This window comes from Pinus tabuliformis, chromosome J (assembly GCF_031772625.1).
Source record: "Pinus tabuliformis cultivar Carrire ecotype Pingquan chromosome J, CPIR1, whole genome shotgun sequence".
NCBI classification, from domain to species: Eukaryota; Viridiplantae; Streptophyta; class Pinopsida; order Pinales; family Pinaceae; genus Pinus; species Pinus tabuliformis.
The window spans coordinates 208,930,043-209,074,221 of record NC_142295.1 but is presented as its reverse complement, the minus strand read 5'-3'; the positions used below and the strand labels follow the sequence as shown (position 1 = coordinate 209,074,221).

Sequence of the window (144,179 nt, the reverse complement as noted above, 5' to 3'; positions counted from 1 at the left end):
ACCGGTGTTGTAATGACTATCTACTGGGGAAGTGGTAGAGGACCAAAAGTGTCTCTATAATTCCACAACCCTTGAGGTGTCAACTAGATAGATGGGAAAGTTCCACCTACTGAAGAAGGAAGTACTGGTACTGCAGGAGTAATGATAGGTTCTGACAGATCTGTAAGCGGAGTGTTAAAATGAGGAAGAAATCCTTCCGTAAAGAAATCCTCCGGCAAACTAGAGTCGTCGGTCGTCCACACAGATCCCGTGTGCGATTTAGGAGACTGATTCCTCGAAGATGAGGAATCCGAGTCAATGGAACTCGGTAGATCCTCCACAGTAAGTGGAGGAATTCCTAACAATCGTCTGGATTGATGATGAGGGTCGGATGTAGCCACAATGACTGATAAGTTTTATCAAATAGATTTTAATGTGATATTCTTTAAAGTCTCAAAAACGATAGCAGTCAGGTACCTAAAAATAAAAATACACTAAATATGTTAATCAGCAAACAAAGGGAAAATACCTTGTCTGATAAGCACCGATTACTAGAGATGAAACCTAGTTTCTCAATGAATAACAGAGAAGGATGGCCAAATGTACAATTACGGTTACTTTTGAGCTTCGCCCGAACCTCAGATTGAGGGGCCAAGTACTCTCGTGAAGATGAGCACCCTCCCAAAAACTGAAGACAAAGTAGGTCCGTCCGTTTTAGGTACCAGGACAGCCCATCCCAGTCACCTTGTGTAAGTACCTAGAAGGTTTGGCCACTAGAGATACCTCAAATCACAGACATTACCAGGGGGGACATAGTCGTAGACAGCACGCTGTGTGGGCAGGATACCTGAGTCCCCGACTCAGTTCCGAAATCCCCGAAGGGACCCCCAATACACAGAATTCCCAAAGGAGTTGTAAGAGAAGGCGGGCTACCTTCAATTACAGTCCGATGTTGTCTCATATTTCGCTCCGTTGTTAGTGGAGTGGTCCTAGTAATATGAGTGCAGAAGGATTTTTCACTCGTTAACGACACTAGTTTTGATTTTCAACCTTGGGCAGTTCACTCACATGCTTATCCCAAGGTCCTAATCTAGCTAATGTTGGTTTGCTCAGAAAAAGAGTAACTGATTGAAATTAATGTAAATTTTAGTGTACTTTCTTATTTGCCTTCGATAGGGGTGTTGACGTATGAATATGGTGAGACTCTCGACTCAATAAACCATGCAGAACAATGCTTTGAAATTTTTTTTTCAATTTCTTATGCAAATAATTCTTATTCTACACATGTATCATTTCACATATTCATGGATTCGTCAGTGCATCTAAAGCCATTCAACACTTGCATGACCGAAAGTTTCTTTTCTCAATATTCCCTAACAACTACTCAAAACCAAAATGAAGCAACCTACAATTATTTCAACATAAGGAGATATACAGTTTATCAGCGTTTCTTTAAAAAAAAATGTCTTTTAAGAGAGAAAAACTAAAACATTTTATTAAAAATAAATTTTCAAGACACCAAATTTGTTAACATGATACTGTTGCAGATCTTACTTTAGCCCCTGAGACAAGTTTCCCCCCCTTTTGGTTCACAAAATCTTCTGAAAAACATGGAAATGGGAGACTAACGCTCTGTTTCTTTGTAAAGAGAGAGTTAGTTTGGCCACTAACACTCCCTGTGCACAGTCAAAGAGGTTTATAAAGCTCTGTGTAGACTAGCAGCCTGCGTTAGTGGGGAAAATAGCTCAAAAAGAGGGCTTTTAGGATCAGTTTCTGAGGAGAATGCAACTTTTCAGGATGCAACAAGATAGATGGTGGATCAAAAAAGGATTTGAAGAAGCAGGAAGCTCATAGAAGAAAGAGAAGAGGAGTTCGGGTAACCGGGAACTAGATGTATAGTTCCCAGCGGAGTCGCCAATTCTGTTATGAGGTAAAATGCACGGGATGAAAACTACCCTCAAAGGCCTTCCCGAGACCTTCGACATACTGTAAGATTATCTACAAAAGCTACCAATTACACACATGTTCATCTATCAAACATAAATTGACATGGTATGGAAAGAGGATCACCTTTGGTTCCTTCTAGATTTACTTGGGGATCTCCGTGTGGCAAGAAGAACTCCTTCTAAGCCGGCTCCAAGACAATTCCTGCACAAAGGACAAGGCAAACCAATCACAGCATATGCTTCTGAAAACAAATGTAAGAATCCGTAACAAACATGTATAAATGTATAACTTAACTACTCAACTCGACAGGCATCAGGAGTAGGGAACACAACTGCAGTTCTATATTCAGAATGGAAGAGTGATTACAACAATCTATTGTTTCAGCCTTCCTTACCCCTTCTTCCTCTTTCTCTCTCCTTCTTTCAACTAGCTTCTTCAAGAATATGATAGTTCACAACAGCTCTATGGGCTATCCTTCCAAATGCTCTGATCCCTTTTGCAATGGCCCTCTCGTTGCTTACATAGGAATCGAATTAGGGCTGCCAAGCTCCATCTAGAATTCATTAGGGTAAAAACCATGAACCTGCCTTGTTTACAAGCTTTTTCCCATTTACCTTCATTCTCATAATAGAATTTCTCCAAATATCTTGAATTTTGGAGTTTCCTTGCTTTTCTTGCACAAATTTAGGGATTTAATATCTAGATATTTATGAGAAGATTCGTTGGCATAACCTCTTGAACATCACTTAAGTTCACTAATGCTCCCCCTGGTCTAACCACAAGCGTTAGCAGGGTGACTAATGCTCCTTTATGCTTGGTAACAAGCTTTATAAAGTAGGTTGTCAGTGTATAGAGAGCATTAGTGTGGATTCTGGGCCTGCAATTGTGGTCATTGCTTCAGTCATCTTGTCTTTCACCTCTGAGTTGATTAGGAGGTAAATTTGTCCTATAACACAATCCACCCTCAATACTTCAAACTATGAAGTATTTATACAAAAAGAATTTACAAAATATCCCAAACTGTCTTGGGAATTAATCTAGGAGAAAGAAATATCTTCATGCAAGAAGATAGAGACAACTATTGAACTGTTGTTTGTTGTCCCTGTTATTTAGGTTATGTTGTCTTTTAATCTTTGATCTTTTGCCCTTTAATCTGCTTTGTTGTTTGGTCTTCACGTTGGATGTTATATTTACTTTGACCTCTCATCTGATACACTTTGACCTTGCTGACCTGTCAATATCCTTTTACTATGCTCTTTTACTTTTTACTGTACATTTCATATTTTTTCCTGTATATTCCTAGAGTAAATCATTGAGTTTTTCCCGTGTCTCAGCATCTGGTAATTGGATATTGAGCATTTTTCTATATATCTCATCTGCCTCTGTATACTTGGCAAAAGTTGGCTTATTAATAAAAAGGTGTTTTACCTCATGCTGGAGGTAAAACAATTTCTCAAATGTTTTATACAATACTTTGTCAGTAGGTATACCTTTCATGGATGAAGTATTCACCTGATCTTTGGCTACTTCCCTGATATTTTTATTATAATCCTCCTGTGTCATTAGCTTATCATTTATAACCAAGGGATTTGGTAAACCATTTTGCCTCAAAATTTCAAATTTAACCATGAATCTATCAATTTCCAGTTGCATGGTTTAACACTTATCCTCCAAGTTCAACATCAAATTCCTCTTGGTAAGGACCTTTTTAACTTCCAAAATTGTACCTGTTCTGTCAGGTATCTCAAATTCTTGTAGCTCATACTTGTTCTTGGAGTTGAGGAAATGAATGATCCTTGCAGCTTCCTCTAGCATATCTCCAAGTTCTGCTTTAACCCTATGAATGGCTTCTATAGCCTGCTTTATCAAATCAATTTGTTCAAAAATAACCTGGATGGATGGCCAAATATCATTGACAGAGTCAATGATATTGGCCCACAATTTCTCCTTAGCCTGACCTAAAGGTTCATTGAGTGTCAATTGCTTTTCCAAGCTTTTAATTCTTTCAGTCATCCTTGTGGCCTTCTGATGTTCTTCTTTGTGCATGATTTGGGCAAGTCTGCAATCTGTCTCGAGGCTGGTCACTTTCTCCTTAAGCCTGTTCATCTCAGTGGTCTAAATGGACATTTCTTCCATTGCCTTGACCAACCTGTTTGCTTCATCACCTGTTGAGCCTATTGTTGTAGATCTTGTTGGTGATGTAGTTGGTGTAGATGTCGGTAGTGTTGTGGCCATTGGAGCAGTGGGGGCCAATGATGCTGCCAAAGTGATTACAGTGGGTCTGGGGTTTTAAACATAATTGTGTGAAATTTAAAAGTTGTGTAGATATAGAAAGAAATTGCAACCATCCACTAATATTATAAACTCTCAGTCACCCTATAAACACTAAGGATATCCTACCAAACTCCCTACAACCAGCCAACCAGAGAAGAGACATGACAGGAGGATTTAACATAAGGGAACCCATAGAGACATTCAGGATACACCTCCATCCCCCTATGGTGCAAATATTTAGAAGGCATAATTGCTTGGGTTTCTTTGAGCTGCTTAGAGGGTATGATGATGATGTAGCTCAAGAATTTTCCATGGAACTCAACCCTCATGCTAGAACCAGTGCTACTATTGTGGTAAGAGGAATTTCAATTACAATTACTCCTGAGGTAATTAGCAGAATCACTACACTTCCTCAAGGGATGCCATGGAGAAAGGAGGATAAGGCTGAAAGCACTTTTGTGAAGAAAAAATTATTCTTAAGGGATGAAGAGCCAATTGAGGAAAAAAATTGGATAAGAAGGGAAAGCCTTCCCTATCCTTGGAATGAGGTGTGCTATCACATTCTCAAATACATCTCTTGTGAAGGGAGGCTTAGTATAATCTATGGCTACCAATTTAGAATCCTCCATGAGTTGAGATTTGGAGAGGAGATACCCATTGATAGAAGACTCGGTGTACCCTACTTCTTGCTACAATCAATAATAGACATGAGCCTAAAACTCCAAGAGGGAAAACATCGATAATTGGCACACCATGGACTTATTAAGCTAATAGTAGAGGATGCCTTGAGCCAGCTAAGAATCCTTATTCAATAGTCCACATTTAGAGACATGGACAGAGAGTTTTGATTGAAATACAAGCCCTTGAATATGATAGGGAAAATACCTCTAGTGGTGAAGAGGAGGCAGAAGAAGATGAAGAAAAACTTGAAGAGAAAGAAGAAGAACCAGAGGAGGCAGAAATAGAGAAAACAAAGGAAGAAGAAGGAGAAGAGGAGAAAAGTGAAGAGGAAGAACAAAAGGAAGAAGCAAGCCTTAATGAATATATCAAGGAAAGGGAGGCATCTCCAAGGTTGTCTCTTGAACCCACTAGGAAGGAGGCAACTGCTGCCTTGATTGCCCTAAGCACACTTGTCAAATCAAAAGGGAAAAGAAAGAGGAAAACTCCCATCTATTTCAACACAAGGAAGAGCACCAGGATCAAACAAGGGAAACCACAAACACCCACCAGGACTCCAATCATAATTGAGGACTCACCAAAAGAGTAATAAAAGCTAGTTTCCCTGGAAAAAAAAGGGGAAGAGGTCATGTTAGCTCTGCTACAGGTTGCTAATGTCCGAGGAGCAAAAGTGAAATCGGTCCTTGGTTCTACTCAAAGAAGGCCTACCGGATATTCTCTCCCTTTTCCATTCCTCGCCCACTCCCCTCTTAATCTCCTTTGCTTCCGTTTAAACTCACATGATACGATCTTCTTAAGCCCCAGGCATTAAAACCCTGAGACCCATATGACTCGTGCCCACACGTCTATGTGCCTCCATAAGGTCTTCACCGTAACCCATAATCATCTTTAACCGTAACCATTAATCACCACACCCCGATCTGACGGTCCCACGCCGCACATAACTCGCCTAGTTGTTTCCCGCCGTCCAATCATCCCCGTCGCGATCGGACGACATTCGCTCCTCCCGCTCTCGCAAGCCGCCCACGCGTTAACTCGTGATCAACGCGGTTTTCGCCACGTCCCATCCGCCACATGTCACCCGATGATTATGATTGCAAGCCCGCGTATGATTACCACCCACCTCCGAAAAGCGGTGCGGGGGATACCGCTTACTGCCAAACTGTTTTCCCCGCTCGTTATCCCTCGTGTACCTTCGACTCCCGATAGCCGTTGGATCTGCGTGCCTGAGATCCAACGGCCTGTGTCCACTCCGATCCTGTATCTCCTGATTCCTCCTGTAAAACGATCCCCACCGTCCATCTGCACGATCTGACGGTCAGCCTCGTTCCTCCATTTAGTTCATCTACCAGCCATGAAGACCACGCTCCTTAATTTCTCTGAGCATCCGAAGGACGAGTATAGCCAGTCCTGGTACCGTTTGTATTAGATCCTCAGCTACCTCATTCAAGAAACAGTACGGCCGAAGGGAAGAGGACGTGCCTCGAGCAGATCAGCGCATTTATCAGTTATGGAGTTTCATCCATCTTACACTCCACCTGCTCGAGAAGGACAACAGAGCAACAGAAAAGATCAAATTCATTCATTAAAGCAAGCAGATTGTAGCAGAGACGCCATCAGTGAGTTAAAGCGGTTGGTGGTCACTTATGACCCCTCCACGCTTGGTAGCAGATCATTTTTGTAAACAAACTCTATATATACCTAGAACACAGATGTAATCAGGGTTGATGGGTTGTAATTTTGGTTCAACTTCTGGAGACTGTAACTACTTTGATACTTGCAGCGTCTGGTCTTCATTTTCAGCTAATACAAGCTTCTTTTGTTGCTAATTGCTCACTTTCCATTTCTACTCTGTTCTAGGTTGTTCCTGTTATGCATTTGTTCATGTGCTCTCGATATTTAGCATTAGAGGGGCTGTCATTCCACCTCTGTGTTGAAGTCTAGTATGTATCATTAAATGTGTTATGCAGGTTTCTCTTTACTTAGTGCCAGAGAGTTGTCATCCTGTCTGTGCATTAGGAAATAGATTTGCAGACCTCTTTACTGGTTGCAGCCGGCCATCACATGGTCTTGTGCATCTGCTGGTGTGGTCAATATTCTCCATGTACACCTAATCCTCAAATTGCGAGTAATTGGTGGTCTAAAGTCTTGTAGTCTGGGGGTGTTCACCCATGTCTGGGGTTAAGCATAGTAGAAGTGGTTATCTAGCTTGAACAAGCATCATTCCTTCCATTCATCCATTTCCAACATTATGTTGATTTTGTAATGTTCCCGAGCATCTCCGAGATACAACCTAGGAGAGTTTATTGGGGTGATAACATTAATCGGCGCCGTTGCCGAGGAGAGGAGATTGAAGCTCAGCTTCCCTGGGAAAACGACACAGTTCCATATTTTGATGATAGATAAAGTCTGGGCACATTTCTGGTTGTAATCATCTATCTGGTGACTCCACTGGAGGAAGACCAACCTTTGGCGACTCCATATTGCAGTTCTGGCTCAGTTTGTGAGGCATGCTCAAAGAAATCCTCAGAAATCATCAGTTGAACCAGTGCCTGACCCTGAGAAGATCGTTAAGCAGAAGAAAATTTTGCAGAAAGGAGCATCAGGATCAGGTAAGCCTAAAAAATCCCATGTATATCTGCTAGTGAAGAAATCACCTTCAGAGATTCATTAAGCTCCTGTTCATTCATTTCCCTTTCGGATTTTAGCCCAAAGAAAGCATCCAATGTTGTCCATCATATTCCTTTGTTTCTGTTATCCATTTCATTGATCCATACTACTCAATTTACCAGTATCCTTCCACCCACCTCAGTCATGGCAGGCCAGCAAGCTCCCACAAAGATAGAAAGAATCGTTGTTGCTAGTTATGGACCCCTAGTCTTGCTTGTCCCTTTGAATGCCATGCCTGCAGGAGATTATCATAAATATATGCCTAAGTTTACTGGTACAGAGGGAGTATCAGCTGAAGAACACCTTGAGTCTTTTTATAGCTATGCTGATAACCTAGATATCAATGAAGATGATGTGTGGATGAGGGTTTTCGTCCAAAGCCTAGATGGAGAAGCTAGAAAATGGTTCAGAGAATTAGCCCCTAGGTCTATAGTAGACATTGAGGCCTTAGATGATGTGTTCCTAAAGCATTGGGGGGATAATAAAGATCTGCTCTACTACCACACTAAATTTGGGAACTTGCAGAGGGAGAATGGTGAGCTGCTGTCTGATTTCAACATCAAATTCAATCATATGTACAGCAGAATGCCAGCTGAAGTGAAACCCACCCCTACTTCTGCTATGCTCACTTATGCCAATGCCTTCGACTCTCAATTTTGCCTGCTGTTAAGAGAAAGAAGATGTGCTTCTTTGGCTGATATGCAAGATGCAGCCTTTGAAGTAGAATCAAACATCATAGCTGCAGAGAGGCTCGGAGGTAATGCTGATAGGAGAAGACAGGGAGGAGAGCTCTCATCATCCTCTGATCCTAAGATCGATAAATTGGCCAGGATGATAGAGTCATTGGCCTCTAAAGTTTCCAAATTAATGGCTGAGCAGCATTCTGAGGAAGCAGGAGCTCCTAGTACCTTTGCTCTTCCAAAGCCAAATCTATATAGAGGAGCAAAGGAGAAGTTGCAGATTTTGCAAAGAAACAAAGATGCAAACGAAGACAAAAGGGTGAAGACCCTTTTTCAGAATATAGTCATGGAAGAAGAGCAGTTTGAAGAAGAGGAGGAGGTCCATGGTTTGGAAGATAAGGGCAGTGCCCCTTTCTTAACCAGAGCTGCCTATGAAGAGTCATTATCCAGAGGCACTGCTCGTGAGTTTGTTGTACCTGCAGAACAACAAGCTTATCAGCAAAAGCAATTAGCAGTAGGTCCCACCATCCTCGAAGACCTTGAGCCTAAAGCCAGCCCATCTTCCCATGACTATGCAGATCTGCAAATTGACCGGCCTGCTGTTATCCCCAGTCCAGTGATCAAAAAGGGAGAAGAAAGCTCCCCATCATCTTGTGCTTCTTCGTCTGTTCCAAAGACAAGCCCTCATAATTGCCCATTAGGCACTGAGGCAGGCCATAGCTCGATGCCCAAGGCTGATACTGACAATCTCAGTCTTGATATTCTGATGCCTGCCCAGTTGGCCTCCACACAGCTTGAAAGGGCAGCTTGCCAGATCACAGAGGAAGAGGATGCACAGTTTTGGGACTCCTCCTTGGACGTGGACTGTTCCAAGAAAAATGCAGGAGCAGATGATGTCTTTGTGTCCTCCACACAAGAATACATTGGTTCACCATTTATATTAATTGTGCAGGCCACAAATGACACAGACAAGTGCACAGCAGCCATTGTCATTCAACAGGTGTACAAAGGCTCCTATGAAGAACATCCAAGGATGAGAGCATACAAAGAGGGGGTGAAATACAAACCATCTCTACCTAACAAGGTCAAATGCCCTAAAATCTTTGAGGTAGAGGATCAAATCAATCCAATTTTGCAGATCTATGATGAACCGGCTGATAGGCTGGTCGAGAGGAGAAAAACAGTTTTGATGGTCCACTAGATGGCCAGTTTTTGAAGATTTATGATTGTAAGCATGTTCTTTTACAGGTTTTAGCATAGACTTAATTAGACTCCATGCCCAATGGAATACTAGGCAATGTTTTTAAGCTCGTTTTGTATGAAGGCATTGGTCTGCAGTTCTTGAGACCTCACAGGGAGGATCTCATCCCTAGAAGGAGCCAGTGTTAGCTTTGCTACAGGTTGCTAATGTCCGAGGAGCAGAAGTGAAATCAGTCCTTGGTTCTACTCAAAGAAGGCCTACACCGGATATCCTCTCCCTTTTCCATTCCTCGCCCACTCCCCTCTTAATCTCCTTTGCTTCCGTTTAAAATCACATGACACGATCTTCTTAAGCCCCGGGCATTAAAACCCTGAGACCCATATGACCCGCGCCCACACGTCTACGCGCCTCCATAAGGTCTTCACTGTAACCCATCGTCATCTTTAACCGTAACCGTTGATCGCCACACCCCGATCTGACGGTCCCACGCCGCACATAACTTGCCAAGTTGTTTCCTGCCGTCCGACCATCCCCGCCGCGATCGGACAACATTCGCTCCTCCCGCTCTCGCAAGCCGCCCATGCGTTAACTCGCGATCAACGTGGTTTTCGCCACGTCCCATCCGCCACGCGTCACCTGATGATTATGATCGCGAGCCCGCGTACGATTACCACCCACCTTCGACAAGCGGTGCGAGGGATACCGCTTACCGCCAAACTGTTTTCCCTGCTCGTTATCCCTCGTGTACCTTCGACTCCCGATAGCCGTTGGCTCTGCGTGCCTGATATCCAACGGCTTGTGTCCACTCCGATCCCGTATCTCCTGATTCCTCCTGCAAAAACGATCCCCGCCGTCCATCTGCACGATCCGATGGTCAGGCTCGTTCCTCCATTTAGTTCGTCTACCCGCCATGAAGACCATGCTCCTTAATTTCTCTGAGCATCCGAAGGACGAGTATAGCCAGTCCTGGTACCGTTTGTATCAGATCCTTAACTACCTCATTCAAGAAACAGTACGGCCGAAGGGAAGAGGACGTGCCTCGAGCATATTAGTGCATTTATCAGTTATGGAGTTTCATCCATCTTACACTCCACCTGCTCGAGAAGGATAGCAAAGCAGCAGAAAAGATCATATTCATTCATTAAAGCAAGCAGATTGTAGCAGAGACGCCATCAGTGAGTTAAAGAAGTTGGTGGTCACTTATGACCCCTCCACGCCTGGTAGTAGATCATTTTTGTAAACAAACCCTATATATACCTAGAACACAGATGTAATCAAGGTTGATGGTTGTAATTTTGATGTAAGGTTCAACTTCTGGAGACTGTAACTACTTTGATACTTGCAACGTCTGGTCTTCATTTTTAGCTAATACAAGCTTCTTTTGTTGTTAATTGCTCACTTTCCATTTCTACTCTGTTCTAGGCTGTGCCTGTTATGCATTTGTTCATGTGCTCTTGATATTTAGCATTAGAGGGGCTGTCATCCCACCTCTGTGTTGAAGTCTAGTATGTATCATTGAATGTGTTATGCAGGTTTTTGTTTACTTAGTGCCAGAGAGCTGTCATCCTGTCTGTGCATTAGGAAATAGATTTGCAGACCTCTTTACTGGTTGCAGCCGGCCATCACATGGTCTTGTGCATCTTCTGGTGTGGTCAGTATTCTCCATGTACACCTAATCCTCAAACTGTGAGTAATTGGTGGTCTAAAGCCTTGTAATCTGGGGGTGTTCACCCATGTCTGGGGTTAAGCATAGTAGAAGTGGTTATCTGGCTTGAACAAGAATAATTCCTTCCATTCATCCATTTCCAACATTATGTTGAGTTTGTAATGTTCCCGAGCATCTCCGAGATACAACCTAGGAGAGTTTCTTGGGGTGATAACAGGTCACATCAAAACAAGCTTCCCCAAAGTCTCACATCACCTATGTTAGGAGACTTGTCACAAGGTCAGAATAAAAAAAGCAAGATAAGGCACCTTTGATCCCATTTTAGAAATGAAAAAGCCTTCTATAGGATCCTCAAACAGTCCTACAGGAAACTCTGTCAGCACTACAAGAAACATAGAAAAAGCTATAGGGAGGATAGTAGGGACAGAGAGAAGGCAAGGAAGTAGCAACACAAGTGCAGGAGGGGGCAGCTTCTCCAAAGAAATCTGAGGGAGAGTTCCAAGAGCTACATGATCCTATCCCATATCCCAATATAAGCTCTTATTACATATTCATTGAGGGAGGCAGAGTAATACCACATAAATTTGCCATCCCTCTCTTCTTTGAGCTTAATAAAGAGAGAGGAAGGACACATTGTTGGATGCAAATTTCCAAATCAAAGAAGGTAGAGGATGTGGGCCATATGGAAGAGAAACTACTAGAGATGGGCAGAGAGTTGAGTAAGATAAGAGATAGGGAACAAATTATGAGATCTCAACTAGAGGTAGAAAATACATGGCTAAGGAGGCAGTTATAGGATAAAGAGAGCCAATTGGCCACCATGGCAAGCCTCTCCATGGAGGCACTCCAGTGCAGGATGCCACCAAAATCATATGCCTTATACCTCAAAGATTAATGGCTACAATTTTAGATCAAGACACTAGCACAACAAGGGACTATGCCTTTCCAAGACTATAGGCAGTTCATTGAACTATGTGACAAGAGAACCCTAGAGAATAAGGTTGTTAGGTCCCTATAATACTAGTGATTCCCCCATTACTATTGTCATTATAGCCCTTATTATTATTGTTGTGCCCCTATATTCCCCATATTGTTATTATTGTGCCCGATAGAAGCCCACTATTGTGTTTGTTGTGCCCTTATATTATTATTGTTATGTCAACTTTGATTATATTGTGACCCATTAGACTCCTATATATAGAAAGGAGGTTTTGTCATTTGTATCATCCAAGAATTTTTCATTTGTGTAATGTAAAGGAGGTTGCCCCCTCGAAGAGGCTGATTTTGAAGGTGTTGATCTATCTTTTCTTCTATTTTGTGGGTTGGTTGCATAACATTTGGTATCAGAGCTTTCGATTCTAGGGTTTCGCTGCTCCAAACAGGTCATCGTGGAATTTTCGCTATAACTAGAAAGTCGTAAGTCGTCTAATCAAAGGAAAGTATTTACACAAAACTATTTATGAGAAGGAAATGTTGGCAATACTCCATGCACTTAAGAAATGGCAACCCTACCTAATGGGGAGACACTTCAAGGTAAAAAAGGATCATGATAGTCTTAAATACTTTTTAACATTATCTTCAAAAGAGCATTAAAAATGAGTCACAAAGATGTTGGGTTATGACTTTGAAAGCATATACAAAATAGAGAAGAAAAATGTTGTGGCAGATGCACTTTCAAGAAAGCATGAGGATGTGGAAGCATTGCTTTGCGCCATTTCTATTATCCAACTGGATTGGATAAACGAAGCAAGGGATGAATGGAAGACTGACAAAGAAGAGTGGGCACTTATTCAAAAGATACAACAAGATCCCAGTACATCTGATACATTTAGCTGGAAAAATGATTCGTTATGGTACAAAGATCGCTTCTACCTATGTAAGAATTCCCAAATCAAACAAAATATTCTTAGGAATTTCACACCTCTCCCTTAGGAGGGAACTCAAGATTCTTAAAAACTTACCACAGGGTTAAGAACGAATTTTTTTAGGATGGCCTTAAATAAAATATTCAAAAGTTTGTGGCGGAATGTTTGGTTTTCCAACAAAATAAAGTTGAAACAATAAAGACCCCATGTCTATTACAACCTGTATCCATTTCAAGCCAACATTGGGAGGAGGTTTCAATGGATTTTATCACAGGTTTACCCAAGTCCGAAGGAAAGAGTGTCATCATGGTGGTAGTTGATAGACTTACCAAGTATGCACACTTTTGTGCATTATCGGATTCATTTAAAGCAAGTGCAGTTTCTATTGCATTTATGGAAACAATTCAAATGCTACATGGAAACCCAAAGATTATTGTAAGCGACAGAGATCCCATTTTCACTGGAAATTTTTGGACATAATTATTTTCTTGTCTTGGTACTCAATTAGCTCATAGCTCATCTTATCATCCTCAATATGATGGGAAACTGAGATAGTAAACAAATGTTTGGAAGGATATCTTCGTTGCTTTGTATCTGATAAACAGACACAATGGGTCAAATGGTTACCTCTAGTTGAATGGTGGTATAACACTTCCTTCCATACTGCAGCAAAAATGACCCCATTTATGGCACTTTATGGATATAATCCATCATCCATCACATCATATTTAAGAGAAATTCTAAGTTTCAAGCATTGGAAGATCACATTGATCATCAACAACAGGGTCTCCAACTCTTAAAGGATAACCTCACTTTGGTGCAAAATAGGATGAAACAACAAGCATATAAACATCGCAGTGCAAGAAGTTTTGATGTAGGTGACTGGGTATTCCTATGGCTACAACCATATAAACAATTGTCCCTTAAGCAAGCTAAGAAGGATAATAAATTATCGCCAAAGTATTATGGTTCGTAGAAGGTGTTGCAAAAGATTGGTACTATGGCCTACAAATTGAAGTTTCCTACAGCTTCCCAAGTGCACCCAGTTTTCCATGTTTCTTGCTTAAAGAAGATTATAAGTGGCAAAATCCCAGTTCAAACAATATTTCCAGAACTTGATGAGGAAGGAAAAATCATATTGGAACGTGAAGCAGTCACAGAAACAAGAACTCGACAACTACGAAATCGATAAATTTTGAAGTATCTCATAAAGTGGAAGAACTTACCCGTTGAAGATTCCACATGGTTTTTGACAAGGTTAATCCTCTATGCGGACAGAGACAATCCCTCTATCCAAATGAGTGGGTTTAGAAACTGAAGTGACAATCAACTAGACATCTTCCTAAGTTACAATTGAAAAGAAGAACGAAGGATATGGCCTACCTCGTTCTGATGTTATTCCGAATTCCTTTGTTGAGAACTCTGAACTGCTTGTATCACGAGCTTGTTTCTGCTTCTCTCAGTGTTTATGCACCCGCACAAGTGATCAAGACACAACAAGACATGCCAAAACAAATAGAAAATCCAATAGCAACCTACTTAACTGATCAAGGAATGTCAAGCTAAATTATATATGAACATATACATTTTGGGAAGATGAACTAGTAGTTGTATAGAAAATAAAGGGAAGCTTACAACCAAAGCCTTGATGTTGATAGGCTCTCCTTGAGTGGTAATCCAAGTCCAAGCCAATAACTCTCCAAGCACTCCTTCTCCAAGTCAAATGAAGAGCCCCTAGGCACAATCTTAGCATAAGGGTGCAAATAGACATATACCAACCATTTGGGAATGGGAGAGGATGAATTTATAGGCTAGGAAAGGGAGTTAGGACCTCTGCAAAGACAGGATTAGGCCCTCGTCTCAAGGAGGTAGCTCATAGGGATAAGACCGGGAGGACAAGTTAAGAGGATTCAACCTCATCTATGCCAAACAACCTCCATCTCATCACTCTGGAAGCTTCTAGATCACGAAGCTTCTCATCCTCTTGAGGAAAATTACCTCTTTAGGATCATAACGGGTATGCAAGGGAACAGAGCAATGCCATCGCTGGTCAAGTAGAGTGCAACATGCGACCATTGTTGTTTTAAGCCTCATAAGAGAGATGATTCTCATTTTAGGGTTTTAAGAGCTATTTATCCAGGGAAAGCTCAAGGCATTTTCCAATCAAAGTCTTTAGGAGGGATCTGAGTTGCATACATTAATAAGTACACTGCACAATGGCCATGTTTCGGGCACTTTTGGGTATGCCACTGGGAAGTGCAGGATGTGTGACAATATATTGTGTAACAAATGCCCCCTAAAGCATGAAAGCAGAACAAGGAGTGATGGCTGAGATGCTTTACGAGCTTTGGCAAGGATGAGGACACACAATGTCAGGAGACTTGCAAATCAAGGACATATATACATATACATATCTGAGATTGAGACATGAATCTACGCCATGGGCGTAGCCATCCAGATGACGAAGTCTATATGAAAAGATCCATGGTATGGGCACAACCATCCAGATAACGAGGATCATCATAAATATAAAGTCCCACGGTATGGTCACATCCATCCATATAGTATAAACATGCGTACAAGCATGGAAAACATATAACTCCATGCAACCTGAGTCATATTAGACAAGATGCAGGGTCTTGCGCTCCATCTCGACCCGATCAAAGTACGAATTCCAACATGCAAGTGAATGTGTTGAAGTTGAACATGCTAGAAAACCACCTGACTATTGGTCAATGATGTGGACCGTTAATAGGTATGAGAGAAACCACCAATAATTACAATGGCTCTCAAGGTACAACAGGATAATCCATGAATGTGATAATGAAGCTGAAGTCAAACACTTGTGGAATCACCCGATCGAAAGCCAATGAGGAAGAACTGTCAGCGGATGCGAAGAAATTGACATTAAGGCATGCAAGCTCCAAGGTACTGAAAGGAAGTTTCTAAGTCATCTTCCTGGATAATGAGCTGAAGTCAACAGGAGGTGGCTTATCGAAGGAGGGAATGATGAATCCCCATCATCGACACGAAACAAGGAATAAAGTGGAATAATTTTCATGACTGTAACAATGACTCAAACAATGTATAGGTAAATAACTGCATATTGGACTTCTCTTGAACACTGGCGACACAACTCTGGAGTGTGGCAGCATCTGACTCGACATAGGACTAAAGGTCATGATGACAAAATGGAATAGTCAAATTAAAGAAAAAATGGATAACTCAAACCTAGAAGGACAAGTGACTGAGTGAGGATATCCCAATCCCAATACGAGAAACAGATGAGTGTCATGTTCAAGAGCGACATGCTGCCTATACAAAGGATGTTTCATCTTCATTTTCCCCGCTATTTCTAGCGAGTACCCCAATTATTTTTATCACAAGCTTGAAGGGGATATCATATGCTTGTCATGTAAGTTCATTCGTTGAATGAATCCATCCTATTAAGTTTTAAGAGCCCTAAGAAGGAGAAGCTCGGTCTCATCATGGTGACGAGTCTTTCGTCGTAAAGTTTCAACGAGTTTGACATAAGAATAACTCGGTATCTTTTTCACATTTAAAGAGTTTGAAAGAGAGATGAAAAAGAAAACTCCATCATGTCCCTTTTCGTATTTTGCCTCTCGAATCCGAAAAGGTAGAAAACAATATCCGAGAGAACATCTTCACCATGTCAATCAAGGTGTACCTTTTTCGTAAATAGTCAATCTCAACCCAAAAAAGGGGTAAACATATACTGAGGTGACATCAATTCATTTAATTTAACGAGTTCAAAAAGACAAGTACTCGACGATATTTTCATATTTCGAGAATCAGAAAAGAGCTGAAAGATAACTCCGCTTGGAGGAATGAGTGGTATAAAAGGATAGAAACTAGTTCCGGTAATGATGGAACTGCTCAAAACATGTAATGGTCAAGAGGTTGGCTAATAAGGACACTCATCGCAGTTGTTCCTCAGGCAAGGGTAAAACAACCAAGAGAAAGCGTATGATCGGCCAAAGAAATGGTGACGATGGAATGAAATAACCAAGGCTCATCTAGCAAAAATCGGCTGATAAAAATAGTAATCACGAGATGTAAAATGGGAATGGTTTCATTTTTACACAAGCTTGAAACATGGAAACTATGCTTGAGGATGGTTTCATTTTTCACAAGCTTGAAACATCAGAAAAACTATGATTGGATTTGGTTTCATTTTTACACAAGCTTGAAATAAAGATAAACTATGCTTGAGATAAGTTTGCAGCCCCCCAGCGTAATAACTCGATTCGAGGTACATTCCCCCCAAGCTTCATTTCGTTCACCTAAGTGGACTGGTTACTAATAGGTGGATGGAATGAAGGTTCACTTACGAGATCAAGTGAAAGACTCGACTGGGATTTTACAAGATCTAGTCAAAGACTCGAATTGGAAGGGGATTTGTTTCATTTTTTTACGAGGTTGACATAGTAAAAGAATTATCCTCATAGCCCTTGTTTCACTTTTTAACGAGCTTGACACAAGACAAGGAACTCTGCTCCATATCCTTTGTTTCATTTTTTAACGAGCTTGACACAAGACAAGGAACTTTGCTCCGAACACCTATTTCATAGACCAAAAGAGGCCATGACTTCCAAGAGGTTCGCATCATATGGGAGATCAATGCTCTGGAAGGGATACATGTCCAGGGATCCAAATGAAAAATCGAGTTACAATTCCCCCAGTACATGATGTACTACATCACCTACGAGATCATCAGTAAATGTGGGCATGTAACAAGTGGCCACGTAATTAACCTGTGGAGGGGGTGATATTGCTTGCCTATAAGAACCACTTAGGGATGATGGTCAATTGGGAATTGATTCAGGACCAATGAATGTAAATTGATCAATTATCACAATGCTTCCTTCATGCGGGAAACACATCACTCGAAAGGGGGAAGAAAAAAGATCTCCCATGACATAAACATAGTCACGACCAAGGAGTAGATTAAAATCCAATGAGCCTTGGACAACCATCACGTCTATATAGGCAGTCTTTCCTCCCAAAGTAATAGGTAACTTTGGAAGGATCCCTAACGATTGACTAGTTCCTCTGTTAAAAGCTAACAGATTATGGGTGACAGGGACAAGTTGAGGAGAACCCAAAGCTTGCCAAGAAGTTGAGGACATAATACTAACAAATGCACCCTTGTCTACGACTGTGCTAGGTATGGCCATATGGTAAGCCTGTACTATAATCTGGAAAGGCACATAAGACAGAAGTTGATATCCTTCCAGTCGACTCCAATCAAAAGAAGTGACTAAAACTACTCAGAGGGGGTATCATAGGAACATGAGATTTGACTTATTGCTCAATGGGAACTGGAGAATGCTCTCATGCACCTCAAGAATAGGAGGATTTGCCACCAGTTCATTCCTAACTGAAGAGACTAGAAGAACCTGAGAAGTATGAGGTTCACTCTCTACCATAAAGGTGTGGTTAAATAAAGGTGGAATCAAGTCTATCGGTTTCTCAACCAATTGTTGGTCAAGAACGGACTCACGAGACTCACTTTCAGAGAGAGCGGGGTTGACCAAAGACGACTTTTGATCAATCACTGGATCAACTAGTGAAGGATCAGGGGAAAGCTTTCGATAACTGACTGGAAGATGGGGTTGAGAAGTTGTAAGGTTTTCCAACTCTTTGGAAGCTTCATCCATAAGAGGAAAAAGGTGAATGGGATGATTACCTTCACACAACTTACAAGGATATTTAACTATTCCCTTTTTGCCATAGGCTTTACTGTTACTAGTTGAGGGTTTATCACCAGCATGATCGCCAGAGGCTGATGACAAAGGTTGATGTCAACCTGTAGACCACATTTCTAAGTCCTTGGGAATGCCAGGACAATTTTGAAGAAGGTGGTCACCCTTACATAACATGCAAGGGAATTTTACTTTTCTGGGCTAGTTGGAAGATTTTTCTACATCAGCTATATCCGTAGCAATGGTTGCTTTGTTTCCCCCTTGCTTATTTTGCTTCTTCTTCTTCTTAGCTTCCTCATTACTAGAATCCAGACTTTGAAACGCCTATTATTTTGAAGGCGTTGATCTATCTTTTCTTCTATTTTGTGAGTTGGTTGCATAACAAAGGCCAAGATATCTGAATTCTACTTGCAAAACTTAGCCTTAATAGACTTGAATGTGTGGGACCCCGATGCAAAGTTGGTGAACTTACAACTAATGACCCTTGCATCATGGATGAGTCATGAGGAGGCTAGGACTAAGGAGGTGAAGAGGGTGTTGGAAAGAGAAGAAATGGAGCCCCTTTACATCATAGCATAACAAATAAATTCAATGGTTGTCATTAGCACCCACAATATCATCACCAATGATCCCCGGCTTGCACTAAGATACCTAGGTACACAAGAGCAAGCAATCACACATTTTGAGAACACCTTGAGATTGTTAGGAAATGAAAGCCAACAAGCATGCCAAAGGAGATGGGGCACCCTACCATACAACCTAAGGATTGGGGAGTATCATTCCCCTTAAAGGATGAGAGATGCACTAGAAAGGACCCCACTGTATAAGAATGCAATGCAGAGACTCAAAATCAATTGGATTTGTTTAAAACACAGTCCACCCTTGCTGTTGGGTATGCTAGAAGGTAGAAAGGAGGAAGAGGAAAGAAAGCAGTGGGGGGAAATAGAGAAACATGTTGGGTTTATCCACAACAAGAAACTCCATCAACAGAGGCCTGGGATGTCAGAGAGGGAACAAGGGCTATGAAATATATGGACATATACTAAGTTGCTTAGAGGATGAGCATCACTTTCAGTAGGGGGTGATGATGAAGTTCATCAATAGGTAAACTATATGGGCCTTAATGCCACTCTCCAACTTATTAAAATCAACTTTTCTCACATTTATTTACATATTTTATTATATTTTGCTTAGTGAGAAGGGTAAAGGTGAGATGTTATGTCATGTGGCCTAATGTGCATTAAATGTAGGAGTGGAGCAATTTTGGGCTAATTTAAGTGCAGGAACTCGAAGTAGACAAGAAAGAGGGATTTTAAGAGATTAGGTCTCCCTCCTTAACTCCTCAATCACTCGAGGGTTCCTCCACCAGATCTCATCAGCTCAGAGTTACAAGCAGCCAGGACTACCAAGTTCATTGGCAACCAAGGCAGTCATAGTTGAAGACAAGTCAATCTCAAGTTTGGGAGCCAAGCCTCCCTAATTTTCAGGAAGTTTTTGGTAGCTTCAATTGTATAGATAAGAAGGCCTAGGGCCTCATTAGGATTGGGCTTTTTATTGTAGCCAAGAGGGAATTTAGAGCTAAGATATTTTGACTGGTATTCTCATGTTATTTTTGACATTTTAATGATAATGAAAAGGATTTCTTTGATCCAACACTGAGTTGACTAAGAGGGTTGAAGCTCTTGGGTTAGGGACCAACCCTAGCAGTAGAGGTTCCTCTTTTTGTACATGTGTTCTTAGATTAGAATCATAGATTAGTTGTTGAAGTTATCTCTACTTTGTTTAATTTACAAGTCTTTGAATGATTGGTTAGTTTTGCTTCCATTAGTTGGAGAAGTAGATCAGTGTTACAGTAGTGAAAGAAAAGACTTCATAAAATCTTGTGACAATGGCCTCATCTTCATCTCCCTCATGGGATCATGGTTTGAAGGGCCCACTCTCATAGCCCCAAAAACAGATTTATCTTTTGGTTATTACATAGCTTAGGATTTCTTGTTGAGTAGATCATTATTGATGATTTCTTAGAAGCACCTGCAATTGTCATTTTGGTTTCTTGAGTTTTTTGTAGATTAAAAAGCATTCCATTCCATAGATTTAAGTCGTTAGCCATCAATAAATCAGTTTCTCAAATTCAACTCATCTTTTCCACATTTACATAAAGTTGTGCATGAATGAAGGAAAGAATATGTGTTGTTGCAGGAGCTTTTGATCTACAGGGAGGAACTCATTCCACCAGCCTCATCTAAGTCTTCTCCACCTCTCGCCCAATCCTACCAACCACTCATTCAAATTTCGTTTTCTAGCCGCCATGGACAACCACCTTGAGAAAATCCAACCATCCTAAAGAGTTTTACTAATCCTTGGATAGTGTGCACCTTACCCATACCTTATTCCACCATCATACATCTTCCCATCACTTTCTTTCACCTTCCCTGCCTTCCTACAACTTTCAGCTAAGTTTCCTGTAGTAAACTAGGACATCCTATAGCAACTAGAAGAAATCTTGTAATAGCTTGTTTTAGACTGTTTTGGGAAGAAATGATGATTAGAGCCTAGGGTAAGCCTTCAACTTGACCTCCATAACCCTCAATGCCATTTTGGACCAGTTTTCACATATCTTCCTCCCCTGCAAAAGATCGGATTATCAGCTTAGCATTTACATTTCTAAACTGAAAACCAAAAGACTCTTTTATGCAATATTTAGCTAGTGCATGCATACATTAGTCATAGCAATGTTAGGAAAAATTCCATGTCTAATTAGTCCAGATAGCTAGATGATAGAATGCAAGGTTAAATTAGGTCTCTTCTACAAAGTAATGTGTGTTAATTCTTAGCTAGGTAATTTTGTGTCATTTCATAGCACTTTCTATTTAGCACTTTCATTTCCTTAAAATAGGCAAGCATTTAATTTCTGCATCAAATATAGCTTTACATTCTCTGCCAATAGTAACCCTCCTTCTAGTCAATAGAAGACTTGTTTGAAAAACCCTAGTGGCATATCGCCCAGTTGAGAAGTGACAGGAGTAGAATGTTGCATCTGTTGTTCATATAGCACTATCACCTCCAAGATTGTACGAACCTCGGGTTGTTAAAGTAAAGTTGGTCGTCGTAGGAGTTGCAGCATCCCTGCTGCAATACTGGGGCTCATCACATATGATAGGAGGAGGGGAGGGAGGGGAGAGATGGTGGGGGAGGAGATAGAGGGAGAGATAATTCTGCAATAGATTTTAACAAGGAATGAGGGGTAACACCCAGAGAAGGAATAGGGAGGGAATGAATCTCACCACTAGAAAAAAAAATATAGGAAAAGGAATGGGGAATGGGCCTGTACCTATGAGAGTGGGTACTTCCTATGCTTGTGATGTGCCCTTTGGGAGTTCCTATGAACCAACTTCTGGGGAAACCAAATCCACATCCTTGAGAGGATCAAGAGGTGGATGGTTTGAGCCATGATTTTATGTTGAAACCTCTGAATTTGTTTAGGGAACATAAGGAGTGGAAAAGGTTTGATCCATAACCTTCATTTGTGAGTTTGATGGAGAGCTCGATGGAGTTACAAAATAAAGAATGCTTTCCTTGACCCATTTCTTTCGATTTGTTTTCCCGATAGCACAGTCGTGGTTGAGATGACCATATGTGTGATGACGTGAGTATTTGAAAGGGATTCCCCCATAATCGATGCTCTAGTGGTGGTTGATATCATCGAAACTAATGGATATTGATTTTGGTAACCCCAATGACCAATTTAACCCTACCAGAATTTGAGAAATAACCATGTACCCCGTACACTGAAATTAAAGGTCCACCTCATAGTAAAAAAACCATAGTGTACCCCACCTCCTTTAATGCACTTTCAGACTAGAGGACACGAGGTAGAGTAGGAAGTTCAATCCATATAGGAGTCAGGCCTAATTTCGTAGATCGGGCATCGAAATTGAGAAACCGTTTTTTAATAAAGAGATTTTGTGAGCCCAGGACCACATATTAGCCATGATTTTAGTAGTGTCTTCCTATGATGTGAATTGCCACCCCATCCATCCTTTTTCTAATATCATCCAACATAGGAAATAATTGAGAAGATACTTGAAATTGGTTCAGGGGCCCACCTTCTCAACACGACCATGGACATGTGTTTACTATATTTATAAGTGAAGTATCCAACAACCATTGAGTTTTCTATCATTTTTATAGTGTTGAGTTGGACGCCCTTCGGAAGACCTAGGAACGGTTCTATTGAATTTATTTTAATGCATTTATGGTTGGTCTATTGTGGGATTTTTAATAGAGGCCCCTAGTGAATTACCTACTACTGTTGTAGACCAACACTGTTATATATGTCTAGAGCAAGAAACTTGTTGAGGAAACTCGACGAGTAAGATGAATTGTGAACAATTGATAAAGTCTTTTCGTAGATACCCAGAAAATTTGGTGGAAAACTAGAGTTAGGAAAGTCCAGCATCAATATTGGCAAGGAGGGAGCGTATGGGATAAGGAACTACTTGCGAGAGGGAGAGAGTGAGGATCAAGGTGAGCAAGAGTCGACATGTGAAGGGTATGCAAAAAGAATGTAATGGTGGGACAGAAGGTCCCTGAGCTGGCATAATCATGGAGCTTTGGGTCAGGGGAGGGTGCAAAGATTAGTCGTACTGTCGTAGAAGTGGCTAGGATAGGTTTCCCCACAAATGCAACAAATGGATCTAAACAAATACTCGTGCCTTCCAATCGATTTGGGGATAAGTCCATCATATCATCAAACATTGTGATTGTGATAGGTATGGATGGCCGAGGAGCATGATGGTCGAGGAGTGTTTAGGCCACACAACTACTACGAGAGCTTAGAAACCTACTTTGTGAAAACCCTAATGACGCCATAGATAATTCACGCAAATAATATTTATAGATGTAAATTTCCTTAAATATAATATGATATGTCAAAGTAAAGAAAGGAAGAGAAAAGAAGGATTAATATTTTAATATGATTTTTTATTTTTTATTTTCGCAATTTCATATATATATCTATATATCTATATATATATATATATATATATATAATATATATATATATATATATATATATATATATATATCAAAAACAGAATTTTATAGTAACGCAATGTAAAGTTTGAACATATTACAAGGAAACAAATTTTCCTACTATGTATTGCAAGATGTATCAAGCAAAATTTTATTTTTTACATGTTGTGATGCATCGCACTGAAGGGATTTTCATGGGATGCAAAGTATTGCACGTAAATGATTTTTCATGCAGTGTGATGTATCGAATGAAAAAATATCTTTTTTCTACATGGTGATTTCCATCTCCACCCTACAATGCAACATGTGTTACCAAAAAAAAATAAAAAAATTCATGATATGTTTTATTGGCCTAAAAATGTTTCAAATGTGATACATGAGCATCAATAAATCTCGAATGACTCGAACCTATCTTGGTCACTTATTTAATAAAGTTTTGGGTTTCTAAGCTTCCGAGAATGCAACTTTTACTTTGTTGGTCCTTACTTTGAGTGGCATTAACTTTTGATTCAGGGGGCCATTTGCAAAATTCAGCATGCCATCGGAAAGATCTTTCTAAGCACTATCCAACTATGCCACTTCCACAAGCATCTGAGTTGATCTCTTGAGGTAGAAATGCCTTCAAATCATGGGACTTCCAAGATATCATAGTCATCATATTATGGCTTCTCCAACAAGCCTGCTCCCATGATGGTTCTCTATAAGAGACTGCATCAACCATGGGACTCCCCCTGAGCTTAACACTCCAAGCACATCAATTCTAGCCCAGTTTCCATCACAGTTAGCCTAGTAGACATCAATGCTAACTTGGTTAACACCATGCCATCACATTTGTTGCCACCAAAATCCATGCTAGTTTGGTTGACATCAATGCCAACACATTTGTTGTCACTAGTAATCAGGCAATTCCAACTATCCAACACTTTCCCCCAAGGGTGTTGACACCAATGCCAACACACTTGTTATCACTAGTCGTCCAGGCAATGTCAATTGTCCAACAATCTCCCCCTTTGGCATTGATGGAAACACCTCATCACATCTCCACATTGATGACCAATCCTCATGCTAATTTCACACTCCTCATGGCATGCGCCACCAATGGCTTTCTATCCTCTGCATGGGTCATCACAACTTACTCTCCCCCTTTGACATCAATGGCAAAGGGCCAAAAGTTGCTTCTTCTTCCCCTTTCAATCACTGACTGAGGGTCGAGTTGCTAATGTGCATTTTTATATGCTGACTTCTCTTCTCGTGGGTTGATATCTCTTTAATGAGGCACTTGAAGTCTGTCATTGAAACCCAACTACAATCATCATGGGAAAATACACCTGCAAATCAAAACATTATTAAAATATCTCCTTGTTTCTTCTTGTAGCTATTATTGTTGCTTTAGGAACTGGACATATATGATATGCTCCTGAACATATATGCCTCTTCTTTGGATTTCTCCAGTTCTGAATGCCTTAGATTGTTGATTGAATACTCTCTCTACCAATCCATATTTTTGTACCAATTAAAATTGCAAATGGTAGTGTTGGTGTTGTAAATACCAACCATTAGTGATGCATTTTAGGCCTACTCTTCACTGTTGATGCTGCTACTGAGACTGTGCTCACTTCACTTAAGCATCTTAATCACTTCTCCTGGTGAGATCATACTCCTACAAATATGGATTTTTGCTTAAATAATACCAATTGCACCAAGAAATTGATACAAATTGGATATTGTACCAATAAAACTTCCAAGACTCCTTATAAAAAAAAATGTCCATTCACACAAAAGGCTACTCCATCTGAACCCAAGACTACCAGTTGACATAGCAATACCAATTGAAAACTAAGGGACATGTAAAGCTTGTGCCAATTGTGTTTATGAATACAAGGGTGCTAGGGATAATCAAATTCACAACTTAAATGAAATAAGGGTATTACACCCAAGATGCAAACCTTTCATTTCCTATGCAATATTTCTTCCTAAGGCTAAAAATGGTTGCCTACTATTGTTTACTAAAGCGACTCCTCCTTAGTCAATGCTCTCTCTCTTTTTCGATCTCTTCGCATCTACTTCCTTTGTTTTGCATGGGGATTGATCCTATGGACCTAAATGAAACTTTGAGCCTCTTCATACTCCACATTCTTGTTGTTGAAGCTTGTCTTGTTCTTACACCACAACATACAATATTGTTGTGTACTCCCCTTGCAACTATGATGACTACACCCTATGTTTTTTTCTTATAATGTTGATACATTCAAAATAAATCAGTTTATTCTTGTAATCAGCATAGGGACGCAGTCATACCTCTAGTGCTCATATGCATCACTCTATATAAGCTTTATTATCCCTGCATCTAACTTATTTGGCCTCACTTGAGGCCATTCTCTTCCTTCGATCAAGAGAAACATAGGATCTACTCCCCCTGAGCAAATCATCCTCCTTCTTCATCCAAACCTTCATTGGTTGAGTCCTGACAACAACATTTCTTTCCAGCTCCTTCTTCTCTATAATTTGTGATTTTTCTTGACTGCACATGGTTAGAGGGCATTCCTCTTTTCGTTCTTATTTCTTTTTCCATATCTTATTGTCGACTTTATGCCTTACAGAGGGGTCTGCTACAAGGGTAAGATGATCATTCTTCTTGATTTCCTTTTGATTTGTTTCTCCTCTTTTCATATTGCTCCTTTGACACAGATCATTGAAGACAAACTGACATTCCTAAGCTCTATTGTTCCTTTTTGTCTTCAAACCTCGAGTTGCTACATTTACATGCATATGTTGAAACACATGCTTTTTCTTCTCATATTTGCAGCTTGTTATCTTGTGCCCAAGATTGCCACAATGATAGCAGTTGACATAGCACAGGAATAGAGTGAAGGAGTTACTATTCTTGACAACATTCTTGTCAAAACTTCTATTTCTTCCAACATGCTTTCTCCTGGTCACTTTGTGCATTCTTGGGTTGTTACTTCCCAACACATCTTTTTTTCTTGCATGCCATCTACAGTCTATGGCTTTATGTCCAAAATTATTGCAAGAAAAACTATACTCATAAAAGGGCCTATGAGGACTGAAGATACCTTTTCTTTGAGGGTTTTGTCCTTAAGGGGGAAAGGACCTCGGTTGGATATTCATGTGCCTTTCATGGAAGTTTGCATTGCTTCCTTGCACTCTTTCTTGTTGCCACTTAGTTCTCTTGTGCTACTCTCCTCGTTGTTGTTGCTTACCATTATATTGTTGCATTTTCTTCTCTAGTTGTTGTTGTCCAACAACTTATTAACATTTAGAACTTCAACTACATTCTTGGAGATTGAATCTCTTTGAGAGCCAAACCAAACTTGATGAGAGGGTATCTTTGCTTAGCAAGCATCTCATCCAAGGCCTTCGTGCTCTCCTCAAGCTTCTGATATTGAGACAAATCTTTACTTGCCCTCTTTGGGTCATGTTTCAATGCGGCTACTCTATCTTGTAGTCTCTTATAGTGATCTCCTCTATCATTTAACTGATTGGTAAACATGCCATTCAACCTACTGCACTCTTCTTATCGAGCATTTAAATCTATAATTGTTTTTCTCAACTCATCATTCTCAAGCTCATATTCATGCAAGTTCTCCTTTTGCTTGAGATTTTCTTATGATAATTGCTTGATCTCTTTTAGTGTAGAGATTAACTTCTTTCTAAAATAGATCATTTCATCTAGATCCTTTTCTTTGCTATCATAGGTGATAATTGTGTCACCACAAGGATCCAAATTCCTCTTTGTGTTCATGGATTCTTCCACAGGATTGAGGAGTATCCCTTCTTCATCACTACTAGGGGTACTCTCATTTTCTCCTATGGATGAGCACACTTTAGATATCTCTTATTCCTCTGAGGCACCCTCATTAGCTATTGATACAAATTTAGGTCTCCCTTCATGACAACTAGATGTATGACTGTCTTTGTCTTAAGAAAAAGGAATATGTACATCTAGTGTCTAAGTGACCTATCTCTTCAAAATTATCACAAAGAAATAACTTACCTTCTAAGCAACATGGCCTCTCATTTGATTCTTCATCATCCTCTCGTGAGTGATGAGCAACATTTCATGCATTATGAGGAATATCTTTGGTCTTCTCAACATCTCTTCTCTGGGATGTTTTCTTTTTTTTTCTTCCTTTTCTTCTTCTCATTGGAAACAACTTTTACGTATTCAGGTTCACTTCTTGAGAAACAAGCTTCATCAACCTCTTGTGTTGTTGCACAACTCACTCCTACATATAGAAATTGCAATTTTTCCAGTGTTTCCTTTGATGTCTCACAATTCCTCACTTTATCAGCATCTGGCTTTGATAGCCCTTTCATGATAATCTCCTTGGCTTTTGCATTAAACTCATTCTTCTCTCTATATTCTATAGATAACCAAATATCTTCATTGATTACCATTAAATAAGCTCCCATTCTAATCCCCCCAAGCTCATAATATGATCCATCCAAGAATGCAACTCCCTCTAGTGTTAGTCAAACTTTATTAGCCATTGTTTCCCTTTGATCTACCTTCAAGCGGTTAAGTTGTTCCTGAAGGAACCTCACTCTCGTAGCAATTGTTGGAAAATGTGTTTAATACTAAGATGGGGGGGTGAATCAATATTAAGGCGAACTTTAAAATTTTATGCCAATTTATATTTTCTCACTCAAACATGGAAACCATTCATGTGACCAACAACAACACATGTTTAATAGCAATACAAATCAACACATGAACACACACACCATGAGTAACATACACATGAGACACAAAGGTTTAACGTGGAAACCCTTCCGAGAGAAAAACCACCAAATCTTGTTTGTTATTTGATGCAAATACTCTATTACATCAATTTATTTATGAGCCACCACTCACAGGAAGCACCAACTCCCTTTGATTGTTTGCTAGCACCCACTAACAGGAAACACTGAATCCCTTCTTTTGAAGGCACTTGATCAACTTACCAAAAAGACCTACTAAAGCATTGACTTCATGGATTTGTTGCAAGCACCAACTTGCAACTCCTTGGATTTATGCATGCACCAACTTGCAGGAGGCACCAACCCCCAAGCTTTATTTAGATACCCACTAAGATGGAAGCACCAACACCCTAGTTTGCAAGTTCCATCCGACACTCAATAAGGCAATCTCTACTCTCTACAATTGGAAGCCACCCAGCATAATTTTAGCTCACTGTTCTCCTCTTCTTTTGGCCCTTTGTTCCACTCAACAACCTACACTTCATTAAGCCCACGTAACACTCTGTCCTCTGCTCACTCTGCAACAACATACTGTTCTCAACTCTCAACCCCTTATTTTCACAGTCTCTCTTTACCTCTCACAGCAACACTGGCACACTCACACCTTCTCTCTGCAACATCAACACTCTTGGTCTTTCTCCTCTACAATGATCACCCACAAAGCTCTCCACTCAATTCTCTCAACTATGTTGCATTCCCCCCAAATTATACAATTTCAATCCATGGTTTTATTTCTCTGTTGCACAATGGTCGATGTTGTCTCGGCAGTGAAACGCATTCCCCGAGAGTGTACTTCAAACACATGGTTTTCCATGTTGTTATTGCATCAGATTGCCTTAACATTGTAGCTGCATTAATTCTGAGAGTGGGCTCATGAGCATATCTCCATACTAATAATTAATTCTCAGTTAAATTGTGCATGCTAGCTTGTTCCTCCATTAAATTTCCCTCGCACAACCAGCATGTCTGAACTCTGTGCATGGATCTCCATTCTTCTTAATTGCTTCACAGAGATCAACATGTACCTCAAGCATGACTTTTCTTTGTTTCCTTTTTAAGGCAAATAGGAGTTAAGGGAAAACCTGCAATGCGCCATAAGAGCCCATAAATTTGTTGTTATGGTGTCCTTGAGGCTCTATTATTGATTTAATTCTTCTTAGCGCGCAAGTAAGCTCAAGCATGGTTGTTCTGATTCAAGACAGACTCCATTGAATTACTCCACACGATCGTGGTCCTTGTTGTCTCCATCCAGAGCTTTTTAGTAGTCCAACTTTGACATTCCTCTGGATATGGCATAACTCCCAGTTATAGTGCATTCTACTTGATAGTTGTCAACCAATTCGAGCCTTCTTCAATGATTTGTAGCAAACTCCAAATACGACAGAAGTGACAGGTCTAGCACATAATTCTAAAGAGTTGACTCATTCATATCCACAAATACTAAGCCATTAGATCTGTAGCAGATCCCAACTATGGCATTAGCACCAAACTTGGCCCATGATGTCATATATCACAACATAAAACACGAACCCATAAGCCTGCATGCTAAAACTTCTAATAAATTCTTAATTCTAAGATCTTTCAGGTATGGCCCACTTTCCACCTTATGACAAGCCTTAACACCTTTCCCTTGGCGCCTTTACCTATTTTTCGCCATTTGGACTAGGTGTTGTGACCTCCAACTAGGTCTCTAGGCGCTAAATTCCTTTGTTGGCCTACGAGGGCTTAATTCCCCTTATAACCTTCCGCGCCCCTGATTCTCTATTGTAGGTATAACCTCATGTTGGTGCTTTAGCCCATAACCCTCTGTTCGAAAACCTCTAAGCTCCTTTTAGCAAGTTGTGTTGTAAGGCGGGGTCCTACCACTCTAATGAGAACTAATAAGATCACACCCAGGCTAGCCATTATTCGAAAACCTATGGGCTCCTCCTATAATTAGAACCTTCTCTTATCAACCCCATTAGAAATGCCCAAATCTAAATTACAATTGATTTTAGGCTTTCAACCTTCCAAGTAATATGGGCTTCCGATATTTCGACCTTTTAGGCATTGTTCCCGCTAGCCTGACTCGAGACTACTTAAGTCACTTATGAATAGAGTTTCGGGCTTCCGACATTCCAGACATTGTTCTCAATAGCCCAACTCGAGACTACCCAAATCACTTATGAATAGAGTTTCGTGTTTCCGGGAATGTAACTTTGACTTTGTTGGTCCTTACTTTGACTGGAAATAACTTTTGATTCAGGGGGCCATTTGCAAACTTCAACATATTGTTGGAAAGATATTTCCAAGCATTATCCAACTATGCCAATTCCATGAGCATATAAGTTGATCTCTTTAGGCAAAAATGACTTCAAAGCATGGTACGCCCAAGCCATCATAATCATCATATTATGGCTTCTCCAACAAGCCTGCTACTATGATGGTTCTCTACAAGAGACTGCAACAACCATGGGATTCCCCCTCGACTTGACACTCCAAGCACATCAATGTTATCCCAGTTGCCATCACAACTATCGTACTAGACATCAATGCTAACGTGGTTAACACCATGCCAACACATCTATTGCCACCAACATCCATGCTAGTCTAGTTGACATCAATGCCAACACACTTGTTGTCACTAGCAATCAGACAATTCCAATTGTCGAACACTTTCCACTAAGGGTGTTGATACCAGTGTCAACACACTTGTTGTCACTAGCCATCCAGGCAATGCCAACTGTCCAACATGTTTTTGAGTATATAGTGGCCATATTCCTTTTATTCCCAAGCACAATTGGATTTGTGTGAATGAATGAAGAGTAGAGTAACCTACGTGTTGGTATAACCCTCACGAATCCCCGGTGTCAATACTTTCACAACGTATTGTTTTTCCAATGATTGTATTTGACCATAACAACATAATAAGGGTTAAACAGAGAACCGACCTTCTTAAATGGGTAGCACAGAAGGTATTAGTGTTGTTTCAATATTAAAATTTTAATATTTACAAACAACGTTTGTTTTGACTTGGATGTGAAGCAGACTCAATTATTCAAGCCTTTGGTTTAGAGAAGAGTAGAGTAGTGAGGAAGATCGGATTTGCATCTATTTTTGAGGGATGTCAGCATAGCGGCATCATAGTAAGATAACCTGCTCAATTTATTTTGAGGGATTGAAGACAAGTTTTAAAGAGGAAAGTTGTAGTAGTATACCAACATGAAGAATGTAAAAGGTGATTTTAACATTACAAGGCATGGGTTTAGAAAAAACAAAGACAAGTTTGTTGTAGGTTGGAACAAGTAAACAAGAGTACACGGTTGATGTTTATGAATCAGGATTGAGAAACATGACAACTAATATAGACAAATTTGCAGTTAGCAAGAAGGATTGGGAACCAAGATAATTGATTTAAAAACAACATATTTACACCAGTAAGGAAGACTAGGAGATCACATAAGAGATTGGATGATAGGTAATGAGTTTTTTGTTTTGTTTTAAACTTATACAAAGGAAATTTTTGAAGCGGGTAGCAACATGAAAGATACAATGGCAGAAAGTTATAGCTAGGAATTTGTGACAAAGGAGGAAAAAGCAAGTAAATATTTTAAAGTAAAAGCTTGTGGCAGAGGAATTTGCAACAAGGAATGTTATAATTTGATTCAGTTTGAGACTGAAAATGAAGGGAACAATAGAATTTCTCGAAAGAAGAAAAGTGTGACCTGAGTACAGAAGCCAGAGAAGAGAAAGGGAGTCCTCAAGAAGGAGGTTCAAGCAGACAGAACTAGTGATACCAAAAGATCAAGCTTAGGAGGAATGCTTGATGAGGTATTCAATAGCAGCGTTGAATAATACCTACAAGGGGAAGGCTTGGTTGTAGCTCATAGTGGGCATGGCGGAAATCATAAAAGGAAATATGAAAATCATTGAATACATTCAAAGGAAGAACTCGGGAAGAAGTCACAACAAGAAGGAAGAAAAAGGCATGGAAGTTGGCCTAAAGAGTATAAGTGATGAAGACTTCGATAAAGAGGTGGTTGAAATAAAGGCAAAACTCAACAACATACAAAAGTTGTTACAAAAGAAAATCATAAAATAATTTGAGGTGAGGATTGTATGTAGGAAAAAGGATTAAGTGGCCTATCAAGGAATTATTTGTTGAAAAGTTAATGCAGAGAAATCACTTAGGGAGTTGAGTACAAGATGGGAGAGCCATTTATGAACCAGAGGAAGGACCAATCCTTGGAGAGGAGGAGGAGGAGGATGATGGGATGATGATGTGCTCAAATTAGTACAAGGAAAGGATGCTAGAGGCATATTCAAACACTGAAAGGTCTTATGTTTTTAATTTTAATTATTTGTGTGAGTGTGTATTAGCAGGTACCAAATGCAATGGAGCTAAACATATATCATATATGGTGGAAGAAGTAAAAGTTCCATAAAGGCATAATGTTGCTTATGAAAAACAATTAGGATTAATGAACTTTGAAGATGAGCAGTCTCAAAGGACGGTCACAAGAGAAGAAAATTCAGTGGTGGATTATGATGACAACATTGAAGAAAGATATGAAGGAGTTTAGGATGGGGCTCTTCAAGTTTGTAAAAGGAAACTTGGCGGTATATTTGATTAGTTTCACTTTCTTTCAATGAGTGTGTATTTGATCATTTTTTAGGGAGTTTTGTCAAATTTCGGAAATAATTGGAGATTGGGAAGAGAGGAGAAAACATATGTTTTGCATAATTGTGCATTGAAACAATGTGAAGATAATGGAGGAGTTGATCATAGGAACTACACTCAATGCATTCCAGCTAAGGCAATAAAGAATCAGGAACAAGAACCTGTTATGGAAGAGGAGGCATCAATGTCTCATACTAATAAGAAAGGCAAAAGGGTAACTTGTTTGGACAACTATGAGGAAGGTAGGACAGACCAAGGCGTTGCTTTGGAAAGTAATGAAAAGGTGTATACAACACAAGAAGATGATGTGAAACATAAGCATAAAGTTGCAGAAGGAACTCATATGTGTGGTTAGAGAGAGAATTGCATATTTGTTGAGGATCATCATAACAAAAGATAATGTATATTGGAATTTGAGATCGAGGACGAGAAGCAAATTTTGTAAGCAATGTCTTAGGATTTCGGCAAGGAACTAGAGTTGCTAGAAGAATTGTTATTATAACCTAAAGTTAAAGTTGAAGGTATTAAAGTGATGAATTTATCAATAACAGATTTTGCTTTGATGATTAAATATGTGATGACAAAAAGTGAACAAGGGATTGTTTTTAAATACAACAATAAGGTTCTAAGAGAGAATCCTCTACAGGAGAACAAAATGGATACTAAAATTTTAGGATTGGTTGAGTATGAAGAAACATTAAACAAAGGATGGATTATTTATTGGAAGAAAGTCAAACCACAAGTGGATTCTTATGATGGAGTTTTGAGGCAGCCAAATACCATGAATATTTGTGAAGGGAAGTGGGAGAGAACACTTGTGACTCACACATCACGTACTAATAAATGAATGGAAGAAATTGTTGCAAGGTAACAAGAGGTATGACAAGGGAACTATATGGAACAACAATGCAATTTTTGGTTTGATGAAGAACAAAATGTTTTACTAAGTGAGAGGTATCAAAGAGAAAAAATGGAGATAACAAAAGTACAAGGAATAAAGGTTGAATACAACCAAAATGTATATGAAAGGAGTGAAGACATGAAGGAAGACATTTGACTTCAAAATGACTTTAATTGGAGAGTCTTAAGATGGCTAATGCAAGAGTTCACTAATGCAATTATGGAGGAAAGGATAATAGTGAAAGACCATGACAAACCTACTGTGTCATGTACATATCAATGTCATGAACACCAAAAGAAATTGAAGGAGGAGATGGATGTAAAGTACAATTTGGTTATAAATTTCAAAGTTTTAAATGTTATTTGTATTTTGCAAAATTTGTTAAGCAATATGTTTGCTTGTGCAGGTGAAGATAAGCATAGAAATCTTGGAGATGGAAGCAATCAATCACCCTTATTAAACCAAGAAGTTAAAGTTTGTAATGAAAGAACAAGAGTTTCAATGAATCTTACGTAGGGTGTTGTTGAAGTAGAGGAGGATTGCCAAAATTCTAAAGTTGCAACATGTAAGCATATCTTGTTTTCAAGTTCAAGAGGAAGTCAAGACCAATGAATTACTTGGAAAAGTGCAATTAGAGACAGCCTAAATATAATGAACTATTGGCAAGTTTTTTAAGGAGCAAATTCTTACAATAACAAGGCAATATATAAAGAATTGGTCTCATATTTTCATACCAAGTGAGGGGATAAGTGTCTTCAAGGATAAGAGTGTTTCACTTGAAACAATGTATAGTTGGACAATGGAAACAACAAAGGAATCATGTGTTGTAACCTTTACAAGTCAGCAAATCAAGGAAATGTGGATTTTTGTACCTAATAAATTAAAGGAAGCATTTAAGAGACAACATATGATAATAATGATAGAAGCAGAAGACAAAGCAATTGACAGAGGATTCACGAAGAAGGGTTTTGAATTTTTTGAAACCTTAAAAGAATATTTATGCAAGATGCCTTGCAAAGGAGTGAATTGTCCAATTCAAAGTGACAACAAGCAAAAGCAAGAGGAGCAAGATTAACGATAAAAATTCCCAAGTGGTTGAGCAACAACAATCACTATAGCTATGGGTAGGTGATTAAAAATTAAATCTGGAGCAAAGAGACTGCACAAAGACAAAATCAAGTCTGGTATCGTGGATGGTTGCAGGTAGCCATAGGGCAACAACAAAACAATAAATCAAATGGCTAACAACAACATAAGATTTGGGATCGAGGAGGACTTCAACAATAAAAGACTCATGATCAGGGGATCATGAATAAATTGTTCCTTGGGAGTATGATGCAAGAGCATCAGTAAACCTCGAATGACCAAGGAGGTCAAACTTTCTTTTACTAAAGGAGTTTGTTCTTCAAAGTGCGGGATTTGTTAGATAGATTAAGATTGCTATTATTTTATTGCCATGTAAGCTATAAAATATAGCTAATAGTTATAAATTCTCGGAGGTAGTTTTGTTTAATTGTACTAAGTTAGATCGTCCGATCTTGTTTTCTTGGATCTGGACTGATCTCACATTGTATTTACTATGTTTTGAAATCGATAGAAAGAGGAGGGATTTGTGTGTGTATGGAATTGTGTGATTGATTATTGTTTATTTCTAAATATATGGTGACCATATTCCTTTTATTATTGAGTATAATTGGATTTGTGTGAAGGAGTAAAGAGTAGAGTAGCCTGTCTATTAGTATAACCATCACGAATCCCCCGTGTCGAGAATTTCATAGCATATGGTTTTGTTTTATTCTTGCAATTGCATTTGACCACAACGACATAATAAGGGTCTTTTATGTGTTCCTCAAATCCACGTGGTTCTCATATAATTATATGTTGGAGGTTTGGCTAAATCTCAGAAATAGAAACCATTTCCCTTAGAATACAATAGAAGGTCGAGACTTAGTTTATTGAAGTTTACAAGAATCTGTTAAAGACTATGATCGAGAGGTAAAACTAGAATTTGTGTCAAGGACCTAAGCAGAGGAAGATCAACAGGTCGGGACAAAGTTATAAAGGTTGGGACAAACTCTGTGGAGTGGAACAAAATTGAAGTTGACAAAGGTTGGTGAGATCCACAATCGACCTCTTTATTTGTTTCTAATTTATGTATAGTTAGCCCAACCCTTGATTAGAAGTGGAGAAGTTGACCCCAACTACTCTGACTACCCAACCAAGACGAAGTCCCAACTCTTGATTCGATGCGAGACCCACATAGTCGGGCCACATATGAGTTTGAATATAGGATGAAGCCCCAACCCTGGACCTCTCAACTAAACATAGAAGCGACCTTCGACTAAGTGGGCAACACACAAGGTATTAATGTTGTTTCAATATTAGAGTTTTAATATTTACAAATAACATTTGTTTTGACTTGGATATGGCGTAGACTTAGTTAATCCTACCTTTACTACAGAGAAGAGTAGAGTACGAGGAAGATCATATTTACATCTATTTTTTAAGAATGTCGACTATAACAACCCTGGTGAAATTTTCATGTGATAAAGTTAATAAAGGCAAAATAAAACCATGGTTAAAGGACACTTATTCCAAGCAGAATGTTGGGCAAAGATATCCCAGTGGGCATCACTGGATGTGTTTATGGCTAAAAGAAATTGGAAAAGGCATGTTTGACACACTTATTTATGAAAATAAAATAAAATAGGAGAAAAGGGAGGTGAAAGGTCACAGGTTGCATGTGAGGAGGAAAATGAAGGAAAATAATGGAAATTGAAGAAAATAGAGGCCTGATTGATAAAAAGGTTTATGAGGATCAGTTGGCAGTTTGGTCAGTTTAGTTTTGGAGCTCTCTCATTATTCTCTCTCTCCCTCACTCTTGGACACTTAGAATTTTCTTGGAGCACTCTAGCTTTGGAGCAAGGAAGGAAAAGTAAGCAAAAGGGAAGGAAGGAAAGCAAGGAGCAAGCAAGGAAGAACATGATCAAGCAACTTCAACATGAATACTTGCAGGTAACACATTGCATGTGAGATTTCCTAGCTGGTTTTGACATGCATGGATTTGCATATTGGTGTATGGTTCTCTTGTTGTTGGTGGCATGGTTTTGTCGGGTTATGACAGTGGTTTTCAACCTAGCCTTGCCTTTTTTCGGATGCCATGGTGTGTTGGGATGCTGATCTCAGTTTTGAGCTTTGGAATTGCCAGATGGAGTTTGGAATCCGGGGTGGAGGTGGTCTAAAGGTTCATTCCTAAAGGCCTCGGAATCCCTTGACTGGTTGTGGTAGGATACACGGTAAATCCTAAGGGAGGTGTCTTGATTTAGGGCCTAGTGATCCGCGATTGGATTGCGATGAAGCCTGGGAGACAAGGAGAGAGAAAATTCCCCAATGATAGTGATGGATTCTGGATGGCATTCTAAGTTCAGTTCGGTTTTGTGATCGGCGCATCGATTTTGGTGTGATAACGATTTGGTGAGGGTGGAGGTGGTTTAACCTTTGGATTCCCTTGGTTGTTTTTGGATGGGTTTATCCATGAGATCCTACATTGATGCTTGGAATATGGCATGAGGGTGACTGACTGGAAGAAAGATTTGGCCTAGCCATGTCTACAGTCGAGTGGTACATGGAAGTCCCGAACCTGGTTGGATTTGCCTATGTTTAAGAAAAGCTAAGTTCTCTTGCTTTTGTACTTATTAATATGCAGATTTAATGGCTGATGTCTCACTGCTATTTTCATGGTTTAATGCTAGTTATATGCATGGTTATGTGACTGTTATCATCATGGTTATTTCATATATTTACTTGTAATTGTTAAAATGATGGATGAAATACCTAATTGATGTCATAAGAGTTCAAGGGAGAAGGTGGTGATCCTTCTTGTCATGTCACGTAATAGTTTTTAGTCATTAATGCTGTGTCTTGTATCCTAGACCTATAGATTGTGTTGATGCCAAGTGTTTGATAGAATGTCAGTCTTGGTTGGGGATGGTCAGGCCTAGTCTTGGAGTTAGTTTTTGGTTTATTAGTCTTGTCATCATGTGTTTAATGGATTCCAAAAGTTACACCAAGTTCTAGGCAGTGGCCAGAATTCTGGGCTTGAAAAGTGCCTTAAATCCTGTGGACTTTGGCATAGGTCTACTGGAAATAGTCCCTGGATGCAGGCATGCAGGCTTGTGGGAGCATCCAGAGCTCTCTGGATGTTGGCATGCTCATAGCATGGGAGAGTCCAGAGGTTTAATAGCTTAGAAACTCAGTGGGACCCAAGGCATGATACTTGTGTGGCTGGGATGGCTCTTGGGAGCGTCGTTGCTGATGTGGAAGGTATGTTTGATGTGTTTCCGTCGATTCCATTTCCTTAAGGATACCTAGGAGGTTGAATCATATCATAGTAGCCTCTTGTCACATGTTTACCTCGGTTGGCTGGTTTCTTGGGTAGACATGGGAGGAGGGTGTTAAATCGGCGTAGTCGACATCAAAATGTGAGGAAGGGAATTTTTTTTTTAATCGCATGGTACAAATTATTGCATGGAAAAAAATATAATACGATGCGATGTATTGCATGGAAATGATTAGTTGTGTGGTGTGATGTATCACATGAAAATAATATTTTGCATAAGGTGATGTATCACACCAAAATAGTCTTTCGCATGGTGCAACATATTGCACAAAAATAATTTTGCATACAATGTGATGTATAACATGAAAATAATCTTTCGTGCATTGCAATGCTTTGCCCGAAAGTAATTTTTGTGTGATAAGTTGCACTACACAAAATTGCTTTTGACACTAATAAATATAGAAAGAAAGAAATAAAGAAATTATTTTAACGTCCATGAGGCTAAAGATAGCCTATGGGACAAATTGTTTCTTCATCTGCTTGATGTATCCGACCCTTTTTCTGTGAAGCTTCAAAATAAATGCTCCCAGCTTCTCGACAAACCCCTTGCTAAATAGATTATCCCAAGAGCTAGCTACCAACATAACTGCATAATTTTCCCTATTGTCTTTGAAGGCCCCACATTCTAAAATGAAATGTTTTTATGTTTCCACTTTCATGGAAGAACAAAAATACATACTCTTTCCTCTCACACTTCTTTTGGCCTTTTCCAGCGCCCTATTTCACAACGGAGTCGATGAGAATTAGTCCTTAACTAAGCAATAAATTTTTTTGGCTCTCCAAGAAATATTACCACATGAAAAATTATTTTTCGTGTAGTGTGACGTATCACATGAAAATTATTTTCATGCAATACAATATATAATGCAAAAATAATCTTTCATGTTGTGTGATATATTGCATTTATTTATTTATTAAATGTTATATGTCTCATCACATAAGAAAAAAATGTTGTCTTCTTCTCTTTCTATATTGGAAATGGCAATAGTTTTGGGGTTTTTCTCTCCCTACTCTTACTTGTTTTCTTTGCAAAAAAAAGTCTAAATGGAAACCGTGAACAAAAACTGTTGAAAATGCATAGAAGCTAGAAGTCGCAGAAGTCGCTCTCGTGAAGGACTTCAAGGTTTTGAAAGTTACATTAAATGACGAGGAAAATACATAAAAGTCACACAAAATGCCTATTTAGTGGTGACTTATCACATTGTCCTAAAAATGTTTCAAATCCAATAAAGTAATTTTTATTTTTATTTTTATTTTTTACTTGGTGCAATACATCACATTATTTTTATTTTTATTTGATTTCGTGTGATGTATCTTACAAATAAATTAAATTTTTCATGTGGCCTAACTCGTAACTTGTCACATATAATAAAACATATCACATAAAAATAATTTTTATTTTTAAAATAATTTATTTTAATAAATTATAAATTTATAGTTTAAAAAAAATACATGGTAATTTATTTTTAACCAAAAGTAAGAAGATTTTTTAAAAATATTTCACATTCAAAAGTGAAAATTCATTGGAATTGATACATATTTTTTTATTGAGAGAGTAATACACATAAAATTAGGTGTACATTAACTTTATAATGTTTTGTTTTTTTAAAATAAAAAGAACAGAAAAGTATTTTATTTAGAATGTGAGACTTTTTTAAGAAAATAGAATAAGTTTTTGCAATTAGTTCTTGGAATAATCTATTTAACCAAAAATGGTTGTCTAAAAACTAAAAACATTTATTGTAAAGCTTCACGGAAAAATAACATATACAAAATAAAAATAAAAAATAATAATATTTTAACCTCCAAAAAAATATCTAAAAACTGAACTATTGTTTCACCTAATTAACATTAAATTAAAATAATTTCATCCTGAATATCTCCCTAAACTATTTTCAACCTAATTAACATTAAATTAAACTAATTTCATTCTGTGTTTCTACCTTCGCTAATTTAAAATAAAATGTGAAAATTCTCAATTATATATAACATAAACTTTGTTTCTACCATTGCTAATTTAAAATAAAATGTGAAAATTCTCTATTATATATAAACATAAACAGCGGGAAGCAATGGGTGTGAAGGTGTTCCCGCCATCTTTAAAGCCAAAGCGTATATTCAATGTGTATCCTCCTCACCCGCGTCTGTGTCGGTGTGCTCTGGAACGATGGCTCCCTTGCAGCGAAGCTCTGCTAAGAAGCGTCTGAACAATGATAGTAGCGGTGTTAATCCTTCTCCATCGAAGAAATATCGCCATGTCGAGCAAAGCGACACGGACGTCATGTTGGCTGTAATGGCGGAAGCAGGATGCACTCTCTGCGGCCGAGAAGGGCCCGTCCTAACACCTGTTGAATTTCACAATCTTCATCGCCGATTAGAGATCCGTTTTCAGTCGGAACCGGCCTTAGTCAGCAAGTTTTTGGCTGGCTTAAGCTCCTACATTCAGGATCCCGTCAATCTCAAAAGGTATGGTCTCAATTCAAATTTTCTTCGTCCATGCTCTTAAAAATGAATCCAATGAAATAAAATGCTTGCCTAAAAACTCTTTCAATGTGCAACATCACAGAATTATTTATGCAAAATAAGTCAACTTGAATTTCATTATTGATATGATATTGTTGGAAATTTCAACAAAATAAGTTCGACTTAATTTCGTAATTGAGTTTTTCAACCGCGGAAACAAAATCTTAAAAATCTGATAGTTCACCAAAATGCCAATTATATTCTGACGAAATTCGATTATTGAGTTTGATTTTAAGAGGTTCAATTAAAAGACGAATGTAAACAGAAATGCGAACAGGGAAAAAATTCCAAGAGAACACCAAACTCTGTAGGGTTTAGGGCTGTTGCATCATGTTCGAACTTATTAGTGAGAAGTATTTTGTTAAAAAAGTAATGAAGATAAAGGCTAGACATTATTTTTTTGAACAACCGACTTTTGAGTCTTAAAGGCATTTAAATTAAACTATGAATTTTTCCAAATTGTAGGCTAACACGATCAAATTAAAACCCCTTTAAAAACCTTAGAGTAGATGCGGTTGAAGGGAAGGTAAAGAGTAAAAGGCACAGCTGGAATTCTTTAACAGAATTGTTTAACCGTAACGACAGACTGTTTTGAGAAATGAATATTTTTTTCGTTTGGCTTGTTAAAACTCCTTTGTGACTGAAAGGACGAAGCTTCTACAGTCAACATTCAGTTAAACCACAGGTTATTTTATGTGAATTTGACTGGAAAGCCAATTAATTAAAATAAATCGTCTGTCAGCGTGTGGTGTAGTCATTGAGATGGGATGTTGCCCTGTTACTGATCCAGTTTCAAACCCCGGCAGACATAGATGCTTGGATTTTAAGTTGGATGAGCTTAGCAGGTTCAAATTTCTGGGGGCATAGAGACTTGGATTATAAGTTGGACGATTTTATCAGCATTCATATACAGCAATAATAAAAAATAAGTAAAAATCAAATCAAATCAAGCAACCTGTCCTCGAAAATCCTCAAGAGTGGATATAGTTTTAAAAGAATGCTGAAGCAAAAGACTAGCTGGATTTTTCTAACAGAATTGCTTTATAGCATCCTCTGTGAAACGTCTGGATCTCTTAAATCAAGATTTTTTAATTTAACATGTAGTACAAATGGCTCTATGTCAACTTTAACCTTAACAGAAAATAATAAGTCTGATTTGAGAAATAGATAATAGCTGATCAGCCAATGGGGCTGTGGTTCAACGGTGAAGAGAGTCATGTCAGGCCATCCACCAAGGTTCAATTCCTTGGAGGCATGAATAAGCAATTGGGGCCATGAGCAGGTCTTGGTGATTGTGATGGAAGAGTATTCCTTCTCATGGCAGCTTAGCTGAACAAGAGCGCTTGTGATTAATGGTTTGCCTTTATTATGTTGTCTTGCTTGTGTCAATATGTTGATGTTTTGGCTATCCTGCAGAGAAAATATTGGCAAAAATACTAGAGGGAAATTTACCCTCACTCCGGGCAATTCCAACACTAGACTGCCTTTGAAAAGCAAGCCGTCCAACTGGGTTTGCACAAGCCCTGCGTCAAGCTGAAGCTGCCTACCACACGTGTTGCCTGAATTGTCTGCTAATCAAGCCATTTTGCTTGCTGCTCGCTGGGAAAACGTCTCTCCGACAAACTGGAGCCTTTGTCGGGCCTTTGGAATTGAAAACGTCTTCCCTCTTCAACAAATCAAATTACTTTCTGAGGCTTTTGTGCTAGGACTGCGCGCCCTCCTGGAGAAACTTCGACCTCTCTGCAATTGCACTCGCTTGATCTGAAAAAATTCCTCCAACCTCACTGTCCTTGCCCCTCACTGTCTCTGCTTCGATCTCTGGCTCTCTGGCAACTGCTGCTGCTCTCTGGAAATCGATTTGCAAGGAAATCGAACTGCTCAAGTGTCACAAGTGCATTCTCCAAGTGCCCATCGACTTCTTCTTATAATCCTCTGTTGAAGCACCAACGACCAAGATTAGAACTTAATTAAGGGCCCAAATTATTACCCTATCGATCCGCATGAGTTCTTGAAAATTCTCACCTTGACTTAATTAATTCTGATTAATTAATCAATTTTCCTAAGTTTAGACTTAGGAAACATTAAAAAATAGGTTAATAGTCTAATTAAGCCATCTCTAGGTGGAATTTCTAGAAACGATTTCTAGGTTATGGAGATCTCATGTATTTTGGCCCCTCCACCAAGTTTCATGACTAGAACACATCCGATGCTACAAAAACTAACACTCCCTCTTAGCGAGGACTGTATTTTAGTGCTGCACACCCTGCCACAACACCTTGTCTCTGTACCACCCTCTGTCATGCTGTTGATGTCTCACCATACTGCCCACCAATCACTGCGAACCCTGATGCTGCATCTGTGCTGTTGCTGACATTGTTGTACTGCTGCCAACTCTGCATCTGCACTGCAGCTCCCTCTCATCTGTTGTTGCGGCAACCGCAACCACTGCAACTGAGAAGCATCTGAAATACCGAATTAATTGTGTTCAGTATGATGCATTTGTCTCCCGAGTCCTGACTGCTACTAGCCACTGCACTGTCCACTGAAGTATCTGCGCTGCTGCTGACTCTGCTCTGCTACCAACCCTGCACTGCTACCAACCCTGGACTGCGCTCCTTGGCATCTGACTGCTACTAGTATGCAACTGTCACTCTGGAATTTGACTGCATCTCTGAGACTAATCTGATCTTGCTACTAAATATTGTGTTCCCCTGTAGCAAGGTAATGATCTGTGAGAAGGACACCTCAATGGACCCTGCCCAAACATCTGCAGTTTTGGACTACAGCTCCATGTCGCCCCACTTCGAGGTATGGATGCCATCATCGCAAAGTCTTCCTTCAACCTAGAGGACAACTTGTCGATCTCGGCTGACGTTGCGTATTGGTCCTACTTCTCTTGCTTGTCCTTCTTCTTGAGAGGAGACTGCGTGTTGTAGTGACCGAATTCACCACATCTGAAGCACTTGACCTTTGACAGGTCCTTCTTTTTCTTTTTCAGCTCCCCTTGCCCCAACTAGTACCCTTCGATGCTAGGGCCACACTCCCCTCCTTCACACCCTTCGTTACTAGGGCCACATTCCCCTCCACCCTCACACCCTTCGATCCGCTACTACTGCTACCACTGATGGAGCTTTTTAGTAGAGCTTGCCTCAACTCCTACTGCAAGTCAGACCACATCTTGTCCCAGCTAGACAATGTGTCTTTGCCCAAGATCCTTTGGATGAAGACTTGCCAATCCTCTGAGACACTGTTTAGTGCCAACCGTACTAGCTCTGATGGTTGACGTATTGCTTCAACAACTGCAAGTTGATCTCGGACCTCCTGAATCCTGGTGAGGAAAGGATCTATGCCTTCCCCTTTTTGCATCTTCATGCACTTCAACTTTTCTTCGAGGAACATCTTCCGTTGCTCGGAAGTTCCCTAATATAGCTGGGAGAGAGCATCCCACATCTCTTTGGCAGTATTCTTGCCAGATACATGTGAGACTATATGATCCCGGACTCCATCCAGGATCAACCGCTTCGCCTTTGCCATTTCCTTCGTGTATTCCTTCAGTTGATCTGGATCTTGGAGAATTGCCACAACGCTGTCTATGTAGAACTTTAGGCTATATTCATCTAACAGGAAGGACATCCTGGCCTTCCATATGACATAGTTGGAGTAACCCTCCAACCTATCCTTTTCTCTAAGCCCTGCGATGGCCATCTCTGAATCTGTCGAAAACTCCCTCTTTCCCTTTCCTCGGCTGCTGCGTTGCTACTCGCACTCCCTTCTGGAATGCGTAGATCTGCTAGCTGCCACTGCCAATTTGCAACTGGAAAATCTAGCTTCTGAGACTTGAAGCTCCCTGAGAGAAATTTTCCCTCTACTGTGTGTGCTTTTCTCTTCCACTCGACGTTGATTCTACATTTGCAAACTTCTGTAAAACCCTCTGCATCCAACCAAGGGATCTGCTCAGCGAAAAACTGAGCTGCTGCTGCTCCCTCTGATTGCTGGAATCACTATTTTGGGAAAATTGTTTTTTTGCCAACTTGCAACTGAAAATCGAACCCTTGCCCAACAATTTGATCTGCTAGATTATGCGCAGCCTCAGAGAATTTCGGCCTGTTGCTCCCTTTGAACAACGAAATTCTCTTCTTCGATTTTGAGCTTCCCGACTGATCACTTACGCTCTAATAGCATGTGAAAAGTTCGGCGCTACAAAATTATTTTGTAGCTTAGAAAATTTTGCTACGAAATTTTATTACAACGATTGGAAATTATTCTTCTAACTGTAAAATTAATTAACAATTTGTTCGCCCATACAAACAACGAATAATTCACTACTGCAAACTTCACAAGTAATTTTTTTTTTGGTGGAAGATAATAGCGCTGGAAATTGAGAAGATCTAGCACACACAATTAAAATTTACACTATTATTTTTGGACAATTGTCCCCGAAAAACCCAACTTGGGAAAACCGGTGCAGCAATTGAGGGTTTTATTATTATGCAACAATGAGAAATTCTAAGTACAATAACCTGAATGTTGAAATCTGGCTATCCTGCAAAGAACATACCGACAAAAATACTAGAGGGAAATATCCTCACTTCGGGCAATTCCGACACTAGACTGCCTTTGAAAAGCAAGTTGTCCAACTGGGTCTGCGTAGGCCCTGCGTCAAGCTGAAGCTTCCTGCCACAAGTGCTGCCCGAATCGTCTGCTAATCAAGCCGGCGTGCTTGTTGTTGGCTGGGAAAATGTCTCTCTGGCACTCTGGAACCTCTGCCCGATCACTGGAACTGAAAGTGTCTGCCCTCTTTAGCAAATCGAACTGCCTTCTGAGACTTTTGCGCTACGACTGTGCAACCTCCTGGAGAAACTTTGGCCTCTCCGCAATTGCACTCGCTGGATCTGGAAAACTTCCTCTAGCCTCATTGTCCCTACCCCTCACTGTCTCTGCTTCAATCTTTGGCTCTCCGACAATTGCTGCTACTCTTTGGAAATCGATCTGCCAAGGAAATCAAACCAATGTTGCAGTTGTCGATATCGGGATATTATCGGCGAGGGGAAAAAATCGGAAAAAATCGTAAAAATCAGAAAAAAATCAGAAAAAATTGGGAAAAATTCGTAAAATAAAAAATATTCATTTTTTCTAATATCTAAAGCATCTACAACATAAAATAAATATATTGACACATAAATATGATAAAAGAACTAATATATAAGATGTGTAATATCATTTCTAGTGCTACATCACACATAACAGTGAATCATGTCCTCGATAGTAAGTCCTGACTCCTGAGTCCCAACTCAACCTCAAAATATCAACAAAAAATATAATAATGTATCTCATACCATGAGTCATAATGTCATATACAATGAAATGAACCAAATAACTAAAGTCTAATACTACTGATTTCCTCTACCCCTCTTGCAAGAAAATGCAATAGCTTTCCCTTTCCCTCTAGATGTAGATGCCGGTGGAGTTGGCAGTGGACTCTGCTGTGCTCTAGAAGCTGAAGAACTAGGAGCTACAGGAGGTAGACCACGTCCTCTACAGCGGTAGCCTGGGTAGGTTGTGTCACCTCCTCCTCATAAAAAAATCGGAGAAAAAATTATTATTATTATTTTTTTGTTTGTTTTGTTTTGTTTCCCAAAAGATTTTTTTCCCAAAAAATCGTGATTTTTTCAAGTTATTGCTATTTTTTGAGAGTAAAAATTGGCGTAAAAATCGGGCGATAATATTGCCAAACTCAAAAAATCGCGATTTGCCGATAATATCGGGATTTTCGCAACACTGAATCAAACTGCTCAAGTGTCTCAAGTGCATTCTCCAAGTGCCCATCGACTTCTTCTTATAATCCTTTGCTGAAGCGCCAACGACCAAGATTAGAACTTAATCGAGGGCTTAGATTATTACCCTGTCGTTTCATGTGAGTTTCTAGAGAATTCTCACCTTGACTTAATTAATTCTGATTAATTAACCAATTTTCCTAAGTTTAGACTTAGGAAACATTAAAAAATAAGTTAATAATATAATTAAGCCATCTCTAGGTGGAATTTCCAAAAACAATTTATGGGTTATGGAGATCTCATGTATTCTAGCCCCTCCACCAAGTTTCATGACTAGAACACATCCAATGCTACAAAAGCTAACATAAACCTCATTTCTCAAGGTTGTTTTTGGATATTGCTGCTTTCATTATGTGATCATTCATGAGTAAATGTGATAATAGTATGTTTCATCATCATGTGACATGTATAATTGATAGGCTTATAGTTTATGCATTGACATTGAACAATTTAATCATAATGTAATAATATATCATGTATGCTTTATGATTGCATATAACATTTCTTAAATGTCCTAACACACACACACACACACACATATATATCACTTTTCCCCGTTTCCAAAATTTAGGGGGGTTACGTTTTGTACCCGTACTCGTTTCGGAAACTCGTACCCGTTTCCTTGTATCGTGCAACTTAGCTACATTGGGATCATTGTCATCAATATAATCCTCTAAGCATTAAAATAAGATAGAAAAAACGTAGCATGTCAAGTCATGATTTTGTCTGAGTGATCGATACATTTTTGGCGGTCATGATAGTGCGATTCGACAAACAATGCCACTAATATCAAAGCACATAAAGGGCTTGGTGCTCTTGGTTAACTACTAGTTCCATACCCTCGTACATGACAAAATCCAATGGAAACGTTGTAATCCCCCCAATCCTGAAATCTTGAAAAATAGTTAAGTCTGTTGGATTTTGAGTGAGATCTAAAATTCTACTTTCTCTATACGAAATTTAATGAGGTTGGAACCCCTCTCAAACATCTCGAGTCATTTCATGGTAATGTTAAAAATTTAAGTAAAAGGATGAAAATGAAAGATACTCCTTTATCTTTCATTTTCATCCTTTTACTTAAATTTTTAACATTACCATGAAATGCATAGCAACACTAGGGCCATAGGCTTGAATATTACGCTGGCCTAGGGGAAAATTAAAAGTGGGTTAACCAAACGAAAAATAAAAAAGGCAAAATTAAGTCTGCACGGGTATGAATCACACAAAAACGGTCCCGAACCGATTGGTTTGGTGAAATAAGCTGGTTCAGTACTGAACCGGCCTATTCCAGTTCCAAAGCCTAAACCAAGCCGATTTTGGGCCCGAACCGATCGGACCGGCCAATTTCGATAACATTGATTCAATGTGGGAGTGCAAGTGCAACTCCTAGAGAATGTCAAAAACAACATAAAGAAAGAAAGAAACTCACAATAGTACATGCTCGAGATAAAACACATGTATATATAACCATGACAAAGGTATGGTGATACAAAATACAAATAATAAGTGAGTATGTACAAGGCTGGAAAAGTGGAAAACTCAAGAACTTGTCAAGAGAGAGAGATTAGATGATGAAGCTAAAATGTTTGGGTCTCCAAGGTTTGATGGCCGAAGGCGAGGGGGTCGAATTGTTTATTGGTACGTTGTTGGAGTCCTTTGGAATTATTGGGGGGTTTGACTGTATGATCCTAGTGGGGAACTAGGAGTGTGGAACTCTCCTAGCATTCCAGGTCGAAATGAAGAATCTCTAGATGGATCTATAGCTACTCCTATGGATCTAAGAGGTACTATGATGGATAGAAGTCGCACTACTCAGGGTTTATCTAGAGCTGTTTCCTCTACCTTTCTAAGGATGTATGGATTGATGTACGATTTGGCACCTCCGAATTGTTCTCAATGACATCAAGACGATCTCCCAAATGGGGAGGCTAATGATAGAATGTGGTGTCACCAGTGTACTGTTTGGTGCACTCTAGGACTCTGCCTGTCGCTTGTTGCTTTGATTTGAAGGATCAACTTGAAAGTATGAAGTGATTGTCTTGGTCATCCCAAGATAGGGTTTGATGTGCAGGAATTGAGATTTGTGGTTGAAGATCTCCTTGATGAAGAAGGCTAGGCATCTTTGGTCTTGGTACTAGAAAAAAGGAGAGAGGGATCCTCCTGAGTCCCTATATAGGCAGTGATAGCATCCTTTGATCTCATATTATAGGGGGCATCGAAAAATGAGGTGAATCTTTATCTCCAGATCCTATTGGTGGCACATCTAGCAAATTCTTTCAGATTGTGGTATATGGTAGTCTGTCTCTATTTAGAGTCAATGATAACAGACTTGTAATGGTCCTAAGAGAACTTGAGCGAGTGCATCCAATGCATGCGCATATAAGGGGGGCGGACAATGTTTCCATCCCACATCTACAAAAAGTGCTTGAGGTAGAAGGATGTCTTCGAGCTTAGGCTCATGGGAAGTGAGGTATAAGTGACTTGAATGTATAATTTATAAATGTCCTTTTTGATAGCTTGATTCAATATTTGCCTAGTCGGCAAGAGATGGCATGGAGCATCAAGAAATAATTTGAATGGGGAAGGGTGCTATTGGGAGAGAATTAGTTGCAAATGTCTCAATTCTGTCACCTCTAGTCTTGAAATGTTAAAGTAGATAAACACCGTAAAATAATTCAACATTAGATCAATACAACAACCCTTAAGGCATGATCTAATCATGTATGCAGCTTTGAAGATTACAGTCATTAACATCGAGAATATAACAACACATTTCAAATTTGAAGTTTCATCTAAGGCATGCCAAATTCGATCTTTTAGCCTTGCTGTCCCAATAAATCAACATACCAAAACAACTATGGTACTTGCTAAAAACACATGAAAGCCAGATCTGCAATAAGAGAGTTCAAGACAACAACAATACATCTCCTTATTATCACAATAATAAAGATAAAGCACAATATGTCAGCTCATCCTAAGTTGGTATAACAAGTCCTTTCACCTCATCCCAAGTTGGTATAACAAGTCCTTTCACCTCATCCCAAACAATGATTCTACCAAAGTTGGTACAATAAGTCTTGTTACAATAAATCTTCTGACTTCATCCTAAGTTGGTACAATAAGTCCTTTTGGCTCATCCCAAGCAAGGATTCTTCTAAAGCTTCAAACCCGAGCTAGGGCATCCACATTTACTTCAAACCCTAACCAAGAATAACAAGGCCTAGCAAGGCATATCACCAGGTTAAGAGCTCAACAACAAGCTAGCATCATACCAATTGTGCAACCCCAAGCATTTACATCACACAAGCTTCACACACTTTTCACTTGCATCTCACATGCGAAGGAACCCTAGCCCATGCATCCCATAGGCATTATCCTTGTTACAAGAGTAAATATTCCAAGATCCCTTTCATAGCTAAGACATGCTCTTTAAGATTGATACATAACATAGTCACTCTCCTCCCTTTATATATAATAGGTGAGGGAGGCTAATAGTAAGATATGGAGTAAGTCCACAAGTAAACCCTAGGCTATGTCAACAACCAAGCCCCAAGTGCTACACTAAGCATGAATGCCACATGGCACAATAGGGTTGGTAATATGTACAATCCCAAGGTGGTGTGCCCTCTAAGTCAATGTATCCACATGTAAAGTGCTCCTTGTTGATGGAGAGGTTTTAATACTTCTCACAATTCCAAGAGAGAAAGTTCTTGAAATCTGATATTTATTTTCAGATTACAATTTTTGTTTTGTTTTGTTTTGTTTAATGACCCAAAGAATAAAATAATTTAAGTAATATTACATGAAACCTATGATTAGAAATATTCCAAATATACTTTAGAAGAGCTTAGAAAAATACAAAGACAAACAACAATATTTGTCCAGCGTAAAATTTCCAATAAGCCAATCAGAGAAAAAAACCAGCAATATATTTATTATAGACCAATTTGAATACAAGATTGATTTTCTTTTCAGATCCCTGCAAGGATTAGGACCAGAGATGTCCTTAGAAGCTTAAGATGTTAGAATAACTCATACAAAGGCAACTAATGTTGCAAGGAAAGAGAAAAAAGAACAATAAATCTGATCTGGACCACTTCAAGAAGTGTGAAATACATCAACAAATCTTTGCAAAACTTATACTAACTAGCAGTGAATAGGATCAACCCTTCTAAATAGTGCAAACACAACAAGAAAAATAAACAACCTTGAAGAACACCACAGTTCAATGTTACTATTGTTGAAAATAGTAGCGAGAAAGGTCCTTCTTTGACTTGTGCCTTAGTCAAAGAGACCAAGAAGCAATTTTCCTTAGCATGCATGAGTTCCTAAAAGTTAGGATGAGTTCCTAAAAATTAGGGTGAGTTCCTATAAGTTAGGACAGTTCATGAAGCAGTTTGACTAATATGCAGGAGTGGAAGGCTCAGTTTGTTGTCTTCTTATGTGATTTTGATTGGGAGAAGGATGAGTGATTGAGTCACAAGTTCTAAATTGAGACTAAATGAGTTGCATGAGTCGATCGTACTAGTTAACTCATCAATCACTAGTTAGACTTTCCAAAAATACAACTTGCAAGATTTAGCCCATTCGAATTGCTTGTAAGGATATTGAAAGACACAATTGTGATCATTGTTTTTGTGAGCACGAGTTGGTGAGACAAAGCAATAGAGAGCACAAGTTTGTGTGTGTAAGCTTGTGAGAGGAAGAGCGTACAAGAGAAGCTTGTGCACATATTGGTAGAGGCTGCTTTCCCTTGGGATTTGCGCTAGGAATTAGGAGGTAATTCCTAGTTAATAGGAGTAGCCTATGCACATAGATTGTGGAGAGGGATTCGCTAAGAAATAGGGGCTCTAAGAGCGCAAAGGATAAGGGAAGCAAGATCATGTCTTGCAAGGGTGTTTTAGTACAATCAAAGAAAACCAGATTGGTTTCTAGTGAAATAATATTGTATTGTAAGAGATCTATTGCTCATTCTTCTATCAATAAAATTCTCAATCAAGCAAAGGGTTTTCCTAGTTGGGTTCCCTAGAAAAATCGTGTCTTGATTATTGTGTGATTGTGTTTATTTTTGTTCCTATTCCGATGCAAAATAAGTAGAGAAAATTTTGTGTCTTGGGTTACAAGTTAGTTTCAGATTTGTGCATTCAAGCCGAGAAGAATTTTCGTGGATTTTCTACAATGTATCAAAGCTTGGAACAGATTTAAGATCATCACAAGTGCATCAAATCATAAGAGAAGGAGATTTGAGGGAGCTGCGGCCTAAGAAGCTCTTGCTGAAGTCAAGGAGAGGTCTAGGTAGATTTTGTGCTAGGTTCGTGGGCTAATTCCTTCAAGATCAGGGCACAAATTTCTATGTAGGAGGCCGAGCTCCTGTAGCCTAGTTTGGGTGGGTCGTAAGGCCTAACAAGAGGCTGAAAACAAGGGTCGAGTAGACTCATAATTACTGCACAAAAGTGGACTTGATAGAGGAGGGAGGAGCAAAGGTTTTACATTAGATTGAGGTCGAGTTTGGAGGGATGTAGTAGTTGCTACAACAACCCTAACTAGGGTCGAATATTGCAAACATTTATACAGGCATAGGTCTCAAGGTATGTTAAATCTCCTTCAAGTATGATATTGATGCTAGGTTGGTGAGAGTCCAAGATTGGGATAGAGTAGGTGGGCAACTTAAGTGCAGGTTAGAGGGCTGTTATAAGGTTCCTTATTTGAGCGCTAAGTACAACTTCTTATGAGGGACTATAAGGCTGTTAGTGGGTAGGTGTTGGAGAGCTCTTTGGGGAAGCAAGATTGTGTACTAAGGATTGAGAGTAGATCACTGTTTAGAGGGAGCATCGAACTTCATTCCATGGAAAGGGAGCATCACGATAGTGCTGGAAGATAATGGGGTGGGAGAGTTCATCAAGCAGACGATAACACCACTTCAAGGTTCCCGACAATTGGCCCAACATAATAAGAATGATATCAAGGTAAAGATGATTATTCTAGGAGTCAAAGATCATATAGTTCCTCATATCCATGAAAAGAAGACAACTTATGAGGTGTTCAAAACTATTTTAGATCTATATCAGAGTACCAGTGATACTAGGAAGCTTTATCTTAAGGAGAAGTTGAAGAGTATCCGAATGAGCAAGGATGAGCCCATTGTCACATATTTGTCAAGGTTCAATCATGTATGAGATGAACTGGGTGGTGTGGGTGTGATTGTATCTGATCATGACCTTGTGAGTTTTGCCATACTTGGACTGCACAAGTCTTGACAGGGCTTCCAGGATGCTATTAATGGGAGAGAGAATTTTCCCAATTGGGAAAGGTTTTGGATTGACTACATTCATGAAGAGATCCGGAGAGGGACTAGAGATGGTAGATTAGTTACGATAATGGACGAGGAGAACCTTGCCCTGGAAGGCAAGGCCAAGGGCAAGAAGGGCCAAGGAGAGGCCGAGTCTAGTCAAAAGGGCAAGAAGGATATAAGCAAGATCAAGTGCTTCCATTACCATGAGTTTGGACACCATGCCACTAAGTGTCCTAAGTGAAAGAATAATTCTAGTAAGGATCATGTAGTTGCATCAAGGGAGGTAGATGCATTTTTTGCCCAGTTCAAGAAAGATTTCTCTTTGATTGCTTCCATGGCAAGCTCAACAGATAGTGGTATATGGTATATTGATTTAGGAGAATCCTTGCACATGACCGGGAACAAGAAACGTTTCAGCCACCTGAAGGAGAAGGACATGCAATTTCAGATTGAACTAGGAGATGATGGTCAATATGCAACTAGAGGAGTTGGTACCGTTAGTTTTCAAAGGGAGTCAGGTAATCCTCTTCATCCCAAAGATGTTCTCTATGTTCCAGGATTGAGGTAGAATCTTGTTTTGGTAGCTACCCTTAAGGACCAGGGATATGATATCATCTTCAACAGAGGTAAGGCTTACCTTCAACACTTAGCTTCTGGGTGTAAGAAGCAGATAGGTGTGAGGATGAAGAATCTCTACAAGTTGCAAGTAGAGATAGGTGCAACCTTGAGCAACAAGGTAGGGATTTCTCAGAGTAGAGATGTGGTGGTTGAGCGAGAGTAAGATAGAGTTCTCAAGATGGAGCCTCAGCCAATATCTCAGTTTGAGCCTAAGCTAGTTGACAGTTGGGCTGACCAGCGAGATGACGAGGAGCATAGCCCAGGGTTGAGTGGAGGCAGCCACTCAGTCAGAGACTCCCAGTATAGGGTGAGTTCGAGCCATGTGGGCAAAGGATTTGGATAAAGGGAGATCAGAAGAGAGTTGAATCTTCTCAGATCACTTCCAGTTAGAGGAAGCAACCACAGAGGTACACAGGGTATATGGCACTTATGATTGAAGTGATGGACTCACAGAACATGGTGGGAAAGAATAGGTCTTAAGATCATGTTCTAGAAGAAAGCAAGGAAGTCTTTTAGTTCAAAAGGAGCAGTTGCAACAACGAATAATGTGGTAATATTGGAGACAGATCCAGGTGGATGAGGTTCTTCTAGAAGCAACTTCCTCACTAAGAGGGAGTGTTGAAAATAGTAACGAGAAAGGTTCTTCTTTGACTTGTGCCTTAGTCAAGGAGACCAAGAAGCAGTTCTCCTTAGCATACACAAGTTCCTAAAAGTTAGGATGAGTTTCTAAAAATCAGGGCGAGTTCCTATAAGTTAGGACAATTCATGAAGCAGTTTGACTGATATGCAGGAGTGGAAGGCTCAATTTGTTATTCTCTAGTGCGAGTTTGATTAGGAGAAGGATGGGTGATTGAGTCTCAAGTTCTAAATTGAGACTAGATGAGTTGCATGAGTCAGTTGGACTAGTTAACTCATCACTAGTTAGACTCTCCAAAAATACAACTTGCCAGATTTAGCCCATTCGAATTTCTTATAAGGAGATCAAAAGGCACAATTGTGATCATTGTTTTTGTGAGCACGAGTTGGTGAGACAAAGCAATAGAGAGCACAAGTTTGTGTGTGTGAGCTTGTGAGAGGAAGAGTGTGCAAGAGAAGCTTGTGCATAGATTGGTAGAGGCTATTTTCCCCTGGGATTTGCGTTAGGAATTAGGAGGTAATTCCTAGTTAATAGGAATAGCCTATGCGCATAGAGTGTGGAGAGGATTGCGCTAGGAAATAGGAGCTCCAAGAGCGCAAAGGATAAGGGAATCAGGATCATGTCTTGCAAGGGTGTTTCAACTTAGTACAAGCAGAGAAAACCAGATTGGTTTCTAGTGAAACAATATTGTATCATAAGAGGTCTATTGCTCATTCTTCTATCAATAAAATTCTCAATTAAGCAGAGGGTTTTCCCTAGATGGGTTCTCTAGAAAAATTTTGTCTTGATTATTGTGTGACTGTGTTTATTTCTGTTCCTATACTGCTGCAAAATAAGTAGAGAAAATTCTATGTCCTGGGTTACAAGTTAGTTTCGGATTTGTTCATTCAAGCAAAGCAGAATTTTCGTGGATTTTCTACAACTATATCTTTCCTTGTCACTTTTCAAGATATCCTTGCTATCAACAAGATAGTTTAGCCCACAAAAAATCCAGAATGGAAAATGAATAACAATAGAAAATCTCTCTCTATGCTTGGGCATACTTTCACTCAATTTTTTTTTGTTCCCTCTTCGTGACATCTCCCTCATTTAATGCTTATAAAAAATAGTTATTTGTTTCAACTGCCTCTTAACCACTTGTTTAAACTTTGATTTTAGAAAACATTATAGGAGAGTAAGATTTATTATAAAAAGGCCAGGAAGGATTAAAATATCCTTAATTAATAGTAGGTGGGATCCCATTAGATTCAATTTATAAAACTTATTTTGCGAATAAAAATCCTCATGACTCCCATATTTAAAAACATTTTAGCATAGATTTATATAGCAAAAAGATATCTCGATAAATACATCATCATCATCCCGACAACATTTGTATCTCCTTTATCCAAAATATCATATTTGAGTTTTCTATATCATATTAGCCCAAGAACTTGGTGCCTCAAAATGTTTAAACTGTAAATTCTGTCATAAAAATATAATAATTGTCAAATCAGAAAAGCTCTGGATGCATATCCTTGAGAGAGATCTCTCTTCTCCCTTCATCTCCTATTTCCTGTGAATGTGTTTTAGAATGATCTAAAGTTGACCGAGAAGACTTAGTGCTTGGAAGCTCCAGTGGCTTCTTTCCTTTATCCCCATGGGTCTCAGGAAGAGGTTCTTTGGCATTTTTAGGTAGGGAGTGGGCAGAAGAGGCAATAGAGGTAATCATAGGTGGCAGAAGTGGATTTGTCGAGCTTGCATGCCAATTGATGATACTAGAGGCTGGTCTGACAGGATGATCTTTCCAACCATATTGCATAGGTTGAGGTTGTTGTTCAGGAATATCCATGATACTTGGTGAGGTTGCAAAGGGGTGTTTGGAGGGGCAAATGACTGAGGCAAGACTGGCTATCCACCAAGGTTTAAATGCCTTGTTTGAATCAACTGGTTAAATTCATCCGAGTTTACATCAAAATGGATGGAAAAACAATTTTTTTTGTTCTGGCCTTCTTGGACAAACAACATTTGGTCTTCTTCCCTGTCCTCTTCTATTCCTTGGAGCCTCTGCGAAAGAAATTCATCTAAACAAGTAGCATTAAATCAATTAAGGCTTCTCAAATGAAATACAATATGCAGAAATAAAACATACTTACAAAATTCTGTTAAATATGTATTAGCAAGGTCCAAGTTAAAGCATACTAAAATTGAGTGTAAAAAGAGGAGGAATGAATTAATTCATGACACAGGGAGAGAGTCAAAACAACTTTGTTTCATGCTCAAACAATGCATAATCCATATAATTAATTATTCTTTTCAATACATATCAACCTCCTCATTTTCTGTTTTAAATAACCTTCTTTCAAATTGATATGACAATCAATATTTCAATTTCCAAGACAAAGTGCTTTTAACAACCTTAATTAATATATCACTTGCAACAAGAATATGTATTTAAAGGGAATGAAGTGAAAAATGATAAATATGAAGGATAGCAACCCAAAAATAATGGTATGCCAGTATCATTCTTTCTTAGTAGAAGAAATAATTTCTTTTCTATTACAGGGGTCTCATACAATAAATATCTTGCACATCTTGCACGCTGGCCATTTCAAACATATATAAACATAACATTTTAGCTCAGTCATCTATTATCTTCATAAAGGGTATATGTATAAGTGTATGAAAATGAGAAAATGAATGAGCAAATGAAACCACTGTAGGATTCAATATACTTTATGCTTTTTTTATGTAACCAGAGAAATTGACAATTGGGTTAGTCTTATACTCGCTTGACACAGGGTCAATTCTGACTGCTACCACTATTCCTCTAGGGCCTACGACATGTGCTTCTCTTCGTAGACGGGGCTACTCTGGGTGATTTGAACCTAGATCTCTTTGTTTACACAATACTTCATATCACAATGATCACCAATTGAATTGCACCTCGGGGAAAACATACTTTATGCTTTTAAAATGAAATCTTTTCAACCTGTTGCCTCAATCTAATAGGTCTTGTGAGAGAGAAAAACAAAGCAAGAGATAGATCAAGGTATAACAATATGAGGTGTGGCCCACTGTTACCACAACCACTACCTCCTGCTCTTTTGCGGACTTTCACCACTAGGGAGGCTTCCCTATAGTCAGTCACCTAAAGGGATTTATCAAGTGCAAGGGATAAGGTGATAATAATATAGGCTCTGTTACCCACCACTTGTGGGTAGTGTATAGAGGAGAATTTTTTTCTCCTAGATGGTCCTCAACTGGCAGTTAGCAGCCCTTTGCAGCCTCCAGATAGTTCGATGGCCATTGTCTTCGCCACCTGAGCCAATCATGTGGTACCTTGCCCACTTGTTTTGATTGTATGTTTGAAGGTGGGCCTCCTGACCCCGAAGGCATGGCTTTTCATTGGTGTAATTGAGTAATTTTCCTTACTTGTCATGGGCACTTTTGGGCATGGATTGGTGGGGGCATTCAACAGAAAGAGTGGGTTAGGTCTATATTCTTGTCTCCATTTCCTGATTTCGTGGTTACCTTGTATCCTAGTCTTATTGGATCTCCTTTATTGGCCATTAGCTTTAGCATTGACACTACATGGGAAATCCCATTTTTGGTTGCATCGTCCAGCTTCCCTACACCATATATATCACCCCTACCACTCATTCTAGCCCCATTCATCACTTTTCCCATCTGGGTCCACATATGTCCACTGGGTCCACATAGGGTCAACTTCCCCCTCTCCTTGTCCACACCTTGGGTTGGGCCTAGAACGATGCACCGAAGGTTGATGCAGCTAAAAAGAAAAAAAGCATAATTTGGCCACTCTCAACAGGAAATTTACCACAAAATGCGAAAGATGGTCGGGACATACAAATTTAGCACGTGGGCAAAAGCCAAACATGAGTTCTACCCTTTATCCATGGCCATCACCCTGGTTCCTATGGCCCTTAGATGAGCCCCCCTCCATCATTAAGGAACCCATGATTGTCCCAACCCCCGATAGGCGATGAACTGCCCCACCTTAAGGGGGTATTCACTGCTATATATTACGCATCATGCTCTCATCCCCTGGAGCCTCGAGTAGTTATAAAGAAAAACCAATCAAAGGCAAAAGACATATGAAGAAGGGTAGAAAAACAATGGCCGAGGTAACTCATGTACCACGATTTGCTCCCTCCTATACTCACGTACCCAAGTGTGGGCTTCCCTTATTATAGCTACCTTTGTACCATGACATGTGGTCTGGATGATTCCCTTGATCCCCACTCCATTCCATTATTATATCATTTTCCACCTACCACTTTAGGGATGTACCATGAACATGTCACCCCATTTAAAGCTTGAAACCACCTAATAGGATCCTTGATTAACTCACTATTGAGCTTGGAGACATTAGTATATGCCAAAGCCCACTACGGAAGGGCATGCCATCATGAAGTGCCCCATTGGTTCCATGACTTGTAAGCTCTTCTATTTGATTATTTTGATGATTGGTTGTACTGGAAGGCAAGGGGACGCATTGGATCTTATGCAGGATTGCAAGTGGGTCTTCATTTGGGGCTTGGTATCCCTATACAGGGTCTTAGCCCTCGAGAGGGCCACATTGGCACTTGTAGGGTGAGCATTGAGAGCCATGGGCCTCCACCATAGCCGAGCGTACTTCATGGATCCCTGACACCACTCGTTGATTATTCGTGTTCCACCTTTTGGATGAGGATGATGCACTTGGTTCACCATGCCCAGCCGGCTCTACACATGTACCATACACTTGGCAGATGTTTCGAGGTCCAGAAGATGTCTCCTGTTGCAGAGGGAGGGCTTATGTCATCATCCCAGCCCTTACAGATTGTCTAAAGGCATTTTCGATCCATTTGGAGACCCATGAGGATGTTCTTGTGCCCCCACATTCACTTGGGAGCACCACTGGTTCTTGCTTGGAAAGCAAGGGGCCACTCCCTTATCCACCATGTTTGAGGTCCATTCTCACATCATGGCACACTCAGGACTTCATTAGGCCTCCTCAAAGGCTTAACGACTCACTTTATTGACATTCGACCCTAGTGAGAGGCTTTTTTATTATGTTATTGAGCTATTTGGTGGGTTTGTCATCAAAAGTATTGATATTATGCACATTATTTTATTTTAGGGGCTCAATTAGGCCAAATTAACTAAATTGAACTCATTAGAGATTGTATAAATAAATGAGAGGTGATTCATTCTCTAATCATCACTTGGATTGGGTTCTTATCTCTTGTGAGATTTTCACTATCCCTTTTGGAGGAGGATTTTGGATGTGATGGATGAATTTTGATGTTTGGATATCTCTCTCTTTTTTTGGAGCTTCATTATTGGCATAATTTGGTGATTGGATATACTCTTTTACACATGTAAGTAATCTTTTCATGTCTATTTTTTGTTATTTGCTTTAATACATGAATGTTGCTGGGATTTTCGCTATACTAGATTTGAAATTTACTGCTTTTCTTATGCGAAATTGTGGAAATTTAATCTTTTGTAGCGTTGCATCATCTCATGTATCATGTGTGAAAGGGTGAATGTTCCTAGAGATTGTTTCTATTGAACACATCTTGATAAGTCATCAATTATTGCAAATTGAAGTATAAATTCTTCTAGCAGCTGCTCCCATGCCCTAATTGCCATGCGAAGTTGTCTAGAAGGCTCCTTGATTGGTTGTAGTTCCTCTAAATCACAAATTTCATCTTGACTCCATCTTGTCCAAAGGATAAGGCACTAATCCTTCCATAGGTTATCATTTTCAAAGAGAATTCGTCTCACATTCCCCCCTTTTTCTAGGTCTAGCGTCCATAGGTCACCTAGGGCATCACTTTTCTCACAACTTAGCCATCCAAATAATTCGATCTCTTGCCCACACCTGTGCTGGTGTGTCCTCTAGAGGCCCTCCAAATTTAATGAAATGCCAACTGCGGAACCTTGAGATATTTCAAGCCCTAGCTCGAAGATCGATTCTTGCCCTTGGTTTCCCATTGGCTAGTGACCTCATTGGGATCATAGCATTAAATCATCAAAAGAAGATTCTTTCTTTGATCCCCTTCCTATCCCTAATTAGGTCAAGTACATCCTTGGTTGATCAACTCCATATCCTTGACTTAATTTCAGGTCCACTTTGCCCTTTGTGGTCTCGCAACTTCTTGACTCCACTTCCACAAAGATCACTTAGAAGCCAAGCATCCATAAGTCCCTTTGAGACTAGAGGCTTCCTTGACAAGGCATACTCTTGAACCCTATCCTCAAAAGCCCTCTTAGCCCTTCCTAGAGAGCCCATCACCTTGCTTCTAAAGCAAGCAACCCATTTAATTGAGTCTCTCTTGCGAATAGGCTTAGGAATCACTTCTTTATCTTATCATTGACTATATGTATTCTCGTGATTCCTCATATATCAGGACTCCTCCCATTGGTGAAAGTTTGTAAAGAGTAGGGAGCCTTAGTTGAAGTGACAGTGGGTTATCGCTCCATTGTTTCTCTCGACCTAGTAGTTGCTCTATAGGAACCCCTCCTAGGACCCCTGTTAGTTTGAGCGGTACCATGCTCTAGGAGGAATAACTCTACCTAAGAACATGGCCCAACTAGCACAAAAGGCAATGCACATCCTCTAATAGGCCTAGTTAGAGCACAATGTGACATTGTGACCTAAGGCTTGAGAAATAATAAGGTAAATAAGCTTGCCTAAGGTCACAAGGCCAAGAAAAGATTCCAACAAATGTATACCTTTGCTCTATGGAACAAGAAGCCTTCAATAAGCCCCAAGTTCAAGCCTAGGGCAAGGGATGTTTGCCTTAAAATATAGAAATTAGCCACAATAATGAATTTATTTCGAGGCAAATAATTCAACTCCACGTGTTGAATCCCTCTACCAAGCAACGCCTTCAACCCTAGTTGAGAAAGATGCCCTACTTTCCTTAAGAGGCTGAAAATGAGGTTAAGGAGAAAAAGTGAAATTTAAGGTGATTTTAAGATGATCAACCATGCAACAAAAGGCCAGTGCTTTGACCTTGGGTGATGGAGACTAGGGGATGTTAAAGACTGCTAAACCTTAGCAAAAGATTAAGGGAATATGAAGCCCTGGGTTTCAAACCCTACCTCTCACTTTTGTGAGGGAGCAAAGTCAAATGGGAGAGCTAGTTTAAAGGTTAACCCATGGGATTGTCATTCACGTTCTATAAGTGGGTAATGCATGCATTACTATCATCAAGAGTCCATGGAATAATTTCCAACCATAAATTTGCACATAAACCCTAGATAATCAACCATTCCATATAATAGCCACAAATAATAAAGATTTAACAAATACAAGGTACACTTACATAATATAATGCATGAACAAGTCCTTTAGTGCTCCAAGATGATGCCTCCAAAGCCAAGAAATAACTCTGTTGTCGCACAGAGTGTCTAGGCAGTGCGACAACGCTCAGAGTAAGGGCTGTCACTCTTAAATCCTTTCCCACTCTGTTTAGACTCTCTCCTAGACAAGTCAAGGGGGGTAGTCCCTAGGTGAATAGATGAGGATAGCCCGTGAAAAACAGATTCTAGGAGATTTTAATGATGGATAACTTGATGAATTTAAATGATTAAATCAGATTGATAGATTAAACGCCAAAGTAAACAAGACACGACCACAAGATAGAAACAATTTTAGACCTGTGCCTTTGATATTTGAATTAACCATTAATAAAACAAGCTATCCAGAATGATTTTCAATATGTGACAAAAAACAACAATTATAAATAATCCACGAAAACGCCCAACACTGTCACATGCAAAAGATTCCAGATTTAAAACGATTATCATTAATGACCAAGATCTAGATTCAATTAGCCTTTTTGAACAATCAAAAAATGTTTGTCGCATCTTGACCATAGGAAAATCATAAAAATTGCTTTTAATGACAAATGACATTAAGGAACTTTAGGTTAATTTTTTTTAAATAATTCCTTAGGCAATAATTTTTAATGGTAACTGAAAAATTTAAAATTTTTTAATGCGACGAAAAAATGAAAAGGGCACAAAATAAAAATTTTAATGGGCCATAGGCCACATTTAAATTTTTTTAAGCACAAACCCCTTTTATTTTATTTTAAAATCCTCAGTCACCAAAGTTTTAAATTTTTTTATTATTTTTTAAATGTTTAGGATTTTGATAAATTTTTAGATTTTTATTTATTTATTTTTTCTTTAATGATTTTTAATTTTTATTAATTTTTTAAATTGTTTTTAATTTTTTTAGTTTTTTTTTTTGCTTACAGAGGAATCGGCGACTGGAGCAGCCTCGCAACTCGTGTTACACGGGGTCGATTCTGACCGCTACCACTATAACCCCTGGGAAACTGCGCCCGCCCCTCTCCACAACTCCGGGTTAGTCCGGGGGAATTGAACTCATGACCTTCAGATTTTTTTTTTTTGGTCCTTTTAATTTAATGAAACCTAACCTAAGGAATATAAACAACAAAACCAAAACCAAAATCTAAATAAAAGAATTAACGTGAACAAAAAAAAATAAATAAGACCAAAAAAAATCTAACCCTAAATCGAAATTCAAATGAAACCTATGAATACGCTAAAACTTAATCATACCCATACTTAACAAAAAAGAAAAAGAAAAAGAAAATTGAATGTGTATTGCTGTTGTGTTTGCAGTGCAGGTGCTGATGGCAGAAGAACTAGACGGTTTAAAGGAATGGATGTAGCAAATGGAGAAGGCAGCACGCGAGAGGAGAAGAGGTAGCGTGGGAAGAGATTGCAATGAGGAGATGGGGCTGCGTGAGGGCTGGCGAAGGAAGAGATTGCTACGGATACGATGGAGGAGCTGCAGACAGAGGGATAAATGGATACAACTGCGGATCTGAGGGTTTCGATGAGCTGAGTGTGGAAGGAAGGAAGGGATGCGGGTAGACAGTAAGGAAACGCGGGAGAAGGCTGCGTGGAGTATGGGATGGCTAGCGGATGGGGAAGTATGGCAATACGTGGATTTGAAATGCAATGAGGGTTTTACACAGTACACCTTAAAAAAATTTCGAAATTTTTCTGTGAAAATGAAACCCCAGGCAGCAGCAGACAGATGGCCCAGGAAACCCTTAAAACTCTCTAGAAATCTTAATAAAAATTTAAATCGTCCTGCTTCAGATTTGCCTGATGAAAACCCCACAAATTTTTTTCCAGATCTGAAATAAATACCCTTGCAAGAGCTGATTCTGAGGCCAAATCTTACCCTCCAGGGCCTAGATTTGGCTTCAAACAAGAATTCCCCTTCAGATCTGCAACCTGCAATGGCAAAAAAACAAAATGCCCAGAAACAATATATACAATGATGAAATTAAAAACCCCAAAAACCAGCTAAATAATTACAGTAATTACAAGCTAAAGGCTCTAAGCAGCCAGATCTATCGTTATGCCACACATATTTTTAAAAATTTTAAATTTAAGGTGAGGTGCTTCAGAGAAAACCCTTCATGCATTTGCAACGGAAGTTCTAATGATAAGCCCAAGATTCAATCAAGCTGGGCCCTTCAGAAAATGCTAATCAGGAGTTGGCTGGTCCAACTGAAAACTTCCCCGAACGCCCGATGATCTCAAAATCAAGAATTTCTTGCACAACTCGATTCAACCATTAATGTAGAGAGAGAGAACGACAATAAAATTCAGATCTAATGGAGATACCTGCCATTATATTCAGAATTTAAACTACCATTCAAACCCTAGTGATCAAGCAAGATACCTGTACTTAAACCACTCTTTAGAAAGCTACTATCAATGGCTGAAAATGAAATCTATGCATGAAAATAAAACATCTTACAACATTGCCATGAAGAGTAACACCAACAGAAATTAACCCCAAAGTCTTTTTTTATTGCACATGAAAAATGATTACAAGAAAGCTTTCACTTAACACATGATCAAACAATCGATTCCTCTAAACTGGAAATTGACCTCCTATTTAAAGACAAATCTTCCAATGACTAGTTCGAGTGATCCTTGTCAAAGTGATCTCAACCGTTGATGAGGGTCAAAATTTCTTTTAATCTCATCTGTCGAAATTTTAAATTATTGAGGAAATTCGAAATTATCAATTAAATGCATTTTAATTAATTCAAAAATTAAATTTTTGAATTAATTTCCTCAAAATTTTGACTTTGACTTAACCCTAGGGACCAAGGGCATAAAATGTTAGCAAAATAATCAATTAACCTTAGTCCCTGGACCATCTAAAATTTATTTTTTTAAAGGACACTCGAATTTAGCCTTTGGAAAATTTAAAATTACCTAGGACCTAGGGCTTATTAGGGGATGAATTATTTTTCTAATCCTCAAAACATTTTACATCATGATTTTTTATATTTTTACATCTCAAGGGGGAAAACCCATTTGATATAGACTCTCATAGACTACCCAGTTCTGTGACACAAACATAATCAGCAGATCAAGCAATTTGTAATAAAATAACCTAACCAAATGGTTATGATTATTCCCAAATCACTTTTAAATAGACTCGATCTAGCACACTAGGACTCCCCTGAGATTCTAATGACAAAATCCATTCCAGCTTTGGGGTAAGGCTGAAGGAAAACTCTGTCGATCATGAATCGGTGAGACAAAAAACCTTCCGAAATGTAGATCATCACCAGAAAATTAGGTTTACCTAGGCAATTACATACATGACACAGATCTGCTGAGATTATTTACAATTTACACATGCAGATTGGGTTTACATTCTACAATATAACATGATCAGGCTGATGATGATAATTGAATGGCATGGACACATTGATCAAACGCTATCCCTTTTGTGAAAAAGGGGGTGTACTGCTATGGGTAGTTGACACGTAGTGGTCAGCAAACTCCATTAGCAAAAAATCACCATAGAGGAATATATGAGGATTATGACAAGTAATTATGTCTACAAAGCCCCTAAAAATAAGTTTGATCACTTAAAGACCTTGGGTTACAAGCCAACCCATTGGCCAACATGAAATTATGCCTAATTTTCCCACACATGTGAGTTGTAGTCTCTATTAAGGTGACATCATGCACAATAAATGCTTCAAATGCCATGTCCAAGGGTGATAAGGTGTAGATGCATGGAAGGTCCATGATTTGAGGGTTGGCCCTCAAATCCACCTCAAATCTACTATGGGGTCCCAAGATCTTGTTGGGGTGCCCTGAAGTGGTCTCGACGGGTCTTCATCTGTCATACAAGGCCTCCATCTCTCCAGCGTTAGGGCTTCCTCTGATGCAACAAGCCCTCCCCAGTCTCTCAATGGGAGACCATAATTTTTTGGGCTTTGAATCAACTCTATCCCATCACGTTGTGTCACGGCTAGCTTGGGGCCATGCTGGGTCTAATAGTGCCATCTTGAAGAGTCCTCAAAACCAAGTCAAAGGTGACCAACGATCTGGGTCCTGGAGGTACTCTAGGACTTGTGTCATCTGCTAGTGCTGCTAGGAGGCTCCCATCTTTCATCTCTGCACCTGCTTTAGCCAATGTACTTCTCTTAAGGGCTTGGGTACTTATCGAGTAGGCGCCCAAAGCTTGGGCTACTAAACAACCTGATAAGAACAAGATGAATTATAATGAAAGCAACCAGTCATCAAAGACTAGGACCAATAATGCATCTAAGTGAACCAAACATGAATGCTAAGGGCAATTTAATACTTCAAACAAGGATCACCTTCCAAAATCAAGACCATGAACTTTCAAAAGTGTTTTCTCCCTAGGTAGGGGTGGCTATTAATCAACCTTATTAGGTGCTTCCAACCCTTAAGGGGAAGTAACAATTCCTTGGTCCACCCTTCAATTGATAGGCGTTAGTGAATAATAATGTGGTAATGGAGGGGAGAATACTTCATGGTCAAGTGCCTTGGTCAAAAGGACCGACTAATGGGGTTGTCTATATCTTGAGTGTATAGATGTGAGGAGGGAGCATTCGTTGATGCACGAGTTACCAACTTAGCCTGTTTTTTCCACCCCTCTTGTGTGCCTTTTACTTCTTCTTGATTATTCCTTGTATTATTGCTTATAGCTCAAAGGTTAGAGCTTGCTTTGTATGATGTAGCAATTTTATTACCCTTTTAAGATGAGTTAGTTTATCGCTCATCGAGGTTGGGACATGCAAGGATTCCTTCTTCATGTATTGGAGCGTCACGTGCTCAAGAATTGGGTGATGGCCATATGAGGGAGGTAGAGCTCGTGCTGGCCTCTTGCCCGTGTGCTAATTCCTATGTATTGACTATCTTTTGCATTTTGATTTTTCTTTCTTTCATTTTAGTGTGGCCATGATATGCTCTTTCTTTTCTTTTAGCTGCACTAACCTCCCAGGGCAAAGTTTCTGGGCCTTACTCAAGGTATGTGAATGTATGAGTGCCAAATCCCCATGAACCAATGATAAGTTGTACCCAAAGAATGGAGGTGATACCGTGATAGAGGGCGTGTAGTGTGAGATGGAAAGTGCTAAGTATGGTATATGAGAAGATGGAACTACCCTATCACGGTCATGGCTTTCTAGGTAGTGCCCCTTCTATAACCCAAAGGGCCTTAAGGAAGGTCCAACTAGACTAGGGTCAAATATTAACCCCTTGGTTGTTGAGTGAAGTTGTCATTGATGTCAAATCCACAAGTCGAACTGGTCTCGTCAAGGTTGATGCAAGTGTATGTGGATTGTGTGCTGCAAGATCAAGAGGAAAACCATAAACAACAGTTGGGCCTCTTGCACTATGATCGTTGTGTTGTATTTGTTGTTGGTTGCATTGAGAAGTGGTCACATGGCATACAACAAGGAACACTCTGCTAATCCTTCCAACATTCTTGTCCCATCTACTGAAGACATTGTTCAACCAACTTCCGCTAGAGCTTGCCAAAAACGTTTATTGTGAGTGCCTTCAAAGAGTCAAATTTGATTGATCACATGAAAAGTAAGGAAGGCGATTTGGTACATCTTCAATAGGTCGGCTCAATTACTGGTTGGTTCCAAGAATGAATTTTTAAATCAATTCAAATTACATGCTTAGGTCGGCCTTGCTAGAAGAAAGGTCGGCCCTATCCTTGATCCCCAATCGTTTGGTATAAATACTTCGCATATGGCTAATTGAAATTGTGAATGAACTTGGTGAGGATGAAGAAAGTCTGAGATAGTACACGGGTCCAAAGTGGATGAGAAAAAGTGAAGACAAGCTAAGGAGCATGTGAAACATTGTGTGAGCTACTGTAATCCAAGGAACATATGTAACATTGTTGAATGCCGTTGTCATCTCCAAGAAACGTGAGTAATACTATGATGCTGCGTGTTGTTGCCGCCTGTCACACACACCTATGTTAGTGAGAGAAAGCCCTTAACCCCACAAGATGTGGTTTGGCGACAAAACTAAGAGATGGGCTGTCACCTATTTCCAACTCTTTCCGTTAAAGCTCTCTCCTAGGTAAGCTAAGGGGAGTCGTCCCTAAATGAAAAGGTAAGTTAAAAAGTGATGTGAGGTTTCTAGGAGATGTCAAGGTTAATTTGGATTATTTGAGATTATGAACAAATATGATGAGCAATATGAAATGAAATATGCTTCAATAACCATCAACATGTAAATCAAAGATAAGCATATAAGACCAGTGCTTTCAATATTGCTTCAAAATAAACAACACCTGCTCTAAAAATAAAATGTCTCAAAGTGAAACGCAAGTAACCCTGTCAATCAAATAGATGTTAGAAAAGATGATATCACTTGCAAGATTTAGAATTGTTTTTAGAGTGTAACCATTCGTGATTCTAAAGCATGTAAAGAAACAATATAAAATAACTTGCAAAATGAAATAAGCTAAAACTTCACTTGCAAAATGAAAGATATGGTACTTGCCCAATGAGACATTACAAAATAATCAATTCAAGACATTTTCATCATGACAAGCATATAAATAAATTGCAAGTAAAATAGCTTGAAAAGTAAAGTGAATTAAGATGAAATGCACTTAGCTAAGGTTAGATGCAATTATCTTGGTTAATTTTAGACTAAATGCCTATTCTAAGTGAGAGATCTTCCTTTTGAACTCTTGCCAAAGGGTAAAAATTGGAGTGACTGTAAGAAAGAGGGGCAGAGGACATGGAGGTATCATTAACGATACCTTTCCCCTCAATATTATGAGCCAGCATGTGCCTCCGTTCTTACAAGGGGACAAACCACCTCCATAACTGCAGGGTCACACACACTTTACCTTACTTCGTACCAGTTGGAAGAATTTTCCAAGAAAGTCTTTTTCCTATGATGTCTATCAACCAAGCTTATGCTTGGAGGTTAATTGAGTTAAAATGCAAACTATGCTAAAATTCCTAAATGAAATGCAAGTAAGTTTTCCCAAAGAGATTTGCAATGCTTCAAAATAATGAGATATTGCTCAAAGTAAATTGCAAATGTAACTTCAATTGGAAAGAGGAAATTAGCTTGCAAGTGAATTAGAATGATGCAAGTTTGCTTTACCAAAAGAAAGGAATTGCCTCAAGTAAATGGAAATGCTCACAATGATAAAACTTGAAAAGATCTCTCTCAAAATTTTACAAGACACATAAACATAAGCTTCATAGATAAATGGAATTGTAAATTGCTCCAAGTAAATGCCACAAACCATAAACTTATAGCAATTGAAAATGAGATGAAGCTAAAAAGAAGTGAATGCTTGCTTGTAAAGTATGCTTGGAAAATAAGTGAGCAAGATAGCAAATGAGCCTATAGTGAGGCAATTATATCCCAAAGAAAGCAAATTGTTAAGCAATTAAATTAAACTTGTCACATAACTCCAAATACTTGCATGTAAGAAGTGAGTTGCTCTAAAGCAAGATATCAACTTGTATTTCAAAGCAAAATGAAATGCAAAACATCAAATGAACTTGTAGCAAGATCTAACTTAGAAATTGAAATGTGATGGTGAGGTTGTGTTAATTTTAAAGCATGCAAAATGAGCTAAAAAGGAAAATTAGAAAAGATGAAATGCAAAATTTATCCACTCGCACAAATCCTCCTTTTAAAAGAGGAGAAATGATGCCTTGGGTAAACCCAAGCTCCCACAAGAAAAAAAGATCTTTTATTATGATATTACAATGGAGTTAAAGCCTCTTAGAGGGCTGTCCAAAAGATGAAGGGAATTTGTACAAGATTTAGAGCTAGAAATAGCTATAATATCCCTCCAAACATTAACAACCTCAAAGGCCAAAGAAGTCTTTCTAAAATTTGAAAATTACAATCTCCACAAAGGCCCACGACCTATCCTTCTTTGCAACTTCTTCTAGTGTCCATGGCCTCCTTAGAATAAAGCTTGAATGCTTGAGAGGTCCTACAAGAAAACTAGTTAAAGTCTCAATGGTATTTCCTCAAGGCACTTGTGTCAAAACTCCAACTATGGGCTGCAAAACTAAGACAAAATTAGTGTAAAAAGAACATGTAAGTATGATACAAAATAATATACAAAACCAAATCAAGTGATGGTAGTGAACCCCATCACTTGCCTAGTTTGGAAAATGCTCTTAAATAGCTAAATAAATCAATGAAAGCACAATTTTTTAAAGAGATTTAAATTATGAAGTATTTGTTTGTATACAAGCTATGTCAAAAAAATCCATGCAAAATCACTTCTTAAGATGAACTATGGAATTCAAAAAACCAATGAGAGCTCCTTGGAGAATGTGTCAAGAGTGGGTTGGTCTCTCCAAAGACTTCCCCTCACGCTTGATATTTGATCCAACAAGATTTTCCTCTACAAAACTTCAATCAAACATTAGTCTCATATAGATCTAGCAAATAAGCAATGATAAGAAAACTCTAGAAATTTATTGGAAAATAGCTAGAGATTTTTACACCTAGAGCATACTTCTAAATCAATTGTCAATGCAAGATAGCTTTACATTAACAAATCTACAAGAGCATATGGAAATAACATAAATCAAAGCATGAACAAAATAAATTATACCAATAGTGAGCCAATCATCATACTTCAATGGAACAACAACTCATGAATGAACCCCAAAGTCTTTTTATTGCAATTGAGAACAAGTGTACAGAAGAGTAGAGCTTCCTCAAGCACAATAGCTTATAACAATGATTACAAAATGAGGAGCATAGAGTACAATATATAGAGTTGAGGGAGAAAATCCTAGTGAAGAAATCAAATGACAAGTGTAGCTTGATGACAATCTCAATGAAACAACAAATCTCCATGTGTTGCAATAGCTGGCCAAGTGTAGAATCAAATTGCTGTAGGTGTCCATGAAATGCTGGTAAGTATCTTCACTTAACTGTGCATTGTTCCTTGTTCAAGTTAGCGTACACATTTTTCTTCATGTGCATATCTTTGGTGGTTGCCAAGTGTGGATTTGGGTGGGTGAAATGGGAGCAAATCTCCAACGAATCTTCCAACCAAAAATCATGGAGCGACACCTCTCAAATTCTGTCATGCATACTGTTGTGCAAACTGTGTGTAGGCTCCTTGTAGCTGTGCATTGACTGTTGTAGATGTTGGTTGCTTGATACGTGTAAATCTTGGTAGAGACATATCTCCCTAAATATCTTAATAAGACCCCAAATGAATCAACCGCACTTACGCTAATTTCTCCCTGTTGTGTGGAGCCTTGACTGGCTTGCGTGGATTCCTTTTTATGGCATGTGCATATTTTAATTTGGTTGGTCATGCGTAGAGTAGGAGGCTGAGGTGGGTTCCATTCCCCACTCGCACTTCTTCTAACTTTAGACTTTGGCATATGAAACATATATCAAATCCAATATGTTTGAATTAAATCAAATTTGATTTTTAGCCATACATGGTATTCCATTCAACCTGTTACCATTCAAACTAGCAGGGGTCCTAGGAGGGGATCTTAAGAGGGCAATTACTAGGTCAAAGGCAACAATGGAGTGATAGCCCACTGTCACCTTAGCTAAGGCTCCCTGCTCTTTATGGACTTTCACTGATGGGAGGAGACCTGATATAAAGGGAATCACAAGATGAGTAGGTCAATGAAAGGATAAGGAGTGATTCCTAAGGCCTATTCACAAGAGAGACTCAATTGTATGGTTTGCTTGCTCAAGAAGCAAGGTGATAGGCTCTCTAGGAAGGGCTAAGAGGGTCTTTGAGGTTAGGGTTTGAGAGTATATCTTATCAAGGAAGCCCCTAGACTCAAAAGGCCCTATGAATGCTTGGCTTCTAAGTGATCTTTGTGGAATTGGAGTCAACAAGTTGCAGGACCACAAAGGGCCAAGTGGACCCAAAATTAGGTCAAGGGTATGGAGTTGATCAACTAAGGATGTACTTGACCTAATTAGGGAAGGGAAGAGGATCAAGGAAAGAATCTTCTTTTGATGATTTAATGCAATGATCCTAATGAGGACACTAGCCAAGGGAAAACTAGGGCAAGAAATGGTCCTTGAGCTAGGGCTTGCTATATCTTAAGATCCCACATCGGATTTGCTTCAAATTTGGAGGGCTTCTAGAGCGAACCTCAACGCAGTTGTGGACCAAAAATCTAAGTGTTTGGATGGCTAGATTGTGAGATAATTGATGCCCTAAGTGACCTGTGTAGGCTAGTCCTAGAAAAAGAGGGAGGTGAAAAGAATAAGTGTCGAAAATGATCACCAATGGAGGATTAGTGCCTTGTCCTTAGGGAGAGATGGAGTCAAGGAGAATTTATGGTTTGAGAAGAATTCACCCAATCAAGGAGGCCTTCAACAACTTTGCATGGTATTTAGAGCATGAGAACAACTGCTGCAAGGACATTATACTTCAGTTTGCAATAAATGATGACTTATCGAGATGTATTTAACATAAATTATCTCAAGGAACATTCACCCACTCATACATCGGCCATGACATGATGCAACACTATAAAGAACAAAAATTCCCACAATTTCATATCCAACAACATTAGATTTCAGATTTGTATAGCGAAAATCCTAGCAACATTCATGTGACAAAAATAAATGACAAGAATAAGCATTAAAAGAGTATATCCAATCACCAAATTATGCTAGTACTGAAGCTCCAAGAAAAGAGAAAGATATCCAAACATCAAAATTCATCCATTACATCCAAAATCCTCCTAAAAAAGGAATAGCTAAAATCTCACAAGAGCTAAGAACCCAATCCAAGTGACGATGATGAAAGTGTATCATCTCACTTCTATTTATAGTACATACACTCTAATGAATTTGATTTAGCTAAATTGGCCTAAATGAGCTCCTAAATAAAAATAATGTGCATAATAACAATACTTTTGGTGACAAGCCCACCAAATAGCTCAATAATGTAAAAATAAGCCTCTCAAGAGGGTCAAATGATCAACAAAGTGAGTTGTTGGGCCTTTGAAGAGGCCCAATAAAGTTTAAAGGGTGCCATGATGTAGAAATGGACTCCAAACATAGTGGACAAACGGTTGGCCCCTTGTTTTCCAAACAAGAACATGTGGTGCTCCCAAGTGGGTGTGGGGGCACGAGAACATCCTCATGGGTTTCCAAGTGGATCGAAAATGCTTGTAGACCATTTGTAAGGGCTAGTATGGTGATGTAAGCCCTCCCTATGCAGCGGGAGACATCCTCTAGATCCTGGAACATCTGCCAGGTGTATGGTGCAAGTGTGGACCTGACTGGACATGGTGAATGAAGTGCATCATCCTCATCCCAAAGGTGGAACACGAGCAATCAATGATTGGTGTTGGGGATCCATGAAGTATCTTTGCTATGGTGGAGGCCCATGGTTCTTAACGCTCACCCTACAAGTGCCCATATGGCCCTCTGGAGGGTTAGGACCCCGTATAGGGAGACCAAGCCCCAAATGGAGATCCTGGTACAATTCTGCATAATATCCATTGCATCCCCTAGCCCTCCAATACAACAAATCATTAGAATAACTAAGTAAAAGAGTTTACAAATCATGGAATCAATGGGGTACTTGATGGTGGCATGCCCTTCCATAGTAGGCTTTGACATGTACAAGTGTCTCCAAGCTCAATAAGGGGTTTAACTAAGGACCCTATTAGGTGGTTTCAACCTTTAAAGGGGGTGACATGTCCATGGTACGTCCATCAAGTGGAAGGTGGCAAGTGATATAATAATGGAACGAAGTGGGGTTCAAGGGAAGGGTCCAGGCCACATGTTATTGGACAAAGGGTAGCTACAACGAGGGGAACCCACACTTGGGTATATGAGTGTAGGAGGGAGAAATCGTGGTACATAAGTTACCCTGACCTTTGTTTTTCCACCCTCCTTCATATGCCTTTTGCCATTTATTGATTTTTCTTCATAACTGCTCGGGGCTCTAGGTGATGAGAGCATGATGTGTGGTATACAATAGTGGATACCCCCTTTTAAGGTTGGGGTATTTCATTGCCCACCAGCGGTTGGGACAATCATGGGTTCCGTAATGTGGAGGGGGCTCATCTAGGGCCCATAGCAAGTAGAGTGATGACCATAGATAAGGGGTATAACTTATGTTTGGCTTTTGCCCACGTGCTAAATTTGTATGTCCTCTCCATTTTTTGCATTTTGTGGTACATTTTTCTGTTGGTAGTGGCCAAATTATGTTTTTTCTTTTCTTTTTAGCTGCATCAACCTCCAAGACATTGTTATAGGCCCGACCCAAAGTGTGGGTAAGGGGAAGGGGATGCTAACCCTATGTGGACTCGGATGGAAAAATGATGAATGGGGTCAAAATAAGTGGAAGGGGGTGATGTATATGGAATCGGGAAGTGAGACCACACAACCAAAATCGATATTTTTTCTTGTAGTGCTAGCCCTAAAGCTAATGGCCAGTAAAGGAGATCCCACGGGACTAAGATACAACGGTAACCACGAAATTGGGCAATGGAGACAAGAATACCGACCTAACCCACTCTTTCCGCCGTATTCCCCCCCACCAATACATGCCCAAAATGCCCATGAAAAGTAAACAAAATTACTTAACCAATCCAAAGAAAAGTCATACCTTTGGGGTCGGGAGGCCCACCTTCAGACATACATTCATAACAAATGGGTGAGGGACCACATGGCTGGCTCAGGTGGTGGAGAAAATGGCACATCTAGCTATCTGGGGGTTGCAAGGGGTTGCTGGTTGTCGGCTGAGGACCATCTAGGAGAAAATTTTTCTCTAGTGCATACTACTCACAGGTGGTGGGTAACACAACCAACATGAAGTTTTGTTGACTGCCTTTGACTTTCCCTTTGGAACTTTGACTTTGACTTGTTGTGCCTTATGTGGTGGGCCCCACATACTTGCCACATCACCTTTGACGTCCCCTCAATTTGCCTTGTCACTTGGTTGACTTATTTTGACATTGGAAAAATTTATGAATTTTTTCAATTATTGATTTTTTTTTTGAAAATTTTCCTCATTTTTGCCATTAAAATTAGGAAAATTGGCTTTTGAGGGACTATAAGTTGTTTTTTGACTTTCAAAGTGGGTCCTAGGATAATACTGGGTCTCTAAGGATGAATATCGAGTAGTCACACGCCCCAAATATTTCTTAAGACCACTTATTAACATCATTACATAGAAATTAATTAAAAAATCCCGTTTTGCAGGAAAATTTTAATTATTAATAAATCCTAGTTAGACCTAGTCAATTTCCGCGAAATTTTAGAGATGACCTAGCATTGTTATATGCATTGACTCTGTTGTCGCACAGATTGTCACGACAACACTCAGACCGTGGGCTGTCACCTTGATCCCCGATCTCTCCGTTTAAGCCTGTCTCATGCGGCTAAGGGGGGTAGACCCTATGGGATAATGGATGACCAACCGGGGACCAGTTGGGTTGGGAGACATGAAAGGAAACAAGCACTTAATTGATTTTATTAAATAAATAGACCAGTGCCTTATGAAATAAATGATTAAACGATTATTTGTCAAATGCTGCAGAAATATGAACTCATTAACAATCGTTTACCATTAAACAACTTAAATAAAGTTTAACTTTTTACCAAATGTGAGATAATCGATAAACGCTCAATGGCTTAACAATATTCCAACGATTAAAATTTCGAAAGATTGAATGCTTTAAATAACCACACGATTTAAATGCTGACCAGATTTCAAACAGTTAATCTCTAGATATAAACATTTTAAGCACATTTAACTTCACCACAACAGAAAAAAAAAAAGAAAAAAAAGAAAAAAAAAGAAAAAAGAAGAAGAAGAAGAAGTCTTTTTAAAAACGGATTTCCAAATTTTTAATTAGCCTTTTTTCAATTTTTTTTTGGTTAAAATCTAAATATCAAACAAGACTAAAATCCTAAAGTCTAATAAAAAATGAACTTTTTAACTTTTTATGAATTTATTATTTATTTATTTATATTTTAAATTTTTTTAAAATTAAATCTAAAATCTAAATAAAACCTAAATCTAATCTAAACTAACTTACATATAATATATATGAATTCTAAATAAAATGAAAACTAAAAAAGAAAAATTCCAATTTTTTTTTTTTTAATCTAAACAGAATTAAATAAATCTAAAATTAAAACTAAAATTAAAAATCTAAATATCTAAAATTAAAAAAAAGAGAATCAAAATCCTAAATTTTAAAATCTACATATGATAAAACTAACGTTAAAATTATGTAATCCTAAAACTAAACTTTAAAGAATTTCTAAATGTCCAATACTAAAAAAAATCAAATGCACATTTCATGAAAATATATACGCGAACTAAAAAATAAATCAAAACCATTCTAACTATATTTACATTAACCCTACGCATGTAATCAAAACTTAAAAAAAAAAGAAGAATTTTAAAATGCTTTGAGTTCCTGCTTGCGGCGTATACAGGTTCTGGACAGCAGAAAAAACACGCGCAAAGAGAAACTCATGAAAGCGGCGGATCAGGCGTATGACAGTGCGTTAGTGGAAGGGTATGCGGTTTGCAGGTGTAAGGGAATCCAGGGAATCCGACAACGGAAAGGAGCAAGCAGATCGATGAACTATGGAGAGGCAACAATGGAGCAACCAAGGGTCGCATGAGGAAAGAAGGAAGTTGCGGGTGCAGAGATTTGGCAAGGTTTTGGACGATGGCGTAAGGACGGAGATGGGCAGATGGAGAGGAGGGTTTTTCGCTGCAGTTTTATGGGCTGGACGACGTGGAATTGATGATGCGAGGAGATATGCATGCAGCAGAAGATTGTTTTGTAGACAACGCAAAGAAATCGAAGTAGGAAGGGGGGGAAGGGTTTGGAAATTGGAAGTGTGATGAGTAAAGGAATCGATGAGCAGAAGACTGCGTGATATGTACAACAAATGCAGAGATAGCGTGGAGGAATAATGGCTGCGGGTTAGACGCAGGTTTAGGAGCTGCGTGAATGTGAAACTCAGCTCTGGCAGCACGCAGGTGGGCAAGAGTGAAAGGTGAGGGATGGCACACGGAGCTGGTAAGGTGAGGATGCTAGTTCGAACAGCAATAAAGGGAAACATAACTATGAATGGAAGACGTGGAGTGAAGCAGCAACCTGCTCTAAGTTTTTTTTTCGAAAATTTCTTCCTGCAAATAAAATAAACCCCGAGCAGCAAAACAACATTGATAAACCATCAAATTCGCTCAGAAAATTTGAAAATCCGCTGAAGACTATCTTTGCAAAAATGAAACCCCAGACTGCAGACTACTTGAGATTGCCTGATGAAACCTTGAAAAAATTCTCAAACCTTGTACCTGCAGCCTGCAATGGCAAAAAAAGAAAACCCAGAAATAATATGTGCAAGGATTAAAACTAAAAAACCCTAAATCAGCGAAATAATTACAGTATTTACAAATTTTCGACTCTTAAGCAGCCAGATTTGTCAATAATCCATAGTAATATTTTTAGAATTTTAATTTAATGTAAGATGCCTTAGAAAAACCCTACATGTATTCAATATAATTTTTTTTTTTCAGATGATAAGCCCGGGATTAAAACTAGCTGGGCTCTTTCAGAAAACGCAGTCCGGGAGTTGGTTGGTTCAGCTGAGAACTTCCCTTAACGCCCAGTAAACTCAAAACTAAGATTTCTTGCACAACTTAAAATCAACCATTAACAATGAGGGAGAAAACAACAGTGAAATCAGATCAAATGGAGATACCTGCCATTATATTTCAGAATCTAAACTATCATTCAAACCCCAAAGATCAAACAAGATACCTGTGCCTAAATCTATCTTCATCAAGCTATATCAATGGCTGAAAATAAAATTATGCAGAAAAATAAATCATCTTACAACACTTTCAGAAGAGTAACACCAGCAAGATTTTCAACCCTAAAGTATTTCTTTATTGCACAAAAAATGACTACAAGAGAGCTTTCTTTAGCACCAGACTCTCAGATCCAATCTCCTCTCAAATGACCCCTAGCACCCTATTTAAAGGAAAAATTCCCAACAGTTAGTTCAAGTGATCCATGTCAAACTAATCTCGACCGTCGATGAGGATCAAGATTTCTTTTAAACTCATCCGTCGAATTTTTAAATGCATTTTAATATATTAAAAAATTAAAATTCTGCATTTATTTACTAAAAAATTTGACTTATTATTATTTTATTATTTTTTAAATTTGATTTTATTTTATTTTTTATTTTTTAATTTTATTTTTAAAATTTTTATTTTATTATTATTTTTATCTATTTTTTAAATTTTTTTAATTCCTTTAATTTTTTTAATTTTTATTTTTTGGATCCTCGAACTTAGCCTTTGGAAAAATTTCCTAGGACCTAGGACTTAGGACTTAGGAGGGGATTAAAACATTCTCTAACCCTCAAGACACTTTACATCTTGACTTTTACAATTTTGCATCTCAAGGGGGAAAACCCATTTGACATAGACCCTCATAGACCACCCATTTCTGCGACACAAATACAATCTAGCAGATCAACACACTAGGATTCTCCTAAGATTCTAATGACAAAATTCATTCCAGCTTTGGGGTTAGGCTGAAGGAAAACTCTGCCGATCATGGATTGGTGAGACAAAAAACCTTCTGGAATGTAGATTATCACTAGAAAATTAGGTCCACCTAGGCAATTTACATACATGACTAAGATCTGCTCAGATTATTTACAATTTACACATGCAGACTGGGTTTACAACATAACATGATCAAGTCGACGATGACTGTCAAATGGCACGGACACGTCGATCAAGCGCTATCCATTTTGCGAAGAAAAGGGGGTGTACTGCTATGGGTAGTTGACACTTACTGGTCAACATCTGGCTCTACTCGGGGACACGTTGCTGCACTGCAGGAATGTGAGAATCCAGAATCTGCATCCACGCAACACACAACAAAACATAAGTAGCGTCCATCCAGAAATCATCATATAACATTAAGCACATGAAAGATATAAGCTCTTCATTTATTAACTATCTAGAAAAGTAAATCTAATCCTAAAACAGAAATGAAAATGCTGAAAAAAACAAAGAGTAGGGTTAGAAATACAGAGGATGCCCCATGGCATCAGATGTGTTCAATATAGTGTATATTGAGCATTTGCCTGCTTTCAGGCAGATCTGTCGGCTGCTTATCGGATGTGCCATGTCCAATTCTGCATACGGTAGGACTTTTTCCTATCCGAAAATCACGCTGCTCGCGGCCGTCTGATGCATCAAATTTTATTCTCGTTCTCTTTCTTTTGCGTTTTTCTTTGAAGCAGGCTGTATCACTGATGACGTGGAACTTTCTGCTTCAAAGCTATTAAATGAAGTATGTAAGATATGCGTGACATGTCTTTCTTCATTCTGCATCTGCCTTGTCAAGGATGATGGATCAATCTCACAAGTGCCATGAGTTATAACTTGATCTTCTATGACTAGTGGATTAACCATGTGAGCATCAACCTGATTATTAATTTCCCTTTATCCAGGTCACCTTCAATTATCCACTTTTCAATGGAACAAAGGACCTCATAATATGATGGAGCTTGCTGTAACAGATAAGGAGGCTCCTTATCTATTGATGTTCGCTGGTTTCTTTCATCCTCTGACCATTGTTGAAATTTTTGAACCTGTATTTTGATAGCATCTATCTGACTAGAGTGTTCAACCTTCATAGCACTGATTTCCTTGGCATGGTCTTCTTCCATGGTCAATCTTTCTGAAGACATATCTGATTAGCTTCCATATCTTTTATTACTTTATCGTCTTTTTCCTTTATGGTCATCAAGCAATGCTGCATAGAGTTTATCTCTTCCTTATGATTTGCTTGCATGGTAGCTAACTGATTATTATGATCGAACGTCATGATAGTCATTTCTTCATCCATAGTTTTTTTTTTAACTCAAACGGGTATGATTTTATTTATTTGGTGAAAAGTTTGGACTTACGCCATGGCAGCCAACAACACATTACTTCTGTTTCTGATTCTAATGCTGTCTTTTATTATAATAAATAAATAATAATAAGTTAATAAATTAATAAATACTAATAATAAAAATAATATTAAATAAATAATAGATTTATTTTATTTGAAATTTAAATAATAAACTATATATATATAAATAAACAATAATATAATAAAATTATAACTAAATACATAAATAATAATAATATGTAATAAATATAATAAATACCTATCTAAACAAATAGGTACTTATTAAAAATAATAATAAATAAATAATAAATTTTCTTCATTTGAAATATAAATAATAAATTATATATATATATAAATAAACAATAATATAATAAAATTATAACCAAATAAATAAACAATAATAATATATAATAAATATAATAAATTCCTATCTAAATAAATAGGTATTTATTAAATTATTTTTATAATAAATAAATAAAAATAAATCAATAAATAATAATGATAATAAAAATAATAATAAATAGATAATAAATTTATTTTATTTGAAATTCAAATAATAAATTATATATATATATAAATAAACAATTATATAACAAAATTATAACTAAATAAATAAATAATAATAAATATAATAAATACCTATCTAAATAAATAAATTAAATAAGTATTAATTAATTTACCATTTATAAGCCGACTACTAATGAAGACAACAACAATGCTTTTCAAATAACTATTAATAAGCTTCGTAATTTTCACGCTCTCTCTTCTCAAAAACAAATCTCATTGCCTTAATGATGGACTCACTAAGCTAGTCCGAAACGTTGGTTTCAAAACTGTTCACAGGTTTTTCCTCAAAATAAAAAATGTCTTTTGAGCTGTTACAAAATGCCACTTCCTCATGGATTGCAGGAATGGAATGAGCTTTCATCATTTGTGAGAAGTTGGCCTTTCCCAAGAGTACACCCTTTGTTCGCCATCAGATCTGCTTCACTGTTCAAACTTCTGAGAATGTGGAGAAATTTGTAGGAGTCGAAATCGAGCAGAACTCTCTTTAGTCTATTTAGAGTTTTGTTGAGGCTTGCATTGGTGAACAATTTTCCCGTGTTTAATTTTTTTATTATGATCTCCGAGTCTCCAAAAGCTAGGAATTCTTTGTCTCCTCTGTCCCTGGCGATTTGACAAGCTTTGAGGAGGCCTAGGATCTCCGCTTGATTGTTGGTTTTCTGCCCGATGCCCCAACAAAAACTGTCCTTTCTTGTTCCATTCGGGGCGTAGATGACCCCTCCAGCTCCTGTTGCCCCAGGATCATAGTTTTAAAAACCGGCGGAAAAAACCGGTAACCGGCCTAACCGGCCGGTTGGAGGCCTGGCCGGTCCGAACCGGCCCTTCTAACCCGGTTTCCTCCCTCACTCGCCCAAAATACAGCCCTAACCGGTAAAAACCGGCCGGTTTAGGGCGGAACCGGCCGGTTTATGGACAGGCCGCCGGTAAAAGGAAAAAGCGCTGCGGTTTTGGCTGTTAGTGGTGGTTTAGGGGTTTTGGGGGGCAGGGAAAGGTGTTTTCCCTCCAAAAACACCCTCACACTTGCTATAAGACACCCCTCTCACTCTCATTTGTCTCACACAACTGATTTGGAGTGTTTGTGAGTGTTTGTGAGCTTGGAGAGTGTGGAGTTTTTGCTGAAGTAGTCATCTTGGAGTTGGAGTTGGAGCTATTTTGGAGATAGTGTGTAGCTGTCAGTGGACTTGCCATCTTCAAGAGGAGGCTAAGGGAGCTAGTTTGCATTTCCAGGTAAGGATTTGCACTTGATAATTCCTCATTTGAGTCTGCTGTCCATGAATTTTTTTTTGTGTTATAAACTTCTCACTTCTATGATCTACCATCCAGGGAGTCATCATGCCTCCAAAAGCCGAAGATACTGCATGGGCTCATTGTGATATGATTGATGGCAAAATGATCTGCAAATATTGCCAAAAATCCATTCAAGGAGGGGGTATTAACAGGTTCAAGCAACACTTGGCTGGGATAGGAGGCCATGTAAAGCCATGTGGAGCACCAAATGAAATAATAGGGCATATTAGGGCAGAATACCTTCAGAAGTTTGAGACTCAAGTCACTGAACCAATAGAGAAGTTTGTGGCTACACAGTTTGGGAGTCGAGACTCAACCAACTGAGTTTGATCATGATGACTGAGACTCATGAGAAGTTTCAACTTCAAGTGATAATGTTGATCACTATTATAGTATTGCTATTATCATATATGTAGAGTCTAGAGTCTAGACTGAAGTCTTGTAGTAGGCCACTGGCCCCATAGTTTGTAGGCTTTATTTTTGCACTCTAGTGGCCATTTAGAGCCTCATTGCTTATGTATTTTGTCGATGATATGTATTGCACTCGGTGCCATTTTGATATATTCACCTTTAAGGCTTTACATGGTATATCAATGAGCAATCTTTCCATATTTTGTCTCTATTGGCTTGGAATCATGGTTTTAAATCTTAAAAATAGTTTTTTTCATTAAAAAATAATTATTTAATGTATTTTTCTAAAACCGGTTCGTTTAGACCAAACCAGTCCCGGTTAGACCGGTTCCGGTCGGTAAACCGGTTCATTAGGTGGACCGGTCCGGTCACCGGTTCCGGTTTTAAAAACACTGCCCAGGATTGCCTTTGGAGGCTCCATGAAAGAATATTGTTGTAACTTTTTGCTTTCTCCACCATTCTTGGAAGGTTTCTTCAGAGTCTCTTTTGCGCCAGGCCGGATTTACTGCATGAGGGGCTGAAGGCTGCTTCCGTGGGTGGGGGTAGAGGGGGCCCAACCACCTCTCTTCTTCAGGGAGAAGCAATGGATCATCTGTAAAGTATTGTTGTTGTGCTGCTTCTAGGAGGAAAGATTTAGCCTTTGCTACTACGGAGAGGGGTGTATGCGCATTTTCATTGAATATCAGATCATTCCGGGACAGCCAAATTTGCCAGCACACAAATTTGGGGATGGCGTTCCAGACTTTCCTCCAAAAGGATTTGGTGGGAATTTTGTTGGGATAACATTGATTCCATGAATCGAATAGATCAACTACTGAGTTGTGAGTAGGAACTATGATTTGTAGCTCGTGGAGAGTGAGTCCCCACACTTCTTTTGCAAACTTACATTCCATGAAGAGATGCTTGGCAGTTTCTAAGCTGCTTCTGCACAACTCACATCTGTGCGGGCCTGCTATGTTTTTTTTCATCAGATTGTTTTCGGTTAGAAGCTTATCATGAGCCAGCATCCAGAAGAAGAAATTTACCTTAGGCAGAGCGAGCGGTTCCCATACTTTCTTCCAGAACTCTGGTGTTTTGCTGTTGTTCCTGTTTGGCTGAATGGCGTTGTACGCTTTTGCTGTAGTGTAACTTCCAGTATGCCCAAATCCGCAACTGTCTTTCGTTTTTCTATTTACTGGGGCCGCTTCTTCCAACATTTCTTCAAGGATATGCTTCTGCTGTTGTAATCGATCAGGGACTCCGAAGAAATCCCATCCTTGCCAATCTCCGTGCCTGTCCCATTTGGATAAATCATACACGCTGATGATCCCTGCGCGTTCCAGCCAGTTTTTTATCCCAGCGATTTCTTCTGCCTCCGAGAGCGGATTTCGGTCCATAATTCGATCAAACCACAGATTTGTGCGTTTGCCATTACCTGGAATTTTATACGCCTTTCCTTTGAAGAGATTTAAACTTCTGTTACAGAGTTTCCAGACTTGAGTGCTGTTGGGAATTTGGCTTACCTGCAGATTCCTGAGCGGCACATGGGCGTATTTTGATTTCAATGTTTCGCTGATTGGGTGCTTTGGATCCTTAAAAAGTTTCCATAGAATTTTACCTCCCATTGCCAAATTTACAAGAGCTGGGTCGCGGATTTGCAGACCTCCTTCCGGAATTGATCGTTTAACCAGATCCCATTTGACTAGATGTATTTTTTGATGGTTTCCCTTCCCCCCTTGCCAGAGGAAGTCACGAAGCATTCTGGAGATTTGTTCTGTTACTCTTTTTTGGAGCAAGAAGGAAAGCTGCTTGATAGATTGGGAGAGCCGATAACACAGATTTAATCAGAATTACCTTGCCTCCTTTTGTGAGCCAGTGTCCTCCCCAGGAAGCGATTTTTGATTTAATTTTGCCGATGATTTCAGTCCACAACGACCTCTTGTTGGACCCAATTGTGATGGGGAGGCTGAGATATTTTATCATCTCCCATTGAGCATGGTATTTGAAGCCCAGGATGTTGGCGATGCCTGTGAGCTCTTGCTGCCCAATAGTCCATTCGTAGACTTCACTTTTCCTTTCGTTGATTGCAGCGCCTGAAATCCTGCAGTAGCATTTTAGAACAGAGTCAAGGCTTTGGCTATTCGGACAGAAGCCCCTCCAAGGAGGAGAGAGTCGTCCGCGAATAGAGCATGGTTCAGAGCTGGAGAGCTATTAGAAGGTTTGAGGCCTGGAAGGGAGCCTGAGGATTTTTCGAAGGATAGCTTTCTACTGAGGGAGTCTGCCATCAGAATGTACAGGAAGGGAGAGAGCGGGCATCCCTGCCTGAGACCTCTCTGGGCTTGGAAAAAGGAGGTGGGGCGACCATTGACTAGGGGGGCGATCCAAGGATTGTTAGTGCAGGCAATGATGAGTTTGACAAAATGGGAGGAGAAACCGAAGGAGTGGAGGACTTTGTATAGGAAGGAGCGATTGACTCGGTCAAACGCATTGGCCATGTCAAGCTTTATCAGCATTCCTTTTTCTTTTTGCTGATTGCTTGAGTGTATTGTCTCCTGGACTTGGATGACATTATCCAGGATGTGCCTGCCTTCTACAAGGCCACCTTGGTTGCTTAAGGTGAGCCTGTTAAGCAGGGGTTTCATCTTGTTAGCTAGGAGCTTAGCTAGAATTTTATATGATGCGTTGCAAAGCGATATAAGCCTGAATCTGGCAAAGGTTTCGAGATTGGTTTCTTTGGGTATAAGGGCGAGGTAGGTGGAGTTGGTTCCTCCTCCTACCTTGGCTTTTTTCATGAAGCCTTTTATCATCTTTAATAGATCCTCTTTGATGATGTCCCAGCAAGTCTTATAAAAATGTATGGTAAATCCGTCAGGCCCTGGGGCCTTGTCCGAATCCATAGACCAAATGAGTTTAATGATTTCTTCTTCCGTGATGAATTGGGTGAGAGCAGAATTGTCTTCAGGGCTGACCAGAAGAGGAATGTTTGAGAGGAGATCTGCAATTCTTCCTCGTTGCCTTGGTTGCCTGCGGTATACAAACTTTTGTAATGACTTTCAGCTGCCTCTTTTATTTGACTGTAGCTTTTACAAATCTGCCCCTCTGCTGTTGTGATTTCTGAGATGTGATTCTTGGAGAGTCTTGCTCGGTATTGGCGGTGGAAGAAGGTGTTCCAGTCACCAGCCTTCAGCCACAGACATCGAGATTTTATTCTCCAATGTTCTTCCTCTGTTATGAAAGAGCGAAATGCTGAGCATTGAATTTTTACTTCTTTATCGAGCAAGGATGAGGTGATCTCTCTGCTTTCCATTTCAGTTTGCAATGCTTCTAATCACTGCACTATTTCTTTTCTTTGGCTGGAAGGGTTTGGGGCAGGTTTCCTTATCCATTCCTTCAGGGCTAACTTTGTGGCTTTGAGCTTCTGTTCCCACACATAACTAGAGGACCCAGTGACAGATTTGGCCCATGCTGTTTTCACTGTATCTATGAATCCATTCCTTTCTATCCAGAGAGGGCTGAATCGGAAGGGGATTGGACCTAGGTCTTCTTCATCTTCCAGAATGAGCTGGACTGGTTTATGGTCTGAGGTCAGCTTGGGGAGGATTTTAGTGGTGATAATCTTCTTATTCATCATCAGAGTGCCTTGGACTAGGAATCGATCCAGGCGGGCCGAAATGTGATACTCTCCCACTCTGTTGTTAGTCCATGTATAGTGCCCTTTGATCGGAATGAAGTCAAGAAGATCCCACTGCTGTATAAGGTCTTCCACTAGGGGAAGCATGGGATCTCTGTTGTTGGTTCCTCCCCTTTTTTCTTTGGGTTTTAAGACGATGTTTAGGTCCCCAGCAAGGATGATGTTATTTGGGGATCGTTGCTCTAAAAATTCACAGAGGGAGTTCCAACAGTCTCTTTTTTCAGAGTAAAGGACAGGTACATAAAGATTGAAAAGGGAAATGGTCAACTTACTTGTGCAGTGCGTTAGTTCCGTGTAGATCCAGTGTTGAGTCTTGTGGGATTTGTTCAGCTGGAAGAGGTCTTCTACCCATAGAGTTGCAAGCCCTCTGGATGTGCCTCTTGAGCTGACTGCTCTCCTTGTGCTTTTCTTCCATTTCTTCTTGCTGATGTCTAGAAGGGCTTTCCCCTCTATCTTGGTCTCTTGGAGGATGAGGATGTCTGAGGGTTCTATTTTGAGGAGGTCCTTGACCGCTTCTGCTTTCAAGGGGTTACCCAGACCTCTGCAGTTCCAAGAGACGAGGTGCATTATTTACCAGGGGTGGGATGAGAGCCTCCCTTAGGGGGCCTGTTCCTGGAGTTTCTCCCTATAGACATATCTATTGTGGGCTGGCTTCCTTGAGCTTTAAGCCTTTCCGCCTCCTCTTCCCTTATTTCTCTGCGAGATTTCTTGCCAACTTTTCTTGTGGGCTGCTCATAGGTTTCATCCTTCGAAGAGCCAGAGCTGTCCACTGGGTTTTTCCTTGTGACATCTGCGTATGAGGGGCTGGAAGGGCTTCCTTGGGAGGCTTCCAGATGTGCCATTTCCCCGTCTTCTTTGTTGGTGGTGGGAGGAGCTGTCTGTTCCAAATCTTCAGTGACTGTTGTAGCTGGGATGCTCTGTCTGCTTTCTTTGCTCTTTGAGTTCTTTTCTTGGGTGGGATTGGAGTTGCTTGGTGCCTCTTTCTGAGTACCTTTCCTGTTGCCTTTTTTGTGGTTGGTGGTTTTTTGGATTAGAGTCCATTGCTCGCCATTTTGTTGGTTTGGTTGTTCTTCCGCCTTTTTCTTGTAGTGTTTGGCGAAATGTCCGTAGCCATGGCAGGTCTGCACTTAAAGGGAAGTTGTTCATAGTCTAGCTCTTGGACATGTGTCCATCCTGCGACTGTAAGTTTGATGGTTTCCGGCAGGCCCTTTTCTAGATCTACTTCGACGCAGATGCGGGCACATGAATATTGGTCTTTTCTTACTGCTTGATCCATGTATTTTCCTAATCCATTGCCAATGATCTGGAGGGACTTTTGATTCCAGTAGTGGAGTGGGATGTGGGGGAGTCGCACCCACACCGGAACAGCAGATGGGACATCTTGAGCTGGGTCGAAGTCTGGCGACCATTTGTTGAGGTATAGACCTTGGGGGCCCATGAAATAGGGTCTGTTTCTGAAGATTAGGCTTTTATCCTTTGCGCTTTCGAAGACAAAGACGAAAAAACCTTTGCCTACGAAGTAGCTTTTTATTCCTTCTTTGATTAAGGGTTTCCAGTTCCTTTGAGTCTAGTCCTCCACCGATTTGGGAGAGGGCCAGAGGCCCGTGAACTGGCGTATGAGACCTCTCTCAGCTAGATTTAACGCTGCTTTACATGTTTCTTCTTCAGGGAGTGCTACTGAAGGAATGGTTTCCAACTTCTTAACAAACTTCTGTTGAATGGCTGATGGCGGGCGCTTGCTACCAAAGGCAATCATGGCTTTGAATGCTGTAACCTCCGGAGGAGGGGGCAGGGGCGGGTTCATGAGATTCGGGTCCCCAAAAGATGACATGGCTGGGCACAGCAGAGCTGGTCCCTGTGCCAGCCCTTAGCACAAATTCGAACCACTCAACGAGGGCAACCAAGAGATGGAGGTGACCCAGGGGAGTCGAAGCAAGGTTGAGCGAGCCCAGCAGCAATGGGCTGCTAGGCGGGGAGGTCGCAGGAGGCAGCACGGGGATGGGGGCGGCTAGGTCAAGCCTGCGCGGGCTCGCAGCGGGGAGTTAGAAAAAATTTCTTCATCCATAGTTAATAACTTGTTTTGCATAGAATTAATTTCCCTATCATGATTAGCTTTCATGGTCATCATATTTTCCTCTAAGCCTGATAACTTGCTTTGCATAAAACTAATTTCTGTGTCATGATTAGTCTTTATGGCCTCAATTTCCTTAGCATGTTGATTTTGCATGATTTCCATCTCCCTATTACGTTTTTCCAGGTGGGTGCATAAAGTTCTCACATCATTGGCGTAATTAGTTTGATTTATCTCCATATTTTTTACCGGCAGCATTAGTTCTTGTATAATTTGCCTTTGATCTTCCTTTTCATTGTCATTTGTCCTTGCGTTTTCACTATCATGGATTTGATCTGCAATGGTACAGGGGGATGGCACATTCTGATATGAAGAATTGTCTTGGAATCTTTCACCGACAGCTGAACTTTTCATAAGATTACTTTCATTTTTTTGCACAATTTTAGGGGCACAAGGCAAGCTATCTGGATTACCATATCTATCTTTAAAAGCATTGACAATGTCTTGTAAAGAAGTGAAAGAATCTTTAGGACAATTGTTAAACCAATTCAAAGCATCACCTTCTAAAGAAAAGACAAAAAGACGCATTTTGACATCTTCATGATTATACTGAGGGGGTCTACAATATATGATCATTGTACGAGTAAACAAGCCTAGATGTCTTTTAACAACGACTGAATCACCACTTGAGAACAAAGGTAATTTAGAAATGGCCACTTCCGGAATATCATGGAGATCATCAGTAAAATGACATGGTTTAAATGAATAATCCATGATGAATAATGAGGGACCAAATGGATGATAGAAAGAGATCTCTACTCAAGAAAATTAATAAATGAAAGAAATGGAGTCGCCACTTGAAAAATGAATCTAATTCTAGGATCCAAAAGAAACCAACAAGCAAATATGAGGGAGGCTTCTTGTCTGGGAAAAAATAAATGAGAAGAAATGGAGTCGCCACCCAAACAAGAAACGAACTAAAGAGAAGTTGTTGATATGACGAAAGATAAGGTGATGAAAAAGATCCAAATGATGCCAAAAAATGTTGAATCTGCCGGCTCAAACGAATAATAGAAAGATGAACGATGAATGATGAAAAGTCATTGAAACAGCGAGAATAAATTATCCCCGGCAACGGCGCCAAAAAATGTTGTCGCACAGATTGTCACGACAACACTCAGACGGGGGCTGTCACCTTGATCCCCGATCTCTCCGTTTAAGCCTGTCTCCCGTGGCTAAGGGGGGTAGACCCTATGGGATAATGGATGACCATTTGGGGACCAGTTGGGTTGGGAGACACGAAAGGAAACAAGCACTTAATTGATTTTATTAAATAAATAGACCAGTGCCTTATGAAATAAATGATTAAACGATTATTTGTCAAATGCTGCAAAAATATGAACTCATTAACAATCGTTTACCATCAAACAACTCAAATAAAGTTTAACTTTTTACCAAATGTGAGATAATCGATAAACGTTCAATGGCTTAACAATATTCCAGCGATTAAAATTTCGAAAGATTGAATGATTTAAATAACCACGTGATTTAAATGCTGACCAGATTTCAAATAGTTAATTTCTAGATATAAACATTTTAAGCACATTTAACTTCACCACAACAGAAACAGAAAAAAGGATTTCCAATTTTTTAACTAGCCTTTTTTCAATTTCTTTTTTGAGTTAAAATCTAAATATCAAACAAGACTAAAATCCTAAAGTCTAATAAAAAATGAACTTTTTAACTTTTTATGAATTTATTATTATTTATTTATATTTTATATTTTTTAAATTAAATCTAAAATCTAAATAAAACCTAAATCTAATCTAAACTAACTTACATCTAATATATATGAAAGAAAATATGAATTCTAAATAGAATGAAAACTAAAAAAGAAAAATTCCAAATATATATATATATATATATATATAATATATATATATATATATATTTAATCTAAATCTAAACAAAATTAAATAAATCTAAAATTAAAACTAAAATTTAAAATCTAAATATCTAAAGTTAAAAAAAAAAGAGAATCAAAATCCTAAACTTCAAAATCTACATATGATAAAACTAACGTTAAAATTATGTAATCCTAAAAGTTTAAAACTAAACTTTAAAGAAATTCTAAATGTCCAATACTAAAAAAAATCAAACGCACATTTCATGAAAATATATACGCGAACTAAAAAAATAAATCAAAATCATTCTAACTGTATTTACATTAACCCTACGCATGTAATCAAAACTTAAAAAAAAGGGAAGAAGTTTAAAAGGCTTTAAGTTCCTGCTTGCTGCGTATACAGGTTCTGGACGGCGGAAAAAACATGCGCGAAGAGAAACTCACGAAAGCAGCGGATCAGGCGTATGACAGTTCGTTAGTGGAAGGGTATGCAGTTTGCAGGTGTAAGGGAATCCGACAGCGGAAAAGAGCAAGCAGATCGATGAACTATGGAGAGGCAGCAATGGAGCAACCAAGGGTTACATGAGGAAAGAAGGAAGTTGCAGGTGCAGAGATTTGGCAAGGTTTTGGACGATGGTGTAAGGACGGAGATGGGCAGACGGAGAGGAGGGTTTTTCGCTGCAGTTTTATGGGCTGGACGACGTGGAATTGATGATGCGAGGAGATATGCAAGCAGCAGAAGATTGTTTTGTAGACAATGCAAAGAAATCGAAGTAGGAAGGGGAGGAAGGGTTTGGAAGTGTGATGAGTAAAGGAATCGATGAGCAGAAGACTGCGTGATATGGACAGCGAATGAAGAGATAGCGTGGAGGAATAATGGCTGTGGGTTAGACGCAGGTTTAGGAGCTGCGTGAATGTGAAACTCAGCTTTGGCAGCACGCAGGTGGGCAAGAGTGAAAGGTGAGGGATGGCACACGGAGCTGGTAAGGTGAGGATGCTAGTTCGAACAACAATAAAGGGAAACGTAACTATGAATGGAAGCCGTGGAGTGAAGCAGCAACTTTCTATAAAAAAAATTTCGAAAATTTCTTCCTGCAAATAAAAATAAACCCCGAGCAGCAAAACAACATTGATAAACCATCAAATTCGCTCAGAAAATTTGAAAATCTGCTGAAGATTATCTTTGCAAAAATGAAACCCCAGACTGCAGACTGTGTGAGATTGCCTGATGAAACCCTGAAAAAATTCTCAAAGCTTGTACCTATAGCCTGCAATGGCAAAGAAAGAAAACCCAGAAATAATATGCGCAAGGATTAAAACTAAAAAACCCTAAATCAGCGAAATAATTATAGCATTTACAAATTTTCGACTCTTAAGCAGCCAGATTTGTCAATAATCCACAATAATATTTTTAGAATTTTAATTTAATGTAAGATGCTTCAGAAAAACCCTGCATGTATTCAATATATTTTTTTTTTCTAGATGATAAGCCCGAGATTAAAACTAGCTGGGCTCTTTCAGAAAACGCAGTCCGGGAGTTGGCTGGTTCAGCTGAGAACTTCCCCTAACGCCCGGTAAACTCAAAACTAAGATTTCCTGCACAACTTAAAATCAACCATTAACATAGAGGGAGAAAACAACAGTGAAATCCAAATCAAATGGAGATACCTGCCATTATATTTCAGAATCTAAACTATCATTCAAACCCCAAAGATCAGACAAGATACCTGTGCCTAAATATATCTTCATCAAGCTATATCAATGGCTGAAAATAAAACTATGCAGAAAAAATAAATCATCTTACAACACTTTCAGAAGAGTAACACCAGCAAGATTTTCAACCCCAAAGTCTTTCTTTATTGCACAAAAAATGACTACAAGAGAGCTTTCTTTAGCACCAAACTCTCAGATCCAATCTCCTCTCGAATGACCCCTAGCACCTTATTTAAAGGAAAAATTCCCAACAGCTAGTTCAAGTGATCCATGTCAAACTAATCTCGACCGTCGATGAGGATCAAGATTTCTTTTAATCTCATTCGTCGAATTTTTAAATGCATTTTAATATATTAAAAAATTAAAATTCTGCATTTATTTACTCAAAAATTTGACTTATTATTATTATTTTTTTTTAAATTTTATTTTATTTTATTTTTTATTTTTTAATTTTATTTTTAAAATTTTAAAATTTTTATTTTATTATTATTTTTATCTATTTTTTAATTCCTTTAATTTCTTTAATTTTTATTTTTTGGATCCTCGAACTTAGCCTTTGGAAAAATTTCCTAGGACCTAGGACTTAGGACTTAAGAGGGGATTAAAACATTCTCTAACCCTCAAGACACTTTACATCATGACCTTTACAATTTTGCATCTCAAGGGGGAAAACCCATTTGACATAGACCCTCACAGACCACCCATTTTTGCGACACAAATATAATCTAGCAGATCAACACACTAGGATTCCCCTAAGATTCTAATGACAAAATTCATTCCGGCTTTGGGGTTAGGTTGAAGGAAAACTCTGCCGATCATGGATCGGTGAGACAAAAAACCTTTCGGAACGTAGATTATCACTAGAAAATTAGGTCCACCTAGGCAATTTACATACATGACTAAGATCTGCTCAAATTATTTACAATTTACACATGCAGACTGGGTTTACAACATAACATGATCAAGTCGACAATGACTGTCAAATGGCACGGACACGTCGATCAAGCGCTATCCATTTTGCGAAGAAAAGGAGGTGTACTGCTATGGGTAGTTGATACGTACCGGTCAACAGACTCTAGACACTAAGATGCGTTAGAGGCTCAATCTTCAAGCCGTCGCTCCAACTTTGGGTTATACAGTTAGTGAAAAAACCTAGAAAATTATTCGCCGCTAAAAATAGGAATAATTAACCAAGTAAAAAAAGAACTCCAAGGTGTACTCACTTGGTGATTGAGTCCCAACACCCTAGGCTTGTTACATGGCTTTATTCATCATGCTAGTGACATTTATACAATGTCCCCATAGGGCTGTGGAATCTAAGGACTGAAGAAGAAAATGTGAAGAAGTTAAGAGTTAAGAAACTTTGATGATGTATGAACTCTGATGGGTACATGAAGCCCCTGACATATCCTCGGGCATGGAGTCGTCAAAAAGTTTTCAAGTGCAACTTTAGTGGTCAACACTGCTAAATGCTTATCTATTTACCAAACATTTCGCAGAAGTTGGATTGGTTCAAAAACAAATTAAAGAGTGAAAGCAGTTGTAATATGCAATTTTTTTAAAAGTCTACAGAGAGCAGCTGCAAAAAATTTCAGGATTCAATTTCTTAATATTGCGGCCTCTTTGTTTAACATCTTGTTCAGAAGTCAATTTGGGTTGCTATACAGTGTTCTTGCTATTTCACGATCCAAGTTTATCAAGTGTATGTGAATCCACTGTTTTCTTAGAGGTTTGAGCTCCAAGTGCCTTCAAAGTAAAAAAAAGTCCTTGGCAACAGTAAGAGAAGTAAAGGAACAGTGCCACAAAACACAAGCTTTTGTCACAAGAAAAGAAACAAGGGAGCATCAGTTCACAGTTTTACACAAAAGGGTCTTTTGTCCTACTTGGGCACTCTGTGACAAAGTGTCAGACTCTAAAAAAGAGCAGATTCGAAGCAAATCTTGATAAACTTTTGAAGCAGTTAAATGCATCTGTGATGGACCCTTTGATGATGTGAAAGCAGACCTATAACAATCTAAAGCAGAACTTGTGATTTGATTTGTAGCAGAGGTTGGAGACTTTGGAACAGACTTAGGAGACCTCCTGAAGCAGACTTGGAAACCTTTGGTGCAGACTTGAAGTTAGTTTGGTGATCTGTTTTGGAAACATTCTTGAAACAGTTTTGAAGCATCTATTGAAGATAGTATTTTGGAAAGGTCGGAGCCTTAATTAGCTTAAGAGGATTGGAGTCCTCATATATAGATCAGGTTGGAGCCTGAAAGGCTTGGAGTCCTCATTCAAGGTTGGAGCTTGAAAGAATTGGAGTCCTCATTCAAGGTTGGAGCCTTGAAAGAATTGAATTTTTGTAGTGATTGGAGCCAAAATATTGAGGATTGGCATTCTGACTCCTCACCATTTGAACTATATTAATATAAAATATTTTTGTTTTATTTCTGTTATACCTTGTGTTTTCTATTGTGAAAGAATTTAACTGGCTCAAAATAACAATTGAAAGAAATACTGATTCAGCCCCCCTCTCAGTGTTTCCACACTGGTAAGGTGAGAGAACAAGAATACAGTCAAGGTCTGTCAATCTTCCGGATCACCCCATTGTCCATACTAAATGCTGAAAACAAACAAGTATAAGCACCCGATTGCAAAATGATCAAAGTACCTTTTGAATAGCTGCCCACCTTCAGCATTCATCCAAGTGCTAATGTTGGATGGGTGAGAAGCACATGGCTGATGCAAGTGGCAGAGGCACATGGCAGATCATCGTCTAATGGTGGCTGGCAGGGGCTGCTGGCTGTCTGGTGGACCAGCTGGCTGTCAAATGTTGGAGAAAAATTTCCTCCTATGTGGTTACCCATTTTGGTAGGTAACACAACCCAAAATCATAACCCTTATATCTTCAAACTAGGATTCTCAAAGCACGCCGTCATCATTGTAAATATTTGTAACAAATGAGATGAGAATCTGCAGAAACCTCTTTTCACACAACGACCTATCACAATATTTCCACATAGAGCAAGACTAGGAACCAAATGAATATGATATATAGCAGGCTCGGGTTTTTTCCCTTTTCAAACAGTAAAACAAAGCTTCATCATATTCACCCCTAAATCTTCTTCAAAATACAGTATAAAATACTTCAAACATAGAGTTCGAGTTAGCGAAATATATTGTATAAAAGAGAAGTTGTGCAGTGGTTCTCTAAGCTGTATAGGGGGTGTCAGCTATTTCATGGATCTGTGGCTCATGCCAGCCATTTGAGCGATTCCACCAGCATAGTCCATCTATGGTTAATACAATTGCAGTGGTACAGGGTATCTTTAAAGCAGTCACTGCAATGTGATACTTGGCAACCAAACTAAAACTGACGGGCATGCCTACTGCAATAGCAAATATGAAATAATAACAACCTTATATCATCAAGGTCCAAATAAAACGTTTTTTGTTGCTAGTCTTGAATGAATAGACGACGCCTTGAATTGGCTTTTAAACATTGGTTGTGTGTCAAACTTAGTGACAAAACTGTTGACAAAGCTATCCCAAAGATCAGTGACACTATAAAAAAGGGCTTCCAGTTATTGACAACCTTGTTGGCCCCAAAATTGAATATGGTGAAGGATAGGTGGTACAGTGAAACTTACACTTGAAATGTCAGTGATCATAAATACCGAGGACATAATAAGCTATCATTCAATGCGGATTCATATTCCTCCATAAAGGTCCTTTTTCAATCAGATTAGCAAGATCAGTTTAGTGAATAATCAGTGTCACTTCACGTAAGCAGAGAACTTAAGGTAAAGCTTGGAGTGAGTTCACACACCGTGCTTTTAAGGGCAGGTCCTCAGAGAATTTAGGCCATCAGTGCAGAAAATGTATGTGGGCTTACATCATTAGATGCAGGTGCAGATGCACAGTAGGTATCTATAGAATAAAGTCACTAGTGTTTTTTGACAGCATCTGATTAAATTACATAGTTCTTAGAATGCATTACAAGGTACATCAAGAATGCTAATTTAAAGCATTCCACTAAAAGATATTTTAGTTTTATTGATTTTCATAAACAGTCTCTGTCAACCAGTCCTTGTTTAGGCAATATTAAATATGGCTGAAAATACTTAACAGATTAGGCTAAATTTTAGTTTTAATTCTGAAAATGCCACAACAGAAAAGCTTAATTTAAGAAAAATCGCAGAGGAGGATGCTTTGATATAAGTTGCCACTTGAAGATTAGGGTAATTTTTGAGTACGAAAAAATTAGGATCAGGGTGTAACTTTCCAACAAGTTGTTGCTGGATCTTCTGCCAGTTGATCTCCTGAGCTCCTGCCTCACTCTACTGATTGATCATCTGATTTTTCTCTTATCGATATTCTCTATGTTTTCTCTTTGCCAAATTGCCTGTTTTGCTTTCATTCTAATTACTTGGGAGAGTCTTGCACTCTTCAAATTAATCCACTTTCCTGTTAGACTTGCGGGTAATAAAAAATCTTCACACGATTGTGGTATTCTCTTATTCTTTCTTGTTTACCATTGGTAAGGAATTTTCTATTTTAATTTCACATGAGTTGTCAATATTCATGCTTAAAGTGCCAACAATTTGTCTATTAATTTGGGGCAAAGAAGAGGCAATTTAAGCTATACTGTTTACGTTGTACTGGATTCTTTAAAAACTTGTCAGATATGGATCCAAAATCTAAGGTAGTGGGAAATTCTGCATCTTCTGTTATGCATGAATGGAAGTAAATTCAGTAATAGTTGACCAAATGGTTCATTTTGAGGCTTAGTAACAGCTAACAATGTTCCAAATGGTTCATTTTAAAGATTAGTAAATTGTATTCAAAATTCATGTTGATCCTTCTCATGCGTTATAATTTTAATTGTGGAAGCTTTTGTTGAGGTTTAAACATTGTCAATTCTGTTACATCAGGATTCTTATATGCACATCAGACAGTGCAGCAACAGACATCTTATCATATTCTGAAAGCATTGCAAGGTTATTGCTCTTAGTAGCACCTCTTCAAACTCAGTTCTATGACATTCTATTGGAGAAGCTGCCTGAACACTTTGATGAAGATTCTGTCTCCTGGAAACAGGACATTCCGAGATTACTATTAAATCAATTCCGATGGCTTGATTTTCTAGTTGATGGTGAAGCATCAACAAGAAAGCTGTTAGATGTGTTGTCCATCTGTCCATTATCATTAAAGAAGGAAATTATTGGCTTTCTTCCAGATATAATTGGTAACCAAAGTAATGGAATGGTTGTCTCTTCACTTGAACAAATGCTGCAGGAGGATTTGGATCTTATCGTTCCAATTCTTGATGCTTTCTCTAACCTCAGCTTGGAGGATGAACTGTCTGAACAGGTAATATCACCTTTCTATGTAAAACATTATTTTTGAATTGCTCACTTGTATTAATAGGGAATTGGTCTTAACAGTTGAGAATAGAGATCGATGATAATATTCTGCTGGGAAAATGGTATTTTAAACTGATCCTTATTATTTCTTTTAAAGAAAATAGACAAGCAAGCTACTGGTAAGGCAGCTGGTTATTAAATTTAAGTGACAGTTTAGCCTTTTTGGGAAGCTCTAAACGAAAGGTTTTAATGATTTAATCTCACTGTGGGTTCAAATTGAATCACTCTTTTTTCTGAGGAGTGTGGCATTCACTTATTCTTCTGGAGCCATTATTTTGTCCTCCATAAATGCGGCTGGAAAGCTTGCAAGGATCCTTAATATATTTTTGTCTCTACTTGTACACTCTTTTCTTTTGGATGAACAGTAAATTATTTTGAGGCTCTCTAACACCTCCATTGTCTTCAATGAGATTTCTTATAGTGGGGTCAAAAGTGTGCTCTTAAAGCCAATATTTGTGTGAGGGAAGGTGATACTCAATAAAATTCTTTGAAAGGTGTTATGCCAATTCAGAAATGATAAATGGTGTCTGTGCAAATTCTTTGTGAGTAGTAAACACTTACCCTATAAAGATTGTTCATGATAATTGTAATCCTAAAAGAAACCATCCAAGCAGCTGTCCAGTTTTTTTGGTTTGGTCATCTATTTGTGGGTATTTACTAGTGCTTTGTGATAGCATTGTTCCCAATTTCTTAAATTATTCTAGAAAATGCTCATGAACTTAGGATCATTGTTTTTTTTTTAAACAAAGCGGCTATTTTGTATTATATTATAGGACTGGAAAACATGGCCAGCTCCATGTACATTCAGCAGTTACATCAGCTGTATCAAAATTCCAGTAGAGCCTGATCTTAGTTTTCCTATTGCCGCAGGCTTTCTGTTCTACACTATTACATTGAAAAAGCCAATAAATTCTGCAAAATTGCCCCAATTTTGTTTTTTATACCTGCAATACATACTAAATTAATTTCAAATTTGCCCCAAAGGGGCCAGGATCCAGGTCTGGGTTGTTCTTAGCTGGCACCTGCTTGCTGTGAACTGCTTCAATTTCTCCTTCTGCTCTTGCGCACTCCCTTTCCTGCAAAGACAAGCTTGGTTCCAGCGGGCCTTGCTTTTCCTCTCCGTCCAAAGTCTAGTCCGCCTCTTGCTTCCTCGTCTTCAGCATCAAAATGTCCGATTCCATGCGAAGTAGACGACGCTCCATACGGGCGCTCATCCATTCCAGTTTATGGTCCATAGTCTTTGCCTTGTCGTCCTTCTCTTTCTCCAGTAAGTCAAGCCTCCTGTCCATCATCTCATACATCCCCTTTAGATTTTTAAATATCTTCTCTATTGCCTTCTTGCACCGCTTGAAATCACCACTGGCGTCCTTGTTCTCCATCTCTGCCGATGACCACTTCCACAATAATGATTTCGAACCTAAAAACAACCAGATGGGCTTTGTATTAATTTGACATCCCTTATTTATTAACTTCCTTTCCTCTCAGGAGAGGCTTTCCCCATCTACCGGCATTAACTCCTTCTGTAAGTGAGTTGCCATTGCTTGATCCCCGGATGATGAGCCAAATCTCTCGCAGTGAGAATTCTTGTTAAAATTAAAGGAGATCCCGTCAAATAACTTCGTTTCCCACATCGACTGAACTTGAGAGGACTGCCAAGTTTTTAATTCGGGCCACCCTTCATTACTATCGTTCCAAATGTGAAGGCCACTGTGCATGTAACACAACGTGTGATGGGTGGGTTGAGCTCCAAACTGTCCTCTCCTTCCTTCATCCTTGTGGCTATGTGATTCCAACTAGCAAATTGTATTTTTTCCCATTAATTTGACTGTCATAGGGAATGATTTGTTCAAACTCCCAAAAATTTCCATTAATTTATTCTGATTATGGGATTGGTGCGAATATCCTTTTGCCACCTTGGAGCACAAATAACGCCTTGTTCAAGTTGAGAGCCCTGGTTGGCCAGGGTGTCCGACTCCATGTTAAAAGTTCTAAGGACGTTGAGGAAGGATATTTTTTCAAATTGTTCCGCCAACAAAGCTATTCTTTGGACAATTGGAGGGAAAGTAGGAAGACTTCCCAAAATCGCCTTTGTTACCTACCATATTACCATCATTGAGTCCCCCAGGATCATCAAATTTTTGATTCCATTATCCTTGGCGAGATGGAGGCCTTTCCATAATGCCCAATATTCCGCTTGATTGTTCGTTGCCCATCCGAGACCCCAGGCAAAAGTATATTCATTTTGTTCTTCGGGGCAGAGTGTTACCCCACCCGCCCCTGCCACCCCTGGGTTGCCTTTAGAGGCTCCATCAAAACTAAGAATTGGAAGAGTTTGCCTGATTTTCCAAGCTCTGAATTCATCCACTCCCAGTATTTAGGATCATTGTTACTGTTAAAAGTGTTTCACATAACATAACTATAAATGTCTTAGGATCATTGTTATTAATAAATATGTTTCAGGTAACATGACTCTAAATGTATTTTAGAAATATGCCAACCACTTTATTGTCTTCAAAATTTATTTGTATAGTCATAGAATGGGCAAGCGCCATCAACCCAACAGCTGCTCGAAAAATACAATGCTTACCTTCTGATTTTCTGCTGTTTGAATTCATGGATATGATCTCTCTTTTATGCTTCAGAACTGGAAAGGTTTGCAATAATCTTAAACTTTTCACTGTCACATAATTATTATTGGCAGAGCTCATATTCAACCCCAAATTGTTGGATTTCTTTCCTTATAACTTTCCAAATAAAGTTTTGTTGAATGTTATAACGTTCTTTTAAAAATATGACATGGGAAGTGCAGCAAAGAAAGAAGGTTATGTTGTTCCAATGTTTTGAACTTTAGAGTCCTTGTACAGGAAAAGCTTTACCTTTGTACTGGGAAGATTCATCTCCTTGCTTAAATGAGCATCTACTTCTTCCCTTGTTTTTCCATTGTCATAACAACATCTTTATCTTTGTCACCTATGTAAACAAAACTCAACTCTCAATCCTACTTTACATGAATGTTAGCCAACTAATATGTTATATAAATTTTGCTGTCGTCATACTAAAATTAAACTCACCCTTTTGTGTTTCATGGGGTTTGTTACAACAAAATCTCATACATAAAGTCGAAAAGCTCAAGTGCGAAACCCACTGTACTCAAGAGGGGGGGCTATTGTCATCTCACAAAACCTCATCTCCAGCTTTCCTACAGCTCAAGGGGGGTTCTCCATAGTAGATATTAGGGATCTAATGGCTATCAAACCATGTCAATAGCCCCCAAAATTTTCCACTTCAAATCCCACCATTCAAAGGATTGCACCATTTAAGCTTTAAGGTGAATATGATTGCTAGGGTTGTTTGGGTGATCTTAAGGTTTGAGACTTTGAGTTAAAAGGAAGTATCCCCAAACACACACAACCAAGGAATCACCAGGAGAGTAAAACCCTAACAAAATAGTTTAAATGATATACAAGGAAAAAGGGTGATGGAGGATAGAAGATTAGTGTGTTAGCTTTCCAATATTTTTTTGGGGGCATATGGAGTCAAGAAACGACACACTTGAAGAGATTGGAGTAGATACAAGATTCAAAAAGACTAGGGTAAGTTAACCTACTTATTCTACGGTTTGAATCAAGGTTCTCAATTTCCAAAGACGAATTAAGGGAAGGAGCTAATCTGCTACTTCTTCAAAGACTTGGAAGAAGGGTTTCTTTAACAAAGATAACGAAGCAAAATACCATGCCCACTTGCTCAATACTTGATTACATTCATCCAATAAAACACTAGCCAAGAATAAAATAGTCCACTTACTAGATTCACCATGCATTCATCTGAGTTTCACCATAAATTATCATGAAGAGAGATCAAAATCCACATCAATGAGGCCTCCCAAGAGGTCGTTCTACTCATCTGTCCATAGCCAAATTATTAGAAGACAAAAGTCACAAAAAATTTAGACTTGCTAAGGGATTTCTCCCCCAATCCAACCGTGAGAAAATGAGAGGAAGTTCACCTCCATTTATAGAGGACGTGCTCAGCTTCCCTCACTGAAAAATCTTCTTTCCCTTTTGGGAACTTATCCCATGGGAAGATGCCATTGATGCTGCATGTCTAGGATTCTAACAAACTCGGGGACTTGTGTTCTTTTGGAACATGCTTTTGTGGGTCCCATTTTTTATTGATTCCTTGGATTTCTCCAATTGCACTTTTGTTTCTGCACCTCTATTTAACCCTCAAAATCGGCCAGTAGCTAAGTAATGGAAGGTGGTGTGTTGGATTTCACCTACAGAATCTGTAATTAAAGTTTGGTATTTGATATATCATATTATGCATTACCAGTTCTACAACAGAGTGATCTAAAACAACACCATAATCACAAGGCTTATATTTGGTACAAACTTCTATATTCTCTTCCTTGATGGTATCATGACCAGTTCGAGTTTGGGTGTCATACAATTATCATAACAATATATTTTTGCATCATGCTAAATCTCTTAGGACTCTATGAGCCCTGAATGGATATGAATCGAGTTGTATTAATAGTAAAAGACAGGGAATGTCAGTACAGATTATGCACAATAAATGCAACATATCATCGATAATTCCTGCCCCTCCCACACCTCCTATTTCTCTTTACAATATAATGTTCATATTTGAAAATTATTAATTATTTAATTAAAAATATTTGCTAGCTTAGATGGGCATTCATCGTTATTTCAATAAAATAGTCAGTGTGTTCTTTGATATCATTAATATTGTTTTCAAAGTATCTCTGAACAATTATGCTAATATAGATTTTTTTTTTCACTTGTGTTAATAATTTGGACACATGTTATTAAGATGAGTTATCCAATGTCTATATCAACTTCATTTACTCAGGTTTATTTTTCCACATTTTCCATTTAAAAGCACAATGAAAGTTCACAAAGGTTCGGAACATCAGACGGAATGACTTTAACATGATTTAATTCTAACCATGCATATTTTGTTGATTGTAAAGGCGGTCACTATTGCTCTTTCAAGTCTCAGAAGTGTAGCTGCAGAATATTTGCCACTTGTTTTGAAATTTTTGATCCAATCAGCAACCTTAGCAAATTCAAGGAGGATAGTTGAACAAATTCGTGAGAACTTGCATTTTTTTATTTTTATTTTTTGCACTTTCTGACACTCAAGCTTCCAGAGACAAGAAGCAGAAAGGTAAATTGAATGCTGACAATGCTGAGGCTCTTATTCTGGAGGCGATGAGATCTGGCCTTCGTTTTCAAAATGTGGGTTTCAAAGCTCTTGTACAAGTTTTAACTTTTCTTTACATGATTAATGCCAGGTTGATTCTGTAAAATGGCTTATGTGTGCATCTTTTATTGCTTATTTTGTGAACTGGCGTTGACTTCATCTGATGATTAACTGTGCAGCTTCTCTGTGAAACTATATTGAAGGAGATTAAAGCTCTTGATAGGGAGTGTGATCACAAAGTAATTGATATTTTGTTGCTTCTGATTCTCTGTGCCAATGGTGGTCCACTACGTAAAAGTGCAGAGAAAGTAATACATAAGAAAGCTCGTGATGGTTACTTCGGTGAAAATTTACTTCGCCAGTGCATTGAAGGCCGGAGAGAGTCACTTCAGGTTAATTGATATGATGAGAATGAGTACACTCGTGTATGAAACAAGCTATTATATTTTTCTTATTTTCTGTATCATTATAATTTGACATTGTTCTACAGGTATATTTCCAAGATCTGCTTTCAATTGGGGCATCGCTTTTGACATGTAAGGAACTGGCCATTCGAAAATTTGGCATTCATACATATGTTCTGGTCTTTGAGGAGTTTATTGGTAATTATCACCGACAAGAAGTAAGTATTAAAAAAAGCATTCAAGGGCTAAAGGAGTTTCATACACATAATTATTTATTCTTAGTACTTACTGAATCTTGAAACTTTTCATATATTTTTGATATGCTGTTTAGGCACCAAAGTGGAAGATTCATGTAAAATCAGTCTGAAATTTGTTCTAATTGCATTGATTGTTCCCATCTCTTTGTTTTCCTTTAATGTAGGTACTAGGATTTCTGGTTACACATACTGGGTCTGGTGTTTCACATGAAGTGGATTCCGCTCTAGACACGCTGGTTTTGCTGGCAACAAAACATTCTCGAGAGCTTGTTCCTGTTTTATCTTATATAACTGGTCCCTATCCCAAGCCTAGGAACTCATACCATAGATTCTAGAGAGGTCCATTTTTGATAGGGCAGTGTTGATCTCTCTTTATGAAGCATGGAGAATTTCTGTTGCCTAGCTAGGCTTTAAAAATTATGATAGGAGTTTGCTTTGGTTGAATTTTTAGGAACTCCTTCTGATGCATTCTTCTTGAGCATGGACAGGTATTTTGGATTATCTGGAAGGATTTCAAGATGAACAACTACATAAGGTCTTGCAGGCCTGATTCTTAGCCTGATTCTAAATAGATCTCTACAAAATGAGAAGGGATACATGCTCAGACTTGATGTTGGCTGCAGGTATATAGGATTTTCAGCCAACTTGCTATAACAGTTTGGTCTACAACCAATTCTTGTAGCTCATCCATTGCAAATGAGTTGCTGATGGTTGTTCGTAAGCAGGTAAGATTGTAGCGGTATACTACATCTTTGTACTTGTATTATATATGAGTGCCTAAACTTTTTTGGTCTTTGGAAATTTGATTTAATGGAATAACTAAAGAATTTCCAAACTACTCAAGTATTGATTTGCATATATAAACCTTGAAGATACATTCTTCTCAACTGGTAGAATTAGAAGCAAAAAAATGAATAGCATTTATTATACACAGGTCAAGCATTTTTGGTCTTTGGAAATTTCATGTTATGGAATAGCTAAAGAAGTTCTGAATTACTCGTGTATTGGTTTGTGTATGTAAATATTGAAGATACATTCTTCTCAACTGATAGAATTAGAAGCAAAAAAATGAATGGCGTTATTATACTCAGGTCAAGCATGAGATGGTTTGCATCAGATGGGGATACTAATGCAATTTTACAAGTGTAGATGCACAAGTGTGTCAGGTGCTTTGGTTGGTACCTTGGTTATTCCTGAATATATTCACGTGACATGTTATCTTTCATGATTATGGCATTTATAACAGATTTCAAACCCAGATCCAAGGTACAGGCGTATGGGCATCATTGGAGCTGTTAAATTAGTTGCTTCTTTAGGAGAAGCAAAGGTAGCCTCTACTTTGTCATCATCTAGTGGCAGTGTTGAGGTATGTTGAGAAATGCTGAAGATTGTATCCCCTCACTGGAAGGTTGTCATTGTTATCTTTGAAGCATTATGTCAGTGCATTGAATGAATCTATGAATAACTAATTGAGCTTACATGAGGTAGCTACTTTGATCATGTTTGTTATCAAGTTGAGAGTTCCAGGGTTTGCTTTTATTTCAGATTTTTTTGGATGCCTCAGGTATAGTTAGAACTTAGAAGATAATGCATAAAAGCTGTTTGAAGTTTGTCAATACTTGCATATTTTTTTACTTGGTGTATGTGACAAATGGAATGAGATCCAAGATAAGATAAGATCATTTTATTAATGTCCAACAAAGGACTACAAAAGTTGGTCTATTAGACAGAAGAAGAGTACAATTAGTATGGACACAATGTGCGAGTGCAAGTGCAGCTCCTCGAAAATGCTGAAAATAACTTGAAAGAAGAAAATAAGTGGCAGTTCTGCCACGACATGCATCTAAAATACCATGGCATGATACAAAATAATCAATAGCTTGCTAAGAAAGAACGAATGAGATAGGAAGACTTGGCAATGGAGGTAAAGATGTCAAGGGCTCCTGAGTTTGACTGATGGTGAGAGAGGTGAACTGGGCAATGTCTCATTGTCGATGTCTCTTGGAAGTAACAGTGGGTTTGATTGTATGATCCTAGGAGGGATGTAGGAGTGAGGGATAGTCCTAGCATCCGAGGTCAAAAGAAAGAAACTTTGAATAGATTCTTACCCACCAAAATGGGTACCCCCTAGGAGAAAACTTCTCTCTTTTTTGGATAGCTAGCTAGCCAACGACCCTACAAATTAACTTGATGATTATGATATGCTAGCTCCTCCATCTCCATTAGTAACTACATCTCACTGAAGGTGGGCTTCCACTCAATAGGTACTTTGATCATTTTGCAATTAGGTGCTTTTACTTAATGTTTTGGGCATTTAGTATGGATAAATGGGTAATCTAGATGATTGAATAATCATGATTGTAAATTTGTTCTCTCACCTTACCAAGGGGGTTAATGTTTAGCCCTAGTCTAGTGGGACCTACCCTAAGGCCTTAGGGTTATAGGAGGGGCATTACTTTGAAGACCTAGCTCGAAATAACATGTTCATTCTCCATTTATTATTCTTAACAGTTTCCATATCACATCATAAGCCCTTGATCACCATCTCCATTCTTCGGGTCCAACTTGTCATTGGTTCATTGGTATTTGGCACTGCATCATCTACATCTTTGAGTAGGGCCGAAAAACATTGCCTTGGAAGTTGATGCAGCTAAAAGAATGGAAAAGCATAATATGGCCACAATGAAAGAAAAAGAAAATCAAAATGAAAAAAATGGCCGGGAAATAAGTTAGTGTGTGGGAAAAAGCCTAGCATGAGCCCTACCCTCCTTAGTAGCCATCACCTAGTTCCTGAGCACTTGATGCGCCATCACTTGATGCACCATTAAAAGGAACCCTTGCATGTCCCAACCCTGATGAGTGATAAATTGTTTCATCTTAAGGGTAAATTAAATGCTTTATCATAAAGAGAAAGCTTTGATCCTTGAGCTATGCACCAAAATACAAAGCATTATCAAAAAGAACTAAAAGGTGCACCAAATGGGTGGAAAAAGTAGGCGAGCAGGGTAACTCACACATCCATGATTGCTCCCTCCATTACATCTATACACTTGGCATGTGGACTCCTATTAGTTGGTCCCCCGACCATGGCACTTGGCCTTGAAGTCCTTTCCCTCCATTTCCACTCACACTAACACCTATTAATTGAAGGGTCAACCTTGGAAATGCCACCTTCCCTTGGGGGCTGGGAGCACCTAATAGGGTTGACTACTTAGCCAACCCTACAAAGGTAGGGAACACCTATACAAGACTTGGTCTGCTTAGATATTTGAAGGCGATCTTAGTTTGAAGTATTAATATACCCTGACACTCAAGTATGGTCCACTTGGTGTATTTATGGTCATAGCCTCTAATGAAGGTTGCTTTCACTCAAGTTTGAATTGGTTTCACCATGTGGTCTAGAGCAGTAAGGGCCTTGAGGGCACCCTACTCCACATGATGCGTAGGCCATATATTACATTCCAGAAAGTATGATGACTTAGTAGATGCAGCGTTGCACACTTTCGGCAGAACGTTGGGCCCTTTGATGACTTGAGCAGTTGATATACTTCCTTGAGAACCCCCAGAATCCAGAACATTAGGCTTCTCTTGCTTGGCATGGAGGGTTCTTGATGATGTGCTAGTGGACCCAGCATACCCCCAGGCTAGCCTTGACACTACTTGATGGGCATGCTATGATCCGAGTCTAGATGAGGATGGTCATCCTTAAGATGATTGAGGAGGGCATGTTACACATGATAGAGCTGTAACATTGGAGAGAGGAGGCACTACATTGCTCATTTGACACTTGTGGACATTGCGTGTGGCACCCACAACTAGATTTTGGAGTCTGGACCTTTGGAGTTGCTTTGATGCATGATTTGAGGATTTCCCTCAAATGGATGGTCATGATGCTTGGAGACATTTTTAGCCTTGACTTTGCTTTGATGGAGCATTTGGAGCTGTGAAAGGGCATGACATGTGATGTCCCCAACCAACTGCTGGGCAATGCTACCAGAACTACACCACTCAAAATGTCCATAATTGAACGCAAGAACGAGACATGTAACGAATGATACGAGAATGCAATATGTTCAAAATGCAGAAATGCAACATTAACATAAATATATAAACCATTATACTCCATAATACCTAATTGTATAGTGGAATACATAAATTGTGAAATTATATGTGGGTTAGTTCTCCTTGTAAGCATTGAAAAATAATTCATTGCAAGTATGCAGCCATAAATTAAAATGACTAAGAAATTGGGACTCAAATTCCAGAGTTTAGGATGGAGATTTGCTTGAGGAGACCTAGTTGATATTAATGCCAGATTGTGTGCTTTAATGAACTAGTTGCATAATAAATTTGATTGAAAAAGGAATGGTTGGGAACCATACTAACTCTTTGGAAAAATCTGCAAGAGAGAGAATCAAAATTAAATGGAAGTATGGCTGCGATGGTAGACTAACAGAAGCAACAGAGAGGGTGCGCCCACGTAATTAGAAATGATATGCATAGCATCTAGTGGGAGGAATTAATGAAGAGAAATAATGGCCTCTGGGCACAACAAAAGAGGCAAGCATTTCTATGCACCTAGAAAATGCCACGACTCCACGCACCCAGAAAGGGCTAGCATCGAAAATTGGAAGGCATAAGAAGATAACTATTTAAGAGATGGATGATGGAAAAGAGGGGCAGTTGGCTTCTTTTCTAGAATGGAGGGGAAATTCATTTGGATAGAGAGAGTTTGCCCTATACCAATGTAGTTGATGAAACCATTGTGTGTGGTTTGCTGACTGAGATAAAAGAATTTATAGAGCAATGGCTTGACTTGAGGGGGATGAAACCACTGTGAGTGGCATGCCCAAGGTATAAAGAACCTTCCCACATTTTAAAGTAACTCTTCCCTTGGTGTTGAGTTGTGACTCCATGTGCTGTAAGGAACCTTTGAATTGATATTGACTGAAATAAAGGTTCAAAGGTATAACAACTGGAATTCGTTGAGAAGCCCTGAGGGAAGTGGTTCCCTGATCATTGTATTTGACTCCTAAACGACTGGTGGGCTAAGTTGCACTGAAATGTATATGGGAACAGATACAGGTACGACAAGTTTTCAAAAAATCAGGATACGATACGACAAGGAAACGACATATATATATATATTACCATTCATCTTTTAGTATCTAGAATCTATATCTAAAAATACATAATCATCGTCATGAATTCAACATAAACAAATCATCATCATCAATTCAGCAAAAACATTGTCATCATCATTAGTGATTATTATAACATTCAACATATTATCATCATCATTAGTAATGTAATAAAAAATTCTACATCCTTTCTGCTTTCGAGTCCAACTCCTAATGTGTCATGCATGGCAGATGATATCTATCTTCCTTGCATGGCAATTAAAAATCCCATGGGATAATTGGGATATTCCTTCAAGACATATTTGAACATTTCAATCTTCTCAACGTCAACTTGGTCTCTTGACTATACGCAGGCAAAAGATTGGCTAGAGAAGATTTCTTATATTAGAGGGATTTATGAAATCAAGAGCAATATCAATGACAAATAACAAAACCTTAACTAAACTGAAAATTAATTGCTCAAATAAATCTCTTTACGTAGACATTCATCAAACCCTTTTGTTTGCATTTTTGAACATCTACCTTTTTCTTAATAAGAATCCTTGATAAATATATGGAGTGTCGTTGATGAGACTATGTTTATAGTGAGTTTATTTGCAAATCTGATTTCTTCATTTCTATTATTTATTTATGCTATACAAATTTTCACGCTTTTTAACATTTTAAGGGTGGATTCAGATCACGAATTTCGTGGATCCATTTTCGGATTTTCGGAAACAGATCCAAAAAAATTTAAATCCCTTGGAATGTATCCAATTCCAAATCAGAAGTTTCCGATTTTTTGAAACGGCACAAAGACGTTTTTACAGCATTTCAGACAAGAATCGTGTTCGTTTCTGTATTGGAAACGGGGATCCGCATTTCCGGCAAATTCTTTAGGCGTTTCTGGTAACTTAGTTGGTGGGTAAAGGTGGTGCAACCTTTGAAGGCCTTGTTTTGGCTGGAAGCATTGTTACTACTTCATTGAGCACTCCTCTCCAAGCTCTGGAATTTGGATCGGGGTTGACAGCTGCAAGAGGCTTGGCTGCAACTTGTCTCAAGTTGGGTGTAGAATTGAAGTCCCAATCTCGGTTTCCAGAATTATTTCATAAAGATAAGCGTTTACTTAAACCCCTGTACTCTTGAATGTCATGCATATGTTGCATATGTTGGTTTATTACCCATGTTATTGATGAGGAATTTTGATTCATGTATGAATGAAGGATGTTAAATGCTTTGTAATTGTTGAGGAATGGTTATTCCCAGAAGGGATGATATATTCATGTTTGCATATGCATCCTTGAATTGAATAATACATGCTGATCTCTATGTTGCTAAATTACCCATAACACCAAAATGGATATGATTCTTTGTATAAATATGTGTTGATGGTTCCTTGAATTCTTCCTAAGGGATGGGACTGTGCATGTAAATCATCCTGAGCTTGAATAATGGTTTAAATGGCATGAGCATGGATAGGTAGACCTTCTCTGTTGATTTAATCAATTGTATGCATTGACGTGAATCAGTTATCAAGCATTGTCTCGTCGAGGTAGTCGACTAGTTTGGGGTCGAGGTAGTCAATTGGTCGAGGTATTCAACTATCTAGTCAAGGTAAGTCGATTGGGTCGAGTCGATTCGACTGTTCTTATCTAGTCAAGGTAAGTTTCCTGGATTGAGTCATTCAATTGATCTTATCTAGTCGAGGTAAGTCGACTAGTGGGGTCATCATCCACTGGCCCTGCTTAGCCCTGTTATGTCAAGAGATAAGTATATGGTCTTATGGCCGAGTAAGCTCATGAGAGATAGCTCTTTTTTGTATTGTTATAAATATGCATGTAATGCTAGGTCGAGCTGAGGCCTTAGAAGGCTCATATATATATATATATATATATATATAGCGTTGAAGGGCTTCACCCTTTGCTAAACGCTAGAGAGGAGCATTAGAGGCTTTGGACACAGCTTGTTACATTGGCGCATGCATTTTGTTGACATAATGCCTAATGGCTTTTGTGGCCTTGGTGGTTGGGAGTTGTGGTGACTGAAGAGATGAAAGGATTCAAGCCCGTGTAAAGTTAGGAAGAGATTCGGAAAATCTTCTTAAATATAAAAGCTTGCAAAACAGGCCAAGAGCTCATTGGTGGGACCTGCAAGGTCGGGGGTGTGAAAATCTGGAAATTACAAATCCTAGTGCAACAATTGATAATATTCCTTCTATTTGTTAATTTACTGAAACAAATTATTTGTAGTTGTCTACGACAAATATCGAAATACATACATTGCAGTCTTCACAAATTAATTACCGCGGAAAATAAATGTAAGCAAAATACTAGCACAACAATAACACATTAACACAATTATTTTTGGACAATTTTCCCCGGAAAAACCCAATGTGGGAAAATCGGTGTAGCAGATGAGGGTTTCTTTTATTATTCTTTAGCAAAATCTCATGTACAATCTACGGATAACAGAATAGAAGAAGAATCACTAAGAGAATTTTACAAACAAGTTTCTCCACTCCACAACGAATTTCTGACACCTGAGAGGGCCTGCTGCCCAAACGCTAGCCACACTGTGTCACCCTTTGCGTAGTGACTACGCTGTCCTTGCATCACTGCCTCTACGTTGGTGATTTGCGTCCCTCTTTTGCGCTGCCTCTTCCTGCTGTTTTCTGCACTCTCGACTATCGCTGATACCCTCTCTCTCTCACCTGCAACTCATCCTTTGATTCGATTTCCTCTTGCCGAACTTCAGCTAGTAAGAAAATCGATCTACTTGGGCAACTGAGTATCTGCCTGGTGTGTCTTTCAAATGCCCATCGAAGTCCTTATAATCTTCTCGTTGAATCATCAACGACCTAGATTAAATTCTAATCAATGGCTCAGATCATATTGACTCGATCTCCATCTTTTTCTAGAAGATTCACACCTAGTTTTATTAATACCCTTTAATTATTTTAATTTGCTAAGTTTAGACATTAGGCATCAAGTAAAAATAATAAATTATTTTAATAAATTGTCTCTTGGTGGAATTTCCCAAAACGATTTCTGAGTATTCTGGAATACATGTGTCATTACTTCCCTGTAAATTTTGAGTCTTAGAGCACATCCTATGCTATCAAAAATCAACACTCCCTCTTAGCGAGGAATGGGCTCTAGTAACGCAACCTGCTGAAGCATCACCCTAACTTTGTATCATCTCCTTCTGTGCTGCCGATGTCTGACATCACTATCCACCAACTACTGCGCAAATGTTGCATCTGTGCTGTTGTTGGACTAATGGAACATCTGCCGACTGATCTTTTGCTGGCATCTCTTGAGATTTCATGGAAGCTCTATCTTCCATGAACTTTGCATCTCGTCTTACTACAATTTTCCCGCTGCTTGGAATGTAGATTCTGTATGCTTTTGAGGTCTCGATGTACCTTACGAGGTACCACTTTTCTGCACTTTGATCCAGCTTACTATGCTTCTCGTCTGGAATGTGACAATATGCCGCACTTTTGAATATCCTAAGATGACTCACCTCCGACTTTTTCCTTGTGAAGACTCCTTCAGGTGTTTTCTTCCCCAATTCTCTATGAGGAGTTCTATTCTGGATATACACCGCTGTGTTGCATGCCTCTACCCATAAAAATCTAGAAAAGTCCTGGTCATATAACATAGCCTTTGCTGCCCCAACGATTGTTCTATTCTTAAGCTCCGCTACTCCATTTTGTTGTGGATTGTATGGAGTTGTCCACTTTCTTTTGATGCCCTCCTTTGCCCAAAAATCTGTGAAGTTTTTATCCGTATATTCTCCACCATTATCTCAACACAATACCTTTATCTTTTTCCCTGTCATGTTTTCTACGAGAGCCTTAAACTCTCTAAATCAATCAAAGACCTCATCCTTGGTCTTTAAGAAATAGATCCAGGTTTTTCTAGAGTGATCATCAATAAAGGTGACAAAGTACTCGTCACCACTAAGAGCTTTCATGGACATCGAATATTTGAGTGTATCAATCCCAACATGTTTCTTGCTCTGTTGTCACTTCTGGGAAAAGTTGCCTTAGTGTATTTCCTTAGTACGCATCCTCTGCATACATCATCATGCTCAGTACTGAGGACTGGAAGTCTTGTAACAGTCTCTTTGAGCATCCTCAGTGCTCCATGGTGTAAGTGTCCCATTCCCCTGTGCCATAGTTCATTCAGTTACTTTTCACCATTATGATTACTGCCTATCAGTGCCTTTGGAGATTCAAAATGCAATCTATACTATCTGTTGCTTCAAGCTTCAGTTTGTCTCATCTTCTTCCAGCTGGGATGTTTGACATACACCATCCTTCTAATGAAGTATACATCGTATTCCTTGTTCTGTAATTGGGACACTGAAATCAGATTCATTCCTAACCCTGACACATGCAACACATTAGTGGCTCTTATGTTGGTTCTTGCTTCCGTCTGAAACACTATGGTGCCTCTCCCTACTGGAGTACACTTCGTTCTGTTTCCCATAGTGATCTAGAAGTCCATCTGCTCTTCTTGATAGCTAGAGAAGTACTCTCATACTCCAGTCATGTGAGCTGAAGCCCCACTATCAATATACCAAACACTTGTTGATGCTGAATTTGACAAACATGCAAATTCTTCTTCCAATATGGAAGATAATACATCTTGACTATCTATGTTGTTCTGTGCTATTCTCCTTCTCAATGCTATACTTACTACTACAAGACAATGCGTTTTAGCTTGAGATCTGCTTTGCAAAAGAACCACAACTGCTCCCTCTGCCTTTGACGACCCTTTGATTTGGAGAGTGATTTTTTGCCGACTCACTCAGAGAATTAACTCTCCCTTGAAATCTTACCTACCTGGCCCAAGGACTGTGCAACCTTCTGGGGACTTCGAGTAGCTGCTTATGCAGTGCTACGCTGCTCCTTTTTCTTTTGCACTAGATCTCTCCTGCCTCCTGTCTATGCTCTAATACCATGTGAAAATCTAGAAATTCCAAATCCTACTGCAGCAACTGATAATATTTCTTCTATTTGTTAATTTATTGAAACAAATTATTTGCAGTTGTCTACGACAAATATCGAAATACATACATTGCAGTCTTCACAAATTAATTATTGTGGAAAATAAATGTAAGGAAAATACTAGCACAACAATAACACATTAACACAATTATTTTTGGACAATTGTCGAAAAAACCCAATGTGGGAAAACTGGTGCAACAGATGAGGGTTTCTTTTATTATTCTTCAACAAAATCTCATGTAAATCTACGGATAACAGAATAGTAGAAGAATCACTAAGATAATTTTTACAAACAAGTTTTTCCACTCCACAACGAATTTCTAACACTTGAGAGGGCCTGCTGCCCTCATGCTAGCCACACTGCATCACCCTTTGCGCAGTGACTGCGCTGTCCCTGCATCACTGCCTCTGCGCTAGTGATCTGTGTCCCTCTTCTGCACTGCCTCTTCCTGCCGTTTTCTGCACTCTCGACTATTGCTGATACCCTCTCTCTCTCACCTGCAACTCACCCTTTGATTTGATTTCCTCTTGCCGAACTTCAGCCAGTGAGAAAATTGATCTACTTGGGCAACTGAGTATCTTCCTAGTGTGTCTTTCAAATGCCCATCGAAGTCCTTATAATCTTCTTGTTGAATCATCAACGACCCATATTAAATTCTATTCAATGGCTCAAATCATATTGACTCGATCTCCGTCTTTTTCTAGAAGATTCACACCTAGTTTTATTAATACCCTTTAAATATTTTAATTTCCTAAGTTTAGAATTAGGCATCCATTAAAAATAATTAATTATTTTAATAAAACTGTCTCTGGGTGGAATTTCCCAAAACGATTTCTGGGTATTCTGGAATACATGTGTCCTAGCTTCAAATTTCCCTGTAAATTTTGAGGCTTAGAGCAAATACGATGCTACCAGAAATCAACACGGGGTTGGCTAGTCGGCTAGAAAGACGGGATGAAAATCACACTCGGCTTAGTGGCCCAAGTACTAGGTGGACCAACCCTAGGCGATAGTTCAGGGTTGACCTAGTCAGGGTCGAAAGCAAGATGACTTTGTTATCTTAGTTGGGTAGAGCCGCTAGTTAGAAGATCGGTTAGGTCGGAGGTCGGGGGTCGTGCTAGCTAGCCCGAAAGCTAGCACTCAACTATGAGTTGTGGTTGAGTAGGTCGAGCCGACCTACAAGTCGGGGGTCAGAGTAGTCAACCAGGCCAGGCAAGTCGGGACCTAGAAGTAAAGTTGTAAGCTGCTGAGACCTTGGGAAAGGGGGCCAAGCCTTAAGGGGCCTTATGGCCAGGTGTTAGGACTAAGGGTTGGAACTTTGGTGTGGCAGCGATCAATGGTTGCGATGGGCTGATGAATGGATGACTGTAGAGGAATGGGGACCCTCGGTGATGTCAGTGGGGAGGGGGGTCCACACTTGACAACCTTCATTTTATGTTCGAGGGGAATGAGGAATGTCAGATGCAGAAGACAGAACCACGCTTTACACATTTGATGTCAACCTTTCATCTTTCTGTGGGTGAAGAGCCGTCAGATGGATAAAGTGGATATATATATATATATGTATGTATGTTGTGAATTCATCCATGGCGGTGAGGTTGCATGTGATGCCAACATGCCACTCGGCGGTAAGTGCCACTGCAATGGCATTGGTCGAGGGTAGAATGCCACGTGGCATCACGTCTTAAGTTAAGGTAAGGTTCTAGGGTTCATTGATTGAGAACTTTGAGGAGCAATAAATTTTGATTCTATAACCCATTTGAGGTAAAATTTTATATCACTAGAACCATCTTGACGAGACGAAAACGATTGTGTCGTCTGTTTTGGGTTTTGAAGAGTTTGAAAAAGGTCGAAATTATATGACCCCATTTCCATAATTGAACTTGGAGGTTGGGTCATCACAGTGACCACCTCCTTGGGTTAAGGTGGTAAGGGGGTGTGTTACATAAATAATTAATAGTCATTTAAGCACATAATTGCACAGGAGAATAATGTTAATAACGATTGCAATATGTTATAGCAAAGCATATAACCCAAAAAACTATGGTTCCAATATAAATTTTCTAATTAACATCAGTTAAGCATTTCATTTATAGCTAGGGTTTCAAATATATATTCACAAACAGTTACAATCTCGAGTATGAATATCATAAATATATAAATCAATGCAGTAATAAATAGGAATACTTATCTTCATAAAATGAAGCAACTTGCTGCGAGCTTTCCTTGTTTCACCTAACCATAGACCTCATGGTTCATCAATCTTAACCACGGGTCACCCCTGAGCTGGGGCTGCAACTCCATAGGCAACTGTAACCAATAATAACTGCATATACATGGCCAAGGCACCACTCGACAGTCACGACTCCAATCACTGCTTTCTGCTTCCCTGAACCTGGCCTAAGTTGCACACCCTTCCTTGGGAATGCTAGTCCCTCAGCGTTGCTCACCTTCAAAGGCGTCTTACGACCAACCAAGAACTTCTCAGCACAGGGCTCCAGGAGCTTGAGCTACTTTCAAGGCTTCCAGGCATCCTTCTAGGCCATAACCAATTCAACTCCCGGTCAGTTCCCGAATCCAAGTGGCACACCCTTCTCCGGTCTTTGCCATTCCCTCTGTGATGACCACCCTCCAGGGCTCACCAACTGGTCACTAGAAACAAAACAATTCTCGACCACTTCTAGAACCCAAGCATAGGGCTCACTAGCTGGTTGCTACAAACCGAGTTCACCAGAACTCCAGTTGGTTTCAGAGTCCAATCACAGGACTCACCAATTAAAAATCCCTAGTCAGACTCAAAACTCCACACCAAGTTCACCAACTGGCTCATAACCGAAATTCACTGCCCATCTCATGCCATGGAATGGATGCTGAATATTGAACATGGTGATGGAATGAAATGGAGTGATTAACTGTAGGAATGGATGTTGATGAATGGTGAATGATGATGATTATAGTGACAATGATAATGATCCCCATAATGGTCTTCTGAATACATTTTATTATGCATGGCCCCTCTTTGCCATGCGTCACCTCCCTGAAGCCATGGGGGCCCCCAGGCACCCTTTTCCCCAACATCGAACTCAATACTCGTTGCCTGTCACCATGGAGTTGCGCTGCCTCACTCTTTTTCGTCGAGTGCGTTCTGCAACCAACTGTGAAAATTCTATCACTGCAGTAACTAATTTATTTTTCCTACTTATTCCACAATAACTTATTTATGAAATTACTTCCATAAACATTAAAATAAATACTATTGCAGATATCACACCATAATACAGAAACAAACATATGCACAAGAATCAACACATTGACACAATTATTTTGGACAACAGTCCCCAGAAAAACCCTATGTGGGAAAGCCGGTGCAGCAAGGGAGCTTTTTATTATTCAACAATTCTTCAGTACAACAGGGTGCCAAATTGGCTTACCCACAAAGAGAAAAAATTCTCTAGCACTTCTCCCAATCCTAGCATCAGCCCGGTTGACCTTTGCGTGGCTCTCAGACCCTCTGCATCAGCCCTTGCTTGACTGCGTCAACACTGGGCCTCTTTGCGTCACCCACGCAAGCCTAGTTAATGATTGTGTAGTCTCTTGCTGCCTCTGTGGCTGCCTCTCCTGCCTCAACGCTGATCTCTAGTGGTTGATCCCGTCTCTCTGTTCCGTGCTTGTTGCCTCCTGACTGCTCACCAGACCACTGGTTCAATTTCTCAGCTAACCCTGCTCCAGAAATTGAACTGACTAGTCTCCCTCATTGTGTTCTCCAAGTGACCCTCAAGCCTCCTCTTATACTTTTCTCATTGACAAATCAACGATCGAGATTAAGTCCCTAATCAACGACTAAGATTAGATCTGGCTTGATCCATGACTTTTGGACCATTCTAACACAGTTTTATATTAATTCACATTAATATTTTATTTTCCCTAGGTTTAGACTTAGGGACTTCATTAAAAATATTAATTATTTTAATATCTTGCAAATTGTTTAGAATCTGCCCAAACCCTTTCTGGGTATTGGACATTTCATGTGCCTTAGCCTCTCCACCAATCTTCGTGGCTAGAGCATATCCGATGCTACCTCAAATCAACACTTCCTCTTAGTGAGGACTGTGCTCTAGCAATACTCCTCACTGAGCATCACCCTGATCATCTGACATTGGTCCCTGTGTTGATGCTAGGCCTGTTGCCTATCATCCTCTGCACTGTTGCATCTTGTGCTGCTGCCCATGGCTCTGTCACTGCCGCTGCTGCATCTGTACAACAACTCCCTCTGTATCTGTGTTGTTGCTAGTCCTTTCTCCCAACATTGCATATGCACTGCAACTCTTTTTGCATCCGTGCTGCTATCACTCCCATTTCTGCTTCTGAAACGGTTTCTTCATCGTCCCCATCTTTTCCTTGAAGTAGTCAAACTTTGTCCTTCCAAGGGCCTTGGTCAAGATGTCCGCCACCTGTTCTCCTGTAGGAGTGTAGCTCAATTGTATAACTCTTAATTGGAGACAGTCTCTGACAAAGTGACACCGAATATCAATATGCTTCGACCTATCATGAAACACTGGATTCTCAGAGAGCTTGATGCAACTCTGATTGTCGCACATGATCCTGGTCCCTCCATATTCTTTTTGAAGAGGTTCACTAGCAGTGTTCTAAGCCATATGGCCTCACACGAAGCTGTGCTTGCTGCCATATATTCTGCCTCAAATGAGCTCAGAGCCACACACTTCTGTTTCCTACTGCACCAGGAGGTCATTCCTGATCTAATGTTGAAACAATACCCAAAGGTACTTTTTCAATCCACTGAACTTCTTGCCCAATCTGCATCAGTAAATCCACTCAAACTGATATCCTTACTTTTAGTGTACAAGGGCCCATAATCAACTGTTCCTTGTAAATACCTGAGAACATGTTTGGCTGCTGCCCAGTGTGCCCTCTTTGGTTCCACCATGAACTGACTGAGGGTGTTTATAGCGTAGCAAATGTCTGGCTTGGTATTGACTAGATACATCAGGGACCCTATGAGCTGCCTGTATAGGGTGGGATCGACATCCTTGTCTTCTGATGCATCAATCTTCTTCAAGTTGGTGATCATTGGCGTAGCCATAGGTCTATAGTCCTCCATCCCGAATCATTTCAAGATTTATGTAGCATACCTCCCTTGCCCAAGGAAGATTTCTTCCTTATGCTGCCAAACTTCCAACCCTAGGAAGTAGTGCATTCGTCCCAAATCCTTCATATCGAATTCTGTGGCTAGATTCTTCTTGCAGTCTCCAATGAGTCTGGATGATCCTGTCAAAAAGAGATCATCCACGTACAATACTAAGATTAGCAGCTCGTTCTCTATAACCAGATAGTAGAGATTCGGATCCACGTCACTCTTGACAAATCCCATCTTCTGCAAGTACCATACCATGCTCTCGGTGCCTGTTTCAGCGCATACAAGGCTTTCTTCAATCTGCATACATGAGACTTCTTCTCATGAGTTTCAGAGCCCTTTGATTGTTCAATGTATACCTACTCTTCTATTACCCCATCTAGAAATGTCGTTTTGACATCCATCTGATGGATCTCCCATTCCTTCATGGTTGCAAGAGATATCACGGTCCTAATAGATGTATACTTGGCTATTGGGGCAAAGGTTTCCTCATAGTCAATCCCTTCTTTTTGAGCATACCCCTTAGCCACAAACCTGGCCTTGTATTTCTCAACACTGTCGTCTGCAGCGTATTTGATCTTGTAGATCCATCTTGAACCTACCATTGATCTGTCTTGAGGCCTTGGCACCACCTCCCAGACATCTTTACCATTATGGAGTTGATTTCCTCGACCATCGCATCTAGCCAAACTTGATGTTGAGCTGCCTCTTTGAAACTCGCAGGCTCTCCATCTTGAGCTCCTAATGCCTGACATCTATCTCGCTGTTTTTGCTCCCTCTTATTGTTTCTTGGCACACCGATGAAGTCCTTTGCATCTCGCAGAATTTGACGAGGTTCCCTACTAGTTCTTTCTTTGCCAGCTGGTGCTTCTGTTCGCTCCTCCTCCTCATCTTGAGAATCTTCATGTTTTGAGGAACAATTCTTTACTTCTGTTGGTTGAAGAGGTTTAACCAACGACTCCTCTTTTGACTACTCCTCGGAAGGCATCTCGCGAGATCTTCTGAAAGACGTGTCCTCCATAAACTTTACATCTCGTCGTACTACTACCTTCCTGCTCCCTGGAAGATAGATTCTGTATGCCTTAGTGTTCTCGCTAAATCCCACCAGATATCCCTTTTCTGCAGTCTGATCCAGCTTCTTCCTCTTTTCTTCGGGTATGCCACAATATGCTAAACTCCCAAACATCCTGAAATGGCTGACTTCAGGTGTCTTTCATGTGAAGACTTTCTCTGGAGTAATCTTGCCCAATACCTGATGAGGAGTCCTATTTTGAACATAGACTGCTGTGTTGCATGCTTTCGCCCACAGGAATTTTGGCATATCCTGATCATACATCATGGGCATACTTGCTTCTACAATAGTCCTGTTCTTTCTTTCTGGTACCCCATTCTACTCCAGATTGTAGGGAGTTCTTCTGATGTCCTCCTTAGCGCAAAAATCAGTGAAGTCCTTATCGACATATTCTCTACCATTATCTGAGCGCCAAACTTTTATTTTCTTCCCAGTCAGATTCTCCACCAGAGCCTTTAACTCCTTGAATCGACATAAAACCTCATCCTTGGTTTTCAGAAAATAAATCCAAGTTTTCCTTGAGTGGTCATCAATGAAGGTAAGGAAATACTCGGCACCACTGAGAGCTTTGATGGACATAGGTCCGCAGATATCTGAGTGTATCAATCCTAGTACACTCTTGGCCTTGTGTTTGCTCCTAGGAAATGCTGCCTTGCCATACTTTCCTAGAGCACATCCCCTGCATACATTAACCTCGTTCCGTACTCAGATCCGAAACTCCTGTTACAGTGCTCCTGAGAATTCTCAGAGCTCCATGGTGCAAGTGACCCATTCTTCTGTGCCATAGTTCGTTCAAGTCCTTGTCTCCATGATTGCCTATTAGTGCCATTGGTGATTCTAGTTGTAATCTATACAACCGATTACTTTTGATCCCGATCTGCACTTTCTTTTTCCAGCTCGGGTGTTTGACGTATACCTTCTCCTTGATGAAGTAGACATCATAGCCCTTGCCTTGTAGTTGTGACACAGAAAGTAAGTTCATCCCCAATCCTGGTACATGCAATGCATTTGTAGCACAAAATTGCTCTCCCGATTCTGTCTGAAAGACTATGGTACCCTTCCCTACTGGAGTACACTTTGCCTTGTTCCCCATGGTGATCTGAAAGTTCATCTTCTCTTCTCGATATTCTGAGAAACACTCCCTGATTCCCGTCATATGCCATGAGGCTCCATTGTGTATATACCATACTTCTGATGATGCAACACTAGTCATACACGTCACTTCTTCTTCCAGCCTAGAAGCTAACATAGAGAAATCAAAATCTCTTTCTTTTGTGCAATCTTCTGAAAATCTGTGTGAGTCCCCTAACGTGGATGCCTCTGCATTGTGGTCTCGACCCATAACTGATTTTCCCTTTCTGTCTCTGATTACTCGCTTTGATACCATGTGAAAATCCTATCACTGCAGCGACTGATTTATTTTTCCTACTTATTCCACAATAAGTTATTTATGAAATTACTTCAATAAACATTAAAATAAATACTGCAGCAGATATCACATTGTAATACACAATCAAACATATGCACAAGAATCAACACATTGACACAGTTATTTTGGACAACAGTCCCCGGAAAAACCCAATGTGGCAAAACTGGTGCAGTAAGGTAGGTTTTTATTATTCAACAATTCTTCAGTACAACAGGGTGCCAAACTGTCTTACCCACAAAGAGAAAAAATTCTCCAGCACTTCTCCCAATCCCAGCGTCAGCCCGACTGACCTCTGCGTGGCTCTCAGACCCTCTGCGTCAGCGCCTGCTTGACTGCGTTAACCCTGGGTCTCTCTGTGTCACCCATGCAGGCCCAGTTAATGACTGCACAGTCTCTTGCTGCCTCTGCGTTTGCGTGAAATGCCCTGCGTCTGCATTTCCTGCCTCAACGCTGATCTCTAGTGGTTGATCTTGTCTCTCTATTCCGTACTTGCTGCCTCCTGACTACTCACCAGACCACTGGTTCAATTTCTCAGCTAACCTCGCTCTAGAAATTGAACTGACTGGTCTCCCTCAGTGTGTTCTCCAAGTGACCCTCAAGCCTCCTCTTATACTTTTCTCGTTTACAAATCAGTGGCCGAGATTAAGTCCCTAATCAACGACTAAGATTAGATCTTGCTTGATCCATGACTTTTGGACCATTCTAACACAATTTTATATTAGTTCACATTAATATTTTATCTTCCCTAAGTTTAGACTTAGGGACTTCACTAAAAATATCAATTATTTTAATATCTCCCAAACTATTTAGAATCTGCCCAAACCCTTTTTTGGTATTGGAGATCTCATGTGCCTTAGCCTCTCCACCAATTTTCGTGGCTAGAGCACATCCGATGCTACCTCAAATCAACAGGTTTTTTTATTAATATAAAAATATGTACAATGTTTACAATACTTACAATCTTGGCCCTCTGACCACTTTGCCAAAATGACATATATGTCCTTGGTTAAGCGAGGCCCAAAATCCATATACACATGTACATAGGCACACAGGCATGCTAAAATGACTCCGAATCACCAACCTAATATCAAGTACATATATTTACATCATAAACTAGCAGGGGGTATTACATTCCTCCCCCCTTATTTTATACACTGTCCTCAGTGCAACATATGTATACATATAAACATTAGTAAAAAAGATGAGGGTTCTCCTCCCTCATTACATCTTCTTGCTCCCATGTAGCATGATTAGGACGAGAAGGGTTCATTGTACCTTTACCATGACGACGACTCAATTGCTGAGCACTTTGACCATCTTGTCTAAAATCTGCAATGGTTGGACCTGAAAATCGCCTTCTAGTTCCACCTAAATCATATGCCAATTAATCACATTATCGATACCAGAAATGTACTTTTTAAGCAGAGATAGATGGAATACATCATGAATATGCATGAATGGAGGCAGTGCAAGTCTAAATGCCACAACACTGATCCTCTCAAGAATCTTGAATGGGCCATAATAATTGTGAAAATTTGGAAGACCCAAATTTCTACTGCAGCAACTGATTAAGTTCCTTCTATTTGTTAATCACTGAACAAATTATTTACTACATCCTACAACAAATATCGAAATTAATACATTGCAACCTTCACCAATTAAATTTATATGCAAAAACAAGAAACTGAGCAAGAAAGAAATACACAACACATTACACCGTTATTTTTGGACAAATGTCCCTGGAAAAACCCAAATCTGGGAAAACTAGTGCAACAACTGAGGATTTGTATTATTAAGCAATAGTTTTCTGAATACAATCTTTGGATGCCTTGTTGGCTATACAATACAAAGAATTTGACTAACAGAAAATTAGTGAGAAATACCTCACACTATCACTGGTGATCCTGCTGATCCAGCCATTGAATGGCTAGCCCCTAGCAGCCTCTACGCAGTTTCTGCGCAATCACTGCGTCACTGCTTCTGGGGTCTGCGTTGTGAAAATTCCTACACTCAAGGAGCAAAACTGAATTTACTTCTCCCACTTGATTTTAATATACATTATCAAGTTATTTTCTGAATAATATTGAAGTAAATTACTTTTGCAGCCTACACCAATTTAATTTGATTACATGAAACAAGAAATTGAGCAAAGAACAAGATACATAAGACACCGTTATTTTTGGACAAAATAGTCCCTAGAAAAACCCAATGCAGGAAAACTGGTGCAGTAACTCTGAGGGTTTTATATTATTAAGCAATAGTTTTGAATACAATGTTGGATGCTCTCCAGGCAATCTAGTTACAGAGAAAAATATGATGGTGGAGAACTGAGTGAGATTACCTCACTTCACCCAATAGTTTCCGGCTAATCTGACAGCACAATTGGCTAACCCTGACTATCTCTATGCTGGCCTTGCGTCAGCCCTGCGCTGTCTCTTCTGCTTCCTGGAGCTTTTGCGTCAACCTCTCTCGGCTGTTCTGGCAGCTCCCCAACAAAATTCTGAATTTTTGCGTGAGGGCAACTTCTCTTCTGCGCTGGCTCTCCCTGGTTCAGCGTCAAGCTTGTGTGGGCCTAGACTGGCCCAACGTCAAGCCCGTGTGGGCCCAGACTGGCCCAACATCAGTCCCTCTAGGTGCTGCGCTGCCTCCACTAGTGACTCTAAGCCTCTCTGCCCATTATTCCCGAACTATCCCTGCCCCTTTGCTGCAGAATGATCAGTGAGTTCGAACTTCTCAGCTTCCTAGCCCCAAAAATTTCGAACTCTAGATCAATTCATTCTCTCGGTGTGTTTTTTTGAATGAACCCCAAGCCTCCTTATACTTTTCTTGTTGAGACTTCAACAGTCGAGATTAAGTCTCTAATCAATGACTAAGATTAAAAACTTGACTTGATCTGCTTTCTAGATTCTCACCCATATTTTGATTAATACCCATTAATACTTTAATTTTCCTAAGTTTAGACTTAGGAACCCCATTAAAAATATTAATTATTTTAATAAAATACAACCCTGGTGGAAATTCACCAAACAATTTCTGGGTTCTTTAGAACTCATGTGCCTTAGCCTCTCCACCAATTTTCATTGCTAGAGCACACCCGATGCTATCAAAAACTAACACTCCCTGTTAGTGAGGAATGTGCTCTAGCAACAATGTCCAACTGCATGCTGCTCTGTCTCTGAAGCATCTCCTTTTCGCACTGTCTGCCACCAACACTATGTTGCTGCTGCTACTGTACTGTTGCCCATGACACTGCCACTGTCACTGTTGCATCTATACTACAACTCCCTCTCAAGTGCTGCATTTGCTATGCTGCTAGCACTGCCACTGCTAACACTGCATCCGTACTGTAACTTAGTTGCTAAGAGAAGTAACTGAAAAACACCCAAAATTACTGAACTAATTGTGTTCAGCATAATACCATGTGAATATTGGAATCTGACTGATACTAGTCTTTGATCCTTTGGATCTTCTGCGTTGTTGTTGACTTCTGCACTGTGCCATCTGCACTGCTGCCAACCTTGCTCTGCGTTGACCAGTCTCTGGTCTTAGGCTACTGCATCTGTCTCTCCAACCAACCCACTACATCATTCGACACTAAGTCCATCTCGCTATTGCTGAATCTCGGGCTCCCGTAGCAAGGAATTGATCCAAGAGGTGGGCTCCTCAAGGATCCTGCCCACATGTAGTCCTCCTGACTACAGTTCTATATTGCCCCATTTCCCTATTGGAGATGCATGGGATGCAAAGTGGTCCATCTCGCTAAATCTAAAACATTTCACCTTCGAAATTTCCTTCCGCTTTTGCTTTTGCTGTCCCTTTAATGCTAGAGTTGTGTTCTCCTCCTCCTCCTTGGTCTTCGTGCCACTCCCACTGCTGCCATTGAGGTTGACCTTAACTAGATCCCTCCTTAATTCTTCCTGTTGAAGGGTTGCCCACATCTCCTCCCATGAAGGTAGTCTTTCCCTGCCCAATATACTTTGGACGAAGACTTGCCATTCATCCGAGACTCCATTCAAGGCCGTCCTTACCATCGCGGTAGACTGAGGAGTAGACCCCACTGCAGCAAGCTGGTCTCTGGTGTCTTGAAGACGTTGAAGATAGGAGTTAACCCCTTCTCCCTTCTGCATCAATGTCCGCTGCAACTTTTGTTCTAAGTACATCTTCCACTATTCGGAAGAACCTTCATACAATGAAGACAAAGCTTCCCACATTTCTCGGGTTGTATCTTTGCCCTGCAAGTGTGAGACCACATGATCTTGAACTCCATCAAGTATGAACCTCTTCGCCTTTGCCTGCTCGGCCTTGTACTTCTTCTTCTGATCATTGTCCGCGGGAACAACCACAACACTCTTGATGTAAGCTTTGAGATCGTACTCCTCCAAAATAGCTAATATTCTGGTCTTCCATATGACATAGTTGGAAGCTCCTTCCAACATATCTTGATCTATGAGCCCATGTGATGCCATCTCACCCAAACTATCGAGTTGACTCCTCTAGTCACTGCGCAACACTGGTTTGTTGCTCGGCAAGTGAAAAAGTCGAACTTTTCGTGAGAAAAGTCCTTTGAGGAGAAAATTCCCCTTCTTTGTGTCTTCACTCTTTTCCGACGGATTTTTGCCCTGGCAGAAACTGTGCCCTTCAAGCATTGCGTTGAGGCTCTGCGTCACTCCCTCTTCCTCTGCAAGCTCACAAACCAGAAATCGTACCTCTTTGTCGACTCTCTCAGAGAGAGATTTCCTCGGAATCTCTGCTTTCCCGACAAGGACTGCGCAATCCCTTCAAGGGGATTCGAATTGCTGCCAAATGCAGCTATTGGCCTCTCTGCTCAGCGCTGGATCTGCTCTTCCTGTTTCAAAATCAATGCTTCGATACCATGTGAAAATTCCTACACTCAAGGAACCCCTACTGTAGCAAAACTGAATTTACTTCTACTTGATTTTAATATACATTATCAAGTTATTTTCTGAATAATACTGAAGTAAATTACTTCTGCAACCTACACCAATTTAATTTGATTACATGAAACAAGAAACTGAGCAAAGAACAAGATACATAGGACACCGTTATTTTTGGACAAAATAGTCCTTGGAAAAATCCAATGTGGGAAAAACTGGTGCAACAGCTCTGAGGGTTTTATATTATTAAGCAGTAGTTTTGAATACAATGCTGGATGCCCTCCCGACAATAAAATTACAGAGAAAAATATAATGGCGGAGAACTAAGTGAGATTACCTCACTTCGCTCGACAGTTTCGGGCTGATACGACAGTAGAACTGGCTAACCATGACTATCTTTGCGCTGGCTCTGCGCAGGCCTTGCGTCAGCCTTACAGTATCTGCGTCAGCCCTGTGCTGTCTCTTCTGCCTCCTGGAGCTTCTGTGTCAACCTCTCCTGTTTCGGCGACTCCCCGACAATATTCCATATTTCTGTGTGAGGGCAGCTTCTCCTCTGCGTTGGCTCTCCCTGGTTCAACGTCAAGCCTGCGTGGGCCCAGATTGGCCCAATGTCAGTCCCTCTAGGTGCTGTGTTGCCTCCACTAGTGGCTCTCCGCCTCTTTACCTAGTATTCCCGAACTATCCCTGCCTATCTGCTGCATAATGATCAGTTAGTTTGAACTTCTCAGCGTCCTAGCCCCAGAAATTTCAAACTCTAGATCAATTCGTTCTCTTAGTGTGTTTTTCTGAATGAACCCCAAGCCTCCTTTTTATACTTTTCTCGTTGAGACTTCAACGACTGAGATTAATTCTCTAATCAACGGCTAAGATTAAAAACTTGACTTGATCCGATTTCTAGAACATTCTCACCCATATTTTGATTAATACCCATTAATTTTTTAATTTTCCTAAGTTTAGACTTAGGAACCCCATTAAAAATATTAATTATTTTAATAAAATACTATCCGGGTGGAATTTCACCAAACAATTTCTGGGTTCTTTAGAACTCATCTGCCTTAGTCTGTCCACCAATTTTCATGGCTAGAGCACACACAATGTTACCAAAAACTAACATGCGTCATTCCTTCTGGCTAATCGTTTTGCTTTTGGAACTTTGACTTCTGCCCTCCCGGTTTGTCACCCCGGCCTCTGGCTTCAGAACTCGACTTGTCCAGCAAAAAATGGATCTACTCTCAGGCTCTGCGCTGCTTCTACATCATCCTATGCTGCCCAATGTAGCCTCTGCGTTGCCTCTTCCGGATCTGTCTTTGCCTCCTTTGGAATGTATTCCTGGATCAGGAACTTCTCCAATCGGAACTATCCCTGCCCCTCACTGCAAGAAATCTCCTCAATCGATTCTCTAGCAATTGTTGCGCTGCCCTCTCTGAGAAATTCGATCTCTTGATCTCTCTCCGATGTGATTTCCAAATGCCCATCAAGCCTCCTCTTATAATTTTCTCGTTGAGAACCAACGACCCATATTAGATTCCAATCAATGGCTCAGATCATTTTGGCTTGATCCTCGTCTTCTTCTAGAAGTTTCACCCATAGTTTGATTAATACCATTCAATTATTTTAATTTCCTAAGTTTAGACTTAGGCACCCATTAAAAATAATTAATTATTTTAATAAAATGTCTCTCCGGATGGAATTTCCCAAAACGATTTCTGGGTATTGTGGAATACATGTGTCCAAGCCTCCCCGCAAATTTTGAGGCTTAGAGAACATTCGATGCTACCAAAAATCAACACTCCCTCTTAGCGAGGAATGTGCTCTAGTAATGTAATCTGCTGAAGCATCACCTTTCTCTGTAACATCTCTCTCTCTCTCTGTGTTGCTGATGTCTGACATCGTTGCCCACCAGCTACTACGCAAATGCTGCATCTGTATTGTTGCTGACCCTACCACTGCCAACATTGCATCTGCACTGCAACCCTTATAATTCCTGCATCTGTGCTGATGCTAGCACTTCCACTGCCAACACTGCATCTGCACTGCAACCCTCATAATTTTTGCATCTGCGCTGATGCTGGCACTGCCATTGCCAACACTGCATCTGCATTGCAACCTTCTCCAACTGATGCTACTACTGCATCAGCAACAGAAAAGCATCCAAAATTACTGAACAGGTGTTCAGTATGATGCATTTGTTGTTGGAGTTCTGACTGTTGCTAGTCTCTGTGTTGACCCTCTAAAGCCTTTGCGTTGCTGCTGACTCTGCACTGTGCCAATTGCACTGCTGCCAACACTGCTCTACGCTGCTCAGCCTCTGGCGCTCCTAGGTACTGCAACTATCACTCCGACACTCCTCTGCACGAACTGACACTGGTCCATCTTGCTACTTCTAATCTGGGCTCCCGTAGCAAGGTATTGATCCAAGAGGTGGACTCTTCAAGGATCCTCTCCATCTGTAGTTCTTTCGAACTACAGTATAGGTCACCCCACCTCTCCCTTGGAGGTATCTGGGCAACCATGGCAAACTCCTCCTCGATCTTTGCGGATGCACCCTTCAGATCATGCTTCTCGTCCTTGTCCTTCTTCTTGAGGGGACACTGCGTAGCGTAGTGACCAAGTTTACCACACCGGAAGCACTTGATCTTCGAGACATCTTTCTTCTTTTTTCGTTGCTCCTGCTACCCCTTAGATGCAAGGGCTGCATTCTCTTCCTCCTCCTTGGGCTTTGTTCCACTACTGTTGCTGCCATCAAGTTTGCACTTGACCAAGTCTCTCCTCATCTTTTACTGCTGAAGAGCGGCCCACATCCCTTCCCAATCTAGCAATCTTTCTCTGCCTAGGCTGCTCTGGACAAACACTTGTCATTCTTCTGAGACTGAATTCAGGGCCAACCTCACCATTTCTGTTGGCTGAGGTGTTGACCCCACAACTGCCAACGAGTCTCAGATTTCCTGAAGTTTTGTTACGAACGGATCAATGCGTTCCCCCTTTTGCATCTGCGTGGATCTCATCTTCTTCTCCAAGTACATCTCCCGCTACTCGGAAGATCCTTCATATAGCATGGCCAATGCTTCCCACATCTGCGAAGTAGTATCCTTGTTGGCAATGTGACACACTACGTGATCTCTCACTTTGTCGAGGATCAATCGTTTGGCCTTCGCCATTTGAGCCTTGTACTTCTTGAGCGGATCTGGATTCGCAGGTACAACTACCACACTGTCGACATAGGTTTTGAGATTGTGCTCATCCATAAGGCATGAGATCCTTGCCTTCCAGATCATGTAGTTGGATGCACCCTCCAATCGATCTTGATCACTTAACCCACTAGCTGCCATCTCTACCAATGAAATGTCGAACTGCCTCCTCTCTCCTCTGCGCTGCTACTGGGTTAGCCTACGCACTCCCTGCTGGAGTTAGTAGATCTGCTGCTCCCTGCTGCTGCTCAGCAAATGAGAATTCATAGTTTTTGGCCGGAAGCAGTGTTCCACGGGGTCTCGTCCCCCCACCTGGGGGTCGAGTTTCCTAGCTCCCTCACGCTCCGGGGACTTGGGGACGAGATGGGGTCGTTTCCTCATGCTCCCAAAAAACAGGGTACGCGAGGAAACTTGAAAGGGGTCATTTCCTCCATTTGGGGTCGTTTCCTAGTCGAAAGGGGTCTTGACGGGTCATTTCCCTAGAAAAAATTTGCAATTTTTTTTATGAAACAAAAAATTGTAGTTTTAATATTTGTTGACCGACTGGGAAGGGTTTACGTTATGTTCATTTCACATTTCATTTTCTGTTTGCTCCTTCGTTGAATTGAACACTACCGCCATCGCTAAGCAGCCTTCTGTCTGCTCCTTCGTTGAATGGAATGTTGCTGCCATCGCTAATCAGCCTTCTGTCTGCTCCTTCATTGAACGGATTACCTTGAGCAATTATGCTCATTTATCTTTTGATATGTTCTTATGTTATTTTGACTCTATAAAATTAAAATTTTTGACTCTTGATGTATCAGACTTGACTTTTATGATTTTATTTAATATTCGGTATTCAATGTTCATAGTTGGAAGGGGAACATCAATATGGTTTAAAGTTAAATGTTGAAAAGTTAAACATTTATAATTTTATAATTTATTTTCATTGTGCATTGTTAGTAAGTTAGTAGACTAGTATTTAGTATTTAGACTATACAGTTACAAGCTTACATGTATGATGTATAATTATAATTTATATGATAATGATATCAATGATCATGCTTTTCATATTAAATTTGTTTTAGTTATATGAATCATCAATTTATATTTTATATTTATAAGTTTTTAAGACGTTGAACTCCTCCCATGTTTCCTAAAAATTGGTGGGGAGCTTTTGCATAGGTCGCTCCTGCGTATCTCCGCTCCCTTGCCTCCTCGTCCCAGAAACTTGGTGGAACATTTGCTTGAAGTCCTCTGAGGAAGAATTCCCTCAAAAGTCTCTCTCTTCTTCCTTTTAACGTTTTTCTGCCCTAGCAACTGCTGCAAAAAACTGTGTCACACCAGTAACCTCCTCTGTGCTGCTCCCTCTGACACTGGAAAACTTCGATCCGGAAGTCTTACCTCTCTGTCGACTCACTCAGAGAGAGACCTTCCTCAAAAATTTTGTCCTCTTGGCTTGGATTGTACAATTCCTTTTGGAATTCGATTTGCTGCCTACGCAGCACTTGGACCCTCCTTCTCTTTAGTGTTGGGCTCTTTCAGCTCTGCTCTCTTGCTTCACCTGCACCTCTGATACCATGTGAAAATTTGGAAGACCCAAATTTCTACTGCATGAACTAATTAAGTTCCTTCTATTTGTTAATTACTGAACAAATTATCTACTGCGTCCTACAACAAATACCGAAACTAATACACTACAACCTTCACCGATTAAAACTATATGCGGAAATAAGACACTGAGTAGGAAAGAAATAGACAACACATTACACCGTTATTTTTGGACAAATGCCCTTGGAAAAACCCAATGCAGGAAAACCATTGCGACAACTGAGGGTTTGTATTATTAAGCATTAGTTTCTGAATACAATCTTTGGATGCCTTGCTGGCTATCCAATACAGAGAATCTGACTGATAGAAGATTAGTGAGAAATACCTCACACTATCACTGGCGATCCTGTTGATCCAACCACTGAATGGCTAGCCCCTAGTAGCCTCTACGTAGTTTCTGCACAATCACTGCGCTGTTATGCGTCACTTCTTCTGGGGTTTGCGTCACTCCTTTTGGCTGATCGTTCTGCTTCTGGAACTTCGACTTCTACCCTCCCGGTCTGACACCTCGGCTTCTGGTTTCAAAACTCGACTTCTCCAGCAAAATACAGATCTCCTCTCAGGCTTTGCGCTGCTTCTACGTCAACCTACGCTGCCCAACGAGCCTCTACACTGCCTCTTTCAGATCTCTCTTTGCCTCCTCTGCAATGTATTCCCGGATCAGGAAATTCTCCAACCAAAACTGTCCCTCCCCTCACTACAAGAAATCTCCTCAATCGATTCTCTAGCAACTGATGCACTGCCCTCTCTGGGAAATTCGATCTCTTGATCTCTCTCTAATGTGATTTCCAAATGCCCATCAAGCCTCCTCTTATAATCTTCTCGTTGAGAACCAACAACCCAGATTAGATTCTAATCAATGGCTCAGATCATTTTGGCTTGATCCTCGTCTTCTTCTAGAAGTTTCACCCACAGTTTGATTAATACCCTTTAATTATTTTAATTTCCTAAGTTTAGACTTCGACATCCATTAAAAATAATTATTTTTATAAAACTGTCTCCGGGTTGAATTTTCCAAAATGATTTCTGGGTATTGTGGAATACATGTGTCCAAGCCTCCTTGCAAATTTTGAGGCTTAGAGCACATCCAATGCTACCAGAAATCAACAATAATGTGCTGCTAATTTTATTGAACTCTTCTGCATTCTAACTTTTAGAAACACATGATTCCCGATTTTAAACTCCCAATGCATTTTATGCCTATCCAGATAACTCTTTTTCCTGTCGTGTGCGACTTTCAAATTTTGCCTAATTTTTGTAATTTGCTCTTCCATATCCTTAGCAATTTTGGTCCCACCAGGACTCTATCTACTAGATTGCTCCAACTCACAAGAGTATGACACCTCCTGTCGTATAATGCTTCAAACGGGCTCATTTTTAACGAAGCTTCATATCCGTTATTGTACGCAAACTCTACCAAATGTAGGTAGTCCTCCCATTTGGATGGCTTATCTATTATGTACATTCGCAACATATCTTCAATCACCTGGCTAACACGCTTAGCCTGTCCATCAGACTCTAGGTGATACGTAGTACTAAAATTCAAATTAGTGCCTAACCCTTTAAATAATCCTATCCAAAAGTTAGTTGTAAACTTTGAATCTCTATCCGAATAATTGCCCAAGGCACACCATGTAGCCTGAAAACTTCCCTCATAAAAATATAAGCTATACTAGTTGCTTTATACATTGATTTCGTCGTAATAAAATGAGTAGTTTTATTCAGAATGTCTTTCGTATTAATCACATCTTTGACCTAAAACTAATGATGTGATTAATCCAAAAGACATTATGAATAACAATATGGATCACAGAAGTTTGAAATCAATGAGTAGCTTTACTAAGCTTATCGACCACCAACATAATTGCATCATTGCCTTTTGCTGTCTTGGGTAATTTAGTGATAAAATCCATCGACACCACATCCCACTTCCACTCTAGGATGGGTATGGGCTGCAACAAGCCTGTTGGGTGCTTGTGCTCATCCTTAACTTTGACATTCTAAACATCCCGCTATGTAATTCGTCACATCCTTCTTTAACCCAGACCAAAAATACTGCTTTTTGACTGTTGTAATGGCTTTTTAGATATTTTGGTGTCTTGCATAGGGCACCCTATGCATTTCCTTTAGAATCAACTCCTTCACTTCATGCCCATTTGGCACAGATATACAACCTTTATAAAGAACTCCATCTTCTCCAAGCTCATAATCTAATTATTTTGGCTGCTTTTCCTTCTACTGTAAACTATTCTTAATGCCCAAATACTGTTGATCTAAGTTCCCAGCTTCCAAAATTTTGGTCATTATATCTATTTTACACACAATAACTACAAAAGCAAGCATCAAGTGCACTCTCTGGTTGAGAGCATCTGCCACCTTATTCTCCTTCCCTTTAATATATTTAATTTCAAAGTGATATTTAGCTAAGAACTCCAGCCATTTGACTTGACGAACATTCAAATTCAACTGTTCAAATAAATGTAGCAAGTTGTAGCGATTGGTTTGCAACTCAAATCTTCGGCCCATGAGATAATGTCTCCACATCTTAAGAGCATGAATTATAGCTTCCAATTCCAAATCATGTGCAACGTAATTCTGTTCATGTTCCTTCAACTTCTTGGACTCATAACACATCGCGTGCCCATTTTGCATACGTATTCCCCTAAACATCGGTGCATACTAGAAAATCTTCATTCGGTTGCACAATCTTCAATACTGGAACCAATGTTTTTAAAACCGGAACTGGTGACCGGACCGGTCCACCTAATGAACCGGTTTACCGACCGGAACCGGTCTAACTGGGACTCGTTTGGTCTAAACGAACCGGTTTTAAAAAAATACATTAAATAATTAATTTTTAATGAAACAAAACTATTTTTAAGATGTAAAACCATGATTCCAAGCCAATAGAGACAAAATATGCAAATTTTGTTCATTTATATACCATGTAAAGGTGAATATATCAAAATGGCACCGAGTGCAACACATATCATCGAAAAAATAGCAAAATACATAAGAAATGAGGCTCTAAATGGACTATAAAGTCCAAAAACAATGCTGCAAGCTATGAGGCCATTGGCCTACTACAAGTCTACGATGTACACATGATCAATCATCAAGTTCATCACCACTACTAGACACAGGATCATCATCAGGAGCTACATAGACATCATCTGGTTCAAAGGCTGAGCATGCCTCAGCCTGATCTGCAACCTCAGTATCAATGCCATCAATGACAATAGAAGTGGACCTAATGGAAGCACGAGTTTGTCGACCTGCATGACTAGTGCCTTACATTGGTTCTTTGCCTTTCCTTGATGCCGCTACTGATCCTTGTTCTGATGCCACCACATAATCTGCTTCATCCCCTGCTAAAGCCATGTCGATATCAAAATCAGCCTCAAGCACAGGTTCTTCAGTCTCCTCCACCCATTTTGATGTTGGATCAATATCGTCCAACACAATGGGATCTAGATCAGGAGTTTTGCTCATCATTTGGAGCTCCAATTGCATTTATTGTTTACCCCCAAACCATGAAATCCTGAAAACCATTAAGTCTGCTTAATTTTGAGTGAAATATAAAATTCTAGTTTCTCCATATGAAATCCAATGAGGTCGAAACCACTCTCAAACATCCCGAGTCATTTCATGGTAATGTTAAAAATTTAAGTAAAAGGATGAAAATGAAAATTAAAGGAAATGTCACTTTTACTTTAAGAATTTAACATTACCATTAATTTCCAACATTGTTAGGGTTGAAACACCCTTAGTTTCCCCCCAAAACCCCTAAAACACAGTAAAAAATATGCTTTTTTAACTTTACAGTGGGTGTGCCTAAAACCGGCCGGTTTAGGACAGAAGGTTCCGTCCTAAACCGGCTGGTTTTCACCGGTTAGGGCAAAAAAATGGCAAAATGGCCTTTCCAACCAGTTTTTTTGGCCGGTTTAGACCGGCGGCCTTGCTAACCAGCCGGTTAGACCGGTAACCGGTTTTTAAAAATGGTTTTGAAAACACTGACTGGAACACTCTATCCAGCGATCAGTGGATCCACCTGAATCCCAAAGCCATTGACTCTATCCGCCATCAATGGATCCACCTGGATCCCAAAGCCACCATGGCCAATCATCATCGCCTATACCCCATGGTTCTAACTATGCTCTGTCTTTCGCCGTAGATGTTGCTCCACCAATAGAATACCAACTCATCACCTCTCTCCAATCCAACCCCTGGCATAGATTGAGGTCAACCCCACTTTGCTGATGTTGGGCTAGCACTATTGGAATGCTGATGAAATGTCGGTCAACATCCCACTGCCAACTGAAACATGCAGTAACCCTTACATCTAAGGGCCTTTGCTGCACTATGCCCATGACTAAAAATAGCACTCCATCAATAGGATTGCAACTCATGATCTCCCGCTAATCCATCAAGTGGGAAGAATCAAATGCATGGACACTTGTGTATGGAACAAGTCTACTATGTTGATGCTGGTCCATGCTCAACTCATGTTGCTTTGCCTTTCAATCAACAAGTCTGTCCAAGAAAGCCTGCCCTTCTCTCTATAATGGGCAAAAGTTGGCAAGCCGTGCTACAAGCCCTGTCTATGTACTCCTGGAAAGGGCTTCTATTTGAAAATGTTGCAGCTTTGCTGGTTTCCCCTACATCTATTTGCACCTCATCAATGGGTAGACCTAAAGATGGATGCGCCACCATCTCCAAAATATCCTCCCTTGTCCGATAGGAAACTCCATGCTCCTCCATTCTACCATCCTCCTGCAAAACTGCCCCTCGCCAGTGGCTGGCCCAAAGGATGGCTGCTCATCTTCCATCATGGGTTTAACACAAGCCACTAGCTGGCTCTCTGGAAATGGCCAATCATGCACACTGTGCATATCATCCTCCTGATCTGACCCACATTACACCATATGTCGCTCATGCTGAATCATCACTGGTGACTCATCTCCCTCACTTCTCCTCCCTGGACTTCTTCACTCATGGGAATAATCTGTTGCTCATCACGCTCATCCCTCAAACATAAATGCATATCTAGCTTGCTGTCGCCAACTCCACATGACTGTTCATGCTCCTCATAGGCATCCTCGTAAGAACCCATGGACTCAACTATAAGAGAAGAATTCTCATTCAGAAAGTCAGAGGAGTCTCCTCCTGATTTACGCCCATCATCTCCTCAGTTTCACTCAAACATGAGTAGTTAGGCCCCCAAGGTTCTTTGCAGATGAAGCAAAGACCTTTCTTCCTTAACTCATTCTTGCTGCTTGATCCACAAATTTTCAGCGACTCTTGTTTGATCAATTGTCTTCTGAGTAATTTTATGTTTTGTTCAACTAACCTTTCGGCTAGTTCATACCCATCAACTTCTTCCCTCAAATATGCCTATCATATATGACAATATCTTCTATGACAGAAATGGACATGTGACTCAATACAAGGTTTAGCAAGACATCTTACCGGCGTACATAAAATTCAACTACAGATAGCAGTGCATATTACCCTCTCAACCATACACAACATATAAATACTGGCAACAGATATGATAGGATACAACACCTCAAACAACCTTAGCTCACAACCCTAGCTTAGAAGTACTTTATGGAATTCATTCAATAGTGTAAATTAACTCAGCCCATGACAAAACCCTCTCATTCATACACGACCATAATGGTACTTATTTGACCTCACAGGTTTTGCAAGGCAATGACAAAGCTCATTTTCAATGCACTGTTGTAATTAATTTGAGAACATAATTGTTCAAAGTGAGAAAGTTGTTGTGGAAAAATAAACAATAACCTGGGAACTGCACCTTCAAGGCATTGAATCACGACCTTCTCTAGTGATGGAAATCTGGGCCTGATAATATACTCTGATATGAATCTCCTGTAGCAAGTTGTACCACTGAAGGATTCCCCTCTAGAAGTTTCTCCAAATGTCACTGTGTTTTTTTGAGTTAGTGGTTTGTTTCTTCGGTCAAGAATTTTATCAAACACTCAATTTGCAAGCTGTTGTAGGTGTGAGTTTGTTGTTTGTTTTGACTTTACAAGTACGATGGAATGAATAAAATAACAAGGGTTAAACTTAGAGTTCAATCAACAGCTGGAACCTCACATGCCATTATGCATAACAAAAATATCTCACTGATATTTATTAACGCAGCCCATTTCAACACATCCCAACACTGTAATAATGTGCAACATACATATGTCTCTTTTCTAACTACTGCAATAATTAAAATAGTAGCTATTCAACACAGTGAATAGGAAATGGAACCTGGAAACACCTCAATACTTTGTTCATGAATTATCAACCTATTGTCGCTGTGACAAACACCCTCCAAAATTTTGCCTACACTTGAATTTTGGAGCCTACTATGGATCCTGCGATAGGTCGTTCTGTAGTCATTTCTTGGCCGGTTGATGCTCGGTTAAGCCTACGGGCACCCTTCTTGAATTGTAAGTGTCAGAGTCACCTGTTTGCACATGCTCAGTCTGCAATAAGTTCATGAGTGCATTCTTTTACGCAAGCTTGTACATGCATAACACAGTCCATCAAGATTGTGCTTGTTCGATGATCAACCCATGTTGATAGTTAGTGCGTGCTTTCATTGACAGTGTTTCACTTTTGGTTGTGATTGTACATTTGTTTCGATGAGTTTTCCAAACTGTCGCTTTCGTGCGCTTCACTTTCGTGAGTGTCGCTTTCATGTTTTCAATTGTCGCCTTCGCTTGCTTTAATCTTAATTAGTGTCGTTTTCATGTTATCTTGGCTCTGGCATGTGTTGTTTTCATCGTCGTTCGCACATTGCAAGTGTCGTTCACACTTTTCTCTTAATATGGCAAATGTCGTCTTTTGGCATGGGAAGGGGTAACTTTGTTGTTGATGGGTCCTACTAGTCATGTAGACATGTTTTACATTCATTCCCACAGTTTCATGCATTGTCGCACAAGTGTTGTCACTTCCATTGCAAAGTGTATCTCTTGTGTTGCACTTGGAGAGGTATGTTGCATTGTTGTTGCATTGAGGGCATCATGTTGTTCTTGTTTTTTGAGTGATCAATGTTGTGTCGTCAACAGTTCTGAGTGTGTGATCATGATCTAGGTTTGTCTCTGCTCTCTTGAGCCTCACTGATGCCACACTTAGCCTTACCCGGAAAATTTCGTCCTGAGTAACTTGACTTCACTCAACCTTCCTTAACTGCACATTGCGCAGTCTCAACCCTCAAGCCCTGACCTTGCCTCTTGGAACTGCGCACTGCGTAGTCTCAGTGCTCAGTCCTAGTCCTTGAGCTCTAGAACTGTGCAATCCCTGCCTCCAGCCAACCTTCTCTTCGCACTACGTAGTCTCAAGCATCAAGCCTCGGCCTTGAGCTCTTGAACTACGTCACTGCGCAATCACTTGGCCTCCCTCCCTTTAGAACTGCGTATTGGGCAAATTCAAGACTCAAGCCTCAATCTTGAGGCCTTGAACCCCTCAACTGCACAATCTCCTAGCTTGTTCTCTTGTCTGAACTGCGCATTGGGCAACTTCAAGCCTCAAGCATGACCTCTTGGGTTCCTCAATTGCGCAGTCACTCAACCTAGGCCTTTAGAATTGCGCAATCTCAAGCCTCAAGCCTCCAACTTGAGCCCTTGAGTCCCTCAACTGCGCAGTTCCTCTACCCAGGCCTCTAAAACTGCGCATTGTGCAATCTCAAGCATCTAGCCTGATCTCTTGAGTCCCTCAACTGTGTAATCCTTTGACCTTGGTCATCCTGGACTGTGCATTGCGCAGTCTCAAGCCTTAGTCCCGGACTTTGGCCTCTAGAACTATGCTATCCCTGAGTTAGTCACTCAACCAGTCACCAATTCCAACCCTAACAAGTGATTTCATGAAGCATCTTAGGCTAGGGGTTTATCAAACTGATGTCGTCTTGTCATGAGTGGATTGTAGTCACAGGTATTCTATTATGTCATGATAGGATGATGATGAAGGAGATGGAGAAGGAGACCATGTTAGAAGACACGTAAGGAGCTGAGGAGATAAGATGATCATCAGGCAAGAAGACAAAGGAACACTGGATTACAATAGAAGACCAAAGATCAAGACCGCATGAAGACTCCATACTGATTCACAACTCTTTGGAGGGTGGATATAAAGAACAAATAATATCTCTTATGAAGAAGAATACCATGTTCCATCTCTCATTGAGACACAAAGAAAGCAGCAACAAAAAGTGGCTTGACATTGCCATGTCATCAGTGTCATGTCATGTCATGAGTCATCATGTGCCACATCATTTTGTGGATTATGTAAATTCTATAATGGAGAATTGTAATGTAAAGTGGAAGTCCAAGAGACATGTATGGAAAGTGAAAAGTCACATAGGAGTCAAAAGGTCTTAGAGAAGTCAAACAGTCATGAGGGTAGTCCAAGAGTCACAAGGGAGATGAATGGTCATCCCATTTGTTATATATACACCTTCATAACTCATGCAATGGAATTTTCACCTTGGCTTCTCCCCTAAGGCACCAGAGAGAAAGTTAGTGCTTTTGGGGAGCAAGTAGCGGCTCCAATGCTCCATTATTGGAGCTAGTGATGTTCGTTGTATTCATGTATCTTGGGACTTTTACTTAATACTTGAAGCCTGATGGCCAACACGTTTTCATGCATGGATTGTGGATATTTGTAAGACTATTCTGTAAATGTTTATGATTCATGTTTCCTTTCACTTGTACTAAAGTAGTTGAACTATTTTGGTTATTTTAGTGCTGATCACATTGAGAATGCGCTGTAATGGTTATAACCATCGTCGCATTTGTGTGGACTATTTCTCTCGATGTTAGACGAGTCTTCCTGTTGGTGTGTGTCTCTACTAGGGTGGTACTATTACCTCTCTTAGAGGCTCACTTTTCTTTACCCTACAGTAGGAGAACCTTGGTACACCTGCAACCAAACATTCTCCAGGCACACTCACTTGCTTTTCAAAGGCACATACTAGCTTCTCCCTCTTGCTGATAGCTAAAGCCAAGGCAAATCTGTAAAATATATGGCAGCTGGGCCGATACTCCAGATGGGGTTCCTATTCCAAACTGTGTGAGGTCTAATTGGGATATCACATCGGGGATACCCCCTTGGTTGATGGATTTCCAACACCGTCAACACAGCCTTGGTGGCAACCACTATTAAACTACATGTGACCACACAGTGCAAGAGAAAACGTAGCCTGCCTAGGAATGAACATTCACAACCACGATCTTGTTAGTCTTTTGCGTGGACCAACTTAGCCTTGCACTGTTGCTCCTTCCATCGTATGTCTAGCTGTAGAGGGACCCACTGGTTTGCCTTACACGCACATCTGAGAGACCCATGTTGATTTCTGGTAGCATTGGATGTGCTCTAAGTCTCAAATTTTGCAAGGAGGCTTGGGCAGATTTATTCCAAAGAACCCATAAAGCGTTTTGGGAAATTCTACCCAGAGACAATTTTATTAAAATAATTAATTATTTTTAATGGGACCCTAAGTCTAAACTTTGGAAATTAAAATAATTAATGGGTATTAATCTAACTGTGGGTGTAACTTCTAGAAGAAGACGAGGATCAAGCATAAATGATCTTAGCCATTGGTTAGCTTCTAATCTGGGCTGTTGAATGTTAACGAGGAGATTATTTAAGGAAACTTGAGGGTCACTTGGAAGAGACACACAGAGTGAGTTCAGAAGTTCGATTTTTTGAAGCAGAGCAGTTGCCGGGAGAATTTCGATAGTGAGCTTTTGTAGTGAGAGGTAGGGATAATTTGGTTGGAGAGTCTTCTCCTGAGCTAGGATACGCAACAAAGAGGCAGAGAGACACCAGAAGGAGGCAATGCAGTACCCAAGAGGGGCTGATGCTGAGCCAAAAGGGCTCATGCAGAGGCAACGCAGTCCTCCCAACAGAAGTCTGAAAATTTGCTGGGGTTTGACGTCTGAGCCGGGAGGGTTGGCGTCAGAGCTCTGAAAGAGCAAATCGACCTAGCGCAGAGCTGACGCAGGGGCAACGCAAAAATAACCGGGGACACGTTGGTTCAACTGCCGGATCAATCGGGACTTGTCGGGTAGAGTAAGGTAATCTCATAAATTTCTTCTGCCAGTTGTATTTCTCTGTAACTGGATTGTCGGGAGGGCATCCATAGTTGTATTTAGAAAATTACCGCATAATAATAAAAACCCTCAGATCTTTTGCACCAGTTTTCCCACATTGGGTTTTTCCGGGGACATTTGTCCCAAAACATGATGTCACTTGTATGTATCTTTCTCTATTATTCTATTCTTGTTTTGGGCAAATTCATTAATTAAGTGAAGGCTGTAGTTGTATTAGCTTCGATATTTGCTGTAAGAAGCAATAAATAATTTGTTTTAGTAATTAACAAATAGGAGAAGTTTAATCAGTTGCTGCAGTAGTAGATTCGGGTGGATTTCTCGAATTGTCACATGGTATCGGAGCAAGTGCAGGTGAAGCAAGAAGAACAGTGCCATAAACCCCAACGCTGAGCAGAAGAGGAGGTCGAAAAAGCTGCAGGAGGCAATAGTTCGAATCTCCAGAGGGGTTTGCGCAGTCCTAGCCGGAGGGTTGAATTTCGAGGCAAGTCTCTCTTTGAGTGAGTCGATAGAGAGAAGGGCTTCCAGATCGAAATCTTGCCATGGAAGAGGGAGCATCACTGAAGCCTCAACATAAGGAGGAGCTGGTGGGATGCAATTTTTCTGCAGGCCGTTTTGCTGGGCAGAAAGACGTCAGAAGAGAAGAGAAGCACAGTGAGGGAACTTTACCTGAGAAGACTTCTTGCCAAGAAGTTTGTTCTCTTATTGGCTAAGCAACAACAGTAAGAGCAGAGAGGAAGAGTTCCCATCGATCTCAACTTTTAAGCTAAAGCCGATGGCCTTTACTTTATTCACACATGATCCTCGCTTCCAGATTTTATTCTCGGCTTCTGATTCAATCAATTGGAATTCGGTTGATACATTTGCCATGAATTCTTGTTGAGGATATAAATGTCAAAGATTGGGAAATGGGTACATTCTAGAGCCTGCTAATGTTGACTATATCATTAGGCTCTCCCATTTCCAACCTTGAAATGATTAGTCCTGCCCTTTCTTTGTAGAATGATTTTGAAAGGAGGTTAGCAAGGGGTCCCTAGTGGTATTAGAAACCAGTGAGGGGGTGCTATGCTACTTAACTGCGCATGCCATGTTACCCAATAACGGTTTTGACAAAACAACAAATCATGGACCCCCTGTTAAACTTCGGACAACTGGGGGGTCGCTTAACTTCACTACTTACGTCAATCTTTAAGTGCCAATACCCACAGTTGAAAGCTGCAAGTGTTTTATATAAACGCGTTCTCTGTTCCATTTTTAGAAAATTCATTGCCCTTTTGGCACTTAATCACCACGTTTGCACCTTTAACCTGCATTGTCATCATGCTTTAGTATTGTTGTTTATTGTCGACACATTGAACTTTGTTGCATGAGTGAGATATATGTCACATGAATGAAGAATAATACCAACAAACTCTTTATATTGTGCATTGCTCCCAATCACTAAAGATGCGATGTGCACAAATTATGCCCCTCTTCCTATGGTGGTCCATGTGTGCGCGCTCCCAGCGTTTACATTGGCTATTGTTGTTTGGTTATTGGCCTTGGTCCCTGGTTGAACTTGGTGGTATATAATATAAAGATTGGGGTAGTTAAATAAAGACCCAAATTTTTAATAAAACAAATAAAAATTTGCATATGACGAAGAATCTAACCAAGAAATGAACAGACCAATTCAAAGAATTTTAATTGGTTCATTTTGCCAATAAAATGTTACAACATGATGGGTGGATCAAGGGCATGTCTTCTCCCCTTAGGGTCTCGAAACACCTAATAGGGTTGCCCATTAGCCATTCTTACCTAGGGAGGTAATACCATTGCAAGTTCAAAGCCCTGATTTTAGAAGGGGTACCTTATTTGAAGTGTTAAATTGCCCTTTACTTTAAAGCTTGGTGGCTTAGATGCAAAAATGATTATTGTACTTAATGGTAAAAGTTGCAGCATTGGCTATTGTGTGTAATTGTCAGGTGGTTCCACAGCTTTGGCAACTTAACTAGTGTCAAGGTCCTTTAGAGGAATATATTGACACCCATAGGTGAACTGTTGAGAGCCATGGGACTCCAAGCAACAATAGAGCATCATACACATCCGTGGGCACCTCCAATACCCACAACATTCCAACATGTTGCCTTTGATTGATGACCTTTGGGGATGATGCACTTGGACCTAATGTGCCCCCAATCGGCTTAGCACTATTAGAGGGATGTGTTGAAGAATGTAACTAGGTTCAATCTTCTTAAATTGTATTTAAGTCATAAGGTAATGTATTTGTCAAAAGAAAGAAAAATAAATTTTATTATTAAATAAATTGACTTATTAAAGCATGGGTTTCATGCTTGGGTCAATTGGTTTTAGGTCAAAGCCTCCATTGAAGGCTTCTAGCCATGGGACTCCAAGCAACAATAGAGCATCATACACATCCGTGGGCACCTCCAACACCCACAACATTCCAACACGTTGCCCTTGATTAATGACCTTTGGGGATGATGCACTTGGACCTAATGTGCCCCTAATCGGCTTAGCACTATTAGAGGGATGTGTTGAAGAATGAAATTAGGCTCGATATCTTAAATTGTATTAAGTCATAATGTAATGTATTTGTCAAAAGAAAGAAAAAGAATTTTTATTATTAAATAAATTGACTTATTAAAGCATGGGTTTCATGCTTGGGTCAATTGGTTTTAGGTCAAAGCCTCCATTGAAGGTTTCTAGGGTTTATGTCAAGTGTCCTTGTCCATGTCATAATGTAAAGAACCCTTCTTGGCATTTATTTGTCAAAGAAAAAAAATATTTTATTGTATTTCAGATCTTCTAGGCCTCCACCAATTTGGCCTCAAGGAAGGACAAGTCAGCCTCAAACAAGGTAATTCGAGCTCACAAGAAGCCTATATATTGGAGCCACTTGATCTCATTTGCAGTGGATGTCAACAAGTTCGATTTGCAGTAAATTGCAACTGGAAAAGTGTGAAATACCAAGGAAGAGGAGGACAAGTCTAAGGGCAAAGAAGAAGGTTTCTTTCAAGGTCAAGAATTCGATTTCTCTCTCTCTCATCTCACACGTGCAAAGTTCTGGAGTTTTGCTGGAAGGCCGAAATTTTGCAGTTGCTGGGGAAGCCAAAATTTTGAAGTAGCTGGGCCGAAAATTCTGCCGTTGGATCAAAGTTCTGGATTGTAGCTGCATTTTGAAGGGCTGACATTTGGGTTGACATTTGGAAGACTAAGAGAAGGATATTTACAAGAAGGAAGGGCTGACTTGGTGGAGGAGAAAGGCTTGTAGGTCTGGAGTCTTGGTCTATCTCATCTTGATTTTGAATCTACTGAAGGAAGAGTTTGTTGATTGGGTTTTCACCTATATAGGGGTTTGAGCCTTGGCTGTCTGCCTGCATCTGGTTTCCCTGATCTTCATGTTTTGCTTTTGATAATTGCTTAATGAAAGAAAGATAAAAGAACATAAGAAAGTTAATAAGAACATAAGAATATCACAAGTAATAATCAACATAAGAAAATCTTCTTGCCTTTTTGATTTGCTAACATGGTATCAGAGCTAAGGTAAAGAAGAATGAAAAAGGTAGGTTAAAAGGATTTATTGAGGAAAAAGGAGATGAAGAAAAGGGTCATTAAAAGGGGATCACATAAGAAGACAAGCCTACTATCTACTGGAACTATGACAAACTTAATGAAAGGAGAAAAAAAATTAGAAGGGGCCTCCAACTACAGGGTTTGGGAAAAGAGAATAGGCCTCATTCTCGAGAAGAACAAAGTTTTAGATCTTGTTCAAGGAAGAGTCAAGAGGCCTACTGAGGAATCAAGTGATGCAGAGAAAGCAAAGTTTAGAGAAATTGAAATCGTGGCTATGAATCTAATAGTTGATGGAGTTAAGGATAACCTAATTCCATACATATCCAACATAAATTCCTCTCAAGAAATGTATGAGGCTCTCTCCGAGTTATTCACAATCAAGAACATTGGTCAAATAGCAAGCCTCAAGAATGAACTAAGAATTGTCAAGATGAAAAATGATGATACAATTTCAT

The 144,179-nt window shown here is 39.6% G+C and overlaps 2 protein-coding genes across 2 annotated transcripts; both read left to right on the top strand.

The window, feature by feature from the left end:
* The first annotated feature begins 40,519 nt into the window (after positions 1-40,519).
* Positions 40,520-96,809, top strand: LOC149226425 (uncharacterized). Its single transcript, XM_089380198.1, has 3 exons — positions 40,520-40,907; positions 96,179-96,617; positions 96,768-96,809. Exons 1-3 carry the CDS (start codon positions 40,609-40,611, stop codon positions 96,807-96,809), a joined length of 780 nt encoding a protein of 259 aa, XP_089236324.1. The 5' UTR covers positions 40,520-40,608.
* Positions 96,810-101,823: 5,014 nt separating this feature from the next.
* Positions 101,824-104,127, top strand: LOC149226424 (uncharacterized). Its single transcript, XM_089380197.1, has 8 exons — positions 101,824-101,931; positions 102,076-102,288; positions 102,387-102,518; positions 102,722-102,851; positions 103,046-103,092; positions 103,181-103,282; positions 103,804-103,923; positions 104,122-104,127. Exons 1-8 carry the CDS (start codon positions 101,905-101,907, stop codon positions 104,125-104,127), a joined length of 777 nt encoding a protein of 258 aa, XP_089236323.1. The 5' UTR covers positions 101,824-101,904.
* The last annotated feature ends 40,052 nt before the right edge of the window (positions 104,128-144,179 follow it).

Coding starts and splice junctions, on each gene's coding strand:
- LOC149226425 (XM_089380198.1), top strand. CDS start 40,609: ATGGCTCCCTTGCAGCGAAGCTCTGCTAAGAAGCGTCTGAACAATGAT. Junction 40,908..96,178: donor GATCCCGTCAATCTCAAAAG/GTATGGTCTCAA, acceptor CTGTTACATCAG/GATTCTTATATGCACATCAG. Junction 96,618..96,767: donor AGGATGAACTGTCTGAACAG/GTAATATCACCT, acceptor TTTCTTTTAAAG/AAAATAGACAAGCAAGCTAC.
- LOC149226424 (XM_089380197.1), top strand. CDS start 101,905: ATGAGATCTGGCCTTCGTTTTCAAAAT. Junction 102,852..103,045: donor TGTTTTATCTTATATAACTG/GTCCCTATCCCA, acceptor GAGCATGGACAG/GTATTTTGGATTATCTGGAA. Junction 103,093..103,180: donor AAGATGAACAACTACATAAG/GTCTTGCAGGCC, acceptor TGTTGGCTGCAG/GTATATAGGATTTTCAGCCA.